The 144,179-nt window shown below is 38.0% G+C and overlaps 1 protein-coding gene across 7 annotated transcripts; it reads left to right on the forward strand.

Moving 5' to 3' along the window:
- The first annotated feature begins 21,752 nt into the window (after positions 1 to 21,752).
- Positions 21,753 to 88,788, forward strand: LOC114296480 (cytochrome P450 90D2). 7 transcript variants are annotated; one of them, XR_014337851.1, is made up of 8 exons: positions 21,754 to 21,891; positions 29,837 to 43,095; positions 45,140 to 45,316; positions 84,862 to 85,834; positions 85,940 to 86,178; positions 87,053 to 87,104; positions 87,311 to 87,449; positions 88,422 to 88,788. XR_014337851.1 is itself a non-coding variant. In XM_082882854.1 (6 exons), exons 3-5 carry the CDS (start codon positions 45,203 to 45,205, stop codon positions 86,174 to 86,176), a joined length of 501 nt encoding a protein of 166 aa, XP_082738980.1. In that variant the 5' UTR covers positions 21,754 to 21,891; positions 29,837 to 43,095; positions 45,140 to 45,202; the 3' UTR covers positions 86,177 to 86,178; positions 87,311 to 87,925. The 7 variants fall into 7 exon arrangements, 1 of the variants encoding a protein (XP_082738980.1); XR_014337852.1 differs by lacking the exon at positions 88,422 to 88,788 and having other exon boundaries at positions 84,862 to 85,098; positions 85,695 to 85,834; positions 87,311 to 87,925; XR_014337850.1 differs by lacking the exon at positions 88,422 to 88,788 and having other exon boundaries at positions 87,311 to 87,925.
- Positions 88,789 to 144,179: the final 55,391 nt, after the last annotated feature.

Consider the following 144,179-nt stretch of genomic DNA (forward strand, 5'->3'; position numbering starts at 1 on the left):
GCATTGTGTATGCCATGTTACCTCGTGTATCGTGTATGCCATTTCATAGCATTGTGCATGCTAGGTTGTATGTTAATTGCATTCATGCATGTCATGCATATTACATTGTGTTTGGGATAGAAGTTAGCCCGAGCACGGGAAACGAGGGACGTTTCGTACTTCGAGTGACGGAATGTGTCTCAATTTCCAGTCACCGACACTCCGGATTATCCATGATGGAGTTTAGGTCTTGTTGTGTTTATATGTGCATTCATTTCATATTGAGTCGTGCAATTCGACTCCTCGGCCATCATGCATCGATATGCGTGATTGGTGGCACGAGGATCGAGGACTACACTCCCCGAAGAGTACTCATGCATACATATGTGAAAATACTTTGCCATGCCCCTTTGTTGCTCTCTGTTACAGCAAATCAGAAATCGGCAGCCTTCCGGAGCTTGGTACGCATTCCAAGAACAATTGCACACAGAGGCAAACTGGGGCATCGCGAGAGATTCTCCGCACAAGGCAACCCGAGCATGCATCATTCATCATCCGGAGCAAATTTGAGGCAGTCCCTGGCTTGCATGCCAATTTATTGCTTTCCTAATTTAATTTGTTAATTAATTAGGGTTTTGTACATATTTGGACTGTAATTATTCATTTGAGACTGTATATTATTTATTCGGACCCTCTGCGCGAGGGCAATGTTGTAATAAGTGTGCGTGTGTGTGATGCATGTCTTCCAACCCCACGTCTTTCTCCCTTTTATTTACCCGCTTATGATGGTTAGATTAGGGCATGTTTCAATTAGCATATAGTATGATAGCATGTTTGCATTCATTCATCTGTTTTGCATGCACCGGGCTCGGCGCATCATACTAACTGCATTGTATTTCAATTCAAAGTTGAATACATGTTAGCTGTAGCATTTCATATGCCATGTCTAGAATAGCCGAGCCTGCTATAGTTACACTTTTGCATGTGTTGCATTAGGCATTTCTATATAATTAGGATCATGCATGGATTTCTAATTAGCTTCTGTTTTGGCTTGGAGTACTCTGTAAGTTTTATGCTTTAGCATCCTTGCATGCGTGTGAGTGACTGCCATGATAGTATGCTTACCATGAGGCTAATTGCTTATGTGATATAACTGCCTGAATGCCTGTGGGTGAAGGTTGGGTTATTTGGATTGGAACAATTCATTCATTATGAGTTTTAAGTCCACTAGATAGTGGCAAAATCATGTTTTTCTAAGCCCACCTGAGGGTGGCAAATCCACGTCTTAGCCTACTTGCGGGTAGCACCATCAAACCACTTTCAAAAATAAGCATGAAATGTTTTGATCCAATTCAGATGTTCCAGTCTATACTTGTATGCTGTGCGCATCACATAGTAAATCTAGGCTAATAACCGGAATAAGAACGCATAAAGTTTTCAAAACTAGATATCATGGTTAGTAGAGGCCGATCTTTGATCGGGCGAGCGGGGGTGCTCACGAAGTGACCTTCCCCGATCGTACCCAAGTTCCCGAGCCGAGACAACTTTGGTGATGACGGACACGTGGCCTTAGGCAAACGAGTCAGGGTTTCCTAAATTTTTCCAAAATAAAACATTTAGGTGGCTACTCTATATCTGGCGAAACAGTCCATGTTTGGCACTTCTTTCAAAATCTGTTTTCTCAAAATGATTTTCCGGATTTGGACTCTTTGGTTCAGATTTAGAACCGTGACAATTTTACAGTCCTGAACTGTAGTGACCCCAATGAACAAAACGGGATTTCCCTCCCGGGGCGTTCGGGGACGTCTACAGTTGGGATCTGACTTACCATCATAAATTTGGAACCTCGGCATACTGAATCTCTTTGGCGCTTCAAATTTGTCCAGTTCCACCGAGAATGGTGTTCTCGGCTTAACTGGGGAAGTCACCTCGGCTTCAACATTCTGCTGCCTCCTTTTGAGGTAATTCCTCAAGTCTTCTTTACTTCTACCTGGAGCTCGGCTATCTCAGGACTTCAATCTTTTTGGCACACTACTTTCGGCCTCGTGGTGGGCCCGTTTCGATCTTTCTCTATGAGTTGTGTCAAAGCAGAGTGCTTGCCCTTGAACATGCCGATGTTCTTTGGGCCCCGGATCCTTCATGTGATGTGTCCCTCGGGACTCTTCTTGCCTAGGCTCCTCTCGTCCGACTTCCCTGGAAGGTCGGTGAGAGTGCCTTCCGCTCCTGGTGTGCCGAGGGGCTTCAGGGATTGTTTTCCTTCCTCCCTTCTGGGTATTAATTGCCGGCATCGGCGTATCTTGCAGCGGGTATGGTGGCTGCATAACATTGTTCTGCATCATGAAGTTGACGACCGACTGAAGGTTTGCCAGCTTGTTTGCCAAGTCTTTTACTTCCTCGTCCCTTTGTAGGCACCTATCCCTCCATACCTGAAGGTTATCTTCGTTATAATACTTGCGTTGGTCTGTTCTCTTCGAATCGTCGTTCTCCTGGACGACGTCTTTCTCTCCGTGGTCCTGGCCATGAGTTTCGGTATTGTGGTTGTCTCCTTCAACGTCAAGGTCAATTGGTCTGCCACTCCCAGCAGGAGTGTCGCCCCCATTGTTTTTCCCTCTGTCCGTCACTGGCCATCTATTCTTCTAAGTTCCCACAGACGGCGCCAAATTGTGTGGGTGAAAATCTGACCATGGAGAGCACCGGCAGAATAGATGGCTTTAGCAAACCTGTAACATAAAGAAAAAGGGCTCCGGCGGTGGCTCTTCCACCTGGGGGCACTCCGACGATCAAGTCAGTATATCTCTCAAAGATAATCAAGTGCTAAACTTATTGCTCAAAACATAATTTGCGTACCTTAGACCCACGGGGGCGCCTCTCTTTTATAGTTTACTTAATCCAAGTCCCACTAGAAGCCTGACTTCTATGGACTCCAATTCAATACTGACTTTGGACTCTTCAAAAGATAAAGATAAACTCCCTAAGAGTTTTATCCTTATCTTGGCTAAGTCTTCTCTTTACTCTAGGACTCTTGTCCCTTATCCGCTTATCTCGGATTCCGATATCTTCGGAGATCACCTCAGCCTCGCCAAAGATAACCTCGGCATGACTACCACGACACGTGGCATCTCGGCTGACACGTCGGCGTCACCATGCCACGTGTTGGTACTCGGAAAATATATCCCCACAGGCATATATTTCGTGGTGAGCAAAATATTATATTTTGTGATGTGTACAAGCAAACAAGATATTTACTTTTGTCATTAAAGATGTTGAAGTGTATATATATAGATAGATGTTTGAAATAAAATAAAAATAAAATATATTTAATCAAGAGAGGCAGCACATGGGCCATCCCCCCTCCTTCTCTCTTTTTCCCTTTACTTTGATTTCCTTTCTCTTTGTTTTGGAGAAGCAGAGCTTCGTCATCTCTCTCTCTCTCTCTCTCTCTCTCTCTCTCTCTCTCTCTCTATTCCTTCATTTCTCTCATCTTTCTCTAAACACCACCACAAATTTTGCTTGTTTCCTCTTCTATCTTTGAGGTAAGGGTTTTTCATACACTTCTTTATAAACTTTTACTTGATTATAGGGAGCTTAGATTTGTATATAATTTAATTAGAATTTTTTTAAAAAATTATGATTTATTTGCTTAAAAGAGAAATTTTGAGAAAAATAAAAATTTGATGCCCAAATTGCGAAAGTGTAAACCTGGAATAAGTTTGTAAGGTTATGAAAGAGTTATATTTTAAATTTGAACAAAAACGGATTTCGATTCGATTGGTTTTGAAATTTTTATCGGTTTGTGACCAAAAGAGCATTTTTGAAGAAAACAAAGGAATTATGTTTAACTTTTGGGCCTTTCGATCAAAATAGGATGTCATAATTGAATAATGCTTGGAGAATGAGTGTGGAAAGAAAATGATATTTTCTTGGACATTAACGGTATTATTTTGTTTAATGTATCTATTGGAATAAAACTGACATGGTTAGAAATGGACCTTGAGAGGTTACCGAACGTGATTGTGATATGAAAACTCGTGTAGTTGTTCATATTTGATGAGATGTGGAATAGATTGTATTTATCAAAAAAAAAATTTAGAATTTAATTGTTTAAATATCTGTTTATAAATATCTGTTTTGGGCTATCGGTAGAGGATAGCCATGATTGTTGTAGAAATGCATGAAACTCAGGTAAATTGAACCACATTCCTCATTTATTGCATTGGACATTGCATTACATTCATTTCACTAGATATGTATCTATTTTTTAGAAATGTTTGGAAATGTATTTGTTTGTGAAAAGATGAATACTTGGTGAATCTGGAGAGGAGGTGTAGAACCGCGCGGTTAGGTGTCGAGCCTTCCAGTTTACTAGTAAAAATGATAGTGGTAGTGCATTAGGGCCTACTTGCAGACACTCATCTAGAGATTCACAGAGCATGCATTCATGTAACATATATGGTTTAAAATGGAAATGGTTTTACATTTGTTGTTGCATCTTAGCATTGCACGCTTTATAAAAAGAGAGATAAATTGTTTTATCATGAGCATGGCATGAGCATACTCCTCTTTAGTCTTGTCATGGTTCATATGTTGTGTAGTATATCTCTATTAGGTTGTGGCTCACCCTATAAGGGAAACCATTTCAGGAACAGGTGCTATGCCTCTGCCAAGGCATTGACTTGGGAGGACTCGAAGCTGAGGCTTCATTTTTGTTTTATTGTTATTTGTTGAATGTAAACCCAGGGCTGTATTTGCATTGAGTTGAAACTCCATTTTGTGTAACCAAGAATGTTCTTGGATAAATTTGTAAGCGTGTAGAGCACTTATTATCTGTTCGGCTTCCATTTCATACTTGTTGTAAAATGTATGCTTGCGATTGAAACTGGGGCGTTGAGATGTGAATAGCATGTATTTGGCATTTGGGATTTAATGGAAATGGATGCATGGAATCGTTAGCTATATATATGTGTTTGTCTATCAGGTGGGTTTTGTAGCGTAAATAGATACACCCTGCCCAATTTTCGAGGCGTTACAGAAGGTAATTCAAAATTCGAAAACACTTCAAAGTTCCATGTATTTAGTTCGAAGGTGCCTCGAAGCTTCCTTAAAATAATTTCCAAGGTCCGTATATTTGGTTAGAAGGTAATTCAAAAATCTGCAAAAACACTTTAAAGTAGTGTAATTTGAAGAGTGTGCATGTTGTTTGTCACTTCGAAGCAATTCGAAGTAGTGCAATCAGAAATGAAAATATATTGTTAAGGTCTGAAGAATCATGCTTCGAAGGTCTTGAAATTTCCATAGTCTTATGATGCATCGAAGGTCTCGAAGTAAAGCATAGAAGGACCAACTGTTACTAATGGCTCAAAGAAAATAACATTGGCATACATTGTGACTAAATCAAATTGGTGATATTTTGCTAAGAATTCACCATTTCAAACACATGCAAAGTAATCCAATTTCAAAACACACATTAAAATTCGAAGCATGTGAACTTATTTTAATTATGTTTTGAAGCTTCATAAACTCTCCAAGAAGGTAGCTATTATACATTCGAGGCTTTTAAAGCTTCTAAAATATTCTATGAGCACCTTTTGAGCAAGATTTTGGTTCTTTTTTAACAAAATTGAATCATGTTGTATGTAATAACCCAGTCCCGTGTTGTGTTAATTAATCTTAATTATGATTGTGATTATGTACTTGATATGATTTTGAGTGTCATTTATGTGATTATACGTGTTTTTGAATTTCAATCTGTTCATTGTAGGAAAATCTATTTGATTCTCTGCTATAAAATTTAATTAAAGACCGTAGAGGCGTCAAAAAGCGAAATTGAGTGTATTTTTGTGCTTAGCATGATTTTTAGAGCCTACGTTGAAATTTGATTTAAAATTGATTCGGATCAAAATAATTAGATTAAATTGGTTAATTTAAGCTAAATTAATTAGCCTTAATACAAGTTGATTAAGCAAAAATATATATATGGCCTATTTACACTTATACTCGCTTTTGGAGCTTATTTACCTCTATTTGGCTGAAATCACACTCTAGAGAGAGAGATGGTCAGTTCTAGAGAGAGAGGAAGAGGAAAAATTGTAGAATTGTCTCAAACCTTGAAGATTTGGAAAGCTAGGCTCTAAAATTAGCTAGAATTTGGGAGATTGGAGCTCCTAGGTGAGTAATTGAACTCAACTTTATGAGTTTAAGTCAATAACTAAGTGAATTCAAGCAAGATGTGCAATTAGGAACAAGAATTGAGTTGTTTATAATGAATTTGAAGTCAATATGGCCATGCATGTAGAGAGTTGCCATAGAATTGCATGATTTAGCATAAGGCATGTTAAATATGAAGAATTGAGCATCAAAGCTTACATGCATGCATAATTTTGTTGAAATTCATGATTTTGGGCATCATTTGTGCCATTTGAAGTAGAATTGGAGTCAATAATTAACATGCATGCATGATTCATGAAGATATGAATTTGTGAGAGAATTCGGAATGGATTTGGAAATGGACCATGATTTTGGACAATTGGTCTTAATTTATCCACGTTCTTATGATATACAATGTTTTTATATGATTTGGCATTGATTTACAAACTTTGGAACCTTTGAAATATGTTTTTGAGATTCAAACAGAATCCTGGAAAACCTAGAATTCGTCGAGTTCGCTTGAGCATGAAAAACGCCGCTCGAGCTTAAAATGTTAGCTCCCAGAAGTTTTGCAGACATTGATGTCCACTCGAGCGAGAGGAGTTACGCTCGAGCACCCAGTCACATATTTGACTCTCAATCAAGTGTCCAAAGTCACGCTTGAGCGCAAAAATGAGACAAATAGCACTTTTGCAGACCAAATGGGTTTGCTCGAGCAACTAAAGCTACGCTCGAGCTGAGAACCCTGTCTCAGAAATTTTGAAAAGTGATTTTGTGTTTTTTTTCCGTTCTCTTTCATTTCTGAGCACTCTTAGGCATATATTGAGCATTGTAAATGGACTAAGAAGATAAAAAAAGAGGCCTAAGAGGAATATATATTAAGAACGGATTGAATAATTTGTGACCCATTATGTTTATGATATATGTAGGGTCAAGTGCAAGGGCAAATCATCCAACAGATCACTGTGAGTAATATCTTAATAAAGATATGTTCAAGTACGTTATTTTTCACAACATTACTTTTATATGAGCCTTACGAATCTGTATTTTGAATTATGGATGAATGGTCTAAATGTCAATCTTTTGCATAAGACTAATTGAATACAAATGTGATTATGATCACGAGTATGACACACGCACATGAATGCGAATATGGAAATGAATGGCGGGCCAAAGGCCGTTTGACAAGAATGATAGGGCCAATGGCTGTTTGATATAAATGGTTGGGCCAAAAGCCGTTTGATATGAATGGTTGGGCCAAAGGTCGTTTGACATTAATGATTAGGCCGAAGGCCGTTTGACACGAACGAATTGGGCCCGAGGCCGTTTGATAAGAATGAATTGGACCTGAGGCCGTTTGATATATTTGGGCCTGAGGCCGTTTGATGTATTAGATGGAAACTTAAATGGGCCTATGGTCGTTTGATATGTTTGCTACAAATTTCATTCATGTAACTCCTTTATTTTGATATTATTCACTAGGCTATCGTTCACTCTCATTTATGTGTGTGTAGGTGAGCAAAGAGATTTCCAAACCCAGCCTCAATGAAAGTCATGAGAGAAGTCAAGTTTTTGTAAAGTCAACCCAAACGTCTCACGCATGAGACTTGTTTTGTTTCTTTTGTTTTCTCTTTGTTACCTTGGTGAATACGTTGGATCACTATATATATATATAAGCTTTTTGTTTGGCTGATTGCATGTTTGAAAGTTCCTGGACATATAAGATGTTAATTCTGACTACATGTGTGAGTTATTATGGAATGTTAATGGAATGTTTGTTTTACCATGTAAGCACAACTCATTGGACAGAGTTTTTAAATCTACTTCCGTTTTGGCCCCATTATTGTTATTAAATATGTCTGTATATGTTTGAGGCCATAGATAATCTCATGATTATTGGCCGATTATGACCTTAATCCTTAGGGGCGGGATCGGGTCATGTCATTGTATGATAAAAGAACCTTCGAATGCGTGTCTCCCTTCGAATACATTAATTAATTGTCAAATATGGTCCAAATTGATGTACAACTCTTCATAAATTCGAGGTTCCTCATTCTAAAAGAGTTGCGGGGGCTAATGTTGGCGCCATAAATAATTTTATTTATAGTTATTATTTATATAATTGTAGGACACGTGGCACTCTCCTACTCATTTGGAGGTTATGAGAACTTATAAAGTATTAAACACATGTACAAAGATGATGGAGGACAAAGTGGAGAACATGGAGCATGAATTGGAGGTTAAAGGAAGTTATAGAGACATAGAGATGAAGTGGAAGATCATGGAGTGTGAAGTGTGGGGAGATGGAAGAATATGGTAGTTATTAGGTAGTTTTTTCCTATAAGTTTTTTGCCTATAAATAGCAATTCATGGCTACATTGTAAGAGACCCAACTCAAATCAAAGACAATTGGTTTTTTTTTTTTGTCATTTATGTTTCCTGCACTTTATTTTATGCACTTCCTTTTTGAATCATAGGAGTAGAGGTAAATTAATGGTTATTTCGATTGTTCACTCAGTCACCCCGATTGTTCACTCAATTATCTTTCTCCATCTCCCTCTTTTTTTTTAATTTTTATTTTCTCTACACTTGTCAATTTTGAAGTTCTCTTCATCGAAGAAAAAGAACCGTCAACACAATCACTTAATAATTGGCTTGAATTTAATCTGTAAGGATTTTTCAATCCTTACTAGCACGTTCGCATTTATGATATTTTCATTTGTAGGAAAAATAAGCCAACATATGCTGAATTGGCTACAACTATAAATTAGCATCAATCAAAACGATTTAGGATCTCTCATGTAAAAAAACAACACCCAACTGGAAGCATTTCTTTCTCCTTTTGTTTTTCCTTTTGGTTATGAAGGAAAATAAGAAGTAATCAAGTTACTTGAAGTGGAAACGATTTTGGATTGAATGACTTGAATTATGAGTCTCGTCTGGAAAATCCTTCATCGATTAAGAAGTTGCCAAAGTTTCTCAATATATTATTCACACTCCAAATCCCTAAGTTCAACAATGGTAACCTAGGAGGGAAGAACATAGAGAGAAATATTTTTTTGCAGAGATTTTTCAGGTAAAACTCCCACACTCAATAATATGTATATTTTTTCTCTATATCAGATATATGATATATATATATATATATATATATTTCTACAAATGGAAGTGGAGTTGTAGATTTCCACAACAACTCAAACACTTCCTAAGATAATTTTTTTAATTATCTTCTCTTTATTTAATATGTGAATTATCTACAACCTATGTGAATGCTCCATAGGTAATGGATCGGGTCAAATCCAACCCAATTTCCAACAAGTTTATAATTGGAAACATTTTTAATAATCTCTACTTTTTTTCTTCATTTTTTTAGGTATAATTCGAAAACAGACCTATGAGCCCCAAATGTAATTCCAATATCTTGAACATGCCCAAGAGCCAAGAGCACCTTGTTGTTAAGGAGTGTTTGGGCTCCATTACAAAAAATATTGTGGTAAAAGAAAATCTTGACTACTAGTTTTGGCACTATTTTGTATAGGTTTTTCACAATCTAAATATAGAACTAAAAAGTAGAAATTATAAGACTGCGAGAAGTGGAGAAATTATCATCAAAAGGTGGGGATTCAACTTTTGATGTGGTTACTTTACATACAAAAAAAGTTACACTCTCATGTGTTTGTAATAATTTTTTATCTTCCACATTGATGTGTAATTTTCTCATTTTTTTTTATTTTTTTAAAATTTACTTAAGTTATTTTTATTTAGGACACTTCAAGATAGTAGGAAATAGGAAATAGATTACCTATCAGTGGAAAGGAATTGAAAATTACAACACTAGTAGAGTGTGAGAAAATAATTATCAATACATGATTTTATTAAACCAATGGACCATTTTGCCTTCATGTCCTTGTCTTCATTTTCATTCTTCATTCTCCCTATTGTAATCACTACCTTACTCTTCCTATCATCGATAACCACTACCCCACCCTTGTTAACCGCCCGCAACACCTTGCCCACGGTCACCAACCCCTCACCCATTTTCTCTCGCCCTTCTCCATTACTCAAAATCCCTCCCTTACTAATTTTTTACACTCCTCTGCTCCACCATTGTTCTTTTCCTCCACCCAAGCCCCTTTCTATTAGAGGTGTAACTTGGGTGGGCTCAACTCGAGCAACTAGAGCCCAACTTGAATTTTTTTTAGGGCTTGAGTGAGATATTTTTGAATTCGGTATAAATTTGGGCAAAAATTCATAAGTCTGAATTAAATTTGGGCGGGCTTGGGCAAATACGTCAAATAACCTGAAGCCTAAATTATACATATAAATTATTATCCATTACATGATATTAAAGTATTTTAAATTAAATCATATTGAATATATATTATATATACAAGTAACAAAAAATCTTACATTTTTTTTTTATTCTCGATCATAAATTGTAAAGACTACCATAATATCATCTCTCTTACATTATATAAATTATTTGTTTTGATGTTATTAGACCAGCGATATTGTATGAAACGGTATGTTGGACAACTAAGAAATAACATGCAGATAAGATGAGTATTGTTGATATGAGGATGTTAAAGTAGTGTGGCAAGACCAGAAAAGACAGAGTTAGGAATGAATATATTCATGAATGGATAAGAGTAGTACTGAAAGAAAATAAGTTGAGAGAGAATAGATTGAGATGGTTCGGTCATACATAACGGAGACCAACAGAGACAGTAGTGAAGAGATGTGATACAGTGACGGTAAATGAAAGTGTCAGAGGAATGAGCAAACCTGGATTGACATGGGCTAGTGTAATAAATAGAGATATGAATCTCCTCAATTTGACTAACCAAATGGTCGTTGATAGAGTCGAGTGGAGAAAAGTTATTCATGTAGCCGACCCCATTTGATGAGACTTAAGGATTGGTTTGGTTTGGTTTGGTTTGGATGTTATTAATGATTTTCTAAATAAATAAATGTAAATAGAGTCTAATTTTAATGATTTAATTGTCAAAAAAAATTTAAAATTCATGTATAATTCGGGCAATTTTGATAATTTGGGTTTAATTCGGGTTGGATTTGGGTAGAAAATCTCGAATTACAGTTCGGGCCTAGGTAGGTCTCAGCACAATTTGGGTTGGGCTTGGACAATCACCCAACTGAACCAAATTCGCCCAAGTTGCACCCCCTACCTTCTACCCTACCAAACACTCTAATCGATCCGAACACTAGCCACCAAAACCCCACAAACCCATCCAGTCCCTCCTCATCGCGGTCTCACACCCCCTCTATTCATTTCGGATAAACTAGTCTGGAACAAGTCTAATAGGTATAGGGTGCAAGTCTTATATGTGCAGGGTGTAAGTCCAAATTGTACATTTTGTAGAAGACCATTCCCGTTCACCCCACTTCCATCCTCCTCCACCACTTCCTTTGCCTTCTCTAACTATCCCCAACACCTCACTTACCACTACCAGTCCCTCACCCACCCACTTCCACTACTCTAAACTCCTCCGCTCTCCTTATTTGCCCAAGTCCCTTCCTACCTCCTAACACCCTATAGTCGACCCAAACCCTAGCCACTAGAACCATCCAAAATCCTCCACCACCTCCTCGTCGCCATCCTGCACTCCTTCTATTTGTTGTTAACAAAACCAGTCGAGTGTAAGTCCAATATATGTAGAGTGCAAGTCCAAACAGGCATCAATTATAGAAAACCATGTCTTGGTAAGAATTTTGCACACTCTACTGTTGCTTTAATTTTAAATTTCTTTTTACTGAACTATAATAATTTACTTTATTTCTTAGTTTGATAGTTTTCCCTTTATATCTCATAAGTTACAAGCAAAAACTACACTCAAAATTTAACCAAAAAAATTCATAAATACCCCTATAAGCTGCATCAAATAGAGGCTTATTGGTTATGCTCTTTCAACTAGGTGCGGGTCTAAACAGTTGGGGCGGCACTTTTGGTTCAGTGCTGGGGTGCTCCAGCGAATAATGTTTTCAAAGTCAATTTTGATGGGGCAATGTCTTGCAAACTCAATTCATCGTTATTGTTTGAGACAACTTGGGTCAAGTGATGGCTTCTCTATCTGAACAAATCGTCTTCACTTCGGATGTTGATTGCTTGGAAGCTATGGATGCTTTACGGGCAGTTTCTTTTGCTCAAAAACTTGGCTTTTTGGATATAAATCTGGAAGGCGATTCATTGAATATTATTAATGCTCTTTTGGGTCGTGCATTTGATTAGCAGATTTTGGTCACTAGGTTGCAGAAATTCGGGATGTACTGGATTCGTTTCGATCATTTCAGGTGAACATGGTTGCTCATTGCTTAGCGCAGATGTCTATCTCTGCTGCGAGATTGTGCATTTGGATGGAAAATGTTCCGACCTCCAGTGCTCACATTGTCTTTGTTAGATGTAGGGTCTATTTCAATGTAATCCTTTTGGCTTTGACTTATTCAATTTTAAAAAAGAAAAGAAAACACAGGCAACATGGAGAGTTGAGCATTACATCAAGGTCGAAAGAATAAGGGTGAATCACACTAACAGTCACTATAGTTTGAAATTTGTGTCATTTTGATTCTTGATTTTTAAATTATGATATATTTGATTCTGAATTTTGAATCTTGTTTCAAATAAAAATAATTGAAGATACCATTGTTCAATTTTAAGGGTAAAGCTGTGAATTTGATAAAATATAAACTAATTTGACAAAAATAAATGTCAAAAAAATAGCTTTGAATTTTTTTAAATTATTTTTATCCATCAAAGATAAATTATGTAAAATTGATAAATCTTATATGCATTTATTTATTTATTTATTTTTACCAAATTAATTTTTATTATGTTTTTGGATGATAATCATGTAATGAGTGGTTGTTAAGCTTTAATGTGTAATCAATGTATTTTATATATAAAATATTTTTAGTGAGTCAATGTCTCTCTATATATAGAGGGCCGTTATAGTCACTTCACCTTATATTTTAATGGAGAAAGGTGTTTCGCAGGATACAATTTGCTTGTGTCATTTTTACATAAAAATGTTGGGTCAACGAAGTTTTGGCCAAAACCCCCAAGAAAATAAGATGTGGTGGAGAAATTCGCACAACTAACCTCCTAGTAAAGTGCATGAGTTCTAGGATATGACAAAATAATAATAATAATAAAGTTTAATGAAACTTTTTAATTCCACCTCTATATAAGAAAGTACTATTCCCGTTAAGGTAGGATTTGGGTATATATTAGATACTTTTGAGATATGATAAAAATTAGAGTAACTTACACTAGCACCTCAATACCTTACATCCAATCTTGCTTTGCCCCTCAACTTTTAAAAGTGACAATTAATCCCTCATACTTCAAATCAGGTTCCAATCCACTCCATTTGTTTACCCGCATTAATGAACCAGATGGAAATGAGATTCACATGACCTTTAGTCAAGTAGAATCTAAAAAAAAAAAAAAAATCATTAAAGACCAAAAAAAAAGCAACTATTTTTGAATTTTCAATTTTTAAAAATTATTTTACTTTTTTTTTTATTTTGTCTGGTTGAGTAGAATTTAAAAGTCAAACTTTTTGAATTTTTAATTTTTTTTTTAACTAAGAATGAAAAAAAAAAATTCAACAAAAAAGTCACTAAAATAATCAACCCAAAACACCTAATAACATTCCACTCATTTTAGTCATTAGTTTTCTTCTTTCTTCTTTCTACAAACTCTACTTTTTTGGGGATAAGAAATGAAGATATATATATATATACACAAAGTGTAGGGGTAGAACATGGGTAGAAAACTAAGTGATTTACTATATTACCCTTGAAGGTGGTCATGTGAATATCATTTCCATCTAGTTTATTAGTAGAGGTTGAGATACAAACAAAAGAGTATTAAGGTTTATAAAATATTCCCCCATTTGCGCCCCTAATGCAAGCGGGTTGGTTAGAGTAAATATGTATGATCGGATGTTAGATGGTGATGACAATCTGTAGGCATATTTTATTTTCCCTGTAGATTGTCAGTGCGAATTAGTGCATTATGGGAATGACTATTGTTCCATTAATGAAAACAGGTGCCATGGATTGTGAAGTATCGACTCAAAGATTCGAATATTAAAAGGGGTGTAACATATTGTAAAATGAAAGGGTATTTGAAGTATTCTACAAGTGAAATGCCAGAAGATTTGCAATTAATGGCCCCATCTATTGTTGTATTATTTAAAAAATATACGAAAACAAATGTTGATGTTTGGCATTGTGCTCCAATCGAAGTTCTTTTGATTCTATCATGGACTAAGTTCGTTGGTTTACCAGAGAGGCGAAGAGATTTGTTGTTAGAAGGTTTTGGGGAAAGTGTTTAGTTATTAATGAACATTTTGTTGTTAGGAGATTTCGGGAAAAGTGGTTCAGTTATTGATGAACATAAAGGTCGTCTCAGCTTGTTCGAGATTTATGTACGCAGAGGTGGTGATGGTTCTAGTGATGTTGATCTTGATCCGTCGATTTCTAAGGTTGATGTTGCTAGAAAAGACGAAGTTGATAAGAGATGATCTGTTGTTATGGACGATCTAGAATTTTTTGATGCTTTACAAGATGTAATCATGAGTGTAAAAAAGAATGACGACGTTGTTGATGATGATAAGGGAAATGTAACAAGTAAATACAAGTTTGAATGGTTACATAAATAAAATTAATAAAAATTTTCATTAATCATTATAGTGGTTACATTTATATCGAACCGTTCTCTCATTTTTGGGGATATAGCATTTAACCAACTACTATCCCCATCAGTTAATATAATATAATGAATTCCTTCTCTAATGGTGAGATCTGGTTGAAATTTAACGAATACGTAAAAGTCTCTCTGGCATTCAACTAGCTTTTTCGTTAGTTCAGTTGAGACTGTCAAGTATTTGATGTCGTCTATGACGTTGTAAACGGCGTCTTCATCGTAGTCCTTGAAACTTATTCGGCTGGAGAAGTAGTTGTGTCGTCCGAGACTTCGAGGTAGAGAGAGATTGGGCGAATAAGCCGTTGTTTTGGTTCCTGTTATTAGAGAAGGAGTAGAGTTCTTTGTTAGTATGTAAATCGTGTACATTATTTTGTGTATCCCTAATTTAATCTACTCGTCCTGATTGTAAACAGAGAGACAACAATTTTGACGTAGCTTGTATTTTCCAAATTTTTGACTTACAAAAAAAATATTGTTTTCTACCCAATTTTTTTATTTCTTCACTAAGAAAAGGAATGAACTAAAGAGGCTTGTATATGGGGGCCTATCTCGTCTGTAATGATCCCTCGAAAATATTTTTAATTGGGAGTATTTTGTGACGTAATCGATGAGACATATTTCTTTGCAGAGTGCAAAGAATTGTTCCTCTATTTTTGCTTCTGCGAGAATTGCCCGCCGGAGTTCATCTCTGTTTTTCGAAGGACTTTTCCCTTGGATGAAAATTCTTTCAATTATATGAAATCGCCCCATTTTTGTATATATTGTCGACTTGCTATTGGAGAATGGAGTTTCTTTATATTTGGATGGTAGATCCTCATCAAAAAATCTTTAGTTGGAGGTTTGGATCTTTTTTGTGTATTGCACCATTGCATGTAGGTGCGGGTTTCCATTTTCATGGAACTCTCTTGCAACCAGTATGTAGTATGGTAGGCAGGCTAGTCGGAGAAGTGATTGCAAGAGATCTAGGAGTTGTTCTTTTGGGCAATGACATTGTGGCCATGTGAGGAAAATATTTTTTGCATAGAAACGAAAAGAGGCTTGGCGAGGCATTTTGCAATGGAGAAGAGTAAACTCACACCAGCCGTACACTCACACTAGCCGTACAAGGCCTCCCTATTATATAAAAAACTTGGTGTGAATAGTGTGAGTTGGTGTGACGTGGGGAGGGGCGCTGTATTAATATTACCAGTCCCCTCCATCCCTGGCTGAATCTGGGCCATCCATTCAAGGAGCTTGGACATGTATATGGTTGTAGTGTAAAGGAAGTCACACTCGAGTCCATGTGTGAGTGTTGTGAGTACTTTAGATTTCTTATGGGGTAGTGGTTTACACGTGTCACGTGTATAATGGTTTGTGTGGTTGTAAAGTAAGGATAAAAATAAACTGGCTAACAAAAAGCAAAGGGAGGAAAATGATTGTGTTTCTGAATTATTTTGAATGGAGAATTTTTGTACTTATTCACAGGGCAATTTTGCTATTTATTTGGTTCCAAAAAACATTTGATGGTGTAGAGGAATATGCTTTTGCAATGGGATAGCTATTGTGGTGACTTTGTTTTCTGGTATCTTGTTTTGTCCCTCATTTTTTGTCTTTCTTTGTTGTTGATTGTTTTGGTATGCAATGTTGTACTCTTTAGAAAAGTATCTCGAGAATTACGAGCAGTTTATTCAAATGTGTGTAGCTCGTTTTTTGACATGGCAAATAAGACTTGGGAAAAGAGGCGACTGTCAGCTCCGGCGAAGTTTGTTCATGGGTATGAAAAATAGAGGACAAAGTTTACTCTAACTAACCCACTTGCATTGGGGGCGCAAATGGAGGAATATTTTATTAATATTTTATCAACCTTAATAAAGGAGGTGAATTGCCTTGAAGGTACTGCTAATGTGTCTTTCAATTTGGCTAATTGGACTCCTCATTTGGGGAATTTTTTGAAGCTTAACTATAATGTGGTTGTTTAGAAAAACTCTTCTCAAGGTGCAATTGATGTTCTTTTAGGAAATGCTCATGAAAATCTCATTAATGGAATAGCCAAGTATGTGGCTATTTCATCTGTTCTACAAGGTGAAGCACTTACTATGCGGCTGGCTTGCCGTGTGGCATAAGTGCATAACCTTTTGAATATTGAGATTGAAGAACGAGAAGTCAGTCATACACCTCTATGTGTCTAAAATTGTTCCCTATTGTGAGTGCAGTGTTGTCCTTGATATCAAAAGCATGGCAAGGTAAGGAAATTTCTTATTCAAGTGAAGTCTTCAATTGACAAATTAGGCAGTTTATTGGATAACCCAATCGCTTTTGCAAGGTGATTTACTATTTTCATGGGTGTCTTCTCCCCTCTCGTGGTTTAGTGAGGGCTTTGTCTTTGTAATTGTTTGTTTGGCCTTATTAGTTTATTAGTTCAAAGAGAGAGAGAGAGAGAGAGAGAGAGACTTGATTGGAAGTATGAGGGTTTAAGTGTCACTTTTTAAAGGTTAAGGGCCAAAGTGGAATAGCGTGTAAAGTGCAAGGGTACCAAGTGTAATTTTTCCTAAAAATTAAAAAGGAAAATTTGAGTACATATGTCATATACCCAATACATATGTAGAACTACAAAGTATTAATACTTGATAAAGATAGATGTTTGTAGAAGTCGCTTGCTTCATAAAGTAGATAATAGTTAATGGTGATGTTATTCCTAGAGGGGGGCTGCTGAAGAGCCTCTCTCTCTTTAAGTGATTTCTGATGCCTCTCCAATGACTTTATGGCATGCCTCTGCCGAGCTCCCAAAATACTTTCAAAGTGTAGATCTAGATTTTATTTTATTTATTTATTATGTCTAGGAAGAAGGGTTCGAGAGTTTCTCTCCCGATTTTGAATTTTCTACACCCATAATGATTCCCTTTTCTCTCAATCTTCCTTCCATACTATTGTGAGTGTTCTTCCATTTCAATTCTGGCTTCTGGCGGTGACCGAAGTACGACTACAACAGTAGAGTTGGGTAACGATGATAAGGACAATGTTGACGACAACGGTAACAGCAACGACAGTGGCATGTTTGACGTAGATCTTGATTTTCCAAACCACATTTGTTAGAAGATTAGTTGTTTTGCTTGAATTGTAGTTATGTTTTTTGATGACTTTGTAATTTGTTATTTGTAAGGCTTGTTATGTTGTTTGTTTGGCTCTTTAAGGTCATGTTATTATTATTATTTTTTAAATATGATTGCTTTAGATTTTTTTTTTCAAAGAAAAAGATAGTTAATGGTTAAATGATAATCAAGGCTAATTAGCTATTCAATTTATAGTGAGTCTAGTAGTGATCATCATTAGCGTCTTCAATGAATATTGCACGAGATCATAAAATGAACAGTACATGCTAAAACTAGCCAACCAAGCACTGCGAATGATGTCATGGGAAGCCCAATATATGATAAATGGAGAAGCCCAATATATGATAAATGTGAATGATATCATGGGAAGCCCATCTTCTCAATCCGGAGCTTGGATTCTGAAACCTAGGCTGTGTTGGTCCATTAATTTGAATAACGGTTTGAAAAAGAAAAAAAAAAAAAAAAAAAAAAAAAGAAGAGAAAAAGATATAAAAAAAAAAGGTAATAATATAATTATATTTTAGGAGATTTTTTTTTAAAATCCTTGATATTAAGATTTTATAAGATAAAAGACATAATATTTTCATAGTAGTTAAGGTCTCTCAACATTTCTACACAGAAAATTCGATTAAGAGAAATTTTACTCGACTTGGAGAAATTTCACCCCGACTCATAGAAATCTCAATTTTCACAGAGAAATTTTGAAATCAAAGAAATTTCAAAATTTCTCTGTGATCATACTAGATAAATTTGAGTCGGAGTCGAAATTTTTCTGAATTTATTGAAATTTTTCTGATTTTTCACACAAAAATTTCTCTGTGATCATACCAGAGAAATTTTGAAATTTCTCGGAATCGGATGAAATTTCTTTAACTCGAATTTTCTTTGTGAAAATGTTGAGGGATCTTAGCTAATAAAAAAAAATATCTTAAGCCTCTCGTACTACGCAAAATGAATGTTTCATTAATTTTCTCTATATCTTATTTACATTTAATTAACTTTTTATTTTGATTTTTTTTTCAAATCTTTATTCAAATAGATCAACCACACACTGTGCCAATAAGATTGGTAATTTTCTTGAGCTCTGTTCCATTGTGGCTTCAACGGTTGTTGTTTGCACTTGCACATATGATGAGCTAAGATATTATTGTTTCGTTCATTCGAATAAAATGATTATTTTATTAAAATATTTATTATTATACTTGATTGATTTAAAAAAAGGAAAATGTTAGTAAGTTAATATTGAAAAGGTAAGGACAAATATAAAAAGATTATAAAGTGTTTTAAAATTTATAATATATATATATATATATATGTTAGATTTAATAATAAATGTCTCAAAATTTGTATATTTTTTTTGTCCTTTTCTTGTACCATAGGACACTTGTTAACAAGACCCTACTTGATTTAATTGAATAAAATGAAAAAGTTAGACCTTCCTATGTTTGGATCATATGTAGGAATTTTAAAATGAAAAAGAAAAAATATAAGTGATATGTGAATGAAATATAGTTGTATTTTAGTTACATTTCATCCACTTTTTTTTTCCTTTTTTTTTTTTTTAACCTTTTTAAATATCTACCTAAATTCATGATCCAAACGCAATCTAATAAAATGATATTATGCTATGTTCGGATTATGAATTTGTGTAGAAATTTTGAAAGGTAAAAAGAAAAGGTAGATGAAATGTAACTATTTCATTTATATTTTATTTACCTTTTTTGTTTTTCTTTTTTAAATTTCCACTAAAATTTATATCCAAACACATGAACCTAAGTTCTAATTATTTCATTTCATTCCACTCAACCAAATAAAATTAAGTGTTTTGATAACAAATCCAGTTTTTTTAATTCAATATTCCGCTTCCAAATGAACTTTTGTTAAGTGTTTTCATTACAAATCCAGTTTTTTTAAATTAAATATTGAGCTTCCAAAATGGATTTTTGGATTTGTCATATATGACTAGACTACTAATTAAAGGGTTTGGATCCGCATTGTTGTGTTGGCTTTTGGGCCTATTTTAGAGCCCAAATAAATAATTGGAACGATTTATTTCTAGATTTATTTCGGAGTTCATTTATATGATTTAAACTATTCATTTTTTAAAGCATGTAAGGAGAAGAACAAGTTCGTAAAAAAATCAAGTTGATTCTATCATAAAATCATATTGCATCTAAAAAATAAAAATAAAAACAAAAAACAAAAAGAGAATAGTAAATATAATTTAAAGTATAAAACAAAATATAAATGTGATTTGATGAAAGAGATATCAATATCCGATCAATTTAATTTTGTTTAGATATGTTTTAATCGATGTATAGCAAAATGTGAATGATTCAGATCATTTAAATGAGTCCCAAAATGAATCCCGTACAATAATTGTTGCTGTGCATTTCTAAATCCCTCATTAACCCTATTTCTGGTTCTATGAAAAATAACGAAGGCAGTAATATTATAAATTTAAGGTTAACTATTTAAAAATGGGGTATTTTTTTAAGATCCCTGATATTATGATTTTATAGTAGAAATGACAACAAATAGAAAATTCAAGTCAGAGAAAATTAGTCCCTAAACTTCCAACTGTAAATTTCTCTGCCCCTTTTTTTTTTTTGAACATGAGAATTCCTCTACCTCAACTCACTTCCTTACTTCTCAAAGGTGAGGAAGAAAGGCAACAGTACAATATTATATACATACTTTCCATTATCAAATCCCTGCTAAGGTTTCCTATGTCCTCAAACATTGATAGCCTGCTCTCAGCAACAAGTTACAAAATTCTCTGGTTTGGTTGGTCTGAATTTTCTCTAGGTTGTTGGACCGAATTTTCTCTCAGTTGAACCCGGAGAAATTTGAATTTTCTCTGGGTTGGATGTGTATATAAGAACCAGTTTGTGTGTATACTTTTAAAAAAATCAAAATAGAAAGCACACCGAGATTGAAAAACCTGAAAACACACTCAGATTTCTTCTTCCCACGGTAACGAGCAGCCATTGGATTAAACTGACCAAACTCTCTCTCTCTCTCTCTCTCTCTCTCTCTCTGAAACAGTGATAACAACTGATTCTTAGTTACTCCAATGGGTTGATGATTGAGTACTGAAACAGAAATTCAATGTAACAATAGACTATACATGGAAAATTGAATGAAATAGAGAAATGAGTATTGAATATTCACCTGATAGAGAGAGATTGATTTGGTTTTGGAGCTCAAATCAATGGTACGAATCAGAGGAAGCAGAGGATGGCTTGTTGGAAATGCCGTTGTGCTCCTCATCTTTACCCGGAATTCGTGCTGGAATGCGAAACCCGGAAAATCCACAGACCGAGGTGAATCCGATGCCCGGGAACGATGATGGGTGGATGGGCAGGCTTTGATAGTGGTGGTGGTGGTCGGCGACGGTGGCAGATCGGAGGGAGGAATCGGAGGAGAAGGTGTTGAGGAAGAGGTCATAAAGAAGGGTGAAGGAGCAGAGCTTTGTTGCCTTGGATCTGCAAGACAGTGGGTGAGAAGAGAAGAGAGAGAGAGAGAGAGAGTAGAGTAGAGACAGAGTGAAATTTCTCTTATATATGTTTAGGGACTTTAGACATTAAAAAATAATTTTGTGGATCTCTTCCATTATAAAAAGTGAGAGAGCTAGACCAATTTTCCCTTTACAAATTATCTAAAATTATTTTCTGATGATTCAAATTTATTTTATATTTCCGCGTTACATAAATTCAAGCCACACAATTTCCACTGGGGATAAATTTGAGAAACGGTCCAAGCCACACAATTTGGTCTTCTCTGGGTCGTCGTCTCCGCCAACTGAATGAGAGAAGAGAGAGAACCATGGAGGCTCTGCATAGGCTTCGAGTAGCCCTAGTGCTCTCAGTCGTGGCTCACTTCTCTCTCCTAGCCAAATCTTCTTCTTTCTCGTCGCAGGAGTTTCAGATCGTCAATGTCGAAAGCAGAGTAAGCTCTCTCAATTCATCAGATTTGTCTCTCATCTTTCTATCTATATATATATCGCATCAGAATGAGTTCCTGTAGCAAATTGAGCTACATTTCTTTCACCTTAGGCTTTGGTCTTTTAGATAGTATGATGGAATTTGGCTTTGTTTGTTTCTGAAATAAAACCTTCCCGGTTCGTTTGGCCGCTAAGAAAATGAAGGAAAAGAAAAGAAACTGAATTTGTTTATCTCATGTAGTCTAAATTTCTCATTTTTCCCAGTTTCTAGAAAATATACGATGAAATAAATCAAAGTGTAAAAAGTTGTTTCAATGGTTATAGAGCTTGAACTCAAGTTTAAATGGTTACAGAGCTCGAATTTTGAATATTTCGATTTTTCAGAAAGAAAGCTATGGAGTTTTTTTTTCAAAAGGTGTGCACATTTATAATGAAAAACAATGTGTTGTGACTTCTTGTTAACCAGATTGCCCCCAACTGTGAGTTCTCCCAAATTGCAACAAAAAAATGGAATTTTTTTTCTTGTAATCTATAGAAGAATGAGTCCTTTTTTTCTTTTCTTTTTTTGGGTATGATTTTCACAAATTTTGTTTACAAAAAATATGAAAATATATAAAATGTTCATCAATTTAAAAAAAAAAAATTTAGTTGAATAGTTCCATAAAATCAATAAATAAATAAATAAAAATAGAGAGGAAAAGAAAATACCTTCACTATTTATGATGGATGAAAAATGAGAGAAGATCAATAATGTTGAGTTTTAGGCCTCCAATTTCTCATTCTTTGAACTTTAATTAATGTTTGAGTGACTATCATGTGTGGCTAGCTTTTGTTTTGCTCTAAGGCTTATGTTTTGTTTTTTCCCCCAATTTTGATTGTCAGTCAAAGAGGCACGAGCAACTACGGATAAGAGATTGGTTGGACCTGAAATTTCTTTACACTTAGCTTCGTCGGAGAATATCACTTTTTAATTTAGAATTAAAAAGTTAGTAAAATAATCAAATATTCAACAAATTATATAAAAATGTCAAAGATTTTTTTTCCTTTTACTTTTTACATATTTTTTTCTTAAAAAACTAAAAGTTATCTTTTATCTCATATTTTAGTCAAAAAATTAAAAAATTACTAAAATAGTTTGTTCTCAAACGAGACCTAAATTTTAAAAGATTTTAGAATATAGGCCTCAAATTTTTGGACTTTTTAAATTTAATTTGGGCTATGTATTAAATAGAATTTTGTAGTGAGTTTTTTTATTTATTTTTATTTTTTTATGAATTTATATTTTAGATTGGGCCTTTTATTTGTTAAAAAGTTTAGAGGCTTTTTATTCATTTAGGCCTTTGAACTTGTACTAATATTAAATTGGGCCCCATTTTTTTTTTATACACTAGTATGAAGTTGGACATATTTTAGGTCCTATTTTCAGCCTTTTTTAAAGGCCCAAAGCGACTGCTTTGTCGTCCTCAAAACCGGGCCTGCAAATTCGTATCCATTTTTCTTAGTTTTTCCGCCCACAAGAATAGATGTAGGGAAATGGGTATGGATTGAATCTTATTAATAATATGGCTTCAGTTGCTTCAGAAGTTTGAAATCACAATCTTTTTTTTTTTTGAACGGCATTTGAAATCACAATCTTGATGTACAGAACACTCTAATACCATAAAAACATCAACAATTTGAAAGTTTCCCACCAAATTTCCAAGGGAATGATGGAATTCCATGTAATACTATTATATTGGGTAAATTATCAATAGATCCTAATAGTTGGAATTAATTCTCACCAAGTCCTATTGAGAATAAATTCAAATAAAATCGTCACTAAAAATAATTTATTGTGACGATTTTTTACATATGGCAATAAAAATTGACAATTAATAATTTTTTTATTACGATTTTTATAAATTGTTGCTAAAATTTATAATCAGCGACTTTTTTGTGACGAATTTTTCAAATTTTTTAAACTATCCCTGAAAATTAACAATTAGTGACTTTTTTTTTAGTGACTTTTTTTATAGTATTTTATGAAAAACGCCATTAATTCTCACAGGATCTATTGGACAATAAGTTCACTTAATAAGACCTACATGTAAGTCCTCTTACTATTTAACTACAAAAAATGCACTGCATTAAAAAAATTTTCTTTTTAATTTTTGGAAAATAGTTTCATATTTTGGATGTTGAAACCTTTCAGGCTAATAGATATATATTACATCTAACTGTTTATGTCGATGAAGGGGCTAAATATGAAATGGGTCGGATCCAAGCCTTGAGCTGGCCCAATCCACTAAAGCCCAAATCCAAGCGGGTTAGATGAATATATGGGCAAGCCAATCGAGCCCGACTCCATAATCAACAATCTACCCAAGTCCTCAAGCACTTGGGCTAGACTTGCAGTGGAAAGGCTAGCCCAGCTACGATACTGGGCTAAGGCCAAGCTGCAGGACACATTCTATGGGCCAAACTGATGTGTCGAGCCTGTCATCAGAACTAAAGTGGGGTACACAAAATATCTGAACGGGCCAAACCATTCCAACAGAAGCCTCGTCTAGGGCCGAGCTGGGGCACGAAGGTGCCGAGCTGAGGGAACCTCACAAAGAAACGTAGAAGCCATGAGGATATGCATGTGCAAGTTGCCGCCTCAGCTGGTCCCCTACACCTAGAATCACAGAAATAGTTAAAACCAGAGGAATGTGGTTTGTTATCAACATGACTACAATGAGTATAACCACCTATTGACAACTACCAAATGGTCCCCCACCGAGGGCAATGCTAAAAGGAAACTTGGCAGCACCAAAGTTTCATGAAACCATCTTGGGAGGCAAGCAAGGAGTTCTATATAAACTTCCCTAACTTCACATTGAAGGTGACTGAACTGTTCCAAGCCGAACCCCATTTACTACAAGCTAAACTCTCTACACTTTTTCTCCGATCACTGATTCCCACACCGGAGGGGTTATCCGGCCAACCCCGACTGGGCAACTCTTACGGTGCTTCTTGTGGCAGGAACCTCAATCCTTGGACAGTCCAACTGAGCGTGGAGCCCCGATCCACTTTCATCTAGTGCGGAATCTGGTACGCACAATTAGTGCGATGAGCGTGGAACACCTCATCTCTAAGCTCTGCACTCAGTTCCGGCGATGGGAATTGAGGACATCCCACCTTCGACACATACTCCACAGACGGAGAAGACAAGGGACAAAGGCTTGGCACTCCCAACAATCCTAGAAGAACAAACTAGAAACAATAACGGAACTCCCGAATCCGTTAAGCATCGATTGCCCTTTGCTGGAGATTCTTCTCATCACTTTCTTCTGGAAAAGGATTACCGAGATCGAATCATAGACTCCATGGAGATGGAAATGCAAGAGCTGAAAGCGCAACTCAAAAGGGTGCTTGGTGATTGTAGACACCCCATTTTGGACCGACCTTAAGACTGGGGCGCTACTGATGGCTTCCTTGGTGATGAAAGTTGTGCAGGCTGTACAGGACAAAGGTTCGATTTCTTCGGCAAGAGGAGAGTCAAATCCTAACCTCACACCTCATTTTGGACCAAAGCTATTTTGGATGGTTTTAGACCTTAAAACCCTCTCTTTCAAAATATTTTTGAAATAAAGGTTTCTGCGATGCTCCGAGGCTCACATTTTGTTAAATGTTACGCTTTTCGGTAAACCGAGCAAGGACAAAGTGGAAATGAAAGAAAGAGAGAAGAAATCTTCGAAAAATCTTTCAAAATACCTTGTTCAGGGGTTTGGAGTTGAAGAAAAGAGGAGAAGAGGGAAGAAACCTAGCTGAGGAAGAAGTTGGGTATGAATCGCTAGGAGAGAGTTGAGCGGCCCTCGCTAAATCAGGCCTATCCTTTTGAACACTTGGATTTCACCTATGAGGCCACCACCGTTGGAAAGAAGACTTTCAGGGCTTCATTTTTCATTCAAGAATCTCCTCAAGTTGAGTTTGGATGGGGGAGATATGATTGGTTGAAGTCAGGTATCATTCCGATTGGACCGAAACTGAGCAACCTTCACTAAAACGTGCATAACTTTTTTCACAGTTGGAATTTTTATAAAAGGAGTTCATATGAAAGAGTTATGCCCATTTGAAGTTGGGCTTGAAAAGTAGATTTTGTTAGCCGATTGACCAAAAAAGTAGCAGATAAGTAGCAGATCGGCACCAAAGATGGCCAGTTGGCCAAGAGTGACCCAAACTCAGATTTTTTGAAAATATTTCATCTCCATTTGTTCCACACAACCTCTAGTTGTTCCATGTTTAGATATTTCGACCAAACTCTTGCCTTTTGCTATATATGGAGCCAAATATCTCATTTCTAAAGAGTGAGAACTTCTTAAGAAAGTTTGAGAGCTTCTCTCACAAAACTCCCTCTTCCTCTACAATTTTCAAAGTTTTGATCTCTGCCTCTCTCTCTAAAGCCTCTCTTTCTTGCCCTTTAGTGCATAGAAGTGCATAGAAGTAGATAAATACAACTAGTTTGCCTATGCATCCTTGATCAAAGTTGCCTATCTTTGGGAGGAGGTTGCTTGAAGCTTACTTGGGGCTTTGTTTGAGCTCCAAAAGGTGTTTTGGCTCAGGTTTTGGGCTGGTTTTGAAGCTGTACATCAAGGGTAAGATCTACATCCCTTTAAGCTTATTTTACACACTTGTTTGGCCATAGTTTTCAACTACTTTGGGGCTGTTTTTTGGGGTGGTGTTGAACTAAAAAAACCTCTATTTTTCCTCTGTTTTTTAGTCCTAAAAGTCTTGGTTTGTGCCTTGGTTGGCTAGGGGGTTGTCCTCCATTTTGCTCCTTGGCTTGTAAGGCCTTTTGAGCTAACTTTCAAGCTTTTCAAACAATTTATTTTTGGCCTTAGAACCACTGAAATCCAGAGGATTTTCAATGGTAAAAACCCTATTTTGAGGGCCCAAATAGGAGAGGGTCCCCTCTCCTCTTGTCTTGCTTGCTAGTGGTGATGGCCAACCAAATGAGCATGTGTTTTTACTTCTTTATGGCTTTGTTTAGGCTCATTTTTGTGCCTTATCAGACCTTCCATAACTCTGTTTTTAGCTATCTTGGTCACCTCTTGCATGCTTATTGCACTTGTAGTGTAAATCCTCTTTGCTAGCCTTGTTAGCCTTACAAAGTAGCATGTTTTTGTGGTTTGAATTAGCTTAGTTCAAGCATGTTTTTGGTGTTATTTTGACATGTTATAACTCTAATTTTGATTGGTGGACTCACTCCTTGCATGGTTTATACACTTGTAGTGTATTTCTCACAAACTAGTCTTGTATGATTCATGAAGTAGCATGCCTTTTTAGCATAATTTGATTCTATTACAGCATGTTTTTGGTGATATTTTTCCATGTCATACCTTTGTTAAGGTTTGGTTTGGTTGGCCCTTACATGCTCCATGCACTTGTAGTGCAATTCCATGAATTAGCCTAATGTGTATCATGCTTTAACATGTCATTCTAGCACGATTTTGGCTTAACTCTAAGAAGATTTTGGTCATGTTTTATCATGCTTAAGCTCTGATTTTTGTTGTTTTCATCATGCATGCCATGATTTATATAGCTATGGTTCATTCTAGCTTGTTAGCTTTGTGCATTAAGTCCACTAGCATGCATTGCTTGACCTATTTGAATGATTTGGCATCATTTGTTATGTGATTTCAGATTATGTTTCATTGCCATTCACTCACATCTTTCACTCTTTCAATGCGTTGAAGGGTTGGTCCTTTATGCCTTGGGCATGAGCCTTTGCGTATGCCTTCATGCCTAAGCTTGCGAGCTATCAATTCTGTAATAACCCACATTTTATGTCGTAGTCATGTTCATGAACATTGGTACGATTATGACCCGTTAAGCTTGCATTTGCATAATTATGACTTGTTTTTCCTAAGTAAGATCCATGCCTTGTTTTGATGTCTATGTGATTTGTCTAAGTGTTGTGTGCTTGCTTTGTTCCTTCATTGGTACCCCGAGCCTAAGTTATGTTTAGCCGAAGTCGTGCCAAGCCTAGGTTATGTTAAGCCTAGATCATTCCAAGCCGAGGTCATCTTCAGTCTAGAAGTATCTTGGAACCCCTTTGTTTGACCTCCACCTTCGCCCTGGCATATTGGCCGAGATGTCATTATCTAGGCCGAGGTGTGAATCACCAAGGCTGAGATGTGTATCATCTAGGTCGAGATGTTACCTTTGCACCTGAGTGATCTTGTCCTGGAGTGGTATGACCTAGACCGAGGTGTGGCACATCTAGGCCAAGGTGTGGCACAGCTTAGTCAAGTGTCGTCCTTCCTAGCCGAGGTCATTGTCACCTTAGTTGCCGAAGCCTTGTCCTTAGCCGATGTCACCACTTGCCGGAGTGCCATACCGAGTAGCTTGTTAGATACACTTTGTCATAGTCTTGTCTTGTCAATCTATCACCTTTTTGAAGAGAACCAATCAGCCGCTGCCACGCGTCCGAGCTGAGAGTTAAGTCAGCCGATAGAGAGAGAAACCCATCATTTGTTCCTATACTTGTTTTGAAGAGTAGAGAGAGAAGCTCTAGGAGAGGAAGAAGAGTTCTTGAGAGAGAGTGGATTTCTAAGCTTGATTCCTAGAGATCGAACCATTAGATCCGTGTTCTAAGGTTAGATTCTTGATCCACTCTTGTTGTTCTTTATGTTCATGTTATTGCATTGCATGATTGAATATGATTTATAAGCCATGCATTGCTTTGAAGTTCGGTTTTAGAAAGAGAAAATGGCATTCATGTGTTCTTCAAGAAAAGTCATGTTTTGATCCGAAGGCTCATGCCTAGATCCATGTTTTTGTGTTTGTTTTCGCATGATTTTCAAGTATGGGTACCCAGGTCCATGTTTTCGAACTCATAGCATGAAATCCCAGATTTTTGTAGTAAAGAAGTTATGATTTTAGCATCCATGTTCTTCATGATCTTCATGTTCATGTTCTTCCTGTTCTTCACGGGTGGAAACCCAGATCTCCAGACTTCACTTCCCGAGGTGTAGTCGCCGAGATCACTCTCACCTAGACCTCACACTTAGGCCAAGCATCGTATCTCACCTTGGCCTACCTTGCATGATCACTTACACCTTTAGTTGTCTTGTGCGCACCTCGGCATGCAGCCGCATGCCGAAGCCTAGGTAGCCACACCTCGGCCAGGAGGTGTGGGACCTCGGCAAAGACCTGGTTGGTACCCAGCATGTCTTCCTGACATGTAAAACAGTGTTTTGACTTCGAGCATATTTTTTCGAGATTATTTGCATGCATGTGAGACTAGTTTGAGAAGTGCATTCAGTATGCTTTGCCACGTGTTTGTAGGACTTGGACCTTTGCCTTGATCCCGACGTCCCAAGAACTAATGTGAGTGGTATTTTTAATAAAGTTATGTTCTTAAGGTTTTGATAAAAGTATTTGTTAAGCATGAATGATATCCCTATTTTATGTATCAAGTATAAGCTTTGTTTTGGATGACATTCTTGAAACCGTCCTTTCGTGTTAGGGGACGTTAAGCCTATGTAACATAGTACTTTCGTGTTAGGGGACGTTAAGCCTAAGTAACACTGTCCTTTCGTGTTAGGGGACGTTAAGCCTATGTAACATAGTCCTTCCGTGCTAGGGGACTTTAAGCCTAGGTAGCACCGTCCTTTCGTGCTAGGGGACGTTAAGCCTAAGTAGCACCCTTGTTAAGATATCGGCCGCCAACGTACTATGAATGGGTGCGCTCAATGCCGAGGTTGTGTTATAAGATTTGACGTATGTTAAGTATGTAAGTTTTGCAAGATCAAGTTTGATGAACAAGATTTATTTCATGTTTTGAACAAGCTATGATATGTATGGTTTTGACAAAGATATATTATGTATTGTTCTGAAAGACCTCGGGAATCATTCATTTAACCCCTTTATTATTTATACCATTCACTGAGTATCCAAGCTCACCCTCCCTATGTATATATGTAGGTAACAAGCTAGAAGTCGGCTTCGCCGAGATGTGTATTTTGTATGCATGTTATGTCGGCTGTAAGGACGTTGGCAATCCCGAAGATTATGTTCCATGATTTGTAACTCAAGTGTTTTGTTTATGTCGGCAATTTTGATGCTTATGTATTTCGAACATGTCAGCTTGTAAAGCCTTTTGTTAAGACGTAATATGTATTTTTGTACTTTATTGTATTTGTATCCAAGTTGTAACATTATGTAAAGATGTATGCCATTTCATTTGACTTAAGCACTGCTCTTATGGACCACTTGTATTTTAGATTATTGCTTCCGCATTTGCGAGCCCCCTATATCTATACTCTGATTGCGTGTGAATTTTGAAAGTTGGCCTTCGGTAATCTCGAATTACTGGCCATCACGGCACCAAACTACTAGGGGCGGTTTGGGGTCGTGACAATTTCAATGTGTATTTGGGATTATTTTGCCATGATATAACTTTGATTTTTGTTGGCGAAGCCATCTCATGCTTGGTCTTGATAGGTGTAGTGTGTAATCCACCTTATTTGCCTTGCATCCATCATGCCTTATGCCCTTCATGCTTGCATATTTTGGCTTCCTTCAATACATGTTTTAGACTCATTTTAACATGTTTTAGGATTATTTTGGGTTGCCCTTGCCATATGCTTCATGTTTTGCATAGTTGTAGTTGTAGTGCAAGTGCCTTGCTAGCCTTAAGCTTTGGGCACCATAGCATGCTTCATTTGTATCATGTACATGATTTGGCATCATTCCACATGACATTTCAGAGCATGTAGCATTTCCATGTTCCCACCTTATTCACCCTTTGAGTGCCTCTAAGGGTTGTGCATTTGTTACTTTGTTTGTGGCTTAGTGCGTATGCATGCATGCCTAGGCATTTATGCCTCAATCTTACCATATTTTGGTCTTCGTTTAGACCTATTTGAACTCTGTCCATAATTGATTCATGCCTTTGTACCATGTATAGCATGCCGCCTTTATAGTCCTCTTTGGTAGCTTTATGCTTTAAGGACTCTAGCATGCCATGCTTGTATTGATTGAATGATTTGGCATCATTTCATACCTTATTTTAGTGCTTATAGTGTTGCTACACTCTTACATTTGTCACTCCATGAGTACTTTTGAGAGTTATGCTTTTATGCTTAGTTGGTGGGCTAGAGCATGTATATGCATTGTCTTGTATTTCATGTCATCATTTCAACATTTTGGCCACTGATTTGGGCATGTTTGAGGTATGTCCATTTTAGTTTAAGTCCATTTTGCATGTTGTTGCATGCTTGGTACATTGCATGTTGTTGCATGCTAGTTGCATTGCATGACATTATTGCATACTTGTTACATGCCATGTTGTTTGCATGCTCATTATTTGCATTGTGTTTGGCATACCTTGTATTGCATTGTGTTTGGTTTGGGTGTTAAGCCAAACACGAGGAACGAGGGACGTTTCATACTTGAAGTGATGAAACGTGCCTCAATTCTCGGTCGCCAACCCTCTTGATCATGCATGATAGAGATTAAGGCATTTATGTGTTTTTGTGCATTTCATCCATATTGATTTGTGCAACTCGGTCTTTTTGGCCATCATGCATTGAAATGCGTGATTGATGGCTCAAGAGTTGAGCACTACACTCCTTTGAGTTTCAAACATGATAAAGGGTGTGGTTGCACACACATTTTCTTGCAAATACATTGCCATGCCTCTGTTTGTGCTCTGTTGCAACAAAAAGGAGAGTTTGCAGGAAGAGATTGCCGATCGGCTATCTAGTGTGCCGATCGGCTTCAAATGTTTGGCCGATAGCATCAAAATTGGCCGATGGCCATTGTTCTCTGGCCGATGGCCATATCTCTTGGCCGATGACCTCTCAGCATGTACATGAGGTGGATTAGAAGTATTTTGGAGATTTGCACAATGTTTAGAAGAACAGAAGTGTGCAAACAAAGGCAACATGAGGCACGACATTGGATTTCCGAGCGAAGCTGACCGAGCATGCATATGCCCCTCTTCTTGAGACTGTTTTAACTGCTTTGTATAGTTAGTTAATTTGCTTGATTAGTTAATGTGTTAGCTAATTTAATTTATCGTTGTAAATTCTTAATTAGCTTAGCATAGCTAATTTTCAATTTGGTATTGTAATAATTAGTCTAATTAGATTATTAGATTAGTTAGAGTAGCTTAGCGTAGCTAACTTGTATTATTCATTCGGACCCTCCGTCGAGAGGGCTAATTTTGTAATAAGTGTGCGTGAGTGTATGAATGTCTTCCAATCCATGTCTTTCTCCCTTTTACTTAACCGCTTACGACGGTTAGTTCTAGGTCATGTTTCAATTAGCATACTTATACTTGCATGTTTGCATTCATTCATTTGTTTTGCATGCACCGGGCTCGGTGCATCATACAAACCGTATTGTATTTCAATACATTTACTTGAATACGTGTTCAACAGCATGTTATCAAGTTGCATCTCATATGCCATCTTAGAATACCTGAGCCTATTTCTAGTTGCATTTTGCATGTGTTGCATTAGCTATCTTAACATGAACTAGGATCATACATGATTTCTAACTAGTTCTTTGTTTTGGCTCGGAGTACACTGTAAGTGTTTTCGCTTTAGCATACTGCATGTGTGTAAGTGTTGTCATGTTTAGCATGCTTGCCATGAGGCTAACTGCTTAACTGATATAACTGCATGAATGCCTGTGGATGAAGGTTGGATTGCTTGAATTGGAACAATTCATCGAAATGCGAGTTTTAAGCCCACTTGAAGTGGCAAATCATGTTGTTTTCTAAGCCCATTTGAGGGTGACAAATCCACGTCTTAGCCTACTTGCGAGTAGCACCTTCAAACCATTTTCAAACAAACAAACATGAAATGTTTTGTTCCAACTTAGGCGATCTAGTCTATACTTGTGTGTTGTGCGCATCACATAGTAATTCTAGGCTAATAACCGGAATAAGAACACATGTGTTTTCAAAAAGAAAATATCATGTTAGTAAAGGCCAATCTTTGATCGGGCGAGCGGGGGTGCTCATTGCATGACCTTCCCTCTCGTACCCAAGTTCCCGAGCTGAGGCAACTTTGGTGATGACGGACACATGGCCTTAGGCACGAGTCAGGGTTTCCTAAATATCCCAAAACAAAAATATTTAGGTGGCGACTTTGTATCTGGCAAAGTAGTCCATGTTTGGCACTTTTTTATAAAAATCAGTTTTCCAAAACGATTTACAAGATTTAGACTCTTTGGTGATTTATCGATCTTGCATTGCACTTTGCGAGATTAGATTCAGAACCGTGACATTGAGTCTGAACAATAGTAGCTAATGAACAAAACGGATTTCGCGCCTTCACGTGTGGAGCCCGGGCATTCGAGCACGTCTACAGTGATCCAATGGAGAAGCAGACTGAAGTGGAGCCCTCTCGCTTACGACGGAGGAGCTTATCCAGAGAGCCACTAGTAAAGAAGTTCCCCAGAAATGAGTCTGGGCAGCAACGCCAGCCAATCCTAGTACAGAGTGAGGCGGCGAGCAGCCACACCCGTGGGTCACGCCGGAGAAGGACTAAAAGGCAGAAGACGGTTAGCCAACAGACTGAATGCCCTCCTCAAGACCTTTCGTACTTGGTTGATCGGCATCAAGCAGAACGAGCAACATCGAGATCATCTAGACCATACCATTCACAGAGAGAGCACCGAGCACTGGATAGGCTCGTCTCCTCGCCATTCTCCCCGGAAATTGAGGCCATGAGACCTCCAAAAAAATTCACCCCACCAAGGTTCACTTTCGTACGATGGGAAGTCGGACCCACTGACGCATATTAGCCATTACAGACAAATGATGTCTCTGTGGAGGCGAGATGAGGCACTGATGTGCAAAGTCTTCCCATCCAGCTTGGGAGAAACTAGACTTCGATGGTTCAATCGACTCCTCGCTGGATCAATTCATAGCTAGAAGTAGCTCTCCGAAGAGTTCCTAGCCAGGTTCGTCTCCAACACTAAGATCCTGAAAGAGCCAGATACCACTGTTCGGTCCGGATCAAGAGAAGACATCATTTATCACTCCAAGGGGAACTTATTGCTATAGAGTAATGCCGTTCGGCGTCAAGAATGCCAGAGCAACCTACCAGCGAATGATCACTCGAATGTTCAAGGACTAACTCGGAAAGACCATGGAAGCTTATATAGATGATATGGTAGTAAAGAGAAAGCTCACTACAAACCACCTTGCAGACTTAAGGGATGTTTTTAGTATCCTAAAGAACCATCAGCTTCGCCTTAATGCCTCGAAATGCGCTTTCGGGGTAGGAACATGGAAGTTTTTGGGGTATATGGTCACTCACAGAGGGATCGAGGCAAATCCGGATCAAATCAAAGAAATACAAGAGCTTGAAGTACCAATGAAGGCTAAAGAACTGCAGAAGCTGGCCGGAATGGCGGCCACCCTGAATCGGTTCATCATCAAGTCTTCAGTTCAAATGAAGCCTTTCTTCCAGCTATTGAGGAAAAATGCAGCATTTGATTGGAGTCCTGAATGTACTGAAGCATTGCAAAGTCTCAAAAGATACCTCAGTACACCACCTCTTCTGTCCACTCCAGAACCAGGAGAGGAGTTGTACCTATATCTAGCAGTTTCTGATCACGCCGTAAGCGCGGTATTGATTCGAGAAGTTAACAAGGAGCAAAATCCAGTGTACTATGTTAGCAAGACTTTACTAGATGCCGAGACACGGTACCTACCCTTAGAAAAGTTAGCTTACGCGTTGCTTATCGCCTCGAGAAAGCTATAACACTACTTCCAGGGGCATACCATCAATGTCCTCACTGAATTCTCCCTCAGATCTGTATTCAGCCGAGCATATTTCTCTGGCCGAACAGCAAAGTGGGCAGTAGAACTTGGTGAGTTTGACATACGGTATCAACCCAGGACAGCAATCAAGGCCCAGGTCTTGGTAGATTTCGTCGTAGAATTCTCCCCACCCAGAGTACCGATCCAGGGAATCCCAGTTCGGCACAGGTGCCACGCACCATTGAACAGGGAAAGCACTGTGCTTCGGAAGCATGGAAACTCTTTATTGGAAATATCTGGCAGCTTTATGTTGACGGGCCATCCAATAACTGAGACTCGGGAGCAGGAGTAGTACTTATCTCACCATAAGGATTTATTTGGGAACAGGCTCTCAGGCTCAGTTGGAAGGCTTCAAACAACGAGGCAGAGTACGAAGCGTTATTGGCTGGCTTACGTAGTGCCGAACACTTCAGTACAGAACAACTTCTTGTTTTCAGCGATTCACAATTGGTGGTAAACCAACTTTCTGGGGTCTATGAAACACAAGATGAAAGAATGGCTATGTACGCAGGTAAGGCCAAATATCTACTCAAAAAATTTCAATCCATATGAGTGGAACGAATCTGTCAGGACAAAAACAGCCATGCCGATGCTCTGTCTTGCCTCGGCTCGTCAATAGATACCAAGGATGCTAGAAAATCTTGGGTTGAGTTCGTGCCAGAACCAAGTATTGCATCTCCAGTCCTCTGCAGCAACTTAGTGCCAAGCTGGATGGATCCGATACTCGCTTTTCTAAAAACTAGCACCCTCCCTGAAGATAAAAAGGAAGCCAGCAAAATCAGACACAGGTCAGCTCGGTTTTGGATCTCACTATCTGGGAAGCTGTACAGACGCTACTATCTTGGCCCGTATCTTTTATGTGTGCATCCAAATCTAGTCGAAAATGTTCTCTACGAAATTCACGACGGGATTTGTGGATGCCACGTTGGTGGAAGGTCACTGGCACACCGAGCCCTCACTCATGGGTACTGGTGGCCACGGATGCAACAAGATGCATAACAGTACATTTAAAAATGCGATAAATGTCAGCAGTTTGCTCCGCTAATTCATCAGCCAGCCAAAAATCTCATTCCACTCACCAGCCCGTGGCCCTTTGCTCAATGGGTTCTGGATATTGTTGGATCGTTGGCGCGAGGCATTAGGAACAGACGATTTTTCATCGCTGCAACCGACTATTTTACTACGTGGGTTGAAGTCGAAGCACTAGCAAGTATCAAAGAAGCGGACACAAAACGGTTCGTTATGCGAAACGTAGTGCTGCGTTTCGGCATCCCGCGGGTACTGATTGCAGATAATGGAACACAGTTTGATGGAAAGATCTTCAAAAAGTTCTGCGCTGACCTCAAAATGGAATATCGAAACTCCTCTCTAGGGTACCCACAAAGTAATGGGCAGGCAGAAGCGTCAAACAAAACCATCATCAACGAAGTAAAGAAACGGCTTGAACATGCAAAAGGGAAATAGGTTGAAGAGTTACCCCACGTGCTATGGGCATACCGAACCACAGCACGACGCTCAACGGGGGAAACACCTTACTCCTTGACTTATGGAATGGAGGCCGTCATTACCCTCAAAGTAGGTCTCTCAACCCTCCGATCTGAAATGTTTGAGGAAGCTATCACACAAGCATTGGATATGGCAGAAGGCCGAAGGGAAGCCGCACTGATCAGACTTGTAGCATATCAGCAGTAACTCATCAAGAGTTTCAACCAAAAAGTCTTCCCAAGGCAATTCATACCTGGAGAACTGGTTTTGAGGAAAGTCATGGATCACAAAAGGGTGCATGGCGAAGGGAAACTTGGGCCTAACTGGGAGGGACCCTACAAAGTCACAGTTGTTACTGGAAATGGAGCTTACTACCTGGAGGATCGTAAAGGCTGAGCCATACCTCCGCCCTGGAATGTAGCAAATCTCAAAAAATACTATCGATAGAATTAAACCTCAACTTCTCTATCAGGATGTAAAGACTTTTACCTTTTGGCCAATACAAATGCTTCCCCACTTCTCTCAAGACTATCAAATTTTCTGTATTTAGCTTTGGCTCTAACCAAACGAAAATAGCTTTGATGTTTATCAAACGGAATTAGCTTTGGTTCTAACCAAACGGAAATAGCTTTGATATTTATCAAACGGAATTAGCTTTGCTTCTAGCCAAACGGAAATAGCTTTGATGTTTTTCAAAATGAATTAGCTTTGGTACTAACCAAACGAAAATAGCTTTGATGTTAATCAAACGGAATTAGCTTTGATGCGAATCAAACAAACTCAGCTTTGGTCTTAACCCAAACGGACTTAGTTTCAGAACGACTGAACGGAATTAAAATTTGGTTAGCACTCAAACATGCCAAGTGGAACTGCTTGGTGGAATTATGTTTGGCAACTAAATTGGACTTTAGCCAAGAGGAATTGCTTGGTGGAAACAACACTAACACATCTTAAGTAAGCATCTCTGAATCTACAAAATCTCTTAAGTATCGTCACTTTAACACTTCAGTACTGCTACATACAAACAGAGTTGGAATAGACTAAGCCAAACTATATCAGGAACAAGCTTCCAGCACAAGTCTTACACAACTCCAGCTGAGGGCAAACAATTGTTTTCTTTCAAACCAACCTGGACCAAAGTAAGACACCTCTTCATATCTTTGTCTCATTCAAGTGCATTTATGCTATCAAAGTTGCAACAGACTTAAGCAACTTTGCCCAGAGAGCACAGTTTTCAACATTGATCTTACTTAACTCCAGGTGAGGGCAAACAATTGTTTTTTAGAACCAACCTGGACCTAAGTAAGACCCACTTCCTTTTATTACAGAACCAAGCACAGCCATACAACAAATTCATTAACCAGACCGAGCATCTGTTCGGTCCTGAGGTCCCAATAGTGCTCGGCCGGGGGCAAATGGTACAAAACTAGACGGAGTATCTATTTGAAACAATACAGAACCAAATCGAGCACATGTTCAGACCTGAGGTCCCAACAGTGCTCGACCAGGGGCAAACAATACAAAAAACATTCAGACATAGAAGCCAAACAGCATCAGATTGCAAATTCAAAAGGAAAATCTCATCATCCAACAAAAGGCACAGATGGCCTCATAGCCAGCAACAAAGAAAAGAAAAGAAAAAAGAAAAATTGTCTTGGCAAATATAGAAAGAGAACTCGTCAAGGGGACCGAGCCACAGTACATCAAAGCAAAAACCAAAAAAAAAAAAAAACAAAAACTTCAAATCTTTCCAGAGAAAACTTCAGCTTTCATCAAGAGAGGAAACCTTAGGAGCTAGGCCGTCTTGGGGAGGAAAAGTAAAGGCAGTTTTAACTTTTTGAGAAGTGGAAGCTTCCTTAACCACGTCTCTCGCGACTTCAGTCTCCAAGGTTCCACCCTCTTCAACGTTCACTATTTCAATGTCAGCAGCACTGTCCTAAGTCTTGTTTGCAGAACTTATTTCTGGGGAAACTTCAGCCGGAAGAACCGCAGGGGTAGAGACAACCTTTGAGCCCAAGGATCTGAAGGGAACTGGGACATCCTGAAACATGGGAGAGCCTTCAGGAACCAGGGCAGCGGCTAGAGCGCTCGACCAACCCTTCAGAAAGAGCTTGTCTCGCAGCACCAGCACCTTCTCTTTATAGGCAGCCCCAGCCTCGTCCCAACCTTGTTGCCAGTACTTGGCCTCCAACGCAGAGCGCTCGGCATCCATCACCGCTATAACGGCCTCCAGCTCTGCCACTTTTCCTTTAAGCTGAGCCTGCGTCCCAATAGCGGCATCCTTTAACTTTTCAGCTGAAGCAACAATCTTGTTCAGACGGAACGCCTTCCTTTCGGCAGTTCTATGTCCTTCCTTCTCGGCCTCTAGGCTCACCGTCAGTCTCTCAGCGTTTATAGCGGCCTCCAGCACGGCCTTTTCCAGTTCTTCCGCACGGGTGATGGACAGATGCATCCTCTAAATACACTACAACGGATTACAAAGTATTAGAAGAATGAAAGCAGTAGCATAACACCAAAGACAAGCAAAGCAAGAATGCACTTACAGCAGTCATCATCTGCAGGGTCCCTTTCAAAATAGGGATATCGCAAGGCCCATTATGGTCAGCCATGTCGACTGGCATTAACAGAGTCTTAGTCAAATCAAAAGCAAAATCCTTGGAAGCAACAACTGAATCAGAGATAGAAATGGGCCTACCTTGATGCAGCATCGGCGGTTTTCATTTCTCAAGTGCTTTGTCCTCAATAGGATCTTCAGAAACTTCCCCTACCACTAGCTTGCCAGTTTCTCTCCTCCTCTTTTTTGCCCTCGTAACAATCGAAGCGGAGGGCTCGATAGTAGTAGTGTGGGTTCCAGAAGCTCCCACCTCCAATTTCACATCCATAAGGCTCTTCACCTCGGCCTTCAATAAAAGGGGTCTCCAAACCATCAGAGGCTCCAAAAGCCTCAGCCTCCAAATCCACCAGCACTCTCTTCTTCGACACGGACCCACCCCTTGCGAAACTGGGGGCAAGAGAAAACGTCCTTTTAAGCAATGCACCCTGGCTTCGACGGCAATTCGTAACCAGAGGAGTGAGGGATGTGTCAGTCTCAGTGTCAGAATCTAGAAGGGATGCAGCAAGCATCGCCTTCTTCAGAATGGTAGAGCGGTAAGTCACTTGGTAATCCAACAACTCTGGTGCGGACCTCTTATTGTACCTTATAGCAGCTTTGATGGCCTTAGCATTCTCCTGGTTCAGCCTCCGTTGAAAACGAGAAGCCTCTGCAAAGAAAAGTACCACATTAAAACAACATCCAAAACAAAGGCAAGAAATACAAAAGACACTAGAGGAAGGATCCGAACCTGGGTAGCCATCCTTCAGAGGCATCCGCTCGGATTGGAATTCGGTCCCAGCAGGGAACTCCCAGTTGCCACCAAATTGCAAAAAATCATCATTGTGCTTGTCTGAATCAGGCAAACCAGTCACCAGATGATAGTCGATTGAACGGACACGCAGGTAGTACGTGCTGTGATCCTTGTTATGCGAGAGAGTGTAGCAGCCCAAAATGTCCCAAACATCGAGATTCAAGCCCAACCGTTTGTTGAGAGCGGACACACCACAGACGACACGAAACAGGTTAACAGACACTTGCATTGGGGTGAGTTGAACCTGGTGTAGAAATTGGCGCACCAAAGGGTCGAGAGAAAAACGAACCCCTCCCTCGACGATGGATGCAACCAGAAAGGCGACAGTATTTCTAGTGCCCATACCCTTGGCATCAACCCTTGCCAGCGAAAGGGTCAAGTCATCGGGGATATTGTAGTCACGATGAAACATGGCCATGGCCTCAGGAGTATCAACTAAGGAACGAAACTTTCCCATTAAACCAAACCTAGCGGTATAGGGATAGAACTCAGATACCAAGAAGGGGAACACAACGGCGCAAGGGCCAGACAAGATGATTGAAACAGAAAAAGACAAGAGAAGAAGGATTACAAGAGGACTTATAGAGATCAGAACAGCGGTAGTGAACGGGCGGCGCTGAAGCAAGACCGGGAATGAAAAGTCTGAGCAGAGCACAAACGAGACTGGTTCAGAGGAACGGGAAGGGTTCTTTTTCTTTGAAACTCTCTAGAAGAACGAAAAAGCAGATAAAGGGATTTGGATTGATAGCTAGAGCATTTATTGCACTAGCCGGCGTGAAGGTACACGAAGCACGACTTGCGGTATGGAATCAACGCACTATCTCTGCACACCTATCCTAGTCGCCACGTGTCACCGCGAAAAGACGCATGTAGGGGTTATGTATCAGGATTGAACCATCACCAAGGCCGAACTGAAGCAGAAGCGATACGACGATTGAAGAGCAGAACAATAACTCCCCCCAAAGGGAACCTTAGCGCGAGCTATGGGGCAAATGAAAGGGCTGAATATGAAATAGGTCGGATCCAAGCCTTGGTCTGGCCCAATCCACTAAAGCCCAAATCCAAGCAGGTTAGATGAATATATAGGCAAGCCAATCGAGCCCGACTCCATGTTCAACAGCTTACCCAAGTCCTCAAGCACTTGGGCCTGACTCGCAGTGGAAAGGCTAGTCCAGCTGCGATACTGGGCTAGGGCCAAGCTGCAGGACACATTCTATGGGCCGAACTGATGTGTTGAGCCTGTCATCAGAACTAAAGTGGGCTTAGCCCGTACACAAAATATCTAAACGAGCTAACCTATCCCAACAGAAGCCTCGTCTAGGGCCGAGCTGGGTTACAAAGGGGCCGAGCTGGGGCACGAAGGTGCCGAGCTGAGGGACCTCACAGAGAAACGTGGAAGCTATGAGGATATGCATATGCAAGTTGCCACCTCAGCTGGTCCCCTACACTTAGAATCACGGAAACAGTTAAAACCAGAGGAATGTGGTTTGTTATTAGCATGACTACAATGAGTATAACCACCTATTGACAACTACCAAATGGTCCCCCACCGAAGGCAATGCTAAAAGGAAACTTGGCAACACCAGAGCTCCATGAAACCATCTTGGGAGGCAAGCAAAGAGTTCTATATAAACTTCCCTAACTTCACATTGAAGGTAACTGAACTGTTCCAAACTGCCCATTTACTACAAGCTAAACTCTCAACACTTTTTCTCTGATCTCTGATTCCGACACCGGAGGGGTTATCCGGCCAACCCCGGCCGGGCAGCTCTTACGATGCTTCTTGTGGCAGGAACCTCAATCCTTAGATAGTCCAACTGAGCATGGAGCCCCGATCCGCTTTCATCTAGTGCGGAATCCGGTATGCACAGTCGATTATTTATGTCAACCACTACAAGCTAATGAAATAGGGAGTATATCATCATTACATTTACTTATAGATTCTAGGAATATATCTATTGTTTCTTATTTTCTGTTATCAACTGTAAAGGAACTAGATTTCAATGTAATTCTTGAAATTTCAATTGCTACATTGTCCAGGATCCATATGCTTTTCAGACATGCCTCTGGTTTTTTTTTTTTTTTTTTTTTTTTTGTGGAAGATTGGCTTCAACATTAGTCCAATTTATTACATTAAGCACAATCAACTCCGTTTGTTTTTTCAAAAAATATTTTCTACATTTTCTAATATTTGATACGACGGAAATAAAAGTCATCATAATATGTTTTTCATGATCAATAGAAAACAAGTATATTTGGATGGAAATTTTTTTTCACTTTTAAAGTCGGAAAACATTTTCCGAACTAAAATTTTATTAATGCTACCACTATCATCACCTCCACTACCACACTACCACCACTGCCACCACCCATCACTATGTTGCCGTCACCACCTCCATTGCCACCAAACCATGACAACAACTACCACCTCCACCCTATCACTACCATCACTATCACTATTGCCGCCACTACCACCATCCATCACTGTGTTGCCGTCACCACCTCCATTGCCACCAAACCACCACAAAAACTACCACCTCCACCCTATCACTACCATCACTATCACTGTTGCCGCCACCACCCCAACACCTCCAACCTCCACCTCCTCCTCTTCCTCTTCCTCTTCCTCTTCCTCCACCCTTTTGCTACCAGTACTATCACTACTAATGCAACTATTAATACATTAGTTTAAAAAAATAACCAAATATAGGAAAACATTTTCTATGGAAAAAAAAATTGAAAATTTTTTGGTATAAAAAATATTTTGCACTAAAACAAACAAAAGAGTAAATCTCAATTGCTAAATTTCCTACTTTGATGCTCGTGGGAGTGATATATTTTTCAAGTAGCAAAATCATTGGTCCTTAACGTACATATACATACATATATATAGACATACAATCCTTCGTTTCGGCAACATTTGTTTTGACATAAAATATTTTTATCAAAAATATTTTACTCATTTTTCGTTGTTTGGTTAAACAAAAAGTAAATGAAACACTTTTTAAGGAAAACGTTTTTGCATCTTGTTTTAAAAATAACTTACCTTTAAAAATTCTCCGAGTCAATTTTTACGAAGTTAACTCTTACTTATTACTTTTTTAACACATTTAATATTTTTAAATAAATATCTTAACTCATTAAAAAATCATAAATAACACTTGCGGAATCAAAATTTTACTTTTAGGTAATAATTTTTTTTTTCAATAAAAATAAAAATATACAAAAAATAAAAAATAAAATTAAAAAATAAAACCAAGCAAAGTGAATAACTTTATAACATTTTTGTAAAAAAATTCTCTATGCTGACGACTTTTTCTTTGCAATCATAATTCGAAATAGAGCCGCAGTCTGCATTTATTTGAGGGTTTAAAAGCCACTTTTGCCACTGGATATGGAATGCCACCATATTGTTTGCAAGACTTCCTTTTTGAGTCATCTGATGGTGGCCCCTCACTTCAGCTTTTGGATGCCCTCTTGTTGGGACAGTGGCAGACGAGTTGACCATAAAAGTGAGTACATATATTTTTTCTACTTCCTATTTATTCCACTTATGTTTCTCTATGTTGGACATTTCCCTGGAATGAAACATCGTATAAATACTAAAACAGGAACTGTTGCTTTTAGGTGGTGTTGCGAGAGGGATTAAAAAAGGGGAATTAACACTTCACTCTATATTTGTATAAAATAAATAAATTAAATTAGTGTCAAATTTTAATAATTAAAAGAAAAAATTGTTAAAAAGTTCAAGGCAAGAAGAGTATAAGACATTAACGTCTCATTTGGCATACAAGTATTTTAACCAAAAAGTTGAATAAAAGTATTCAAAAATATCAAGGATATAAATTGAATTTAAAAAATTTTTTGGGCCAGACTAGAATTTCAAAAATTACCGGGTAGAACCGGACACAGCCGGGTGGTTCAAGTATTGTGCTTTGGAAATGGTACTAGGTGGAAGCGATGGTTGTTGAATGCTTGCCATTTTCTCCTCTTTTGTGCTTGGAGTGATTGTTGTATTTGGCTGTATTGTTTGCAAAAATCATGACGATTTGAGCAGGGTCGGTTTTGGGTTAAAGCTAGTAACACAAGTGTTCAGGGTCTCAAAAATTAGGTTTAAGAAAAAATTCCTAAATTCATTAGTCCTATACTATATTAAAAATTTAAAATGACCCAATTTTATTTTATTAACTTAGGCCAGTTTAAGGGCCCCAAAAAATCTATTAGGCCCAATTAAAAAATATTTATAAGTGTTAGATGTTAGCCCGATTGAAAAAATAAAATATAAAATAATTGTATATGTATTAATCGTTAGCCCGATTCTATTTAGCCTTTTTTTTAATTAATTTTTTTTTAACTCTCTCTTTATGGCTCAATTATGTGTTTTTTCAGTGATTTTTTTAATATTTTACGTAATTTATTTATTTATTTTGTAAATATACTTAATTTAGATACACTTAAAAATTATATTCTTTGTGAATATTTTTTTAATTTTTTTTACCAAATATAAAATAATATAAAAAATATGAATTACAAATTCAAAAAATTATTTTTGAGAATTCTAAACCAAATAGAATAATTTTTTTATTTTATGAATATTTAAAAAGCTCCCGAAAAATTATTTCAACTTAGACTCTCGAAACTCAGGGTTGGCCCTAGATTTGAGGGTGATCACATGGTGGAGATATTGGTATGGAGTGATAAGATTGGGTAGTTGAAGTTGGTTGAGTTTTTCCATTGGTGGTGGGGAATGGCTTGACAGAGTTTTGTCTACTGTTTTTCTTTCTGGTTGGGTTGAAAATTATCAAATCAGATAAAGGCATTATAGTACTTTTACCATTTCATCAATGATGTTAGCTAATCGGGGTGCAAGTACGGGTGGACATACAAACGGCCGGTCAAGTTGGGTTTGGAGTGGGTTAATACTACATAATAATAGATTTTGTGTCTACTCAATTCTAGTTCGGCCCTATGGTCTCTATATCTGTCCAAGCCCAGTCCAAAAAATATTTCTAAATCTCAAACTCACCTATTGGGCTATATGTTAAAAAAAAATTAAAGCATTTCATAATTAAATTTAATCACACATTATATTTTTTTAACTAAATATTTTGGCATCATTATAAATATAAAGATTGGTTTCAACATAGTCCAAACTTATGAGGTTTTGAAAACTAAATCAGTTAAATGCCCATATAAGTTATATTTCGTACTTTGAATCTTGTGAGAGTGATATACTTTCCAGGTAGCAAATCATCTGGTCCTTACATACATATATTATATATGATCCTTCATTTCATTGCCATATTTCTAATCTTGCTAGGTTTCTGCCAATCCTGTTGTGTTTTCTTGGCTTCTTTGGAGAGTGTTGTTCTGCTGTTAGTCTGTTTGAGTTTCTGATTTATCTATTTCCCTCTATGGAATTTTGTTCCTTTTCATTTGGATGAATGATCGCAATTTCACACGCTGCTCAATTAAAAAATATGAGAAAATAGAAAATTTTCATAATGCTATTGTTAAAAACATTCTCTATGCCAATGACTTTTTCTTTGCAATCAGAATTGGAAATAGAGCCACAGTATCCTTTATTTGAAGGCTGGAAGGCCACTTTTGTCATTGGATATGGACTACCATTGCAAGATTTCCTTTTTGAGTGATCTGATGGTAGGCATTACCTCAACTTCAGCTTTTGGATGTCCTCTTGTTGAGACAGCAGTAGACGAGTTGACCATCAAAGTGAGTATAGTTCCTTAAATTTATATATTTTTACAATCTTTTATTCCACTTATGTCTGTCTATGCTGGAATGGAAAATACAAATACTAAATTTTATGTGGGTCTGCTAAAGGAATCAAAACACCCTTCTGATGTGGTTCCTTTTCCACTGCAACAACATCTGGAGGTAATTGTTATGGTATACCATTTTTGTCATCTTTAGAGACGTTTGAAATTAATTTTATCATGTGTGGATGTGTACTGTGTTCCTTCCCTTGGTGTTGTTTTACTCACACTGCAAGAAATGTGTGATTTAACGGCGTTTTTTTAACGGCGTTTTGTTAAACGTCACGTTTTTTAATATTTAACGACGTTTTATAAACATCGCATTTTGGTTTAAATAAAACGGTACCGTTTAACTGATAGAAACGTTTAAAAGGGCCTTCAAATGTTATCCCCCTCTCAGGCGCTCTCTCCCTCTTCAAACCCTCATTCTAAATCTAAGAAGCCCTTCTTCTCACTCTCACTCTTTCAAATCTGAGAAACACAAATGTATGAATCTCGCTCGCTTACTCTCTCTAAACCCGTAAAGTGATTTCGATTTCGAAGTTCGGTGATTCAATCTCAAACTGATTTCGATTTCGTAGAGCAAAATCAATTTCGTAGAGCAGAATCAATTTCAATTTCGATTTGGAAGATACAATTCAACCTTCTTCAGCTAGGTGATTTCGATTTCGAAGCTCTCTCTCTCTCTGTCTCTTGATTTCGAAGCTCCACCACCACCACCACCACCACCATCTGCATCGTCTACTAAGGTGAGCACTACTGTCTACAATCTCGATTTCGATGTGGAAGTTCTCTCTCTTTCTCTCAAGATCTTCATTACGTTGTGTAGACGTCCCCGAACGTCCCGGGAGGATGAGTCCCGTTCTGTTCATTTGGGCTCACTACATGTTCGGACTCTCAAATTGTCACGGTTCTAAATCTGAACCAAAGAGTCCAAATCCGGCAAATCGTTTTGAGAAAACAGATTTTGAAAGAAATGTCAAACATGGACTACTTTGCCAGATACAGAGTCGCCACCTAAATGTTTTATTTTGGGGAAATTTAGGAAACCCTGACTCGTTTGTCTAAGGCCACGTGTCCGTCATCACCAAAGTTGCCTCGGCTCGGGAACTTGGGTACGATTGGCGAAGGTCACTTTGTGAGCACCCCCGCTCGCCCGATCAAAGATCGGCCTCTACTAACCATGATACCTATTTTTGAAAACATTATGCGTTCTTATTCTGGTTATTAGCCTAGATTTACTATGTGATGCGCACAGCATACAAGTATAGACTGGGTCACCTGAAGTGGAACAAAACATTTCATGTTTGTTTATTTGAAAATGGTTTGATGGTGCTACCCGCAAGTAGGCTAAGATGTGGATTTGCCACCCACGGATGGGCTTAGAAAACATGATTTTGCCACTATCTAGTGGGCTTAAAACTCACAATTAATGAATTGTTCCAATTCAAATAACCCAACCTTCACCCACAGGCATTCAGGCAGTTATATCATACAAGTACATAGCCTCATGGTAAGCATGCTATCATGGCAGTCACTCACACGCATGCAAGGATGCTAAAGCATAAGTACTTACTGAGTACTCCAAGCCAAAACAGAAGCTCTGTTAGAAATCCACGCATGATCCTAACTATACAGAAATGCCTAATGCAACACATGCAAAATGCAATTAAGATAGGCTCGGCTATTCTAAACATGGCATATGATGATGCTACAGCTAACACGTATTCAATTTGGAATTGAAATACAAATGCAGTTAGTATGGTGCGCCGAGCCCAGTGCATGCAATACAGATGAATGAATGCAAACATGCTATCATACTGTATAATAATTGAAACATGCCCTAATCTAACCATCATAAGCAGGTAAATAAAAGGGAGAAGGACGTGGGGTTGGAAGACATAGATCACACGCACGCACACTTATTACAATTGTGTCCTCGCTCGGAGGGTCCGAAAGAATAATACAGTCCGAATAAATAATTACAGTCCGTAATGAATAATTAAATATTACAAAACCCTAATTAATTAACAAATTAACTAGGAAAGCGATAAACTAGCATGTAAGCCTATGGACTGCCTCAGCTCTGTTCCGAATAGTGGAATGATGCATGCTTGAATTGCCTGACGCGGAAATCCATTGCGATGCCCCGATTCGCCTCTGTTTGTAGTTTTTCTCGGAATATTGTGCAAAGCTCCAGGAGGCCGCTGATTTATGATTTACTGCAACAGAGAGAAATAAAGGGGCATGGCAAAGTATTTTCACATATGTATGCATGACTACTCTTCGGGGAGTGTAATCCTCGATCCTCGTGCCACCAATCACGCATATCGATGCATGATGGCCGAGGAGTCGAATTGCACGACTCGATGTGAAATGAATGCACATGAAAACACAACAAGACCTAAACTCCATCATGGATAATCCGGAGTGTCGGCGATCAGGGAATTGAGACACGTTCCGTCACTCGGAGTACGAAACGTCCCTCGTTTCCCGCGCTTGGGCTAACTCCTATCCCGAACACAGTGCAAATGAAATGGCATACACAATGCAACTAGCATATAACCTAGCATACGCAATGCTATGAAATGGCATACACAATGCACGACACAACATGACATACACAATGTTCTAAAATACAACCTAGCATACGCAATGCTATGAAATGGCATACACAATGCATAATGGACTTACACCAACATGAGTGGACCTCAGCCACACTCACATCAGTGGCCATTAGATGAAAATGAGACTATCGAAATGCGTGCACACATGCACGCAAATCGAGGACCGAACCTAAGGCATAGTATGCAACTCTAACAAGGCATGGCAAGGCATGAAATATGGCATACAAACATGTAATTTCCAGAACTAAAATGTGATGCAAAATGGTCCCGAAACATGGAAAAAAAGGCACCCGGTGCATGAGATGAACCCCGAAACTCGAAACTGGGCACATGGAATGACTTATAGCTATACAAAGCATGCATTATTTGATCATGAAGTCTAAAGATAGAGCCAAGGCAGTCCCAAAACATGAACATTTCCAGTTCAAAGCTTGGCCAAAAGATGTTAGCATGGTGGACTAAAATAGCATGCAAGATTGGCTGGCAAACATGAGTTATATGGCAGGTATAGGATGCACATGGAATCTTACCAAACCAGAAAAAATCAGTGAATAAAACATGTGAAAATATACCCAAATAACCATGGAGATGCAACCAATACATGCAAAAATGATGAGCTCCTTTAGAGGGCCGTGCAATGGATTATTAAGCACATACAAGGTGGACACTTAGCATGGCATAAGCAATTATGAAAATCAAATATGGTAGTCTTAGAACTCACCAAATTGACCCTGGAAAGTGACTTCAAAGCATGCAAGATAGGGTCTCTTTGGAAGGCCAAAAATGACCACCAAACAAGTCAAGGTGAGAGGGGGTCACCCCCCTTGATTTGGAGGCTCAAAACAGTGTGCTAGCCACTAAAAATCCACTGGATTTCAGTAGCTAGAAGGCCAAACCAAGCATGCAACAAAAGCTTGGATGTAAGGCTCAAAATAAGGGACAATCAAGCATACAGGGAAGCATATAACCTCAAACAAGAAAATGCCCTTAATAAAACGTAAAGATAATGTCAAAAGGAGACTCTTTTCAGTTTATAACAAATTTCAAAAGTGAACACAAATAGGGCTAATCTATTATGCAAAAATGGCCCTAAAAGAGATATTAGAGACAAGGGACAGAAGCTGGCCCCAAACAGAGGAGAGCCCTTTAACAAAGTTGAATAGCGGCTCAAAAAAAGGCACTTTACAGTTTATATCAAGTCTTGAAAATAAACACAAGTGAGGCTAAAACAACATGCAAGAAAAAGGCCTAAGAGAGGGATAAAGAGACAAGTGGTAGCAGATGGCCCCAAACAGAGGAGAGCCCTTCAAAAAAGTTAAAGAGGGGCTCAAAAAAAGACATTTTACAGTTTATGACCAAATCCAAAACAGCTCACAAATAAGACTAAAATACCATGCAAAAATAGGCCTAAAAGAGAGATTAAACACAAAGGGTAAGGAGAAGACCTCAAACAGCAAAAAGTTCTTGATCAAACATGAAGAGGAGCTCAAAATCTGACTATTTACAGTTCAGGTCGGAGCCCAAAAATGTAAGTAATAAAAGCTAAGATAGCATGCAAAATATGGCAAGAAAAGAGAAAATAGGGACTCACCCTTGTAGCACTGGTTTCCAGCAGCTTTTGGTCCAAGAAAGTGAGCTCCTAACCTCTGAAAATGGCCTCCAAGTTGCTGGAATGGAGTGTGGAGGTAGTAGGCTTGGAGGTGTAGTGTAAAGGTCAAGAACAAGGGTGTTTGGAGGCTTGAATGAGAGAGATATATAGAAGGGTGTATATATGAATCCCAGCTGGTTTTTCTAACCCCTCAAAATGGAGCTGGGGTGCTGGCTTTATAGAGGAGAGGCCAAGGGAAAAGGGGGGGGGAAACAAATTCAAATTTCCCCCCCAAAAGGCAGCCCATCGAATACAGAATCTGGGGGAAAACAGCTGGCACAACTGGAATACACTTGGAGAGAGGATCATGGCCGGCCAGGTTCAAAAGGTTCAAGTGGCTGGCCGGTCACCCCCTCAAGCCGGTCGGCCAGGGGTCAAAAGGGTCAATCAAAATTGCTAGCCGGTCACCCCAAAAGGGTGGCCTCTCATGTGTGCACAACACAAATATGTGGTCAAAACTCAGAAAATGTGAACCAGGAGAGAGAAAAGCCAACTTTTTAGAGGGGTTCAAAAGGGTCAGAGACAATTACTGGCCGGCCTATTCATATTGGTGGCCTCCCAGGTGTGTACAACACAAATATGGGGTTTAGGGCTAAAGAAAGTGGCCCGGGAGTGGTCAACATTAGCTTTCTAGTGAAGAAAACGGGCAGCAGAGAGCGATGAAGAAATAAAACTGGCTTTTCAGAAAAATTGCTGGCCTCCCACCCTCCTACAAGCTTTCTAACAATGAAAATAAGGTCTCCACCAAAAATGTACCAAAACGGATGCAAAACGGAGGTTCGGCGGTCGAAACACGCAGTTCGGGGCCCCGAAAACAGGCTGTTAGGCACCGGAAGTGGCGTTCGACCACGAAGTTGGTCTTTCAGACCACAGTGTCCCTCAAAAGGGAGGAAATAAGGTGTATACCAAAAATCAGAGCAAACGGAGGTGGTTAGGCGGTCCCGAACTGAGGCACACGGCCGTCGGCTCCGAAAAACCGAAAACCAGGCTCCAATCGGAAAAAATGGCCTACAACCACGAAACATAGCCTATAGCCACTAAGAGATGATCTACGAGACCTCTCCCTCCCTTCGGGAAGAGAAAAATAGAGAAAACAGAGCCTGGTTCGCAAACCGAGGCAAGGCACAAAAGAGTCCGGAAGTCCGGAGGCAAGGCTTGCAGCCGGGACTCTGAAACTTCAGAACGAGCACAATATGCGACATCACCAAGCGCTCAATCGGTGACGTCTAAGTCTTAAGGTCGGTCAAAAATGGGGTGTCTACAGTTGCCCCTCTTTGACAAAACTCGAAAGTCAAGAAGTGACGGGAGTGAATGTCAAAGCCCAGAGATGACCCATTTTTGACAAGGCCGAAGACTTAGACAAACATACAAAGTACAGACAAATAAATGGTTGCGCCCGCAGGCTGCCTACGTACCCCTTTGCAAGGAATCAAACCAACGTAGTTCAGGGGCAGGATAAAATGATATGCAGGAAGATTTTGATGATTGGACTTATACGCTATGCGAAGCCGGTTTAAAAATTGAGGATTTATGCGATGCACTATAATATAGTGGCTAAAATGCAATGTAATAGCTAAGAGGTGAAGGTACCTTACAGGGGCAATTGGCAATGACTTACCTCATGCCACTGGGGATCTTTCGCTTCTTCTTGGTTGAACTGCAGGTACTACTTTCTCCCTAACTATGGTCGCAGCTTTCCCTATTCTCCAACAGGGTGACAGACTAGGTTGATTCGGTATCCAGAATTGAGACGCATACATATGCTATCTCAATCTATGGGGCTGCCATACAGATTTCAAGCCGAGGATATACCCCTAGGTATTTAAACCAGACTTTAGTCTCGGAAATCCCGAACCTTTGTGTTCTAGGCAAGAGCCATTTGAACTCTAATTTCCACCGTCTCAGTTGATCTCCAAGGAACTCACTGCTAACAAAGGCAGGTGGCTATACCAGACCACTGGAAGTCGTTCGAGCATGACAAACACCAAAGGAATTGCACCTTTAGAGGATTTAAGGTCTCCTAGACCCGGGAGTGCACAAGACAGTGCGAATAAAGATGCAGGATTTAAGGTCTCCTTAGACCGGAGGATTTAAGGTCTCCTAGACCAGACAGTAAAATAGATACGATGTAATAGATGTGATGCAATAGATGCAAAGGGTGAACACACGCCAACCACGCTGGACTCGTGAGTGGAGGAAGAACAAAGAAAATCAATCAGAAGCGCGTTCCATGCAACCTAAGATAAATTCCAAACACGCTGAAATCGTGTGAGGAAGGGAAGGCTCCAAAAACAACCCACCCAGTACATCTACAACGCAACCTGGGATAAATTCCAAACACGCTGAAATCGTGTAAGGAAAAGAACACTCTAACCACGTTGAAATCATGAGAAGGGTCCGAAAACAGTCGCTCAAGTGCACGCACAACGCAACCTGAGATAAAATCCAAACACGCTGAAATCGTGTGAGGAACGGGACACTCAAACCATGCTGAAATCGTGAGAGGAGGTCCAAAAATAACCGCCCAAGTGCGCGCACAACGCAACCTGAGATAAAATCCAAATACGCTGAAATCGTGTGAGGGAAGGGACACTCAAACCACGCTGAAAGCGTGAGAGGAGGTCCAAAAACAACCGCCCAGGTGCGCGCATAATGCAACCTGAGAAAGTCCTGGAGGACAACGATTCTAAATGCAGCACGACACAAAAGGATATAAGATAACACAAGATGCAAATAAACGCAACAAGTGCGATGACAAAGTACATGTTACAAGCAATGTAGAGCATGATGTTTAGGGAATGTAGTAAACAGACAAAGTGGCACTCTAGAAAGCACCTCATGGAGTGAGTGGCGGTAAACCGCTTTACTTTGACGGGGAATGGTACTCAGAGAGAGCACTTCTGATCACCATTCTGGCTTGAAACAGTGAAACAGTCAACACAATATTCTGTTCACTTTGAACACACAGCTCGTAACACAACACTCTGTTTAATCTGGGCATGCCGCTCATTTGGGCACACAGCACATTTTGAGCACGCAGCTCATATTGGGCACACAGTGCATTCTTCGGGCACACAGCTGCTTTGCGGGCACGTAGCTCGTTTCGGGCACATAGCTCCTTTTTCGGGCACATAGCTCATTTTCGGGCACACAGCTCGTTTGCAGGCACACAGCTCGTTCTTCAGGCTCACAGCTTATTTTTCGGGCACACAGCTCATTTTTCGGGCACACAGCTCATTTTCGAGCACACAGCTCGTTTGCGGGCACACGGCTCATTCTTCAGGCTCACAGCTCATTTTTCGAGCACGCAGCTCATTTTCGGGCACACAGCTCCTTCTTCGGGCACACAGCTCGCTTTTTGGGCACACAGCTCGTAACACTGCTCAATCTGAACACTCAGTCCATAACGCAGCATTTGGTTTGCATTTTGAACACACAGCTCAAGCACTTGAATTTCTGAACACGCAGCTCATACTTTTTGTCATGAACACACAGCCCACCTTTTCTGAAATCTGAACACGCAGCTCAAATTTTTTGTCGTGAACACGCAGCCCACCTTTTCTAAAATCTAAACACGCAGTTCAAACTTTTGAATTTCTGAACACGCAGCCCATTTTGATTGTGAACACGCAGCACACACTTGTTGAAAGAAGTTGAACACGCAGCCCGAACTTTTGAATCTCTGAACACGCAGCTCATATTTTGAATGTGAACACACAGCACACACTTGTTGAGAGTTGGACACGCAGCCCAAACTTTGAATTTCTGAACACGCAGCCCATATCTTGATTGTGAACACACAGCACACATTTGTTGAAAGTTAAACACGCAGCCCAAACTTTTGAACTTCTGAACACGCAGCCCAGTTTCGAATGTGAACACACGGCACACACTTGTTGAAAGAAGTTGAACACGCAGCCCAGTTTCGAATGTGAACACACAGCACAAACTTGTTGAAAGTCGAACACGCAGCCCGAACTTTTGAATTTCTGAACACGCAGCCCATACATTTTCATTTGCACGCAGCTCATTCTTAATTCTGAACACGCAGCTCACACATTTTAATTCCGAACCCACGCTCATATGTTGAACACGCAGCTCACACTTTTCAATTCTGAACACACAGCTCAATACTTCATGTTGAACATGCAGCTCACTCTTAATATTGAACACGCAGCTCATATTTTGAATGTGAACACATAGCACACACTTGTTGAGAGTTGAACACGCGGCCCAAACTGTTGAATTTCTTAACACGCAGCCCATATCGAATGTGAACACACGGCACACACTTGTTGAAAGTCGAACACGCAGCCCGAACTTTTGAATTTCTGAACACGCAGCCCATACATTTTCATTTGCACGCAGCTCAGATTTTAATTCTGAACACGCAGCTCACACATTTTAATTCCGAACCGACGCTCATATGTTGAACACGCAGCTCACACTTTTCAATTCTGAACACACAGCTCAATACTTCATGTTGAACACGCAGCTCACTCTTAATATTGAATACGCAGCTCATATTTTGAATGTGAACACACAACACACACTTGTTGAGAGTTGAGCACGCAGCCCAAACTGTTGAATTTCTGAACACGCAGCCCATATCTTGATTGTGAACACACAGCACACACTTCATTTTGAACACGTAGCTCATAACACATCACTGCTTCATTTGAACACAAGGCTCATAACACAGCATTCTTTTAATTTTTGAACACACAGCTCATTCTGAACATATAGGATGCGATGACAGAACTTGCAGAAGTTGAAACAGACTTAGATGCCCGACATTTTCCCTTTTTTTTTTGCTTCGAAGTCTAGAACCTATATAGCTTCAGATAGGTCCTGGTTTTACTGTTCCCACATGACCTAGGTTGAACCCTGTGGTTTTTGAAAGAACAAAATCTTGTTTTGCACAAATGTGGAGAATGGCATGGCACTCTGAGCACAAAACGATTTTTTGAAATTGAGAAACAAATTCTTAACCGGGTATTGAGCCTACGACTGAACGCAGCGAAAAAGACTGAACAACGGAAAAGGAAAGGTAAACAACCTAAACGCATCGAGACACACTCGGAACGACTCATAGCAAGAATCGAGACAAACAAAATGAAAGACACGACACACAGACGTGTTACAAAGACGAGAGACCTCTCAATTCGCGAGGAGCCAGTTTCTCCGGGCATTGTTTCCCACCCTTTCTCATTTGTGATTTTCACATCACTCGGCCCTCAGGCTCTGTTTTTCTGAAAAAGCCTTTTTCCTCACTTTTTCTCTCAGCGCACACCTCTCTATTCTTCAATCTCTCATTTTAAATCCCTCCCCTGGGTGGTTGATGGGTAAGCAGGAAGTTGTGGGCTCTTGCCCCTGGCATTCTACCAGATTCTTATTCTTGTTCACAACAGTGAGTTTCTCCCACAGAGGGGTTGCGCTACAACTGGGTGTGTAGCAAATCTGTAGCTGACATCGGTTGATGATGCTTTGCTGGGGAGTTTGGACGTGATCAGATCTATCCAGATGAGGAAGTGGAATATCTTGATCCATTCCAATTCGTGCTTCGCACTTAGCTTGACACCTCGCTGCTTGGAGGGTGATAGAGCTTTCAGCCCTTTTGCGGTTAGCTTCAGTGGTGCCCTTTTCCGACAGGTATGATGCCCTTCTTGGCAAGTATGGTGCCCTTTCTGGCAAATGCATTGACAACAGGCAAAAGACAGGGAGCTTGACTCAACTGTGCCCCTATTTTGACCATTTTTTTATTTTTTGCTTCTGCTAAAACAATTTTAACCAAAATGAGAGTTAGATTAACACGCTTGTTCGATTTTTTGATTTGAAATCATGCAAGTCAGGTTATGAGCACTGAAAATTTTCCTTTTTCGGGTCTAAGAAATGGTCCAGTTTTAGAAAAGATGGAATGCTTTTTGAGAGAAAATTAGTCAACCTCAGTAAAAATTCTCAAAAACTGTTTTTACAAATGGCGATTGCTCAATGAGCACAGAACCTACTCTTGAAATGCACAACTTCAGATCCGAAGGAAAATTGCCCCTTACACGAAGAGAAATGCATGGCAACAGAGAGTTGCCCTTGTTTGAATGGCACCGCAGCGCATTGAATAGCAACGGAAAGTTGCCCCTTGTTTGCATGGCACCGCAGCGCATTGTAGTCAATCCTCAGAGTGACGAACACAACCAAATTCTCAGATTCAGAGAAAGCGAAGATGATCAAAACCATTACATGGACACAATCGATTTGGAAGTGTTTGTGGCTAGACTTCAGAATGAAGTTGCCTACGTATCCCAAACATGGGAATCAAGCCTTATGTAGTTTGGGGTTAAGGTACACTCGGGTATTAACCTCTTTTTTTGCGCTCTAACTTTTGCCAAGGCCGCCCTTCCGGGTTTTCAACCTTGCGAGCTTTGTTTCTCTTTTCATTTTTATTTCTTTTGTATTTTCTTTTTTCTTTTTCATCTTTTCTTTTTATTTTCTTCATTTTTTTGTCTTCTTTTTTTGCATTCTCTTTTTTTGTATTTTTCTCTTGCTCTAACTTTTGCTTGGGTCGCCCTTCCGGGTTTTCGGCCCAGCGAGCCTCTCAAAGGGTAAAAGTGTAAAAAGTCTATATCAAATGGTTTTGAGATCCTGAAGTCATCTGAGTCCAAGCAAATGGCTGTTGTTTGCTGACGATGCTGGAGTCCATCCAATAGGGGGTTGAATTTGCCCTTAGTGTTGTGGATAGGAACTCAGTTGTTCTTCAGCAGAAACTGTCTTCTTTGCTCCCTTCTGGGATTTGGCATTCTTGCCGACCTTCTTTGATTTGTGGAATGATCCATCTTCGGCTCCTCGAGCATATTTAAAATCCTTTGCCCCTAGTTCGAAGGGTGCTTCTGATCTAGCTTTGCAAGCTTCTTTTGATGACATCTGACCTTCTTGATCTGACTTTCTTGCCTCTTGTTCGAGGGCTGCTTTGAATCTGGCCACACAGGCCTCACGTTGTAGTTGACCATTGAAAATTTCTGAACTTAAGCCCAAGGTTTGACAATGAGGGGTCGAGTCTTGAGGCTGAGAGCGATCTTAGGCTACACAATCTCAAGAGCGATTCCCCACAGGTCTTCGAAAGATCGCACAAAACATTTTTTCAAAATCTTTTAAGAAAACGATTAGTCGCTCACGCTGAAGACAGTGTGGGACCAATCTGGATCAAGCTAGGATCCTTCTCAGTACTTACATTAACAAGCATGATCTCGATTATTAAAGGCTTAGCATGCCTCTCTTTCTCTCAAATGATCAAATTTTTGCAAAACCCGAAGAATTCCTTCCTCTTCGTTTTCACCGCAGTGTTCAAAAAGTTTTGAAAAACTTAGGTCAATGTAATGATTTTGGGGTGCAGAAGAGTAGGCGAAAAGCACTGCCATTTCATTCAGAACTTCTGGCATAACTGGCACAAGGCAGAAGCGAACACAAGAATGTGAAAATCACCGCTGTTCATTCAAATCTGTTGGCATTACTGGCTCCAAGGCAAAAACAGACTCAAAAGAAAACGAAAGACAAACACCAAACTAGCAAGTGATGTCCGAGGTAACACCCCCGAAATCACCCGACTCCAACAAAATAGGACTGACTCGGTACAACAAGACAGACCCAACTGACTCAATAAGAAAAGACTGACTCTATATAAAACAACAAGACTGACTCAATGCCCAAGTTAGAAAGCACAAAAACTGGTGTTTGCGTATTGCTCAGAACAGTGCTTGCCATTCCCACGTCTGGAGTTTAATCGAGTGCCACCCGCAGCTGGTTCATCCCCCGATCACATCACATTATCCCCCTAAGTTCACTGATCCAGTGCTGGTAGACTTTGCTAAGCTCGGCGGGAGGATGACCCTGTTGTCAAATAGATCTTGTACTTCATGGCGAAGACGGAAGCAGTTGACCGTGGTATGGCCAGTTTGCTGATGGTACGCGCAGTACTGGGTAGCATCATGCGTAGTCGGAAGAGGATTCGGGAGAGCCCGAGGCTCGAGGGGTTTGAGATGGCCTTGTCCAACAAGGATTTGGAGAGCTTTGGACAAAGGCATATAGAGGGCATGGAAGACCCTCCGACCTCGGGGTTGGTACTTTAGGGTCTGTGGATTTTTGCTCGACGCACCAGCAAAGGGCATGGCAGGTGCTGGGCTGGTTTGTTGATCTCTTCTGAGTGCAGGATTATAGCTGAAAGGAACGTTTCTGATACAACAACCCTTCTCCCGGCTTGCCCTTGATTCAAACTGCCCCCAACTTGAGTGGCGAAAATGTCGTCCACAGTTTTTGCAACAACTGCAAGCACTTGCTCTTTATTCAGTCCCTCGGCTTTCAAAGCCTCAACAGCCAATAGAAGATGTTCATGGGGATCCATGTCTGCCCATATCTTGTTCTTTCCACTCGCCTCCACTTTGCCAAGGGATTGGCATTCCTCAAATACAACCCGTTCCAAGACTAGGGAGCCTTTTGACATGAACTCCCTGGTATGCGATGTGGTTGATGACGGAGCCGATGTCTCGGAGGCCAAATCTGTCACTGTTCTCTGAAGATCTTCGATCATTCTCTTCAGCTCAGAAGTAGTGGGCTCACGGGTTTGAGATGATTGGGGTCCAGGTGCATCCATCATGCATAAGTCCATGCTTTCTGGAATGAACACCTCAGGCTTGGGTAGATGGGCTGGGGTAATGTATATGCTGGGGTCGAAGGTGGATGGTAGTGTATGAATGAGGTTGAGATGGGGAGGTGACGAATCAGTACTAACCTGAGGTCCTTTTGGTGGAGCTAGGGTCTCTTCGTCAATAAGATCCTGAATCTTATGACGGAGGCGGATGCAACGGTTCGTATCATGACCGTGTTGTTGATGATAGGCACAATATTTAGCTGGGTCATATCTTGGTGGAAAAGGATTTGGAAGGGGTTGGGGTTCTAGGAGTTCTAGGTGCCCTTCTTCTTGCAGCTTTTTCAAAGCTTGGGAGAGACTCATGTAAAGAGGATGAAATTTTCGGGCTTGGGGCCGAGTTGAAGTGGTTGGTTTTTGGTCATTGAGGGAAGTGGTGATAGTGTCTACTTCTGAGCATTTCGCAGCTGTGCTACCTTCAGTAGTAGCATTGGAACTGCGAGCAACATTCCTCTTCGAAGGCTCATTATCTTCTGCAAAGATCCCTTGTCAGATGGCATCCTCGATTTGAACCTCCATTTCATGAAGGGCTGGAAAGGTAAACAGAGGTAGAACGACCATCTTTTGCAGCAACTTGCCATGCAGATTCCGAACAATCATCCTGATCTGATCTTTATCGGAAGGCCTTATAGTCATCATTGAGGCCTTTGCTCTCCATCTTGTCACGAACTCTGAGAAACCATCCTTTAGCTCTTGGCGGGTGACTTCGAGATCACGAGTTGTGGCCTCGATCTGTGTGTTGTAGGAGTATTGAGCAATAAAGGCCTCAGCCAGCCCTTCCCAGTTCAGTTTCACAGAGTTCTCCAATTTTGCATACCAGATTGCGGCTATCCCAGACAGGGTTCGGCCGAATGGTGACAATTTCTAGACTGTGGTCAAACCCATTGGCCTCAAGATATCAGAAAACAGTTAGAGGTGTACCATTGGGTCTTCAGAGCCATCAAATCGATCGATATGCGGCATTTTAAACCGCTCTGGCAAGGTCACCACTGAGTCGGCATAACCATCCTCTATATCAGAAATAGAGCGGGCCCCCTGAGACTTTTTGAACAATTTCTCAAGCTTGCTCACTTTCAATGCTGTGGGGTCCGTCTCGAACTCAAAGGGGGAGTCTGGCAGGTTGGTGGGTGTTTTAGACAACTGGGGCAACACCGGGGGCGGAGCTGGCCCGCCTGGAATGTCCGTATCATCCTGGACGTGGGTTGCCTCCCCGAGTATGGGAACTCTTGGTGGGAAAGGAGCCTGGTGTGAAGTAGATACTCCAATTTGCTGCTCTAACCTGGCAATTGTCTCTGCCTGTTGGGCTATGACCACGGCCTGTTGCTTGGTGAATTCCGCTTGACGGACAGCATCTTGCTGCATGGCTTTCATACTATCCTGGAGTTGGCGCACCATCTCTTCCAGACCCGACATATTGTCCTGATCTAACTGAGCAACTGGTATACCTGTGTCTGCAATAGGCTCAGAAATCTCAACCTGGCTGTTCAAAGACCACTGAGCTGGTAGCTGGTGTACTGGTGGTCTGTGCCTGACCGACCTTTTCACCCTGCCTCTGGTAAAGGAACACTGATTGCCTTTGAACTGAATCTCTGACCCGACAAAGTCTATCAACACAAGTTCGGTGTACCCAGGGGATATTGGAGCCCTCTGAAGCTATGGTTCCTAGACTACCTAGTAAAAGAGAAAACATGCAGCATCTCAGCCCGATTTCACGATAACCCATATGAGCAGAGCTGAATGACTGTGCCTCCTACAGAATTCTGCCCAAAATTCTGCCCATAAACTGATACCCTCAAGTGAACTGAATCCCAAAGTACTGAACTGGTGCCCACAGGCCTGATGTCCAAACTTGTAGACTGATACATGCATTCCTATAGAGACGCACTCTAAAAGCTCATAGCAGACAAGTGAGAGCCAAAATACCCCTATGTTGGGGTAGGGTTTCCCTGTCCTATTTTGTCAGAAGCTAGGGTTTCACTACGCACGCAACGGTTTCAAATAACCTAAATCGGGTAAGCAACCTGTCCTAGCTTGGAATGGTCACTATGGATTTCGAATATGCACTAGGTCGAATGGTCAAAAGGGTGCCCCGGTAAAATCGGGGTTTGTGTTCCCATACTTGCAGAGCCCGTAACCGGTCAGCCTTATGGCACGTAGCCTCTGGCAAACCGCTCAGGAATAGCAGATGGCAAACACGGTGTCCTAGGCGCACCAATGCACATGCAATGCAAAGAAACACATAAGTGTAGTCAAAACCAGATATCATGAGTTCGAGTCAAGTTCTCTAACTCCCCAGCGGAGTCGCCAGAAACTGTAGACGTCCCCGAACGTCCTTGGAGGATGAGTCCCGTTCTGTTCATTTGGGCTCACTACATGTTCGGACTCTCAAATTGTCACGGTTCTAAATCTGAACCAAAGAGTCCAAATCCGGCAAATCGTTTTGAGAAAACAGATTTTGAAAGAAGTACCAAACATGGACTGCTTTGCCAGATACAGAGTCGCCACCTAAATGTTTTATTTTGGGGAAATTTAGGAAACCCTGACTCGTTTGCCTAAGGCCACATGTCCGTCATCACCAAAGTTGCCTCGACTCGGGAACTTGGGTACGATTGGGGAAGGTCACTTTGAGAGCACCCCTGCTCGCCCGATCAAAGATCGGCCTCTACTAACCATGATACCTATTTTTGAAAACATTATGTGTTCTTATTCCAGTTATTAGCCTAGATTTACTATGTGATGCACACAGCATACAAGCATAGACTGGGTCGCCTGAATTGGAACAAAACATTTCATGTTTGTTTATTTGAAAATGGTTTGATGGTGCTACCCGCAAGTAGGCTAAGACGTGGATTTGCCACCCTCGGATGGGCTTAGAAAACATGATTTTGCCACTATCTAGTGGGCTTAAAACTCACAATTAATGAATTGTTCCAATTCAAATAACCCAACCTTCACCCACAGGCATTCAAGCAGTTATATCATATAAGTACATAGCCTCACGGTAAGCATGCTATCATGGCAGTCACTCACACGCATGCAAGGATGCTAAAGCATAAGTACTTACCGAGTACTCCAAGCCAAAGCAGAAGCTCTGTTAGAAATCCATACATGATCCTAACTATACAGAAATGCCTAATGCAACACATGCAAAATGCAACTAAGATAGGCTCGGCTATTCTAAACATGGCATATGATGATGCTACAGCTAACACGTATTCAATTTGGAATTGAAATACAAATGCAGTTAGTATGGTGCGCCGAGCCCGGGGCATGCAATACAGATGAATGAATGCAAACATGCTATCATACTGTATGCTAATTGAAACATGCCCTAATCTAACCATCATAAGCAGGTAAATAAAAGGAAGAAAGACGTGGGGTTGGAAGACATACATCACACGCACGCACACTTATTACAGTTGTGTCCTCGCTCGGAGGGTCCGAAAGAATAATACAGTCCGAATAAATAATTACAGTCCAGAATGAATAATTAAATATTACAAAACCCTAATTAATTAACAAATTAACTAGGAAAGCGATAAACTAGCATGAAAGCCTATGGACTGCCTCAGCTTTGTTCTGAAAGGTGGAATGATGCATGCTTGAATTGCCTAACGCGGAAATCCATTGCGATGCCCCGATTCGCCTCTGTTTGTAATTTTTCTCGGAATATTGTGCAAAGCTCCAAGAGGCCGCTGATTTATGATTTACTGCAACAGAGAGCAACAAAGGGGCATGGCAAAGTATTTTCACATATGTATGCATGACTACTCTTCAGGGAGTGTAGTCCTCGATCCTCGTGCCACCAATCACGCATATCGATGCATGATGGCTGAGGAGTCGAATTGCACGACTCGATGTGAAATGAATACACATGAAAACATAACAAGACCTAAACTCCATCATGGGTAATCCGGAGTATCGGCGACCGGGGAATTGAGACACGTTCTGTCACTTGGAGTACGAAACGTCCCTCGTTTCCCGCGCTTGGGCTAACTCCTATCCCGAACACAATGAAAATGAAATGGTATACACAATGCAACTAGCATATAACCTAGCATACGCAATGCTATGAAATGGCATACACAATGCACGACGCAACATGACATACACAATGTTCTAAAATACAACCTAGCATACGCAATGCTATGAAATGGCATACACAATACATAATGGACTTACACCAACATGAGTGGACCTTAGCCACACTCACATCAGTGGCCATTAGATGAAAATGAGACTATCGAAATGCGTGCACACATGCATGAAAACCGACGACCGAACCTAAGGCATAGTATGCAACTCTAACAAGGCATGGCAAGGCATGAAATATGGTATACAAGCATGTAATTTCCAGCACTAAAATGTGATGCAAAATGGTCCCGAACATGGAAAAAAAGGCACCCGGTGCATGAGATGAACCCCGAAACTCGAAACTAGGCGCATGGAATGACTTATAGCTATACAAAGCATGCATTATTTGATCATGAAGTCTAAAGACAGGGCCAAGACAGTCCCAAAATATGAACATTTCCAGTTCAAAGCATGGCCAAAAGATGCTAGCATGGTGGACTAAAATAGCATGCAAGATTGGCTGTCAAACATGAGTTATATGGCAGGTATAGGATGCACATGGAATCTTACCAAACCAGCAAAAATCAGTTAAAACATGTGAAAATATGCCCAAATAACCATGGAGATGCAACCAATACATGCAAAAATGATGAGCTCCTTTAGAGGGCCGTGCAATGGATTATTAAGCACATACAAAGTGGACACTTAGCATGGCATAAGAAATTATGAAAATCAAATATGGTAGTCTTAGAACTCACCAAATTGACCCTGGAAAGTGACTTCAAAGCATGCAAGATAGGGTCTCTTTGGAAGGCCAAAAATGACCACCAAACAAGTCAAGGTGAGAGGGGGTCACCCCCCTTGATTTGGAGGCTCAAAATAGTGTGCTAGCCACTGAAAATCCACTGGATTTCAGTGGCTAGAAGGCCAAACCAAGCATGCAACAAGAGCTTAGGTGTAAGGCTCAAAATAAGGGACAATCAAGCATACAAGGAAACATATGACCTCAAACAAGAAAATTCCCTTAATAAAACATGAAGATGATTCCAAAAAGAGACTCTTTTCAGTTTATAACAAATCTCAAAAGTGAACACAAATAGGGCTAATCTATTATGCAAAAATGGCCCTAAAAGAGAGATTAGAGACAAGGGACAGAAGATGGCCCCAAACAGAGGAGATCCCTTCAACAAATTTGAAGAAGGGCTCAAAACAAGGCACTTTATAGTTTATATCAAGTCTCAAAAATAAACACAAGTGAGGCTAAAACAACATGCAAGAAAAAGGCCTAAGAGAGGGATAAAGAGACAAGTGGTAGCAGATGGCCTCAAACAGAGGAGAGCCCTTCAACAAAGTTGAAGAGGGGCTCAAAAAAAGACATTTTACAGTTTATGACCAAATCTAAAACAGCTCACAAATAAGACTAAAATACCATGCAAAAATAGGCCTAAAAGAGAGATTAAACAAAAAGGGTAAGGAGAAGACCTCAAACAGCAAAAAGTCCTTGATAAAACATGAAGAAGAGCTCAAAATATGACTATTTACAGTTCAGGTCGGAGCCCAAAAATGTAAGAAATAGAAGCTAAGATAGCATGCAAAATAGGGCAAGAAAAGAGGAAATAGGGACTCACCCTTGTAGCACAGGTTTCCAGCAGCTTTTGGTCCAAGAAAGTGAGCTCCTAACCTCTGAAAATGGCCTCCAAGTTGCTGGAATGGAGTGTGAAGGTAGTAGGCTTGGAGGTGTAGTGTAAAGGTCAAGAACAAGGGTGTTTGGAGGCTTGAATGAGAGAGATATATGGAAGGGTATATATATGAATCCCAGCTGGTTTTTCTAACCCCTCAAAATGGAGTTGGGGTGCTGGCTTTATAGAGGAGAGGCCAAGGGAAAGGGGGGGGGAAACAAATTCAAGCCGGCCATGATCCTCTCTCCAAGTGTATTCCAGCTGTGCCAGCTGTTTTTCCCCAGATTCTGTATTCGAGGGGCTGCCTTTTGGGGGGGGGGGAATTTTGAATTTTTTTCCCCCCCCTTTTTCCTTAACCTCTCTCCCTCTATATAACCAGCACCCTACCTCATTTCTAAGGGTTACAAAAACCAGCTGAGGCATTGATACATACACCTTCTATATCTCTCATTCAACCCTCCAAACCTTAAGGTTCATGCACCCTCTACACACCGCCTCCAAGCCTACAGCCTCCACACTCCATTCCAGCAACTTGAGGTGGTTTTTCAGAGGTTAGGTGCACCTTTCCTTGGTCCAAAAGCTGCTGAAGACTTGTGCTACAAGGGTGAGTCCTCTTCTCCCTCTTTCTTGCCTTATTTTGTTCTATATCTTAGCCCCTTTTGCTTACATTTTTGAGCTCTGACCTGAACTGTAAATAGTCATATTTTGAGCTCCTCTTCATGTTTTATCAAGGACTTTTTGTTGTTTAAGGTCTTCTTCTTACCCTTTGTGTTTAATCTCTCTTTTAGGCCTATTTTTGCATGGTATTTTAGTCTTATTTGTGAGCTGTTTTGGATTTGGTCATAAATTGTAAAATGTCTTTTTTTGAGCCTCTCTTCAACTTTGTTGAAGGGCTCTCCTCTGTTTGAGGCCAGCTGCTACCACTTGTCTCTTTATCCCTCTCTTAGGCCTTTTTCTTGCATGTTGTTTTAGCCTCACTTGTGTTTATTTAGAGACTTGATATAAACTGTAAAGTGCCTTGTTTTGAGCCCCTCTTCAACTTTGTTGAAGGGCTTTCCTCTGTTTGGGGCCAGATGCTGTCCCTTGTCTCTAATCTCTCTTTTAGGGCCATTTTTGCATAATAGATTAGCCCTATTTGTGTTCACTTTTGAAATTTGTTATAAACTGAAAAGAGTCTCCTTTTGACATTATCTTTATGTTTTATTAAGGGCATTTTTTTGTTTGAGGTTATATGCTTCCTTGTATGCTTGATTGTCCCTTATTTTGAGCCTTACACCCAAGCTTTTGTTGCATGCTTGGTTTGGCCTTCTAGCTACTGAAATCCAGTGGATTTTCAGTGGCTAGCACACTGTTTTGAGCCTCCAAATCAAGGGGGGTGACCCCCTCTCACCTTGACTTGTTTGGTGGTCATTTTTGGCCTTCCAAAGAGACCCTATCTTGCATGCTTTGAAGTCACTTTCCAGGGTCAATTTGGTGAGTTCTAAGACTACCATATTTGATTTTCATAGTTTCTTATGCCATGCTAAGTGTCCACCTTGTATGTGCTTAATAATCCATTGCACAGCCCTCTAAAGGAGCTCATCATTTTTGCATGTATTGGTTGCATCTCCATGGTTATTTGGGCATATTTTCACATGTTTTATTCACTGATTTTTGCTGGTTTGGTAAGATTCCATGTGCATCCTATACCTACCATATAACTCATGTTTGCTAGCCAATCTTGCATGCTATTTTAGTCCACCATGCTAGCATCTTTTGGCCATGCTTTGAACTGGAAATCTTCATGTTTTGGGACTGCCTTGGCTCTGTCTTTAGACTTCATGATCAAATAATGCATGCTTTGTATAGCTATAAGTCATTCCATGTGCCCAATTTCGAGGTTCATCTCATGCACCGGGTGCCTTTTTTCCATGTTTCGGGGCTGTTTAGCATCATATTTTAGTGCTGGAAATTACATGCTTGTATGCCATATTTCATGCCTTGCCATGCCTTGTTAGAGTTTCATACTATGCCTTAGGTTTAGTCCTCAGTTTGCGTGCATGTGTGCACGCATTTCGATAGTCTCATTTTCATCTAATGTCCACTGATGTGAGTGTGGCTGAGGTCCACTCATGTTGGTGTAAGTCTATTATGCATTGTGTATGCCATTTCATAGCATTGCGTATGCTAGGTTGTATTTTAGAACATTGTGTATGCCATGTTGCGTCGTGCATTGTGTATGCCATTTCATAGCGTTGCGTATGCTAGGTTATATGCTAGTTGCATTGTGTATGCCATTTCATTTGCATTGTGTTCGGGATAGGAGTTAGCCCAAGCACGGGAAATGAGCGACGTTTCGTACTCCGAGTGACGGAACGTGTCTCAATTCCCCGGTCGCCGACACTCTGGATTACCCATGATAGAGTTTAGGTCTTGTTGTGTTTTCATGTACATTCATTTCACATCGAGTCGTGCAATTCGACTCCTCGGCCATCATGCATCGATATGCGTGATTGGTGGCACGAGGATCGAGGACTACACTCCCCGAAGAGTATTCATGCATACATATGTGAAAATACTTTGCCATGCCCCTTTGTTGCTCTCTGTTGCAGTAAATCATAAATTAGCGGCCTCCTGGAGCTTTGCACAATATTCCGAGAAAAACTGCAAACAGAGACGAATCGGGGCATCGCAATAGATTTCCGCGCCAGGCAATTCAAGCATGCATCATTCCATCATTCGGAACAGAGCTGAGGCAGTCCATAGGCTTACATGCTAGTTTATCGCTTTCCTAGTTAATTTGTTAATTAATTAGGGTTTTGTAATATTTAATTATTTATTTCGGACTGTAATTATTTATTCGGACTGTATTATTCTTTTGGACCCTCCGAGCGAGGACACAACTGTAATAAGTGTGCGTGCGTGTGATGTATGTCTTCCAACCCCACGTCTTTCTCCCTTTTATTTACCTGCTTATGATGGTTAGATTATGGCATGTTTCAATTAGCATACGGTATGATAGCATGTTTGCATTCATTCATCTGTATTGCATGCACCGGGCTCGGCGCACCATACTAACTGCATTTGTATTTCAATTCCAAATTGAATACGTATTAGCGGTAGCATCATCATATGCCATGTTTAGAATAGCCGAGCCTATCTTAGTTGCATTTTGCATGTGTTGCATTAGGCATTTCTGTATAGTTAGGATCATGCATGGATTTCTAACAGAGCTTTTGTTTTGGCTTGGAGTACTTGGTAAGTACTTATGCTTTAGCATCCTTGCATGCATGTGAGTGACTGCCATGATAGCATGCTTACCATGAGGCTATGTGCTTATATGATATAACTGCCTGAATTCCTGTAGGTGAAAGTTGGGTTATTTGAATTGGAACAATTCATTGACTGTGAGTTTTAAGCCCACTAGATAGTGGCAAAATCATGTTTTCTAAGCCCATTCGAGGGTGGCAAATCCACGTCTTAGCCTACTTGTGGGTAGCACCATCAAACCATTTTCAAATAAACAAACATGAAATGTTTTGTTCCAATTCAGGTGACCCAGTCTATACTTGTATGTTGTGCGCATCACATAGTAAATCTAGGCTAATAACCGGAATAAGAACGCCTAATGTTTTCAAAAATAGATATCATGGTTAGTAGAGGCCGATCTTTGATCGGGCGAGCGGGGGTGCTCACGAAGTGACCTTCCCCAATCGTGCCCAAGTTCCCGAGCCGAGACAACTTTGGTGATGACGGACACGTGGCCTTAGGCAAACGAGTCAGGGTTTCCTAAATTTCTCCAAAATAAAATATTTAGGTGGCGACTCTGTATCTGGCAAAGCAGTCCATGTTTGGCACTTCTTTCAAAATCTGTTTTCTCAAAACGATTTGCCGGATTTGGACTCTTTGGTTCAGATTTAGAACCGCGACAATTTGAGAGTCCGAACATGTAGCGAGCCCAAATGAACAGAACGGGGACTCATCCTCCCGGGACGTTCAGGGACGTCTACATGTTGATTCTTCTCCTAGGGTTTACAATCTTGAACCTCCTCTTAGGGTTTGGATCAACTCTCCTCTTGCCTGACTTGCCCCGTGCTATTTCAAGCGGTAAATTCGCTCTCTGATCTTGAAGTTCATATTTAATTATAAATTTGTTGTGGGAGATTTCAATTTGAATCCATGTGTTCATTTGATTTGAATTTGAATATGAATTTATAATTGTCAAATCTTGAAATTCAATCTGTGATGCTATGATGTTGAACTTGAGTGATTTCTTCCTCATGAATTTACTTGAGTTATTGTGTACTTACCATCCCTAAGTTTATATTGCAAGGCTTCTCTGTTTCAGTATTCTGTTCCCTGTTGCTATCCTTCTTTGATATTGAAAAACTTGAGTGAGTCCAACCATGCTTAGTGGTTGTGCTAAGACTGATTTGAGGGTTCTATTACTTATTCATTTGAAAAAATTCTGATGTGATTTTTCACAACACTGCCATGTATCATGCATGTGATTCATGTAGATATTGTATTTGGGTAAGAAAATTAAATTAATAGATAGATAAAACACAAGTTTGATATATACTCTAGTTCTTGTAATTTGGTTGCGTTTGGTAGAGTTTTGTAAATATGATTTGAGAGTATGAGTTGTATTTTGAGTTTATGAGTTGTGGAATTATGATTTGAGTGTGGAAAATTTGTTTGGTTATGATTTTTTAATAGAGTGTTGAATTGAGTGTGAAATTGAGTTTTGAAAGTTTGATTTGACATGTGAAGTAAGAAAATTTGTTTGGTTATGAGTTTTGTAAAGAATTTTCAAAACTTAATTCAAATTGTTATAACTCATAACAAAACATACTACTTTCACACTATTGAAAATTTTGATCAACACTCATAACCAAACTATTTTTAAAATTCAATTAAAAAATTTATTATTAACAGAAAATAACATTAATCAATTTTTTAATTGAAAATACTACAAAGGAAATAATTTTTTTTCACAATAAATATTCAAAAAATTTAAATCATAAATATTTAAATAATTTAAATAATCTAAAAAATTTAATAAGTAAAAAATTTAAATAAATATTCAAAAAATTTAAATAATTTAAAATGTTAATATTTTAAATTTAAAAACAACTCTACACTCAAATCGTAACCAAACATATAAAACAAAACTCAATTAAGAAATTATTTTTAAAACTCATAACCAAACACATAACTCAAAACTCCATACTACTTTCACAATTTTACACTCAAATCGTAACCAAATACATAACAAAAAAATTAAAATATTTAAAAATATTTTTGTAAAATAGAGTTTGAATTTATTTTTATAAAATATTTTAAAATTTAAAAAATTAAAATCGTAATATTTTGAAATTAAAATATTTAAAAATATTCAAACAATTAAAAAAATCGTAACATATTTAAATATTACAATATTTAAAATCTTAACAAAATTAAAATATTGATTTGAATTGAGTTTTGAAAAGAGTTTTGAATTATGTGTTTGGTTTTGAGTTTTGAAAAGTAATGATTATGTTTTGAATTGAGTTTTGAGAAATGGATGTAGAATTATGATTCGAAAGCTCAAAACAAACAACACACTCAAATCAATGGGTAAAACTATAATTTGAATTGCTTACCAAACAGATCTGTGGCAATTTAATCTCCTATGTTCTAATACATCAATTTTCCCTTTGATTTTTCTTAAAATTGTATCAATTTTTAGTTTAATTGATAAGTCTTATTTAGAAACAAGACTCATACTGCAATTAAGGGGTAAACTCTCTCTAAGTTTGGTGTTCGAGGTTACATGTTATCTCATTTTTTTCCCTTCATTTTTGCTTCTTGAGTTTGTTAAATATGAGATGTTGTAGATAATCTTATTGTTATGATTGATAAATAAACTATATGTAAGTGGGTATAATCAAACTTTGATTTCATGTCTAACTCCACTGTCACTACAAGAAAACTTTGATAAATAATTTCAAGTATTTTATGCATTAATCTCTTACACTTGATTTTAGAAAAAATGGGACAGTGGTAGTATATATTTGTCAATCTATTGAGTGATCAGTAGTTATTTATTTTGTTTAGGCATTTAATTTTGCATAATTTCAGCTTTGATCTTGGTGTTTGGGTCCAGCTCCTATTGTATTTGTTTGAACCATCATTCAACTCCATCAAACTCTTTGGTATACAAAACAGTGTTATGCCTTTGGTATATAAAATTAAAGAAGAAATGAATTTTATATTGAATTTGTTGAATTGAGTTGAGATGAAAAATTATTGGTAAATTGCCACACGATCTAGTCTCTTTCACAAGAATTGTCTATTATCTTGGAAGATTAGTTTATTTCTTGTTAATTGTGGTGACTCAGTACACCATTTGTTCTTACTTATTCATACAATCCCAAGAGAATGTGGTTTTGGTTTTGAAGTTTAGCCTCCTCTTAGCTATATGTAATATAGCAAATTTATGTTGGACTTTTCTTTTAGTCCTATATTATAACTCATTTTATGGCTTAAAAAGAGATAGAAAAGGAGGGAGTATAAGAAGTTTCAATGGGGTGTATTTTAACCAAATGCATTTCAGAGAATAAGTGCGGTACAGGATACTTGACAACCGTTAAGTTGGTTCAGAGAGCATTCATTTCACATCATGTTTTTTAGGTCCTAGCTCAAGTCAAGCCACACAAAAGCAAACAAGGGCTCCCACATATGTGATGGTCAATGGGGTACTAGTAAAGATGGCGTTTTAAAAGTTGTTTCAAATGAGTTGAATCAAGTAGTTGAAGGATACACATCTCTTGCTTCACATTTGGGAAATTAACAAAAAATTAATCAAAACTATTCCATTCCAATGCCATGATTTAAAAGCTCTGTTAACTTCTTTCACAACTTGTGTTTTTATTACTATATATGCATCTATGCTATTTTCAAATAAATTGCAACTTGTTTAGCAACTTGTTTTTTCAAATAAATTTGTGTTATATTGAGACAAAAGATTTCATCTCATTGTTCATTTAAGGCATGCACTTGCTATCAATGAATTGTTGGAAAATGGTTTTATATAGGCATAATTTTGAGCCCATTTTTGGTGGGCCCCAAACGTCTTTTGGGGTGGGTCCGAAGAGGTGACGTGTTCCTTGCCGCGTGGCAAGTCACACGGTGAAGACGGAACGTCAAAACCATTTATGAGTGAATGGGAAGTTGACGTCGTTTTTAGGTTTAACATTAATTTTTTAGATAAAATTCATTTAAATTTTTTAATAAAAAATTATTGTGGGAATTTAATTTAAATTCTAAATTTAATTTTTGGGTTCTTAAAGTGGTTTCCTAAAAATGATTAAACTATTCAAATAGTTTATATAAATATTCCAATTGGTTGAAATATATTGTTCCTCTAAATGGTTTGTTTTTATTTAAACTATTAAACTATGTAAATAGTTGAAAAAGTGTATACCAACAGTTTTTATAACTGTTGCACCTCGGAACCTTTTCAAATTGTTTGAATATAAGCAACGATCAGGTTTTCATTCAAATCTGTTCATGTGAATAAAGGCACCTGTTGACTATTACAAACGGTGACTTTGTTGCCTATAAATAGAAATTATATTCCAGCAATCTTTAAATATATTTTTTAGAGACATCGAGATATCAGTCTAAGAAAATTTCTTTTGCTGTCCAGATTTTTTTTAGTGCATTATTCTTCATTTATATTTTTAGGAATAAATAAAAGAGAGTTTAGAACACAGGTTTGGTTCGCCGAACAAATTTATTTGAAGTGCTTCTATAAATTTGTAAAGATCATTGTATCTTGGGAGATAGACGCCATTCAACCGTAAGCACCATAGCGGGGCGAATCTGTCTTAAGGACAGAGTGTCACACACTCGACTTGGTCTTGTAATTTTTATTTGGTTCGACAAAATAAATTCGGTATGTTATTTATTTATTTTGTTTGATTTTATTTCTAGTTATTTTATTTACACAGAAGATTGTTCCAACAATCTTAAGACAGATTCGAATTATTCTGTTTACAGAATTTTTCGTTTGTTTTCCTTTTTCATTCTTCGTAAATAATTTTGGAAGAAAATTATTTTCTGTGGATTTACAAAATAATATTCTGGTTGGAAAAACAAATAGTGATTATATGCTATTTGACAGATAGTAGTAATATACTGCCTCTTTTCTTTGACAACAACTAGTAGTACGATACTGGTGTCATTAACAATTCAGAATATATTTTTGTGGAATTTTTTCAGAAATTAATTTTGGGTTTTAGAAATTATTTTGTGAGTTTTCATTAATTAAAATTCTGTTTCAGTATTTTAATTATTGAAGTGTTACTGAAATTAATTTTCTTGTGTGGAATTAATTTGGTTAAATAAAATTTTATTTTATTTCCAAATTAATTGAAAAATAAAAGTTATAGTTTTTATTTTTTTTATTTTTACAGAATTTAATTTTCTGTGTGGAATTAATTTGTTTAAATAAAATTTTATTTTATTTTCAAATTAATTGGAAAGTAAAAGTTACATTCTTGTTTCTTTTATTTTTACGGAATTTAATTCTGTGAATTTGGTTTAATTTTCTGTGTAGTGTAAATTCTAATTATAATTTTGTTTTATATATTAGAATTGATAGCTACTGAAACAAATGCCCAAAAAAGTACTACTGTGGTGGCTGCAATGACGCCAACCCCCTCTCCTGTTGTAACAGTACCAGTAAATCACGGCGAAAAGCCAGAGAAGTTCTTAGGAACTGACTTTAAAAGATGGCAACAGAAAATGTTGTTCTATCTTACAACTCTGAACCTGGCTCGTTTTCTCCATGAAGAAGCTCCTATCCTTAAAGAGGATGAAACTGACCGTCAAGTGGTTGCTGCGGTTGATGCCTGGAAACATGCCGATTTCCTTTGCCGGAATTACGTCTTGAACGGGCTTGACAACACATTATACAACGTCTACAGTCCAATCAAGACAGCAAAGGAACTTTGGGAATCGTTGGAGAAAAAGAACAAAACGGAAGATGCCAGCTCAAAGAAATTTGTGGTTGGCAGATTCTTGGATTTTGTAATGGTTGATTCAAAAACTGTGATCAGCCAAGCTCAAGATTTCCAACTCATTCTGCACGACATTCACGCAGAAGGTATGTCTCTCAGTGAATCCTCTCAAGTTGCAGCCTTAATTGAAAAATTACCAAAAGGCTGGAAGGAATTCAAGAACTACCTCAAACACAAGCGCAAAGAAGTTTCTATGGATGAGTTAATTGTGCGTTTGAGGATTGAGGAGGACAACCGCAATTCTGAAAAACAAGCTGGTAAGCTTCCTATGGAGTCTAAGGCAAATGTGGTGGAACATGCTTCAAAAACCAAGAAACGAAAGTCTTCTGGAGAAAGTTCATCACAAGGCTCTAAAGGGGGTGAAAATAAAAAGTACAAGTTTAATGGCAAATGTTATATCTGTGACAAAGAGGGACATCGGGCCAAAGATTGCCGTAGCAAAGGCAAAAGCAAAAGAAGAACAAGCAAGAAGCCTGCTCAAGCCCACATGACTGAAGTGGACAATATTTGCAATGGTATAGATGATATCAATCTTTCTGCAGTTGTTTCCGAGGCAAATCTTGTCGGAAATCCTAAAGAATGGTAGGTGGACACTGGTGCTACTCGCCATATTTGTGCCGACAAAAAGATGTTCGCATCTTATTCTTCAGTGGACAATGGTGAACAACTTTTTATGGGCAACTCCTCAACTTCCAAAGTTGAAGGACAAGGAAAGATTATACTCAAGATGACATCTGGAAAGGAACTCACTCTCAACAATGTGTTGCATGTACCGGACATTCGCAAGAATTTAGTTTCCGGATCTTTGTTGAGTAAGAATGGGTTTAGGCTAGTTTTTGAAAGTAACAAGTTTGTATTTACCAAAAACGGAATGTATGTAAGAAAAGATTACATGTCTGATGGCCTTTTCAAGTTAAATGTAATGTGTAACAAGCCCGCGGGGGGCCTCGCTACAGCTCGGACTCGACTTGTAGTCACGGTTCTAAATCTGAACCAAAGAGTCCAAATCCGGCAAATCGTTTTGAGAAAACAGATTTTTGAAAGAAGTGCCAAACATGGACTGCTTTGCCAGATACAGAGTCGCCACCTAAATATTTTATTTTTTGGGAAATTTAGGAAACCCTGACTCGTTGCCTAAGGCCACGTGTCCGTCATCACCAAAGTTGCCTCGGCTCGGGAACTTGGGTACGATTGGGGAAGGTCACCTCGTGAGCACCCCCGCTCGCCCGATCAATGATCGGCCTCTACTAACCATGATATCAAATTTTGAAAACATTGTGTGTTTTTAATCCGGTTATTAGCCTAGGTTACTATGTGATGTGCACAGCATACAAGTATAGACTGGATCGCCTGAATTGGAACAAAAACATTTCATGCTTGTTTATTTGAAAAATGGTTTGCTACTCGCAAGTAGGCTTAGAATGCAGATTTTGCCACCCGCAGGTGGGCTTAGAAAAGATGGTTTTGCCACTGTCTAGTGGGCTTAAAGCAAACAGTTGATGATTTATTCCAATCCAAATAACCCAACCTTCACCCACAGGCATTCAGACAGATATATCACATAAGCACATAGCCTCATGGTAAGCATGCTGTTCATGGCAGTCACTCATACGCATGCAAGGATGCTAAAGCATAAAACTTACCGAGTACTCCAAGCCAAAAACAGAAACTACATTAGAAATCATGCATGATCCTAAGTATACCGAAATGCCCAATGCAGCGCATGCAAAATGCAACTATAGCAGGCTCAGCTATTCTAAACATGGCATATGGAATGCTACAACTAACATGTATTCAATTTGGAATTGAAATACAAATGCAGTTAGTATGATGCGCCGAGCCCGGTGCATGCAATACAGATGAATGATGCAAACATGCTGTCATACTGTATGCTAATTTAAACATGCCCTAATCTAACCATCATAAGCGGATAAATAAAAGGGAGAAAGACGTGGGGTTGGAAGACATACATCACACTCACGCACACTTATTACAGTTTTGCCCTCGCGCAGAGGGTCCGAATAAATAATACAGTCCCAAATAAAAGAATATTACAGTCCAAATGTTATAGTCCAAATAATGTACAAATTCCTAATTAATTAACAAATTAACTAAGAAAGCTGTAAAACTGGCGTGCAAGTCAGGGACTGCCTCGCTTCTGATGAATGATGTATGTTAGGCTGCTTTGCGTGGAAATCCACCGGGATGCCCCAATCAGCCTCTGTTTACACCTTTCCTTGAAATGCGCGCCAAACTCCAAAAAGTTGCTGATTCTTTATTTTGCTGCAACAGAGAGCAAGAAAGGGGCATAGCAATGTATTTTCACAGATATATGCATGCCTCGATCCTCGTGCCACCAATCACACATACCGAGACATGATGGCCGAGGAGTCGAATTGCACAATTTAATATAGAATGAATGCACATGTAAACACAACAAGAACCTAACTCCATCATGGGTAATCCGGAGTGTCGGTGACTGGGAATTGAGATGCGTTCCGTCACTCGGAGTACGAAACGCACCTCGTTTCCCATGCCCGGGTTAACTCCTATCCCGAACACGATGCAATATGCATGATATGCATGAATGCAACTAAGATACAGCCTAGTATGCACAATGCTATGAAAATGAGATGTTTCGAAATGCGTGCACACGGGCACGCAAACCGAGGAAATGCATAAATGCGATCTAAGATACAACCTAATATGCACTATGCTGTGAAAATGAGATATCTCGAAATGCGTGCACACGGGCACGCAAACCGAGAAAATGACATACGCAATGCAAATGACATGAAACTACGATATGGGCTTATACCAACATGAGAGAGCCTCAGCCACACTCATATAGGATACCGGTCGATGAAAATGAAGTGTCTCGAAATGCGTGCACACGGGCACGCAAACCGAGGCAATGACATGCGCAATGCAAATGACATGAAAATATGATATGGGCTTATACCAACATGAGAGAGCCTCAGCCACACTCACATAGGATGCCGGTGGATGAAAATGAAGTGCCTCGAAATGCGTGCACACGGGCACGCAAACCGAGGCAATGACGTACGCAATGCAATATGGCTAAAATGGCATATAGAATGCAACATGGACTTATACTAACATGAGAGAGCCTCAGCCGCACTCACATAAGAGGCCGATGGATGAAAATGAAGTGCCTCGAAATGCGTGCACACGGGCACGCAAACCGAGGCAATGGCATACGCAATGCAAATGACATGGAACTATGATATGGGCTTATACCAACATGAGAGAGCCTCAGCCACACTCATATAGGATGCCGGTGGATGAAAATGAAGTGCCTCGAAATGCGTGCACACGGGCACGCAAACCGAGGCAATGACATGCGCAATGCAAAAGACATGAAAATATGATATGAGCATGCTAATGGATTTTCAGCAACGAAATGTGGAGGAAAACAGTCCCGAAATGAGGCGAAAACACACCCGATGCACAGAATAGTCCCGAAACACGAATTTTGGCACCCGAAATGGCCTATAGCTATACCAAACATGCAAAATTGGTACATGGAATGTAAAGACAGAAGAAAGGCAGCCCCAAAATTAGCATTTTACTAGTACAAATCATGGCCAAACAGCAAACCAAGATAGGGCAAAACTAGCATGCAAGAAATGGCCCTAACATGAGATTATGAAGCAACTCACAACTGCTAACTCCAAAAGAGTTAGGACCCTTCAACAACATTGAAGAGGGGCCCAAAATATGATGTTTTCCAGAACTGTAAAACCCCAAAAATAAACACAGGTATGGCTGCACTCCTATGCAAGAAAAAGGGCCAAAAGGTGGCCAAAGAGGCAAGTGGTATATGCAAAGCCCAAAATGAAAAATTTCCTTCTACAACATTGAAGAGGGACCAAAAATAAGCATATTTACAGAACTGTAAAAACTCCAAAACAGTATAAAAATATGCTAGAAATGCAATGCAAAATGAGGCTCAAAAGAGGCTATAACACAAAGTATACCAAATATTCCACAAACGGCCAAAGACCCTTAATGAAACATGAAGAATGGGCCAAAATAAGACTATTTTCAGAACTGTAAAATGGCCAAAAACAAAAGCATGATAGGCTAACAAAACATGCAAGAATGGGGACCAAAAGAGAGATATAACATGAAGTGGCATATGGAGGTCCCAAACCATGAAAGGCCCTAAATTAAACATGAATAATGGGCCAAAATAAGACTATTTTCAGTGCTGTAAAATGGCCAAAAACCAAAGCACAATAGGCTGCCAAAGCGTGCAAAAATGGGACCAAAAAGGGAGTATAAAGGTAAGTACAACATGGAAGTCCCAAATAGTGTTGAGCCCTTCTTCAATGTTGAAGAGGGGCTCAAAATAAGCCTATTATCAGTTTACAACATGCTCCAAAACAAATCACACACAAGCTAAACATATCATGCAAGAAAATGACATTTTAGAGGGATAATGAAGCAAGTGCAAGATGGAGGGATCAAACAGGGTTGAGCCCTTAATGAGACATGAAAATGAGCTCAAAATAAGGCCACTTTCATTTATGGCCGGAGCTCAAAGAAAAAAGCATAGATGGCTAAGAAATATTGCAAAGAAAAGCTCAAAAAAGGGGAAATGGCAACTCACCCTTGGAGACAAGTCTTTTGTTGCTTCTTGGACCAATTTTGATGACTCTAAGCTGCTGGAATTCTTTCCTTTGCTGCTGAAATGGAGTGGTGGTGGTAGAGCTTGGTGGTGATGAAGAAAACAAGGTGTAGGACTTAAGGATTTTTAGGAAAATGAGGAAGATGGAGGGAGATATGTGTATTGAGGCTTGAAGACAATTTTTTCTAACCCCTAAATGTAATATTGCCTGCTGGTTATAAGGGCCAAAAAGGGGGTGTAAAGGTGGGGGAAAAGGAGGCCAACTTTCCCCCACAAAATATCCCCCGGATATAGATATTTTCTGGGGGATAAAGCTATACAGCTGTAAAGTGAACAGTGTGAGGATCATGGCCGGCCAAGTATTTTTGCTGCAGGTGGCCGGCCGGCCACATCCCCTAGCTGGCCGGCTAGGGGTCAAAAGGGTCAAGCTGGTTTAGTGGCCGGCCACCACATGATGGTGTCCTCCCATGTGTGTACAACACAACCCTGTGGTTAAAAGTCCAAGAAAGTGGGCCCAAGGTGTTCAACATTAGCTCGGAAGGAGGGGTTCAAAAGGGTCAGGTGGAATTACTGGCCGGCCACCAACTTTTAGGATCCTCCCAAGTGTGTACATCACAAATATGTGGTTGAAAGTTCAAGAATGTGGCCCCAAGGTGTTCAACATTAGCCCGGAAAGAGGGGTTCAAAAGGGTCAAGTGGAATTACTGGCCGGCCACCAACTTTTAGGATCCTCCCAAGTGTGTACATCACAAATATGTGGTTGAAAGTTCAAGAATGTGGCCCCAAGGTGTTCAACATTAGCCCGGAAGTGTGAAAAACGGGCGTCGGAGGGCGTCGGAGGATGTATAACTGGTTGCTGCAACAATTACTGGCCTCCCACCCTTCAGTGACCTCCTCGGTGATAAAACAGAGGTACCTGCCAAAAATGAACGAAAACCGTTGCAAAACGAATGTTCGGGGGCCAAAACGCGTAGTTCGAGGTCCCGAAAATGGGCTGTTAAGCACCGAAAGTGGCATTCGGCCACGAAGTGGCTTTCTCAGACCCCAGTGTCCCTCAAAAGGGAGAAAATAGGAAGTATACCAAAAATCAGAGCAAACGGAGATGGTTAGGCGGTCCCGAACCGAGGCACACGGCCAACGATTCCGAAAAACCGGAAACTGGACTCCGAAATGGGCAAAATGGCCTACGACCACGAAATGTAGCCTACGGACATTGAGAGATGGTCTACGGGACCTCTCCCTTCCCTCAGGAAAAGAAACTGAGAAAAACAAGCCTGGTTCGCAAACCGAGGCAAGGTACAAAAGAGGGTTCGGAAGTCCGGAGGCAGGGCTCACGGCCGCAACTCTGAAACTTCTGAACGAGCACATTATGCAACATCACCAAGCGCTCAATCAGTGACGTCTGAGTCTTAAGGTCGGTCAAAAATGGGGTGTCTACATAATGACCATTGTACCCTCAGTTATTAATAATACTATATCTTCTTCTTACTTGCTTGAGTCTTCAAATTTATGGCATGGTAGACTAGGACATGTTAATTATGGATCTTTGTGTAGATTAATTAATATGGAATGTTTACCTAAATTTAACATTGATTCAAATCATAAATGTGAAATTTACATTGAGGCAAAATTATCTAAAACTCATTTTCATTCAATTGAAAGAAGTACGACACCACTTGAATTAATTCATAGTGACATTTGTGATTTTAAACCAATTCAAACTAGAGGTGGGAAAAAATATTTTATCACTTTTATAGATGACTATACTACATATAGCTATGTTTATTTAATTCGAACCAAGGATGAAGCTTTGGAAACTTTTATTCAATATAAGAATGAAGTTGAAAATCAACTTGGTAAGAAAATCAAGAAACTTAGAAGTGATAGAGGTGGTGAATATGAATCACCTTTTGGTGAATTTTGTAAAGAACATGGAATAATTCACAAACCACCGCTCCTTACTCACCTTAACAAAATGGAATTGCTGAAAGGAAAAATAGGACTTTAAAAGAAATGATGAATGCCATGTTAATAAGTTCTGGATTACCTCAGAACTTGTGGGGGGAAGCAATACTTTCTGCTAATTATATTTTAAATAAAGTACCCCGAAAGAAAGTAAATCAAACACCTTATGAATTGTGGCATGGAAGAGTACCATCCTACAAATACTTAAAAGTGTGGGGGTGTATGGCTAAAGTGGCTATTCCTAGTCCTAAAAAGACTAAGATAGGTCCTAAGACCATTGATTGCATTTTCATTGGTTATGCCAAGAATAGTAGTGCATATCGGTTTTTGATTCATAAATCAGAACATTCCGAAATGCATGTAAATACTATTATTGAATCTCGGAATGCATCTTTCTTTGAATATGTATTTTCGAATAAGATTGGACAAGAGACTAGTAATAAGAAAAGATCTTTTGATTCTATTACTAGTCAGGATCAAGAACATGATCAAGAACAAGAGTTAGATCAAAATGAGGAAGAGGAATCTAGGCGTAGTAAACGTGCTAGAACCTCAAAATCTTTTGGTCCAGATTTTCTAACATATGTGGTAGAAAATGAGCCTTTAACTTTTAAAGAGGCTATGTCCAGTCCTGAAACTCCTTTATAGAAAGAAGCTATCAACAGTGAAGTTGAATTCATCTTACAAAATCACACTTGGGAATTAGTGAACTTGCCACCAGGTTGTAAACCTCTTGGGTACAAGTGGATTTTCAAAAGAAAATTAAAAGCGGATGGATCAATTGACAAATACAAGGCAAGACTTGTAGTCAAAGGTTTTAGACAGAAAGAAGGTCTAGATTACTTTGACACATACTCACCGGTTACTAGAATAACATCTATTAGAATGCTAATTGCCATTGCATCTCTATACAATCTAGAAATTCATTAAATGGATGTTAAAACCGCTTTCTTAAATGGTGAGTTAAATGAAGAAATTTACATGGAACAACTAGAAGGGTTTTCTATTCCAGGAAAAGAAAAGAAAGTGTGTAAATTGGTTAAATCATTATATGGTTTAAAACAAGCACCAAAGCAATGGCATGAGAAATTTGACAAGGCAATGATGTCAAATGGATTTAAAATTAATGAGTGTGACAAATGTGTTTATATTAAAAACACAGATAAAGGTTATGTCATTGTATGTCTTTATGTAGATGATATGCTCATCATAGGTAGTAATAATGATATGATTGAAACTACAAAGAAAATGTTGAATAAACATTTTGACATGAAGGACATGGGCATTGCTGATGTAATTCTTGGTATGAAAATTACCAAAACATCAGAAGGATATACTTTGTCACAATCTCATTACATTGAGAAAATACTTGACAAATTCAGCAAAGATGATGATCATCTAGCTAGAACACCTGTAGATGTTAATTTGTATCTTTCTAAACATGTACAGTAAAGTACTTCTCAATTAGAGTATGCCCAAATTATCGGAAGCTTAATGTACTTGATGAACTGCACTCGCCCAGATATAGCTTATGCAGTAAGTAAATTAAGTAAATATACAAGTAATCCGGGAGTAGAACACTGGAAAGCAATTATAAGGGTTCTAAGATATCTCTGATTTACTCGTAACATTAGGTTGCATTATACTAGATATCCAGCAGTACTTAAAGGATATTGTGATGCAAATTGGATATCGGATACAACAGACTTGAAGTCCACCAGTGGGTATGTCTTTACTCTTGGTGGGGCGGCTGTATCTTGGAAATCTTCCAAACAGACTTGTATTGCTAGGTCTACTATGGAATCTGAATTCATAGCTTTAGACAAAGCTGGGGAAGAGACAGAATGGCTTCGCCACTTCCTTGAAGATATTCCAATTTGGCTAAAATCGGTGCCTGTTATATGCATACATTACGATAGTCAATCAGCAATAAGTAGAGCACAGAGTCATATGTATAACGGTAAGTCTTGACACATTCGTCGTTGACATAATACCGTAAGACAACTACTCTCTAATGGAATTATTTCCATAGAATATGTTAAGTCTAAAGACAACATAGCGGATCCACTAACCAAAGGGTTAGCAAGAGAATTAGTTGAGAATTCATCGAGGGGAATGGGACTAAAGCCTATTAAATAAGAGTTACCACAACGGCAACCCAACCTAGTTGACTGGAGATCCCAAGATCTAGGTTCAAAGGGACAACCGAGTTGTGATTGACATAGAAGGATCACTGTGGAGTCCAACTCCTACCCATTTCTATGATGAAATAAGTGATGTCTGCAGCGATTTAGGTTAAGTAATACTTTTAATGATTCTTATATCTAGGTAAACCTAGTGGAGTATGGCAGAATACTTTTCATAAGAATCACCTATGTGAGTGTGAACTGGGCCGGTTCTATAAGATTTGTGAAAGGCTACGAGTCTTTAGAGCACTCATGAAAGACCAGGTTGTTCAGGGCCAAAATGAACACAATAGTGAGAACTAAACTGTGTCTGGAAATATACTGTGTGAGTTCTATTGTCTTGGTTTACACAAACGGCTGAACAGTTCAAGACATCATGTTCACTGTTTAGCTCGTAAATCCGATAGTGTCTCACAAGGGAAGGTTCAAAGCCAAAAGCTACCTATCCTTTGCAGAATATTACCAATTTCTGTACTCTCTGTAATTAGATCATGTTGTTGCATTTTTTCTCCGTCAAATTCCATTCATGTGGGGGATTGTTGGAAAATGGTTTTATATAGGCATAATTTTGAGCCCATTTTGGGTGGGCCCCAAACGTCTTTTGGGGTGGGTCCGAAGAGGTGACGTGTTCCTTGCCGCGTGGCAAGTCACACGGTGAAGACGGAACGTCAAAACCATTTATGAGTGAATGGGAAGTTGACGTCGTTTTCGGGTTTAACATTAATTTTTTAGATAAAATTCATTTGAATTTTTTAATAAAAAATTATTGTGGGAATTTAATTTAAATTCTAAATTTAGTTTTTGGGTTCTTAAAGTGGTTTCCTAAAAATGATTAAACTATTCAAATAGTTTAATATAAATATTCCAATTGGTTGAAATATATTGTTCCTCTAAATGGTTTGTTTTTATTTAAACTATTAAACTATGTAAATAGTTGAAAAAGTGTATACCAACAGTTTTTATAACTGTTGCACCTCGGAACCTTTTAAAATTGTTTGAATATAAGCAACGGTCAGGTTTTCATTCAAATCTGTTCATGTGAATAAAGGCACCTGTTGACTATTACAAACGGTGACTTTGTCGCCTATAAATAGAAATTATATTCCAGCAATCTTTAAATATATTTTTTAGAGACATCGAGATATCAGTCTAAGAAAATTTCTTTTGCTATCTAGATTTCTTTTAGTGCATTATTCTTCATTTATATTTTTAGGAATAAATAAAAGAGAGTTTAGAACACAGGTTTGGTTCGCCGAACAAATTTATTTGAAGTGCTTCTATAAATTTGTGAAGATCATTGTATCCTGGGAGATAGATGCCATTCAATCGTAAGCACCGTAGCGGGGCGAATCTGTCTTAAGGACAGAGTGTCACACACTCGACTTGGTCTTGTAATTTTTATTTGGTTCGACAAAATAAATTTGGTATGTTATTTATTTATTTTGTTTGATTTTATTTCTAGTTATTTTATTTACACAGAAGATTGTTCCAACATGACAGTGGCAGTGTAATGCCATGTACTTACTATTTGTCTTTTGGTTGGATGATCGATGTAAGAATTTCATAATTGTTTTCACAATCAGTGACAGTGTATTTGTGATTGCTCCTCTCTATGTTGGCAATGCATGAGATTATGTATAATGCTCAATAATAATGCCCATTATAATTATTTGTTTTGGCACATTCTATCAAAGCCCCTGCAGATAGATTGTCTCAATCCTAGTAAAAATTATAGATACATACTGAAGTTTTTATATTTTGGCTTTATATTATTTTTTGTCTTACTTTTTTTCTCCCTCCACTATTTTCTGTACAGGTTCTCATCTTTTATATTTTTCTAATTGTCTTTTTTGACTTTTAGAAAATTTATATATAAGAAGATATGAAAATTGTGCAGCAAGTTAAATTCACCATAATTCACAAAGTCAAATGACAAATGCAAGAGTGGGCTAAAAATTAAGGCTCTCATCATATGCTTGATTAGTTTAATGACTCATGGTTTTGTAGTGCAAAGTACAATCTTGAATTGATTGAGTGTGTCAATTAAGTTGGCCTCTTGAAGATGTCAGCAGGTGAATTAGTGACCAGGAAAGCAGTTTGAGAAATTAGTAGTAGTTTTAGATTTATGCAAACTATAGGGCAGTACCATAGTATCTGAATGGCTGCTTTAAGATGGCAACTTCTTTGAAAAACTTGTGTGTAAGAAGAGTGCTCATATATGAAGGTTATAGGACCTTGACTTTTTGTTCTTGTTCTTGAACTAGGACAGCCTATGTTCATAGAAAATGAGTGTTTGCTGTTAATCTACTTTTGTGGTGGTTTCATGCCAATTCCATATACAATTTATACAAGAAATCATTTGATTTGCTTTTTTTTTTTTTTCAATTTCAAGGAAGTTGTGAGCTGTCAGTATTGCAAAGGTAAATTCTTTTTTGGTTTATGCTCTCAGGGATATTTTTTTTTCCTTTGGTTTATGCTCTCAGATTTGGATTACCCTTATGATTCTCATGACTTTGCTTGTTCATTTATCTTCTGATTGAAAGATCTTGCCATCCTCATGGGTGCTTCAGTTATAGTGGGCAGTCCCTCTTCTTGATTATTTATGAGCAAATGAAGATATGCTGACTATATTTACAATTGCGAACTTATAGGGGGCAGTCCCTCTTCACCAGCCCCTTTATATTTCACTAGCCAAACCTGAAATCCAAAGCTTTAGCAGTAATGAGCTAATGATTTCTTTTGGCAACAATGGCATGGGAATAGTTGCTGATGTTATGAATAATGTCCCTATGGAGCAAACATTTAGTTTCGAAACTAATCTGAGTAGGGAAAACAGTAGAATAGGGAAAGATGCGAAAGAGGAAAGCTGGTTACTTGGTCCATCTTGTTTTCCCAAAACATGCGCTGATGATAATCATTTGAGCAGGGTTCACACTGGTGGAATTTGGGATGGGCCCATGATGAATGAGGTTGTAAATTCTGAGCATGACAAGTCAACTATTGGTTTTGGCAGCATTAATACCCAATCAGGTGGGAATGTCATGCCTGGCAATATGTGGAGCTTGATGAAGAAATTGTCTTGCAGAGTACTTCAGCTGATACTTCAACCCGGCAGCAGCAATCTGCAGGTTGTTTTCCCACCTTTGGTATGCTCTGAGATAAGGTACAAGTATCAATATTGTGAAAAGCATTAAGTGTTCCTTCATTGCTTGGTTTGCTATATACGTGTAATTTTAATCTGGATTTTTAAGATCCCTTAACATTGCTTTTTTTAATTTGAAGTTATAGTGCATAATGTGATGAATTGATAGCAATCTTTTGTATTTTTTTTTCTTTTTCTTTTTGAGATTAACTTTTTTTCCTTATAATTTGGTCCCTCAACAGTTGACAAAAATTGGGTTATTCAAGTTATCTTTAGCAGGGAGAAAATGAACTCCTTGGAGTTGATGGCAAGTATGACAGTATGTCAAGTTTCCAGAAAAAACCAAAGGAAGTGAATGTCAAGTTGATTAATTTTTTCTAATTAATGGCAAGTATGCAGTGTTTTTTATTAATTTTCCTTGGAGTTGATGGCAAGTATGCAGTGCTTTTTATTAATTTTTTCTATCCTTAATAGTCCAAAGTAATGATGAACCATATTACATACAAAGTAATTATGTTCCCTAATCCTCATTAATATATTAGTAAGAGTAAAAATTATGTTTCTAAACTCTTTAAAGATGTTACTTATACTAAAGAAGGTCCATATGTTCTGTTCAGATTGCTTTTCAAGTGCTAGTGAAGGCATTGGTTAGCATGGATCCAAGTGATGACATGGAGTTTCTAAAGAAACAATTTCAAGAATTCATGGCTGGTCTCATGTCTTTACCAATTAACATACCTGGAAGTAGACTCCACAGGTCATTACAGGCAAGTTAATTATATAGTCACATTAATTTCTTTATTTTTCTTATTTTACACTATTATGAGAAATTAATAATAAATTTGAAGATGGGTTGTTTCAGGCAAAGAAGAAAATGGTTGAATTACTACATAAAATCATCGAAGCGAAAAGGAAGAACAGAGGCAGATCAGAAGTTGCAAAAGATATAGCTGATGTTTTGCTGAATGATGCAAGTGAAGAGCCAAATGACGATCTAATTTCAGATAATATGATAGATTTGATGATACCGGGCGAGGATTCATCATCACTCTTCCTGTTAAATACCTTTCAGATTACCTGGTCGCTCTCCAACAATTAACAGTATGCCATTTCTTTTCTTTTTTCTAACCATTTTTCATTAATGTGAATATACCCCGCTCTCTCTCTCTCTCTCTCATGAATCTAACTGTTTGCTAATGTTTCTTCAACATTGTCTTCTGGTTAGATTTCACCATCAGGATCAGTTACAGATTAAAATACTATTTTTCGGTAAAATTATTTTTACAGAAATCAACCAAAATGACATGACAATGACATTTTTATAAGTAAAAGTCACCTTGACGGATTTTTTATTTTAAAGTGATAGGCTCACAACTCAACACGTTATTCTATATAATTTTTCGTATGTATTTTTTTATTCACTACCCATTAGATCTTATGACCACTGAATTTAGAAATAGGAAATTCAATTATGCTGTATGGTTTGTGAAATACTTCTCTATGCAAAAGTTTGATTGTGGCTACTTTAGGTTAGGGTTTTAGCCTCATTATCAGCCCTAAAATTTGGGCAACGATAATGAATCAACTGTTTTATAGTGCCAATGTCAATGTAATGGCCATTAGCTCTTGAAAATTGAAAATAGTGAGGAATCTTAATAAATTTTACTTGCAGGTCAAGGTGTGATGTGTGTTCTTTGTATTTTGTGCTTTGTATCCCATTCAACACTGCTAGGGCCCAATGACTAAATTTTGTGCATATTTTTCTGCTTGTGCCTTGGAATTTATATAAGTAAGCTTGGGCTTCATTTGGCCTCACTGTCTGCAAAGAGAGGGGAAAGTACTTTCCTTTTATGTTATGCTGCATTCTGAAATGACACCTACGTTACTATTTTTATTGATATGTGATATAAGTATTGCTGCCTGAATTCTGAAAAATCCACTGAAGTAACATCTGTTTATCGATTTGATGTTGCAGGCTCGACGCATGATATTGTTATTCTAATCACTAATTCTTGAGGTCGTAATTTGTGAGTATTATGATTGTTGTCACATTAGGTCATAATAACTCGTAGAGACTTGAGTGTCCAGGAAAAATCTCCCCAACTTTTGATCAATTTTATGGTGGAACATAGAAATTAGCCGCAAACTCCTCACAGAGGGCTTCTTCTATGTCATAAAAATTAATTGTCAATTATATTCTTGTCTCTACATTGAATATTTTCACATGTGGCAGCTATACTTACTCGGGAGAAGCAAGTGAAGAGTTTCACAGGGATGATAATACTTTGACACTCATAAAACCATCTCCTACGCCTTCAAAGGATATTCGAAGTCCACTTGAAGTCGGATCAGTACACGGTGGAAACAACGAGGTATCGAACGGTGATTTGGAAGAAGACAAGATAGAATAATTTGAAACCCAACTCTGTTTGATTGTAAGAAGCTATTTAACTCTGAATGATCATCATGATGGATATGAAGTTGCTACATGTAGAATTTATGTGAGAGGAGAGGGAAAAAGCCATTGGAGGGAATATGATGAAATTTTTTTTATTTGTTCTTGTTCTTTTACTTTTTTCCCTCTCTCTAATTCTTTTTATCTTGTTTAATTGGATTATAGCGTATTGTATGGTTCCAAATGTATCATCTGTTGCATATAGTTTAGGCTCATCTTTGGATATAGTTGGAAGACAAGTGGTATTTTTAATATTATAAGCCATATTAGTGTGCTTTCTATTCCTTTTTAATTTTTTGGGGGAAATTACACTTCTTGACCATTTTGATTTTAATTGATGTATTTAAAATCTGAATTGTTTCTATTCTTAGGTATGCAATGCATTGTTTTTTATTTTTTATTTTGTTTTCAAGCTTAGTTTATTTATTATTTAAATAAACATCAATTATTAGTTCTTGATAATTGTTTGACAGGTATTGTTTTTGTTCAACCATATTAAATTAGCACAATTTAAAAATTAAAAAAAAGGCTTTGGCGGCGTTTAAAAAACGTCATTATATCCCGCTCCAATGGTTAGATTTTAAAATGTATAAATGTCTATGACGGCGTTTTCAAAAACGTCGCTAAATGTCCATAGTGACGTCATAATACAGCTAGGTAGGACATTTGGTGGCGTTTTTTTTAAAACGCCGCCTATACTAATATAACAATGTTTTTCAAAGGCCATAAAGTTATAGCGACAGTCACGTCGTCGGCGTTTAATACAAAACGTCACAAAAAGAATTAGTGACGTTTTTAGTGCTTTTAGCGGCATTTTTTAAACGTCGCTAAAAGTGGATTTTTCAGTAGTGTCATATCCCAAAACACCTGATTCATCTGATTGTGGCAGGGAAATTTCGTGGGTACAGACCAGTTGTTCATATCTTGACGTCATTGGAAACATTGTAGCAGTGTTGGTTCCTGGACACAAAGTCTCATTTCCAGGTGATTTACTAACTTATTGTGCTAATTTTCAGATTTGCATTAGCATTTGTTCTTTTCAGCCTTGAGTTATAACAAGATTAAGGATAATTTTGGATGATTTTGAGGTTTGATGCATGTATGTTGAGAATTAGTTCAGTAATTTCTTAAGACAAATGAATCATACACACGAGACACAACAAGGACAGACATTGTTATTTGTACAACATTTGGGTAACTTGAATATTTAACAAATGTTCATAGCGACATTAGTGAACAAACAAGACATCCAATATAGCATGCTTATACGGAGCCAGGATTCCTCCGGTGGGGGGCCATTTCACCAAAGAGAAGGCATAGGATAAATCTATCAAGTTGTTAATGGATCCGTTGGAATTTTATTTGATTAAAGCATTATTAAATATTATTCAATAGAAGCCAATTGGACCAATAAAATTATAAGAGATTAGTCTTAATTAAATATTATTTGTATGAATTTTATGGTTAAGGAGGTCAAAATGTAAGAATTTATAGATAAACAGTAAGGTGATATTTGGTAATAGTAAAAAAAATCTTAATATAATTAATCTATTATACAATATCCTTAGGTATATAAAATTTTACGAGTGATTCCATTAAATAAATTTATAGAAACTCACAAGTAAACTATATTGTTTTTAATATGGACCGGATTAAATTTTTTCAATAATGTTAGAATTTTTTTTTTCATTTTTTTTTTTAAACCTTGATCTAATAACCTTGAGGTTATGGGTTCAAATCTCGGAAAAACCACTTTATGCACTATGTCAAAGGTTAGGTGTGTACCTAATATTTCCCTTCTCAATCACACATTAATGTGTATTAATTGGGTGTTGTTTCAATAATGTTAGAATGATCATTTTTTTTTTAAACAAAATTTGTTTATTACCTCAACCACTCATATTTGATACTACTGTAGCATTGACATATGAGAGCATAAACAATATAATAAGAAAATATGATCATCATAATATTATTGTAAATGTTTCTTTGAAAGGTAATTCTACTATATTAAGGCCTCGTTTGGCATGTGCTTGTTTTAGCCTAAAAGTAAAAAAATTACTAAAAAAACCAAAAAGCCTGAAATTTATACTAAAAAGTTAAAATTTCTATTTTCTATCTACTTTTTGCATATCTTTTCGTAAAAAATCAAAAAGTCATTCTAAGTATACTAATTTTTTTTTTAGTTCATATTTTAGCCAAAAAATCAAAAAATTACTAAAATAACCTGTTCCTAAATAAGGCCTAAGGTCTATAATTTTTTTTAAGTGTTAGATTGAAATTGAGGGGCCATTATATAATATATAAAAAAAATTTAACAAAAGCATACATATAAAATAATTTTTTTTAAAAAAAAGTTGGAGGGGTCAAGATCCCTAATCCCCCTGCCTCCTGCCACCAAGCAAAGCATTTGATAAAAGGACTCAATTTTCAAATTTTCTTGATCTAGACCTATTCCACCTTATGTCATCCCCCCTTTCGAGTCCTGATAGATTATATAACAAAATAAAGCTTTAAATAATAATAATAATAAATAAATAAATAAATAAAAGACAACCTATACGATAAAGTGAAAAGAACCTCCAACCCCTCACACTTCCAATAATGCCTGTAGTGCCTACCTAAAAGGACACATCCCAAAATACCCTATTCCCACTCTAACCACAAATAGTGTGCCACTGCTGCATTTCTATTCTTGGCAATCCCAAAAAGAGACCAAAATCTCCCCTCCTTCTACAACCAAGATATCACACTTGAGATTTTGGCCTTAATTCAAGTGTTTTTTGGGTCCACTAACCTCCTATTCAACCAAGCTAGCCTCAGTCCCTGCTAGCTTATAATAAAGTAATCCTACTGTGTGGGTGATTTTCCGACCACACTGCCCGTTTAGTAACCAGCTGGAGAGCACTGGCAGAATAGATGGCACCTGACTGACCTGCAACAGAAATATAAGAATCCCGCGGTGGTTTCGACCAGCCGGGGACACTCCGACGATCAAGTCAGTATATCTCTTAAGGATAAATCAAATACTAAACTCACAAGCTTGAGTATCAAAAGCATACCTTAGACCCATGGGGGTGCCTCTCTTTTATAGCCAATACAATCCTAGTCCCAAAAGGAGCCTGCCCCTAATGGACTTAGGATTACTGCTAATCTGGGACTCCCAGTGGGATTAGGATAAACTCTCTAAGAGTCTTATCTTTACCCAAACTGAAGTCTTCTTCCAATCTAGGACTCTTGTCCATATCCAAGTTAAGTTCCCTCTTTATTTTAGGACTCTTGTCCCTTATCCACTTATCTCGGTTTCCGATATGTTCGGAGATAACCTCGGCCTTGCCGAGATCACCTCGGCATCACGACCAGGACACGTGGCACCTCGGCTGACACGTCGGCGTCACCTTGCCACGTGTTGGTACTCAGAAAATATATCCTCACAACTGCCCCCTAGGTTCTATTACCTCGGTATTTTGAGGTGATGGAACCTACACTGTTCGTTCACCTGTGCCCCTCTGTCCGAGATCAAACTCGCCGACCTCAAAGTTCCCTGGACTTTACAGTCCACTGGTGTCAAGAGTCAAGTTTCATGCTTTCCAAGCTGCTTGAAATCGTACCTCCTAGCCGAGATTCTGGTTCCATTAATTCGTAAACTCCAAGAGTTTTGCAACTGCTCCACTCACACTCTCTGGTGAGTTCCCGATTTCCAGTCACCTATTTGACTCCGGCGATTTTCATATCAGCGTTCATTTGGTAGGTTCATAAACTCCCACTTTTTTAAGCTTAATCTTTCATAACTCTTCTGATTTACTTTGAATCTGTTTATTTTCCATCTGTGGCCTTCTGTTCTCGTCTGTCTTCAAGTTTTTGATTTCTTATTTGCTAAAATGCCTGGAATTGTTCTTTGTCATATCCGCTTTCTGTTGCGAGCATCATGTCTGGTTCATTACTTTCTTGTTCTTCACATACTTACTTAGTGCCTGTGCACTTGGCTTTATTCTTTGAACTTTGTCATCTTCTTGACTCTGAATTTTCTCTTCTTGTTTTTCTTGTTGTATTTCCAGATTCTTGTCTTCGTTTTTGTTTTCTGCATAGTCTTAGAACCATGTCCCTTCTTAAAATTGTTGCCGAGATAATGGTAGAGAAGCTCTCCCAGCTGACTGTCAATGTTGAACCATCGTCAACCGTTGAAGTAGATTAGTCCGACGTTCTTGCCTTAGTCCCTAGTTCTTAGGGTTTTCATCTTTGTACTTTTGTTTTCTTTGCATATGTAACCTTTTTTGCTTCTGAAAAATGTCTGTTGTTGGCCGATGTTAACATTCTTTGCTCATTGATTATCATTCCTTCTTCTATTGTATTTGATAGCCATGTCGGGTAATTGACTTCTCGGATGGCCCTGAGCTCCAAAAGTCTGTCTACTTCTTCCTCTACTGCTTCGACGTGCATCAACGTTGGCCCTCTTGCTCATTGGATTACAGGTTTGGCCGACCTGTTGACGTTCAATTTGTGGCATGCGACCTCGGGGTCAATGCCAGACATTTCATAAGGTGTCTAAGCGAATACCCCAATGTTTGATCTCAAAAAAGCTTCCAATTTCCTTTCTTTTTCTTCGGCTAAGCCTAAGCCGAGAAGAAAGAAGCGTTCTTCATCCCCCTCCTGGACGAGGATTTTCCTCAATGCCTTTTCACTCTTCTCGGCTGGCTCCTTGCCGACATCATCTAGGACCTCTATGTCCTCGTTTTCAATCTCCATGAATTCTGTTTTGATCTTCTTCTATCTGCTCTTGCATGATTCTATACTTAGAATATTTTGCATGTCTTTCATACTTTGCCTCCTTTGTGCAATCTTCTCGGGGTTACATACCTCGGGTATAATAGCTACAAAAACTTTTACTTCAGCAAGATACTGACCTGTAAACTTTTCATAAATTCTAACAAGTGTGAAACATATACTACTCAATGTTAACTTTGCAAACTTTTTCTCAAGTTTCAACAAGTGTTTTAACAAGAATTAACATATATTGTAACAGGAATCAACAAGGATTAACGTAACAAGTGTTAAACAATAATCTATTTGTAAATTGCTACGAATTTCAACAAGTATTTAAACAACATACTTAGCTTTTTCCTCAACCTGTAAATTGCTGCAAATTTCAACAGATGATCATATGTCGGCTTAACGTTATCTTGTAAATTGCTACAAATTTCAACAAGTGTTAAGCATCTTCTTTGGTTAGACCAACCTGTAGATTGCTATAAGTGTGCAAATTATAACCTCGGCTTCACTTCGACTTGTAAATTGCTACAAATTTCAACAAGTGAAGAGAAACAGTCATCTCGGCTTAACTTTGGTTAAGCCTCATCTTGGTTTAACTTCGGTTAAACATCATCTTCGGCTTAACTTCGGTTAAGCATTATCTCGGCTTAACTTCGGTTAAACATCATCTTCGGCTTAACTTTGGTTAAGCCTCATCTTGGTTTAACTTCGGTTAAACATCATCTTCGGCTTAACTTCGGTTAAGCATTATCTCAGCTTAACTTCGGTTAAACATCATCTTCGGCTTAACTTCGGTTAAGCATCATCTTGGTTTAACTTCGGTTAAACATTATCTTCGGCTTAACTTCGGTTAAGCATTATCTCCGTTTAACCAACTTGTAAATTGTCCACAAATTTCAATAAGCGGTAAACGCATTCTTCTTCTCTGCGCCCCCAGTGTGAACTTAAAATCTACTTGGGTTCTCATTATACATGTAGCTTCGACCTTGTCACCGAGGTCGAATTCAAGCCGAGGTTGTCGGCCTTGATTTCTCTATTGATCTTACTTGGCTCCAACCTGAGTTTGATTTTCGGCCTTGCATCGGCGAGCCGTTTCTCTTTTCTTGTTCCGATGCCTTTGTTCCCGGCATATCCTCCTTGGCCCTAGCATACTTCTCAATTCTGGCCAACTTTAGTCTGATCTTGTGTGTTTTTCTTTTTATCTTCTGGGATTTGAGATCTGCTCATTGTGCTCTTCTCTTCTCGGATTCAGGTGCCGAGATCTTATCTTGCTCACTTAGGTTGAGCTCTCGTCTTCTCGGGCCTACTTGTCTAGGCTGAGATCATGTCTTCTCGGATCCGGGATCCAGGATCTGGAATCCGAGATCTGCTCACTCAGGATGAGTTCTTCTATATTTGAATGTTGTTTCCTTGGGAGCGCTCATGCCCCCTGTCTTTGCAGCCCTTCTGGAAGGGTTTTCGTTCCTCCGCAGGTATCTATCCTTCCATACCTGGAGGTCATCTCCGTTGCTTCGATCTGTCGTCTTTGGTGCGTCACCTTCCTGACCGGCTTCTTTCACTTTGTGACTCTGGTCACGAGTTTTTGTGTTGCTATTGTTCCCTTCAACGTCAAGGTTGATAGATCTCCTATTCCCAGCAAGAGCGTTGTCTCCAGTCTGATCCTTCTGTCCGTCATTGGCCATCTATTCTTCTTTCTTTCCCACAGACGGCGCCAAATTGTGTGGGTGATTTTCCGACCACACTGCCCGTTTAGTAACCAGCTGGAGAGCACTGGCAGAATAGATGGCACCTGACTGACCTGCAACAGAAATATAAGAATCCCGCGGTGGTTTCGACCAGCTGGGGACACTCCGACGATCAAGTCAGTATATCTCTTAAGGATAAATCAAATACTAAACTCACAAGCTTGAGTATCAAAAGCATACCTTAGACCCATGGGGGTGCCTCTCTTTTATAGCCAATACAATCCTAGTCCCAAAAGGAGCCTGGCCTCTATGGACTTAGGATTACTGCTAATCTGGGACTCCCAGTGGGATTAGGATAAACTCTCTAAGAGTCTTATCTTTACCCAAACTGAAGTCTTCTTCCAATCTAGGACTCTTGTCCATATCCAAGTTGAGTTCTCTCTTTATTTTAGGACTCTTGTCCCTTATCCACTTATCTCGGTTTCTGATATGTTCGGAGATAACCTCGGCCTTGCCGAGATCACCTCGGCATCATGACCAGGACACGTGGCACCTCGGCTGACACGTCGGCGTCACCTTGCCACGTGTTGGTACTCAGAAAATATATCCTCACACCTACCACTCTAAAACAAGTATTCTAAAAAATACGAAATTTAAAACTGACTCAGAATAAAGAAACTAAAATGATTAGAAAATTATAAATTCTATACTATTTTAGATTAGATAACAATAATCCTAATCAAAATCTAAATTTAAAATAACAAAAAATAAAATAAATTATAAAATGTTCCAAAATGGTGTCGTACATCAGATGGTGAGCTTTTTGGGTTCATCTATTTTGACTTCTGTGGTTGAATGGTAAACAGAGTAGTTCCAAGCTCAATGGCTCAATTGGTGTGATTGCACAATCAGTTGGCAAACCTGCACTGTTCGCATAGAATTGGAAAGGGAATGATCCTTGCACCCCATGGTTGTGGCTCACTTGTGCTGTTGGAGACATTACTATTGTCAATTTTTTTTTTTCTCTTCAAAGTCTTACATTACTTGGTTGCTGAGACTTTTCTTCCATGTATATATACTAACGGTTGGTACACATTATCGAGGCTGGCCCTGAGATTTATGGGACCTTAGGTGGATTTTGAAAGTGGGACCCTCCTACATATATTTATTTATAAAAAATTACGGATAAAATATTAAGTTACTAATAATTTTTTATCATTAAAATTTATTTTCATATATTAAAGATACGAAAAAATTATTACAAAGACTCAAAAAAGATAAAATAATCTTACTGTTTTATAGTTTAGTAATAATCAATACAAACAACATAATTCACTATTATTTGATAATATGATATCACAATACAATCAAAATCTCCACAAATCACAATCCACTAATTATTTGATAACAAAACACAAATTATTGGCCAAAAAAAAAAAATTGGGAGAAAAAACTAAGGCAAAATTATTCAATTAAATTATGACAAAAAAAAAAAAAGAGGGCAAAAATATTAGAGCAAACAAAATTAAGGAAAAGAAATTAGGTAAAATTATTCAATTAAAATATGATAAAGAGAGAGGGCAAAAAAATTAAGATAAAGTTATTTATTTTATTAAAGTCTTGACATTAGACTCTATTTGGACTCATTATATATATATATATATATATATGTATAAAAAAAGATTTGATTCTACATATTTTTTTTGACTAATTGTATATATTTTTAATTTGACTCAACATATTGTTTTGAGAGACCATTTAGACTGACAATAAAAAAAGATTAGATTTTGAACTTTTAATATAATATAAAATTACAAATTTTGGGTCTTATTTTGTGCCAAAATTTGGAGACCCTAGGCACCGGTCTTAGTGGCTTCAGCTCAGGCCAACCTTGCACGCTATACATGTGCAATTCAAATAATAAAATAAAATATTTATTATATTGTGTGTTATTCAAGTGATAAAGTCTTCTTTCTTAGACTTAAGGTCTAAGGATCGATATGTATTTATTTTTATTTTTTTTCAATAAAAAAATAAAGGACACATGGCATAAGGAGAAGCAAGTAAAGGCTTGGACATCAAGTCCAGCCTTCACTTAATATAATAATATAGATAGATAGCATAGATGTATTAGTGTGTGCCTCATTCGATGGGTGACCAAAGGTCTTAGGTTCAAGCCTATTTGCCTTACTATATAATTTTGTGGTATTTGAAAAATCCCAAATTATAAGACGTAGGCAAAATCGAATGCCTTCACTTTATAATAATACTAGCGGTTGACACACGAGATAAATATATAATTTAAGTAAATAAAAATAAAATAAATAACAAAGAAATTAATACTATAAGATGTGCGTTTCTTTGGTAAAAACCTTCTCCTCAAGGGTCAAGTGGTAGAGGTATAAAAATGATCCGACCTACCTGGGCTCGGGCTTGGACTGGCCCACCGTCGAGCCTAGTGAGCTCCCCTAAAAAATCAAGTTGACCCACTCTTGCAAAATCGCAGCCCAGGCCCAAGCCCAGGCCTAGGGTTACTCGGGCCTTGGGTTGAGCCATTGAGTCTGGGCTTAGGCTCAAGCTTGGGTCAGGTTTGACCAATTTTTAAATTTTTAAATTTTTTCCCACCAAATTTTTTTTTCCCCCCACAAAAAGAGCTTGGAAATGAGAGTGAGCCTCGGAATGGGCCAGGCCTTGAGCAGGTTGGACCTCAAAATAGACAGCCCAAGGCCAAGGTCTCGGGCTTGGGACTTGCCAAGTAACGAGTGAGCTTCGGGTGGATTGCGGGCCAGTGGACCTGTTTTACACAACTATCAAGTGGCAAGAATTCTTTCCCAGACCAAAGTCTTGATTTTGAATATTGTGCACTTCCTTATATAACTTTTTTTGTAAGATAGAAAAATTCACATACCACAAGGCACGAAGACTTAGGTCTCGTTTGGGAATAAGCTTTTTTAGTAACTTTTTGATTTTTTAGCTAAAATATGATGTAAAAAAAACTAGTATGTTTGGGATGACTTTTTGATTTTTTACGAAAAGATGTGCAAAAAGTAGAGAGAAAAACGAATCTTTGACTTTTTTGTATTAGTTGTTGGCTTTTTTGCCTTTTTAATAACTTTTTGACTAAAAAAGATAGTTGCCAAACGAGACCTTAGTGTCATTTGGGAACAAACTTAGGGGTTGTTTGGAGTGTCCTAAATAAGTGAACTTTTTTTCTTTTTGGACTAAAAAATTGAGGAAGAAAATATGAATGTTTGGGTTAACTTTTTGACTTTTTATGGAAAAATGTGTAATAAAAAATTGAAAAAATTGATTTGTAGTGAAAAATTAGGATTGGGAGTTGTGCAGCCGTAATTGTTAACTTTTGGTGAATAGTGTTAACTTTTTAACTTTTGAAGTAACTTTTTAACTTTTTGACTTTTTTGCAATATGCCAAACTTGGCCTTAGTGTCATTCTCTTCATATCACGTGGCATGTGAGGTTTTTTATTTTTTAAAAAAAAAGAAGCCATTCAATGTGTTTGGTTTGAATTTTTTAGATTAAGTTTTTTGAAAATTGATTTTTTTTGAAAACTTAGTGCCACAAGGCACGAAGACTTAGAAAAATCCACATGCCTCATTAGGGAATAGACTTAGTGTCATTCTCTTCATGTCATGTGGCACGTGAAGTTTTTTATTTAAAAAAAACCAAAAAAAAAAAATTAATGTGTTTGGTTTGAGTTTTTTAGATTAAGTTTTTTGAAAATTGAATTTTTTAATTTTTGTGTTTTTTTGTTTTTAGTGAATATTTTTAACATTTTAAACATTTTTTTTTTACTTTTTTAGATGCACCTTACTTAGATGTATTTAAAATGTAAAAACATTGTGAAAAAATATTTTAAAAAATTAATAAATACATAAAAATACAAAAGTTGTATTGAATTATCATATATTTTTTTTTATATTTTTGGTATTTAGTGAATTTTTAAAAGGTTTTTTCACAATTTTTTTTACTTTTTAGGTATATTTATGTTAGGTATGTCTAAAAAGTTAAAAAAAAAAATACTTAAAATATTAAAAAAATTCAGTAAAAACAAAAAAAAAACACAAAAAACAAGATAGTAGAATTTTCTGAAAAGTGTGGTTACACTTTTTCAAAAACACTTTTCAGAAAATTCTACTCTATTGTTTTTCATGTTTTTTTGTTTTTATTGAATTTTTTTAATATTTTAAGCAATTTTTTTTTTTTACTTTTTAGACATACCTAACATAAATATACCTAAAAAGTAAAAAATTTGTGAAAAAAAACCTTTTAAAAATTCACTAAATACCAAAAATACAAAAAAATATAAAAAACAAGAATTCAGTACATCTTATGTATTTTTATGTATTTATTAATTTTTTAAAATATTTTTTCACAAATTTTTTACTTTTTAGATACATGTAAGAAAGGTGCATCTAAAAAAGTAAAAAAAAATGTTTAAAATGTTAAAAATATTCACTAAAAAACAAAAAAACACAAACTAAAAAACTTAATTTTTTTAAAAACTTAATCTAAAAAACTCAAATCAAACATATTGAATGATTTTTTTTTTTAAATAAAAAACTTCACGTGCCGTGTGACATGAAGAGAATGACACTAGTCTGTTCCCAAATGAGACGCAAGTCCAACCTTTACTTTATATAATAGTATTATATATATAATTGGTGTGTTTGGTCTTTGGTCTAGATTATTCAAATGTGGAATATACTGTTTGGATGTAGGTGATGGTTGGTAACAACCATAACAAAGGTAAAATTAACATTTTAATATTAAAATATTAACAACATCGTTAATCATCATTTTTAATGATATTGAAATTAAAAGATAAATTATAATTTCGTCATTACTCAACAAAGGTCTGTATAATTATTATTTGTCCTATTGAAAATTATGATTTGATCTCTAAAGTTATGACATGAGTATTTCATCATCTTTTTTTCTTCTTTATCTTTGTTTGAAATTGCTATGGATCCTTGTCATGACAAGAAAATATTTATGTATATAATTGATGTAATTGAAGCACAATATTTTATTTTTAGATAAATTACACCTATTTCCTTTAAAACTTAGGAAAAATATATCGAGTCTCACAAGTTTTACAAAATTATACCACTCTTTCAAAATTTTCACATAATACATAGCTTTCCTCTTCCATAGTTGATTAATAATATAGATAAAATAAAATTATTATCATTTCTTTACGTGAAAATTTATATATTATTTTGTTTATCATTGCGTTTATATACCATTTTTATTAAGAAAAATTTGCCTATAAATCTCATTTTGAGGAATGGTGATCCGTTTAGTTCTAAGAATTTTTTTATAGACCAATTACTCCCATTAATTTTGGAAATATAGATTTAATATATTATTTGAAAATTAGATTTACGGTTATACCCTTATTTCTATTATGTTTTTTCTTTTTCTTTTTTGCTAGAAAGGTAAGATACACAATCTATGAGAGTCAAATTTGGGATGAATTTTTATATGAAAACTTTTTTATTTGGAAAACATTTCAAAAGGAGTACAAAAATGCCTTGAAATATGAGATCTTTAAACATTCCAAAAGGATTTAGGATTTTTTAAACATTTCAAAAGGCATACAAAACTCCTTAGTAAGTTTTGGATAAATATATAATTTCAAACTGTAATACTCCAACATAACACTCAAACATAGCACTTTAATATAACACTCTAAAAAAACTCCTTACGGTAACACTTTAATGTAATACACAAAAAAAAAAAAATTTAGTGTATTTTTTCTAAATGTAATACTCCAATATAACACTCTGAAAAATGTTGTGGGATTCTTTAAACCATTCCAAATGAATATCGAATTCTTCAAATCATTTCAAAAAGAGTACAAAAATAACTTAGTAAACTTTGGACAAATATATAATTTCAAACTGTAAGTGTTACGTTTAGGAAAAGTATAATAATGAGTTTTTTTTAAAATATTTTTGTGTGATACATGAGAGTGTTATGTTTGAGATTATATTGATTGGAGTGTTACGTTTGGAAAAAGTACATTAATAAGTTTTTGTGTATTATATTAGAGTGTTACGTTTGGAAAAAGTACATTAAGCATTTTTTATTTTTTTTTACATAGAGTATTACGTTGTTGCATTTTGAAAAAACACAGTAAAAAGTTTTTTAGTATGCTATATTAGAGTGTTACGTTATTGGAGTGTTATATTTTTAATTGTAATGTGAGATTTGTTCTAGAAGAAGGGAAAATTCAAAACCTCTATAGTGCGGATTGCCAAATGTGTAATTTTACATTTGGAAAAACTCCTTTTTGTCCCTCAAAAATTAAACATAAACATGTAAGTGACTATTCTTTTGCGCAATTTTCACTTTAATGGCATCTTTGGGTTCATAAGAAAAAGGAAGGACTAAACAGTTCATAAGATTACATTTTGAAATTTATTAGTGTTTACCCTTTTATTAATTTTAATCGTAATATTATTAAAAGAGAAATTAATAAAATTATGTCAAATAAAAAAAATTAAAAATCATGTGATGAATTTAGGATTTGTTCGGGAAGTGATTTTTGTAGTGACTTTTGGGGGGGGGGGGGGGGGGAAATACGACGTGATAAAAGGCCTTGTTTGGTTTGATTTTCATAAACTTATTTTAGATTTTTTTTTAAAACAAAAAACTAAAAATTAATATAGTGAAAGAAATAAAAAAATACTTATCATCGTTATATAGTTTTATCTTATGGGAGGCTGAAAATAATTTTTAAAAATTTTAAATTATATTTTTTATATTTATTTTTATCAAATTAGTTTTTATTTTTTCAAAAAAAATTAAATTTTTTCTAAAACATAAACCAAACATGGCCCAAGTATTTTAGAATGACTTTTTAAAACGTGCAAAAATAAAAAGAATGTGAAAGAATCTGTGAGTATTTTGTACGGTAAATTATACTCTGACCCACATATGTTAGGTTTTTCATTTTTTTTTTTATTTTTATTTTTTTGCTTCAGCCCTTAAATTGTTTTTTTTTTTCTACTTTAACTATTCATATTTCAATTTTTTTCTAATTTAATTGTAAAGCTATTATGTCCCAAATTAGATAGAAAATGACACATTTATAATCACGTGGCATAAAAATATTCTATTATATATAACTCACATCTCTAACACAAACTTAAATTCTAATATAATAATATTTTTTATATGTTATATGGCAATTAATGTGGTATTTTATTTTTTTATTTTTGGTCTAATTTTGAATAAAATTTAACTTTAAGAGTAAACTGAGAAAAACTTAAAGGGGTCAAATGGAGAAAAAAAAATTCAAAGGTCACAGTGAGAAAATAGTCAAATATAAAGGGATAATATAATTTACTCCTATTTTGTGTGAATTTTTAATTTTTTTAGTAATTTTTTTAACTTTCTAACTATACCCACCTATTGTAGAACGGAATATTAATTTATGCTATGGGTAAATTACATTTTCTTCCTTTATATTTTGTCATTTTTTTCACTTTGACCCTTAAAATTTTTTTTTTTGACCTTTTATATTTTAAGTTTTTCTTAGTTTAATCCTAAAGTTAACTTATGTTTAAAATTAGAAAAAAAAAAAAATATATATATATATATATATTACGTTAACTATCACATAACATAAATGCATACTATTATATCAGAGTTTGAGCTTATATTAAAGGTATGTATATGCAATAAAATATTTTTATATAACATAATTGTTAATATGCCATTTTTATCTAATTTTAAATATAAGCTAATTTTTGAAATAATTTTTTTTTTAAAAACACTTGAATTATAAAATATTAAAATAAAGAATTAAAGATCAAAGTAAAAAATTAATCAAACATAAAAGGGAGGGTGCAAAATATTACTTACCTACCTAAGTAGTAACTGCTATGAAAAAAAAAGAAGAAAAAGAAAGGATCTTCACCGATTTGGGCATCTCGCACGTGCAACAAATACTAGACGTATAATAATAATAATAATAACAATTATGCACCGCACTTTTGGTAGTAGTTTTGTTTTGTTTTTTTTTTTTTTTATTTTGTTTTTTTGGGGGGGGGGGAGAATTACGAGTTTGAGTTTTTTAACAAAATAAATTTTTAATTTTTAATTTTATCAATTTAAATTTTATCTTTTGATTTGAATTCAATCTAAAACATTCATCTATTTTTATTAAGTAAAATCAATAAAAAAAAATTTTAGTCATTACATGTAAGTATACATAAAATGTTTAAAATATTATTTTTGTTGAGTTTAATGTTGAAATAATTATTTTTGTAGTTGATTTTACTTAACAAAATAGATAAATAGATTATATTGAAAAAAAAAATTAAATTGACAAAATTAAAAATTTATTTCAATATAAGAATCAGACTTTAAAGATTTTTTTTTTGGTGGTAATTTTTCTCTTTTTATTTCGTTAGGGTGGTTGTTAGTGAGTGATTGGCAGTTGTGCACCACACACATGCGGACATTCTTGCTTTTAACTAGATCTCCTCAAAAAAATATTACGGCCTTGTTTGAAAAGTTAACTATTTTAATAAGTTATTTTAGTTTGTTTTTATTATTTTAATAGGTTAAAATTCTTGTATTTGAAAAGATTGTTAAATTTTTTTATAGTTAAATGTTATATTTGTAAGAGAAAAATTAAAATGATTATGGCTCTGTTTGGGAAGAGCTATTTGGTGCTTTTTTGGTTATTTTAGCCACAAAAGACAAAATAGACTATTTTAATCACAAAAAATAAAACATCACATCCAACCCATAATCATTACACTATTCTCTTACAAAAAAAGCTAAAAAATCCAAAAAACTCTTCTCAAACCAAACTTTTTAGCCCAGGCTAAAAAAGTCAAAAAGTCAACCCACTAAAAAAGTCAAAAAGTCAACCCACTTCGCAAACGACACCTATATATTTGATGTGATATTTTATCTTATTGACTATTATAGTCTATTTATCTTTTTGTGAATTTTAACTAAAAAAAAAAACTAAAAATCTATTTGCCAAACAAAGCCTATAAATTTAGAATTATCTATCTAAAATTTAATTGAAAACAATTATCAATATTCAAAACTATTTTATTCGTGAATTCATATTTTATCATTTTAATCGTTATTATGTGGATGTTTGAGAAGTTGTTATTTTAGTAGACTGTTTTAATTTTTAGTTATTTTAGGAGGTTAAAATTTTTTATGTTTGGAAAGATAGTTAAATTTTTTATAATTGAATGTGATATTTGTAAGAGAAAAAATAAAATGATTATGAATTTAATGTGATATTTTATTTTATTAATTAGTTTAATTTATTTTGTCTTTTAATATTATTTTAATATTAAAAAAACAAAAAAAAAACTTGTTGCCAAACATTCCGATAAAATCTAAAGGAAAATGAGTGAGAGCACTAATTAGTGCTATCATTAATGATGTGGCAGTGGGTCCCACCAGGAATGATTTGATGTTTTAGCCTTGATGTTGTATTTTTTTTCTATTTTTATTGAGTGCCATGTCATTAGTAGTCTTTTCAGAGCTCCAAAATTAGTGGTCTCTATCATTGTTGAAATCTAAATTCTGAAATGTCAAACGTTTCCCAAAAAATATAGGACAATTACAAGACGTATACAATAATAATTGCGTACGGCATGGTTCGTAGTTGTTGACTGGCAGTTGTGTACCAAATATGCGGACAATCTCGCTTTTACCTCGATCTCCTCAAAGATATTCATTCTAAGATGAGACAAAGAATGTTTAACCATTATCTGATGATTCTTCTGTCAGGATTTATTTGTCGGTTAGTGGAACAAAAATCTAGAATTTCAAAGTAGTAGGAAAATCAAAATTAATTGTCAACTCATGAGAAATTTATCCCCACTCTCATGCGCTTCGGAATTGGGTTTCTACAGCGAGTTTCTGTGAGGTTTATTAAAACAACGTGCTTTTAAGTTTTTTTTTTGATAATTTAAATTATTCATATTGTAAGATTTATCGAATAAATTATTCATATAAAAATTAAATAATTTAGATATTTATAACCTTATAATAATAGTATATTTTTTTTAAAAAAATAAATGATTATCATGATTTTAATATTTTTTAAAAAATTATGACTTAATCATAGGATTACAGATGTTTGATTAATTTAATTTTTTACTTGAATGATATACTCGACAAATCTTACAATATGAAAAATACACTCATAAATACCTTTACAGGCTCTCACAACTGGGCTTCTGTGTCAAAAGACCAGGGCCGACCCTGAGTTATGAGGCCCAACGTGAACTTCGGAAATAGACCCCTCTTACATTGAAAAAAAAAATTTACAGATAAAACGATAAATTACAACAAATTTTACAGGCCCTCTCTCATTCATGTCTTCTTTCTTTTTTTTTTCATTTCTTTTAGATTATTATTTATATTAACAAACTATATATAACTTTTAATATAGAAATTTAATTTTTCTAAATATAATATCATTGAAAAAATATGAACAATATCTTTAAAATAAGACTAATATTAAATATATACATTTTAAATTTTAAAAATAATAACTCAAAATAGATATAAAAAAATTACACAATTAAAATAAAATGTATGGCTGAAATTAATATGAACAAAAAAACTTATTTAAAATTACTTAACTAAAAGGAAAAACTAACAATCAGTGGTAATAAAAATCAAAGAAAATAATATTTATATCATACAAATTTTAATTGAAACTATAAAAATTAAAAATAATAATATTCAAAGCGTACAATATTAACTCAAACCATACAAATAAAAATAATAATATTCAACCATACAAATAGTAAGTCAAACCAAACAACAAAAATAATAATTAAACCATTCAAATATTATATTTTATTTTTATTAACTAAAATCAGACAATTCACTCAAACCATATGAATAAAAAAAATAATATTCAACCATACAAATAGTAAGTCAAACCAAATAATAAAAATAACAATTAAACCATATAAATATTATTCTTTTATTTTTATTAACTCAAATCAGACAATAAAATTTAATATAAATATTAACACAAACCATACAAATAAAAAAGGTTACTAAAAAAATAGTCATATATATTTTAGCATTAAAAATAGTTTCAAAAAAGTAGGATATGATTAATTCATATTTGGTTGAATTTTGTCTTCTATTTTTCTAAAAAAAAGAAAAAAAAAATTAGTTTGGTAAAACAAAATCAATTTGCTAACAAGCGTCCTTAAGGTACAAGTAAAAGATAAAAAAAATTGAAGAATACAAGACACATTTTACTAACTTTATTGAGATCAATAAACTTTTTAACATTTTTACATATTTCCAATACACTTTTTTTCAATATCAATTTCATATGGTTCTAAATGTTTTGGGGTGCAAGTTTGTAAGAGGAGCTAATTTGACCCCACTAAATTAATTAGGCCCAATAGTCCAAGGTTGGTAGGCCCGAATTTATCGCAAGTCCAAGATTCGTGGGCCCAGATTTATTGCTATCAAACGGGCCAAATCGCTCTAAGCCTCGAAAGGGTTCGGATTCACGAACTTAGAGACTTACTTGGGCCCGGACTCGAAAGGGTATTGAACAAGCCTAGAGATCCGAGGCACTCGGACTCGGACTCGAAAGGATTCGAATCTACGAATCTAGAGATCCGAAGCACTTGGCTTCGAATGGATTCAAACGCAATCTTGAAGCCGCTCCATTAATGAGTTCCAGAACACTTGCCGACTCGGAGCTTTCCGGGATCTACGTACCAGAACCATGGACATAATGGAGTTCGAACAAAGGACCCGATCCCGAGGACGGTGAGTAGAGATAACTTCACTCTTCGGTTAAACTAGCCTATACCCGGGTCGAGGTGGTATGATCTAGGGGATCCCTAAGACTCGGCAATATTTGCGGTAGGACGTTCTCTTGAACTACCCCTGACCCTTATGTGGCAGGACGTCCTCTGGGACTACCCCTGACCCTTGGGATGATTGGGGATCATTGGTTAGGTGTGGCTAAGAAGAAGGGTTCGTCGAGAGGTTGATCTCCTCTTCGAGGTTTTCCTCATCCTCGGAGAGGTCACTTCCTCGAACAAGGTGGTTAGAGAGAATATTTCATTGCGCCTTGCACTTGGGCTCCATCCTACATCATGAGGTGCCTATAAATAGCACCCACCCATAGCTTTACAGGGGATGGATTTTGGGAGAGGTAACTCTTGGGAAAGAACTAATTTCTCTTCTCCATTATCAACTTTGAGAGTGAATGTGGGGGATCCATGGGAAAGCCTTGCCATTATTCTCTCTCTAGCTACTTTGCCTTCTTCTTCACCCAATCACTTATCTCCATCATCTCTTTGCTCTTATGTTCTTAGTTGAGACTATTGAAGAATCAAAGCCTCTCATCATCTTCCAGAGAATTCGAATTTTTCTTCAAGGATCTTTGAAGATCTTCGAATTTTCCAACAACTTTTCTGAACCCTCTTATAGATTTGGCAACTTCACTGGGGAGGCAGATTGGTTAATGGTCTCAACGGGATCTGGAGCCTACACAACTCTAGAAAAAATGGCAGATAATGAGACTTATCAACAAGGCTCTTCCAATGGTAGTGATGAGAGGACTCAAGTTCAAGACTCATCTCTCATCCTTGAAGCTATTCAAGGACTCCAACACGCTCAACAAGAGATTCTCGCGACCCTTCAAAATCTCACCCACACCATGTTGGTGATGGGTTCGCATTTCGCACCATCGACAACAAATTGAGGTTAAATCGGCACCGACAAGCATCAACAACTTCATGGTAATGTTGGGAATGGTCAAAACCATCAAGATCCACTCCAAATTCTCCCTGAAAATGTACAAAATGGTGTGCAAAATCAAGTGCTAGGAGGAACAAGTCATGGCCAACTTGCGGCCCATGGAGCGCAAAATCACGCACCTGGAGGATTGAGCCATGGTCCAGCAGTGGTGTAGACACCCCATTTTTGACCGCCTTTAAGACTTGGACGCGACTGATGGTTTTGAAAGATGTGCAGGGCAAAGGTTCAATTTCTTCGGCAAGGAGAGAGAGTCAAATCTCAACTTCATACCCCTTTTTTGGACCAAAACAATCTTGATCAAAATATTTTAGATCTTGAAACCCTCTCTTTCAAAAACATTTTTAAAATAAAGTTTCTACGATGTCCCGACGCTCGCATTTTGTTAAATGTCGCACTTTTCGATAAACCGAGCGAGAACAAAGTGGAAATGAATGAAGGAGAGATGAACTCTTTTGAAAAATCTTTCAAAACACCTTTTTTAGGGGTTTGGAGTTGAATAAAAGAGGAGAGGAGAGAAGAAGACAAGGTTGGGAGAAGTTCGGCATGGATCCGGGTAGGACCGAATCTGCGCGGCTTTACGGAAACTAGCATAACTTTTTGCACAGGAGGAATTTTAATGCAAGGTTTGCGCCATTGGAAAGATAACTTCCGGGGCTTCAATTTGGACACTTGAATGGCCACCATTGGACTTCCCAATCACCGGCCGGCCACCTTTCTTTCTGGTAGAACCATTTTTTGTTCTGAAAAGTAGCAGGCCGGCCAGAAAATGTAGCAGGCCGGCCACCTATTTGGTGAATGGCCTTTTTTTCCCTTTTGAGCTGGCCGGCCATGATCCTTGTCCCAAGTGCATTCCAGCCATGTATTTTGTTTTGCACTTCACCCATGTCCGAGGGTTTGGCCTTTTGGGGGGGGAAACTTGAATTTGAAATTTCCCCCCTTTTTCTCCACTCCTTTGCCTATAAAACCAGCCCTTCCCCTCTAGTTTTAAGGGTTACAAAAATTGATTCTAAGCCTCTTGCATTCAATCCCTCTTCCCTTTTATTCCAAGCATCAAAACCCTTTTGTTTTTTTTTTTTTGGCCCCTTTCTACACCACCACATAGCACCACCTCCCCACCATCCTTTCCAACACTTGGAGCTGGTTTTCCAGAGGCAAGGAGCACCTTTTCTCAAGCCAAGAGTTGTTGAAGCATTGGTCTTCAAGGGTAAGTCTTCTATCCCTCTCTTTGGCCCTATTTTTGCTCAATATATTAGCTCCTCTTGCTTGCATATTTGGGCTCCGACCCTAACTGAAAATAACATTATTTTGAGCTCCTTTTCATATTTGTTTAGGGGTCTCTCCCTGTTTGAGACTTCCTTTTTACACTTGCTTCTTTACCTCTCTTGTATGCCTCTTTCTTGCATAGTATTTTAGGCTCATTTGTAAATTATTTCGAGCTTGGTTATAAACTGAAAAGTGGCTTATTTTGAGCCATTATTCAACATTGTTGAAGGGCTCTTCACAGTTTGAGGCTTTCTTTTGTCACTTGCCTCTTTATCCCTCTTTTGACCTTATTTTTGCATGTTTTGTTAGTCCCTTGTGCTTGTATTTTTGAGCTCCGACCCAAACTGAAAATAGTCATATTTTGACCCCCTCTTCATGTTTGATCAAGGGTATTTTGCTGTTTGAGGCTCCCTTTTTATACTTTGTGTTTAAACCTTCTTTTAGGCCTATTTCTTGCATAGTATTTTAAGCTTACTTGTGCACTGTTTTGGGCTCGGCCATAAACTGTAAAATACCTTATTTTGAGCCCATCTTCAAATTTTTTGAAGGGCTCTTCATTGTTTGGGGCCATCAGCTGCTACTTGCTTCTTTATTTCTCTTTTGGGGCCATTTTTGCATGTTAACTTAGCCCTATTTGTGTTCACTTTTTGGCCTTGCTTAAAACTAGAAATATTCATGTTTTGGGACTGCCTTGATTATGTCTTTATTCTTCATATTCAAATAATGCATGCTTTGTATAGCTATAAGTCATTTCATGCGCCTAGTTTCGAGTTTCGGGTCTCATTTCATGCATTGGGTGCCATGTTTCCATGTTTCGGGGCTGTTTTGCATCATATTTTGGTACTAAAATTTGCATGTTTGCATATCATGTTTCATACCTTGCCACGCTTTGTTAGAGTGGCATTTGTGCCTTAGGATCGGTTCTCGATTTGCGTGCATGCGTGCACGCATCTCGAGTGTCTCATTTTCATCTAATGGCCTCCTATGTGAGTGCGGCTGAGGTCCACTCACGTTGGTGTAAGCCCATATTGCATTGTGTATGCCATTTCATTTTATAGCATTGCGTATGCTAGGTTGTAGTTAGAGCATTGCGTATGCCTTGTTACATCGTGCATTGTGTATGCCATCTCATAGCATTGTGCATGCTAGGTTGTATATTAGTTGCATTCATGCATGTCATGCATATTGCATTGTTCTTCGGATAGGAGTTAGCCCGAGCACGGGAAACGAGGGACGTTTCGTACTTCGAGTGACGGAACGTGTCTCAATTCCCAGTCACCGACACTCCGGATTATCCATGATGGAGTTTAGGTTTTGTTGTGTTTATATGTACATTCATTTCATATTGAGTCGTGCAATTCGACTCCTCGGCCATTCTACATCGATATGCGTGATTGGTGGCACGAGGATCGAGGACTACACTCCCCAAAGAGTAGTCATGCATACATATGTGAAAATACTTTGCCATGCCCCTTTGTTGCTCTCTGTTGCAGCAAATCAAGAATTAGCAGCCTTCCGGAGCTTGGCACGCATTCCAAGAACAATTGCAAACAGAGGCAAACCGGGGTATCGCAAGGGATTCTCCGCACAAGGTAACCCGAGCATGCATCATTCATCATCCGGAGCAGATTTGAGGCAGTCCCTGGCTTGCATGCCAATTTGTTGCTTTTCTAATTTAATTTGTTAATTAATTAGGGTTTTGTACATATTTGAACTGTAATTATTTGGGACTGTATATTATTTATTCGGACCCTCTGAGCGAGGGCAATGTTGTAATAAGTGTGCGTGTATGTGATGTATGTCTTCCAACCCCACGTCTTTCTCCCTTTTATTTACCCGCTTATGATGGTTAGATTAGGGCATGTTTCAAATAGCATACAGTATGATAGCATGTTTGCATTTATTCATCTGTTTTGCATGCACCGGGCTCGGCGCATCATACTAACTGCATTGTATTTTCAATTTCAAGTTGAATGCATGTTAGCTGTAGCATTTCATATGCCATGTTTAGAATAGCCGAGCCTATCTTAGTTGCATTTTGCATGTGTTGCATTAGGCATTTCTGTATGGTTAGGATCATGCATGGATTTCTAACATAACTTTTGTTTTGGTTTGGAGTACTCGGTAAGTGTTTATGCTTTAGTATCCTTGCATGCGTGTGAGTGAATGCCATGATAGCATGCTTACCATGAGGCTATATGCTTATGTGATATATCTGCCTGAATGCCTGTGGGTGAAGGTTGGGTTACTTGAATTGGAACAATACATCAATTGTGAGTTTTGAGCCCACTAGATAGTGGCAAAATTATGTTTTCTAAGCCCACTCAAGGGTGGAAAATCCACGTCTTAGCCTACTTGCGGATAGCACCATCAAACCATTTTTAAAATAAACAAACATGAAATGTTTTGTTCCAATTCAGGCGACCTAGTCTATACTTATATGCTGTGCGCATCACATAGTAAATCTAGGCTAATAACCGGAATAAGGACACGTAATGTTTTCAAAACTAGATATCATGGTTAGTAGAGGCCGATCTTTGATCGGGCGAGCGGGGGTGCTCACGAAGTGACCTTCCCCAATCGTACCCAAGTTCTCGAGCCGAGGCAACTTTAGTGATGACGGACACGTGGCCTTAGGGAAACGAGTCAGGGTTTCCTAAATTTCTCCGAAATAAAATATTTAGGTGGCGACTCTGTATCTGGCAAAGCAGTCCATGTTTGGCACTTCTTTCAAAAATCTGTTTTCTCAAAACGATTTGCCGGATTTGGACTCTTTGGTTCAGACTTAGAACCGTGACAATTTGAGAGTCCGAATTGTAGTGAGCCCAATATCGAACGGAACGGGGGACTCGTTCCTCCCGGGGGCGTTCGGGGACGTCTACAGTTTCTGGCGACTCCGCTGGAGACTTAGAGAACTTGACTCGAACTCATGATATCTGGTTTTGACTACACTTATGTGTTTCTTTGCATTGCATTTGCATTGGTGCGCCTAGGACACCGTGTTTGCCATCTGCTATTCCTGAACGGTTTGCCGGAGGCTTGTCTTGTCAAGGCATGACCATAAGGCTGACCGGTTGTAGGCTCTGCCAGTATGGGAACACAAACCCCGGTTTTACCGGGGCACCCTTTTTGACCATTCGACCTAGTGCATATTCGGAATCCATAGTGACCATTCCAAACTAGGACAGGTTGCTTACCCGATTGTAGGTTGTTTGAAACCGCTGCGTGCGTAGTGAAACCCTAGCTCCTGACAAAATAGGACAGGGAAACCCTACCCCAACATAGGGGTGCTTTGGCTCTCACTTGTCTGCTATGTGCTTTTAGAGTGCGTCTCTATAGGAATGCATGTATCAGTCTACAAGTTTGGGCATCAGGCCTGCGGGCACCAGTTTAGTAGTTTGGGCATCAGGCCTGCGGGCATCAGTATCTGGGAATCAGTTTTACCTGAGGGTATCAGTTTACGGGCAGAATTTTGGGCAGAATTCTGTAGGCGGCACATTCATTCAACTATGCTCATATCTATTCAGGTGAAATCAGGCTAAGATGCTGCATGTTTTCTCTTTTGCTAGAGGGTAGTCTGGGAACCATAGCTTCAGAAAGCTCCGATATCCCTCGAGGTTCATCGAACTTGTGCTGATAGACTTTGTCAGGTCAGAGATTCAGTTCAAGGGCAATCAGTGTTCCTTTGCCAGAGGCAGGGTAAAAGGGCCAGTCAAGCACAAATCACTAGTTCAGCAGTTACCAGATCAGTGGCCCTTATCCACTCCACCAGTGAACAGTCAGGTTGAGGTCTCAGTTTCTACTGCAGGGATAGATACCAGTCAGTTAGATGGATCAGCAGAACACATTAGGGATGGAGGCAATGATATGCCAGATGCAAGAAAGTATGAAACTCATGCAGCAAGATGCTGTCCGCCAAGCTAAATTCGCCAAACAGTAGGCTGCGGTCATGGCCCAACAGGCAGAGCTAATCACCAGATTGCAACGGCAAAACGGAGCATCTACTTCGCATCAAGCTCCCCCCCACCAGTAGATCCAATATCCGGGGAGACGCCAAATGTCCAGGAAGGTACGGACATTCTGACAGGACCGGCTCTGCCCCCAATCTTACCCCAGCTGTCTAAAGCACCAATCAACCCACCGGACTCTCCCTTTGAGTTCGAGGTAGGCCATACAGCGTTGAAGTTGAGCAAGCTTGAAAAGTTGTTCAAAAAATCCCAGGGGGTAAAGTCCATCCCAGACATTGAGGACGGGTACACCGACGCAGCCGTGACACTGCCGGACAGGTTCAAGATGCCTCACATCGACCGTTTTGACGGGTCAAGAGATCCCATGGTCCACCTGAGTTTGTTTTCAGATGTTCTGCGCCCGATGGGCTTGACAAGATTACAGAAGCTTTCCCTTTTTGGCAGGACCCTGTCGGGTATTGCGACCATCTGGTACGCCAAATTGGAGGATTCAGTGAAACGAAGCTGGGAGGAGATGGCCGAGGCCTTCGTCGCACAATATTCATACAATACCCAAATCGAGATTACGACCCGTGATCTTGAGACGACGAGGCAGGAGCCTAAGGAGAGCTTCTCAGAATTCGTGGCCCGCTGGAGGGCCAAGGCCTCAATGATGACCATTAGGCCAACGGATAAGGATCAAATACGGATGGTTGTGCGCAACCTCCAGCCCAAACTAATGCAGAAAATGATCGTGCTCCCCTTCCCTACCTTTTCAGATTTGCATGAGATGGGAGTACAGATCGAGGATGCTATGAAGCAGGGCCTCATTGACCAGGAGAAGGAGCAGCCCAGGAGGGCGTTTACCCGCAGTTCGAATGCGACCACCAGCGGTGACGCAGCTGCAAGATCTTCCGAAGTGGGCATGGTCGCCACCACCACACCAAGAGCAGCCACCCCCTTTGTTAGTGCATCCACTTCAAACCCCGAACTTCAGACTATCTACCCCGAGGCAAGAGGGTTTTCACCCCACTCTATATGTCTTTGTCTAAAGCCCTGGGGGTCCTATTTAGGAAAGGACATCTGAAACCGTTAGAGCAACGGCCTCTACCCGATCTTCACCCTCCAAAACATGACCCGACTAAGTACTGTGCTTTCCATCAACAAACCAGTCATGACACCAACAGTTGCGTCCGTCTCCGCCACGAGATACAAAATTTGATTGACAACGGGGTCATCCCCGCACCAGGTCCTGCAAAGTCTATCGGCACTTGATCAGTGAACTTGTAGGGGATAATGTGATGTGATCGAGGGATGAACCACCTCCGGGCGGCGTTCAGTTTATTTCAGATATGGTGTATGGCACGCACTGTTTTGAGCATTTGTGAATGCTAGTTTTTGTACATTCTGACTTAGGTATTGGGTCAGTCTTGTTGTTTTGTTTTTGAGTCTGTCTTTTTGTTTTGAGTCAGTCTCTTTTGTTTTGGGTTTGTCTTGTTGTATCGAGTCAGTCCTGTTGTATAGGAGTCGGGTGATTCCGGGGGCTGTTACCTCGGGCGTCACCATTTTGTTTTGTGTTTGTCTTTTCGTTTTGTTTTGAGTCTATTTCTGCCTTGGAGCCAGTAACGCTAGCAGATTCGAATGAACAGCAGTGGTTTTCCATGCTTTTATGTTTGCTTCTGCCGTGTGCCAGTTGTACCAGAAATTTCAAATGAGATGGCAGTATCTGACTAGAAGCTGTGTCTTTTCTGTGCCTTGAATTCATTGCATCGACCTAAGTTTTCCAAAACTTTTTGAACACTGCGGTGAAAACAAAGAGGAAGGAATTCCTCGGGTTTTGTAAAATTTTGATCAATTGAGAGAAAGAGAGGCGTGCTAAGCCCCTTAATGAATGAAATCATGCTTGTTAGCGTGAGTACTGAGAAGGACCCTAGCTTGATCCAGACTGGTTTCACACTATCTTCAGCGCGAGCGATTTGTCGCTTTCTTAAAAATTTTCAAAAACAAAATATTTTGCGCGGTCCTACGAAGACTTGTGTGGAATCGCTCTTGAGATTGTGCAGCTTAGGATCGCTCTCAGCCTCGAGACTTGAGCCCTTGCTTTCAAACCTTGACCTTGGATTCAGAGTGTTCAACGGTCAACCGCGATATGAGGCCTGTGTGGCCAGATTTGAAACAGCCCTCGAACAAGAGGCACCAAGGTCAGATCAAGAAGATCAGACATCATCAGAAGAAGCTTGCGAAGCTAGAACAGAAGCACCCCTCGAACTAGGGGCAAAAATGTCCGATATGCTCGAAGAGCCGAAGATGGATCCTTCAATAAATCAATGCAACGGCCACTCTCCTGGATACGGATGGCTGCAAAACCCTAAAACCATTTGGCATGGACTTGTTACACTTTTACCCTTTGAGAGGCTCGCTGGGCCGAAAATCCGGAAGGGCAACCCAGGCAAAAGTTAGAGCAAGAGAAAAGAACAAAAAAAAAAAAGGGAAAAGAAAATAACAAAAGAAAAAAAGAGAAAAGAAAAAAAATGAAAAAAAAAAGAAAAAAAGAAAAAAGAATGAAAAAGAATGAAAAGATACAAAAATTGAAAAAAAAAAAAAAAAAAGAAGAACAAAGCTCGCAAGGTCGAAAACCCGCAACGGGCGCCTTGGCAAAAGTTAGAGCCTGAAAAGGAGAGGTTAATACCTGAGTGTACCTTAACCCCGAACTACGTAAGGCTTGATTCCCATATTTGGGATACGTAGGCAACTTCATTCTGATGTCCAGCCACAAACACTTCCAAATCAAGTGTGTCCATGTATTGGTTTTGGTGGTCCTTGCCTTCTCTGTATCCGAGAGTTCGGTTGTGATCGTCACTCTGAGGACTGATTGCAGTGTGTTATGGCGTTATCCAAACAAGGGGCAACTTCCCGTTGCCATTCAATGCGCTGCGGTGCCATTCAAACAAGGGACAACTTTCTGTTGCCATGCAGCTTCCCTCAAGCAAGGAGCAATTTTCCTTCGAATCTGAGGTTGTGCATCTCGAGAGTAGGTTCTATGCTTGTTGAGCAGTGGTCGTTTGAAAAAACAGTTTTTGAGAATTTTTACTAAGGTTGACTGATCTTCTCTCGAAAACTATTTCATTTTTCCAAAACTGGACCTTTTTCTTGGACCCAAAAAAAGAAAATTTTCAGTGCTCATAACCTAACTTGCATGATTTTGAATCAGAAAATCGAACAAGCGTGTTAATCTAACTCTCATTTTGGTTAAAATTGTTTTAGTAGAAAGCCAAAAACAAAAAATGGTCAAAATGATGAACTAGGGGCACAGTTAAGTCAGGTGTTCTGTCTTTTCCCCATTGTGAACATACATGCTAGAAAAGGCGCCATACTTGTCAAGAAGGGCACTCTACCTGCCAGAAAAGGCACAACTAAAGGCGACAGCGAAAGGGCTGAAAGCTCTCTCATCCTCCAAGCAGTGAGATATCAAGCCAAGTGCGAAGCACAAGATTGGAACGGATCAAGATACTCTATTCCCTCATCCGGCGCATCGACAGATGTCACCGAAGGAAATAGTCGCGAACTGATTATGTTGGGCAAGAACCCGCAACTTTCTGTTTATCCATCAACCACCCAGGGGAGGGATAAAAATGAGAGATTGAAGAATAGAGAGATGTGCGCTGAGAGAAAAAGTGAGGAAAGGTCTTTTTCAGAAAAACAGAGCCTGAGGGCCGAGTGATGTGAGAATCACAAATAAGAAAAGAGTGGGAAATAATACCTGGAGAAACTGGCTCCTCGCGTACGGAGAGGTCTCTCGTCTTTGTAACATGTCTGTGAGTTATGTCTCTTGTTTTGTTTGTCTCGATTCTTGCTTTGAGTCGTTCCGAGCGTGTCTCGATGTGTTTAGGTTGTTTTACCTTGTTTTTCCTTTGTTGAGTGGTGTTTAGGTTGTGTGCCTTTTATTTCCGTGTTGAGTTGTCTTGCTGTGTTCAGTCGTAGGCTCAATACCTGGTCGAAAACTCATCTCTCAATTTCAAAAATAAAATAGTTTTGTGCTCAAAGTGCTGTGCCATTCTTCACGTTTGTGCAAAACAAGATTCGTTCTTTCATAAAACCGCACGGTTCAAGCCAGGTCATGTGAGAACAGTAAAACCAGGACCTATCTGAAGCTATATGGGTTCCAGACTGCAAAGCAAAAGAAAAGAGGAAAAATTGAAGCATCTGAGTGTGTTTCACCTTCAGCAAATTCCGTGATTGTACTCCGGATGTACCTCCTCAGGCCTTGTCACTACTCTGAAGCATGAGTGTATCTCGGCCCCAAGCTTAAGCCTATTCCAAGTCAGAATGGCAATTAAAGCAGTAGCAGATGTTATCTCTCTCTGGTATGAACAGGGTGTGCCCGTTTTCTTTTTTTGAGCTGAGTGTGTTATAAACCCCTCCGAAAGGTAAATCAGAGGTCGCGTTTGAATTTGGTCTCGTTAAGGCTTGTATTCCCTTATTCGGCATTTTGTTTTAAATATGCGTTGTCACGCACGTTCCATTTGCATCGTGATGCATGTTCCAATTGCATTGTTATGCACCCACTTCACTTGCATCGTGATGCACATTCCAATTGCATTGTTATGCACCCACTTCACTAGCATTGTTATACCTATTCATTGCATTGATTATGCACATCTATCTCGCATTGTTATGCTCATTCATTGCATTGTTATGCACCAATTCACTTGCAATTATCATTCTTTCTCCTCGCGCGTGCGACGGTTTAGACCTCCTTTGGTTTAGAGCATTTGGAACACGTTCCAATGCCCGCATCTTTTATTCTGAAACACCAGGATACGACCCTACATTTCTCCTTCCTTCCGAAACAATGGGATACGTCCCTATGTTTCTCCCTTTATTCTGAAACAATGAGATACGTCCCTATGTTTCTCCCTTTTTTCTGAAACAACGAGATATGTCCCTATGTTTCTCTCCCTTTCCGAAACACCGGGATACGTCCCTACGTTTCTCTCCCTTTCCGAAACACCGGGATACGTCTCTACGTTTCTCTCTCTTTCCGAAACACCGGGATACGTCCCTATGTTTCTCATTCCTTGCAGAACACTAAGATACGTCCCTATGTTTCTCCCTCTTCGGTTAAAAGTGTTCGGAATACATTCCAATACTCACACCATTCTGAAACACCGGGATACGTCCCTATGTTTCTCCCTCTTCGGTTAAAGGTGTTCGGAATACGTTCCAATACTCAGGCCATTCTGAAACACCAAGATACGTCCTTAGGTTTCTCCCTCTTCGGTTAAAAGTGTTCGGAATACGTTCCAATACTCACGCCATTCTGAAACACCAGGATACGTCCCTATGTTTCTCCCTCTTCGGTTAAAAGTGTTCGGAATACGTTCCAATACTCACACCATTCTGAAACACCGGGATACGTCCCTATGTTTCTCCCTCTTAAGTTAAAAGTGTTCGGAATACGTTCCAATACTCACGCCATTCTGAAACACCGGGATACGTCCCTATGTTTCTCCCTCTTCGGTTAAAGGCATTCGGAATACGTTCCAATGCTCACCCCATTCCGAAACACCGGGATACGTCCCTAGGTTTCTCCCTCTTCGGTTAAAAGTGTTCGAAATACGTTCCAATGCTCACACCATTCTGAAACACCGGGATACGTCCCTATGTTTCTCCCCATTCGGTTAAAAGCGTTCGGAATACGTTCCGATGCTTATACCATTCCGAAACACTGGGATAAGTCCCTATGTTTCTCTCATTGTCCCCTTCCTCACACGATTTCAGCGTGTCTGGAATTTATCTTAGGATGCATGGAGCGCGCTCCTGATTAATTTTCTTTATTCTTCCTCCACTCACGAGTCGAACGTGGTTGGAGTATGTCACCATTTTGCATCTATTGTACTCTCTGTTGCATCGTATCTATTATCTATTGCATCACATCTATTACATCCATTGCACCATATCTGTTTTATCGTCTGGTCTAAGGAGACCTTAAATCCTGCATCATCATTCACGCTATTTTGCGCATCGTACTTGCATTTTACTTGCATTTTACTTGCATTTCTTCGCACTATCTTGTGCACTCTCGGTCTAGGAGACCTTAAATCCTTTAAAGGTGTAATTCCTTTGGTGTTTGTCATGCCCGAACGACTTCCCGTGGTCTGGTATAGCCACTTGCCTGTGTTAGTAGTGAGTTCCTAGGAGATCAACTGAGACGGTGGAAACTAGAGTTTGAATGGCCCATGCCTAGAACACAAAGGTTCGGGATTTCCGAGACTAAAGTCTGGTTTAAATACCCAGGGGTATATCCTCGGCTTGAATTCTGTATGGCAGCCCCATAGATTGAGATAGCATGTGTATGCGCCTCAATTCTGGATACTGAACCAACCTAGTCTGTCACCCTGTTGGAGAATAGGGAAAGCTGTGACCATAGTCAGGGAGAAAAGTAGTACATGCAGTTCAACCAAGAAGAAGCGAAAGATCCCCAGCAGCATGAGGTAAGTCATTGCCAAATTGCCCCTGTAAGGTACCTTTACTTCTTAGCTATTACATTGCATTTTAGCCACTACATTATAGTGCATTGCATGAATCCTCAATTATCAAACCAGGCTTCGCGTAGCGTATAAGTCCAACTTTCAAAACCGGCTTCGCGTAGCGTATAAGTCCAACTTTCAAAACCGGCTTCGCGTAGCGTATAAGTGCAATTATCAAAACGGCTTCGCGTAGCGTATAAGTCCAACTTTCAAAACCGGCTTCGCGTAGCGTATAAGTGTAATTATCAAATCGGCTTCGCGTAGCGTATAAGTCCAACTTTCAAAACTGGCTTCGCGTAGCGTATAAGTCCAACTTTCAAAATCGGCTTCGCGTAGCGTATAAGTCCAATTATCAAACCGGCTTCGCATAGCGTATAAGTCCAACTTTCAAAAATGGCTTCGCGTAGCGTATAAGTCTAACTTTCAAAATCGGCTTCGCGTAGCGTATAAGTCCAATTATCAAACCGACTTCGCGTAGCGTATAAGTCCAATTATCAAACCGGCTTCGCGTAGCGTATAAGTCCAACTTTCAAAACCGGCTTCGCGTAGCGTATAAGTCCAACTTTCAAACCGGCTTTGCGTAGCATATAAGTCCAATTTTCAAACCGGCTTCGCGTAGCGTATAAGTCCAATTTTCAAAACCGGCTTCGCGTAGCGTATAAGTCCAATTTTCAAACCGGCTTCGCATAGCGTATAAGTCTATTCTTCAAAATATTTCTACATATCATTTTGCATCCTGCCCCTGAACTACGCCGGTTTGATTCCTTGCAAAGGGGTACGTAGGCAGCCTGCGGGCGCAACCATTTATTTGTCTGTACTTTGTTTGTTTGTCCAAAGTCTTCGACCTTGTTAAAAATGGGTCGTCTCTAGGCTTTGACATTCACTCCCGTCACTTCTTGACTTCCAAGTTCTATCAAAGAGGGGCAACTGTAGACACCCCATTTTTGACCGCCTTTAAGACTTGGACGCGACTGATGGTTTTGAAAGATGTGCAGGGCAAATGTTCAATTTCTTCGGCAAGGAGAGAGAGTCAAATCTCAACTTTATACCCCTTTTTTGGACCAAAACAATCTTGATCAAAAGATTTTAGACCTTGAAACCCTCTCTTTCAAAAACGTTTTTAAAATAAAGTTTCTACGATGTCCCGACGCTCGCATTTTGTTAAATGTCGCGCTTTTCGGTAAACCGAGCGAGGACAAAGTGGAAATGAATGAAGGAGAGATGAACTCTTTTGAAAAATCTTTCAAAACACCTTGTTTAGGGGTTTGGAGTTGAAGAAAAGAGGAGAGGAGAGAAGAAAACAAGGTTGGGAGAAGTTCGGCATGGATCCGGGTAGGACCGAATCTGCGCGGCTTCACGGAAACTAACATAACTTTTTCCACAGGAGGAATTTTAATGCAAGGTTTGTGTCATTGGAAAGATAACTTCCGGAGCTTCAATTTGGACACTTGAATGGCCACCATTGGACTTCCCAATCACCGGTCGGCCACCTTTCTTTCCGGTAGAACCATTTTTTGTTCCGAAAAGTAGCAGACCAGCCAAAAAATGTAGCAGGCTGGCCACCTATTTGGTGAATGGCCTTTTTTGCCCTTTTGAGCTGGCCGGCCATGATCCTTGTCCCAAGTGCATTCCAGCCATGTATTTTGTTTTGCACTTCACCCATGTTCGAGGGTTTGGCCTTTTGGGGGGGGGGGGGAAACTTGAATTTGAAATTTCCCCCCTTTTTCTCCACTCCTTTGCCTATAAAACCAGCACCTCCCCTTTAGTTTTAAGGGTTACAAAAATTGATTCTAAGCCTCTTGCATTCAATCCCTCTTTCCTTCTATTCCAAGCATCAAAACCCTCTTGTTTTTTTTTTTTTTGGCCCCTTTCTACACCACCACATAGCACCACCTTCCCACCATCCTTTCCAACACTTGGAGCTGGTTTTCCAGAGGCAAGGAGTAACTTTTCTCAAGCCAAGAGTTGTTGAAGCATTGGTCTTCAAGGGTAAGTCTTCTATCCCTCTCTTTGGCCCTATTTTTGCTCAATATATTAGCTCCTCTTGCTTGCATATTTGGGCTCCCAACTTAACTGAAAATAGCATTATTTTGAGCTTCTTTTCATGTTTATTTAAGGGCCTCTCCCTGTTTGAGGCTTCCTTTTTACACTTGCTTCTTTACCTCTCTTGTATGCCTCTTTCTTGCATAGTATTTTAGGCTCATTTGTAAATTGTTTCGAGCTTGGTTATAAACTGAAAAGTAGCTTATTTTGAGCCCTTCTTCAACATTGTTGAAGGGCTCTTCACTGTTTGAGGCTTCATTTTGTCACTTGCCTCTTTATCCCTCTTTTGGCCTTATTTTTCCATGTTTTGTTATCCCCTTGTGCTTGTATTTTTGGGCTCCGACCCGAACTGAAAATAGTCATATTTTGACCCCCTTTTCATGTTTGATCAAGGGTCTTTTGCTGTTTGAGGCTCTATTTTTATACTTTGTGTTTAAACCTTCTTTTAGGCCTATTTCTTGCATAGTATTTTAAGCTTACTTGTGCACTGTTTTGGGCTCGGACATAAACTGTAAAATATCTTGTTTTGAGCCCCTCTTAAACTTTATTGAAGGGCTCTTCATTGTTTGGGGCCATCAGCTGCTACTTGCTTCTTTATCTCTCTTTTGGGGCCATTTTTGCATGTTAACTTAGCCCTATTTGTGTTCACTTTTTTGCCTTTCTTAAAACTGAAAATATGCATGTTTTGGGACTGCCTTGATTATGTCTTTATGCTTCATATTCAAATAATGCATGCTTTGTATAGCTATAAGTCATTCCATGCGCCTAGTTTCGAGTTTCGGGTCTCATTTCATGCATCGGGTGCATGTTTCCATGTTTCGAGACTGTTTTGCATCATATTTTGGTACTAAAATTTGCATGTTTGCATATCATGTTTCATACCTTGCCATGCTTTGTTAGAGTGGCATTTGTGCCTTAGGATCGGTCCTCGGTTTGCGTGCATGCGTGCACGCATCTCGAGTGTCTCATTTTCATCTAATGGCCTCCTATGTGAGTGCGGCTGAGGTCCACTCACATTGGTGTAAGCCCATATTGCATTGTGTATGTCATTTCATTTTATAGCATTGCGTATGCTAGGTTGTATGTTAGAGCATTGCGTATGCCTTGTTACATCGTGCATTGTGTATGCCATCTCATAGCATTGTGCATGCTAGGTTGTATATTAGTTGCATTCATGCATGTCATGCATATTGCATTGTGCTTGGGATAGGAGTTAGCCCGAGCACGGGAAACGATGGACGTTTCGTACTTCGAGTGACGGAACGTGTCTCAATTCCCAGTCACCGACACTCCGGATTATCCATGATGGAGTTTAGGTTTTGTTGTGTTTATATGTGCATTCATTTCATATTGAGTTATGCAATTCGACTCCTCGGTCATTATGCATCGATATGCGTGATTGGTGGCACGATGATCGAGGACTACACTCCCCGAAGAGTAGTCATGCATACATATGTGAAAATACTTTGCCATGCCCCTTTGTTGCTCTCTGGCGCAGCAAATCAAGAATCAGCAGCCTTCCGGAGCTTGGCACGCATTCCAAGAACAATTACAAACAGAGGCAAACTGGGGCATCGCAAGGGATTCTCCGCACAAGGCAACCCGAGCATGCATCATTCATCATCCGGAGCAGATTTGAGGCAGTCCCTGGCTTGCATGCCAATTTATTGCTTTTCTAATTTAATTTGTTAATTAATTAGGGTTTTGTACATATTTGAACTGTAATTATTTGGGACTGTATATTATTTATTCGGACCCTCTACGCGAGGGCAATGTTGTAATAAGTGTGCGTGTGTGTGATGTATGTCTTCCAACCCCACGTCTTTCTCCCTTTTATTTACCCGCTTATGATGGTTAGATTAGGGCATGTTTCAATTAGCATATAGTATGATAGCATGTTTGCATTCATTCATCTGTTTTGCATACACCGGGCTCGGCGCATCATACTAACTGCATTGTATTTTCAATTCCAAGTTGAATACATGTTAGCTGTAGCATTTCATATGCCATGTTTAGAATAGCCGAGCCTATCTTAGTTGCATTTTGCATGTGTTGCATTAGGCATCTCTGTATATTTAGGATCATGCATGGATTTCTAACATAACTTTTGTTTTGGCTTGGAGTACTCGGTAAGTGTTTATGTTTTAGCATCCTTGCATGCGTGTGAGTGAATGCCATGATAGCATGCTTACCATGAGGCTATATGCTTATGTGATATATCTGCCTGAATGCCTGTGGGTGAAGGTTGTGTTACTTGAATTGGAACAATTCATCAATTGTGAGTTTTAAGCCCACTAGATAGTGGCAAAATCATGTTTTCTAAGCCCACCTGAGGGTGGCAAATCCACGTCTTAGCCTACTTGCGGGTAGCACCATCAAACCATTTTCAAAATAAACAAACATGAAATGTTTTGTTCCAATTCAGGCGACCCAGTCTATACTTATATGTTGTGCGCATCACATAGTAAATCTAGGCTAATAACCGGAATAAGGACACGTAATGTTTTCAAAACTAGATATCATGGTTAGTAGAGGCCGATCTTTGATCGGGCGAGCGGGGGTGCTCACGAAGTGACCTTCCCCAATCGTATCCAAGTTCCCGAGCCGAGGCAACTTTGGTGATGACGGACACGTGGCCTTAGGCAAACGAGTCTGGGTTTCCTAAATTTCCTCGAAATAAAATATTTAGGTGGCGACTCTGTATCTGGCAAAGCAGTCCATGTTTGGCACTTCTTTCAAAAATCTATTTTCTCAAAATGATTTGCCGAATTTGGACTCTTTGATTCAGATTTAGAACCGTGACAATTTGAGAGTCCGAACTGTAGTGAGCCCAATATCGAACGGAACGGGGGACTCGTTCCTCCCGGGGGCGTTCGGGGACGTCTACAAGTGGTTGGAGGAGTGGGTCTACTCATGCACCAAGTGGGTCTCCTTTGGCTCCGACGCCAAGTTTGCAAGTCCAACCCGGTATAGCCGTGGCGTGCAATGAACTTTATAGGACTCAATGCACCGTCCCATCACCAAATGGCATGTCCATAGGTGGCGATGGCCAATATTGTCATGTGTCTTCACTGATGATAAATTCTCAACACCCAAATGGCTAAGTCGCTCCAAGTTCGGTTTTCGGGTCTACAAGCCAAGTGCTGGGAATACCACCATCAAGTTCTCTCCCTCAACAATTTCTCACTCTCGCCGATGTGTAAGCCATGTTCGATCTCGAACGAGGCAAAAGGACTTTACCCTCTTTACCTGATCCGGATGCAAGACACCTTACTCTATCGAGATGTTGAGTTATCCATACCTGGAGGGGTACACGGTGCCAAAGTTCATCAAATTCGATGGCAAAGAAGGAAATGCTAGAGAACATGTTGTGCGGTTCATCGAGACTCTGGGTATTCATGGTTCAAACCACGTCATCTGGCTGAGAGAATTCTCCAAGTCCCTCACTGACCGAGCATATAGTTGGTACGTTAACTTGACCTCAAACTCTGTTCGGAGTTGGGAGGAGATGGTTAACAAATTCTACACCAAATTCTTTCAAGCGGCTGAGAAGATAACCACACTTACCCTATGTAAGGAAAAGCAGCGGGAAGGCGAAGACATTCTTGAATATGTGAAGAGGTTTCAAGACAAAGCCGTAGACTATCATGAGGCTATGGAGGAAAGCTACTTGGTCCAAATCTGTGTTGAAGGGGCATTAAATGGATACAAGATGCTTCTTGTTAATCACAAGCTACCCACATTCTCGACACTAATTGAAGCATCTCGGAACATCAACATACCTCAATCTTAGGAGATCGGGTTCGAGACTAGTTATAAAACCAGCTTCAAGTCATCCCGAGGACCTTCTGTCACTGCGACTTCCGCGTCTTCTACCCGAAAGTCACAGAGGGAGGAATTCAGAGGTCAGAAGAGGAAATACTGCGAAGATGATACTCCTTTTCCGTGTAGTGTTGAGGAGGTGAAGGTCTTAGTTAAAGAATGGGTGGCAGACGGGGAATTGAAGTTGCCTCATGTCGAAGAGTTTTTTTTCCAAAGAGAGACCGCGAGGGTCCTAATTGTTGTGTTTTCCACCGATCACTAGAACATCCTACAGAAAAGTGTCGGATGCTTAAGAAGATTTTTAGAAAGAAAGTCGAAGCAGATGAGCTAGAGTTCGAAGAAGAAGAGGCCCAAGATATCGTAGAAGACGTGGCTATGATGGCGTATGACGGCCACAACCCGAGCAGCTGGTGAAAGTTTTCCGAAAGACCTTATGACTCTAGGGACAAATGTCAACATTCCGTAGAAGAAGTCTATCCATGACATTTACAATTTGTATTTACGGCATTGTTTAAGAATTTTCTATCTTTCTTTCTTATGTTATGAAGAAAGTTATTTCCTCCATATTATGTATCTCTATTAGAAGTTATTTTCTCTACATTGTATATCTTCATTGTGTTATGTTGCTTGAAACAGTTTTCAATTTTTTGTTGCCCCTCGAAGAAGAAAGAGGAATGGTAGACTCGGTTACCAACCTGAAGGAACTTTTCTTGACACAGTAGAAGTGTACTCCCACTCAGAGAGGAACAACCTTTGCTTTCATTAGTAGCCAAAATAGTGTGTGCTCCTACTCGGACCTCCAAAGAGTAGCCATTGCTTCCTTCAATGCAAGTTTCGAGGGTCTTTTTTGCTAAAGTAGAGTGTTGCACCCACTCGGACCTACGAAGAACAGCCATTGCTTCCATCAATGCAAGCTTTGAGGGTCTTTCTTGCTGAAATAGCGTGTGTGCTCCCACTCAGACTTCCGAAGATTAGCCTTTACTTCCATCAGTGCGAGCTTCGAGGTTCACTCTCGTTGAAGTAGAGTGTGTGCTCCCACCCAGACTTTCGAAGAGCAAATCTCGTTTCCATCAGTGCAAGCTTCGAGGATCTTTCTTATTGAAGTAGAGTGTGTGCTCCCACTCAGACTTTCGAAGAACAGACCTCGCTTCCATCAGTGCGAGCCTCAAAATCTTTCTTGCTGAAGTAGAGTGTGTTCTCCCACTCAAACTTTCGAAGAACAGCCCTCGAGACTCGGTGGCCTATCAGAAGGGATCTTCTTGCCAAATTAGGGTGTGTGCTACTATTCAAACTCCCGAGGGACAGCCTTGCTTCCGTTCGGACTTCCGAGGGACAACTCTTGCTCTCATTAGTGCGGGTCCGAAGAACAACCCTTGTTTTCATCAATACGAGCTCCGAGGATCTTTCTTTTCAAAGTAAAGTGGACTCTTACTCGAACTCCCGAGGGATAGCCTTTGCTTCCATTAGCTGCCGAAGTAGAAGTGTGCATCCACTTGGACTTCAGAGGAAGAGCCTTGTTTCCGCTCAAACTTCTGAGGGACAGCCTTGCTTCTGCTTGGACTTTCGAGAGACAATCTTCACTTTTATTGGTGCAAGCTTGGTAGACTCGGTTGCCTTCCAGAGGGATCTTTCTTGCCGAAGTAGGGTGTGTGCTATTTTCGGACTCCCGAGAGACAGTCTTGCTTCCGGTCAGACTTCCAAGGAACAACCCTTGCTCTCATTAGTGCGGGTTCTGAAGGCACCGAGGTCGTGGAGTTTTTTACAAAAATTTATATGCCTGAAATAGTAAAACTGACAAATGAGATGAGCAATATCAATTTCATATCTTGATTCAGGCATTATCGGAATAGGGCAACATCAACAATAGTAATGATCTACTTAAGCTTCAACAATTTTATTCCTCTGAGCGAGTTCATGAAAATGCAACAATAAAGGTTTTGTCTCTCCAGGCCGGTTCCTCTCAAGTCGATGTAAAGCTTCAACGGTCACACAAAATTTTGGCATCAGCTATGTATTTCCCAAGCATCCGCAAGATCAACAAAGCGATAATCAATCATTCGGCAACAAGATTCATATACAATATGAGGGCCTCATTTCCTCGGGTTTCATCGACAACAACAACATTTATTTTATTCGTCCCATTCAAGCAAAGTTAGCAACAACACCAACAAGACTTAAAGGATTCAACTTATCTCTCTCTACACTAATCTACTTAAGCTTCAACAATTTTATTCCTCTGAGCGAGTTCATGAAAATGCAACAATCGAGGTTTTGTCTCTCCAGGCCGGTTCCTCTCAAGTTGATGTAAAGCTTCAATGGTCACACAAAATTTTGGCATCAGCTATGTATTTCCTAAGCATCCACAAGATCAACAAAACGATAATCAATCATTCGGCAACAAGATTTATATACAATATGAGGGCCTCATTTCCTCGGGTTTCATCGACAACAACAACATTTATTTTATTCGCCCCATTCAAGCAAAGTTAGCAACAATACCAACAAGACTCAAAGGATTCAACTTATCTCTCTCTACACTAATGAATCTTTGCAACATTAATACTCAATTTATGGCAGATTTATCAACACAGGGCCAAATTCCAAAAAATGAATTTCAATACTACATTTCCTTCACAGGTTCAAGATTCAATTGCATGGATTTCAAGACAACAAAACCCAAATTTCTTCGATGGAATTAGCAAGGATTCAACATTGATTGTTCCAATATTCATAAAGAAAAAATCAAGTTCTCTTTATCAAGATGTGCAACACCAGAAATTTATGGGTTACTTGTCCAGAAATTTATAAATCAGAGTTCATACAAATAAGGAATTCAAGAATGAGTTTCAACATATAGTTATTCACAGATTTGGAGAAGCAAAAATATATGAAGCTAGCTTGAGAGGGATTGAACCAGCACAAACTGAAATCGGCAAGCCAAGGTCGATGTCGACCAAGAAGGACAACAGGGGGCAGCATCGGAGAACACTAAGGCCGGTAGAGCCAACGCCAAGGACAGCCAAGACAGGTCGGCAGCAGTGAGTATAGCTTGGACAAACAGTAAGTGAGAAGGGTGCTAGACGGACCAACGACGCGTTGAAAGGGCGACGTGGTCCGCGTTGATTAATCACGGCCAAAACCAGTGAGTATGCAAAAGACCGAGATCTATATGATTCGAACTGTGAAAAATAGCGCTGGGTTGTGAGAATAATGCGCTGGATGGTGTTAAGCAAAACCACACATGTCGCGTTGAGTGGGCGACGTATGGTTCGCGCTGAACAGCCGAAGACGAAGGTAAAGCGCTGGACAACCGAAGACGAAAGCAAAGTTGCAGCAGAGGGGATGGTTTCTGGTTGGTCACCGTTGGCTCACGGCGTGACAGTATTTGTAGCAGCATCATCCGCCATAGCGTCGTCTGTAGTAGTGTCTGCAGCCTGGGTCACAACGTCTGTAGCAAGCAGCAATCGTGGCTCATCTTCGGCGACGATGGCGGCACCTGGAGTGGCGGCAGGACGGGTTGGCCTTGTGAGGAACTGGCGTTAGCTTTTGGTCTAGCGGCTGCGGAGCTTCATTAAAGAAGAAAAGCAACCTGGGTTGGTCTCTTAGTTTAGAGAGGGAGAGCGCCGCAATAGCTGCGCAACAAAAAATAAAATAATAAGGAGCTACGCATTAGGGCTCTTGTCCTCTTTCTTAAATAGAAAAATAGAGGGTATAATTTCTTGAATATTCCCTCACAAAAAAAAAAAAAATTCTAAGTATACATAATGTAAAGGAGGGCCCAAGCAGTTTAGGGGTTTTTAATTTCAAGAAGAACAGTGGGTTTCCACTTTTTAAAATGAGAAGAGGTGGGTTTCATGGTTTGTATATATATATAAAAGCAACAGAGCCGTGGTGGTACAGTGTTTTTATAAAGAAATGTTTGTTTTGGAGCAAAAAGTTTGGTTATGGTAGTCCGTCACATATTCCACAAATATATATATATATATATATATATTTATTTATATATATAGAGAGGGCCATGCATTTTATGGGTTTCCAATTTCAAAAAAAGAGAAACGGTGGTTTTCACTTTTCTAGAGAGAGAAATCGAGAATGGGTATGCTGTAAGATCTGGTTGTTTTCAATGGAAAGGTTGTTTTTGGGTTTTGAAATTTCTGGAAAAAAATTGCCCAAAAAGCAATATGTTTGTATATTTTAAAAAAAAATATTCAAGTTTCCATTTTCTTTGGAAAAAAAAAATTCTTATCTTTATTAGTTGTAAATTTTATCCCTAATTTATGGTGAGTCCTTAGCTTTATCCATAAACTCTGCCACGACTAAATATTCCCAAAGAAGTAATACGAACCATGGCTGACAAGGTGAAACTATGCATGTCCGAGAAAATTAAGATTTCTCATACATGCAAGGGGAAAATGTAAGAGGAGCTAATTTGATCCTACTAAATTACTTAGGCTCAATAGTCCAAGGTTGGTGGGCCCGAATTTATTGCAAGTCCAAGATTGGTGGGCCCGGATTTATCGTCATCAAACGGGCCAAATCGCTCTAAGCCTCGAAAGGGTTCGGATCCACGAACTTAGAGACTTACTCGGGCCCAGACTCGAAAGCGTATTGAACAAGCCTAGAGATCCGAGGCATTCGGACTCGAAAGGATTCGGATCTATGAATCTAGAGATCCGAACCACATGGCTTCGAATGGATTCAAACGCAATCTAGAAGCTGCTCCATTAATGAGTTGCAGAACACTTGTGGACTCGGAGCTTTCCGGGATCTACGTACCAGAACTATGGGCGTAATGGAGTCCGAACAAAAGACACGATCCTGAGGACGGTGAGTAGAGATAAATTCACTCTTCGATTAAACTAGCCTATACCCGAGTCGAGGTGGCACGATCTAGGGGGTCCCTAAGACTCGGCAATATTTGCGGCAGGACGTTCTCTTGAACTACCCCTGACCCTTATGCGGCAGGATGTGCTCTGGGACTACTCTTGACCTTTGGGATGATTGGAGATCATTGGTTAAGTGTGGCTAAGAAGAAGGGTTCGCCGAGAGGTTGATCTCATTTTCGGGGTTTTTCTCATCCTCGGAAAGGTCACCTCCTCGGACAAGGTGCTTAGAGAGAATATTCCCCATGTGCTTTGCACATGGGCTCCATCCTACATCATGAGGTGCCTATAAATAGCACCCACCCATAGCTTTACAAGGGATGGATTTTGAGAGAGATAACTTTTAGGAAAGAACTAATTTCCCTTTTCTATTATCAATCTTGAGAGTAAAAGTGGGGGATCCATGGGAGAGCCTTACCATTATTCTCTCTCTAGCTACTTTGCCTTCTTCTTCACCCAATCATTTATCTCCATCATCTCTTTGCTCTTGTGTTCTTAGTTGAGATTATTGAAGATTCTAAGCATCTCATCATCTTCTAGAGAATTCAAATTTTTTTTTAAGGATTTTCGAAGATCTTCGAATTTTTCAACAACTTTTCTGAACCCTCTTATACAAAGTTCAAGCGATGTCGGATGCAAGTCCAAGGTGCAAATCAAATCTGTGAGGGGTGCAAGTCCAACATATATAGAGTCCAAGTCCGATCTGCACTACGTGCAAGTTAATTTATGTGGAGTGCAAGTCCAATATATGCAAGGTGCAAATCCAACTTGTGCATGGGTGCAAGTTTATTATTAAAATGATGAGTTTTTTTTTTTTTTCACCAAACTAGTTTTTAATTTTTGTGAAAAAAAAAGAAATTGAAAACTAATCCAAATTGTGCCTAAGAAAATAAAATATTTTATATAAATATAAAATATAAATAATTATGTGAGATACTAGAAATTCTAAAAAAGAAAAAAAAATCACTCAATTTAAAAAAACAAAAAACTACAAATTAGACTTGCACTGCGCTCTACATAGAATTCAACCAAATAAAAAAAATAATCACTACAAATTAAACTTACATTCTGTACAAATCGAACTTGCACCCCGCATAGAATTCAACCAAATATATAGGGTGCAAGTTCGACGTGCGCGGGGTGCAAGTCTAATTTCTAGTTTGTTTGTTTGTTTGTTTTTGTTTTTGTTTGTTTGTTTGTTTGTTTGTTTGTTTGTTTGTTTTTTTGTTTAATTTAGCATTTTTTCTGTTTTATATTTCTAGTATCTTACTTAATTATTTTTATTTTATATTGGAATAATGCTACGCATCATGAAAAATTTCATGAAACTAATCTAAGGTGATTGCATAACATACAATAAAACACCACATACTAATCCAAGAGTGGAGAATCTTTATAATATTTCTTTCATGATACCTAGCATTATTGTTTATATTTATTATAAATTTTTAAAATTTTTTAAGCACAATTTTGATTAGTTTTCATTTTTTTTTTCTAGAAAAATTAGAAACTAGTTTGGTGAATAAACCGAAAAAAGTTATCATTTTAATAATAAGCTTGCACTCATGCACACGTTGGATTTGCACCACACACAAATTGAAATTGCACCTACTACAGATCGAACTTATACCGCAAACAGATCGAACATGCACTCGGCACATGTTGGACTTGCAACTATACACAGGTTGGATCCTCATAGTTTGAACTTGCACCCTACATGGCTTGAATTTGCACCCGAAAAAAATTGGATCCATTTAAAATTGATATTTTGTTTTACCAAACTAGATTCTTATTTTTTCAGAAAAATAGAAGACAAAATTCAACGAAATATGTGAAATGATTTTCTAGTATTCTACTTTTTGAAACTATTTTGATGCTAAAATTTATATGATTATTTTTTTAGTGACCTTTTTTATTTGTATGGTTTGAGTTAATATTTGTATTAAATTTTATTGTCTAATTTGAGTTTAAAAAAAAATAATATTTGTATGGTTTAATTATTATTTTTGTTGTTTGGTTTGACTTCTTATTTGTATGCTTAAATATTATTGTTTTTATTCGTATGGTTTCAATTAATATTGTACAGTTTGAACTATTATTTTTTATTTTTATAGTTTCAATTAATATTTGTATGATTTAAATATTATTATATTTTTACACAAATTAAATTTGTACATTAAAGTAATATATTATTTATTAAAATAAATAATAGTTTAAAAGAAATGAAAAATGAACTAGGACAAAAAAAGAGAGAGGACAAGAGAAATGTGAGAAGGAAACAGGAGAGAGGGCATAGAAGAGAGAGAAAGAGAGACTAAGAGATGTGACCGAAAATGGCAGGATAGGCACGTGTGAGTGGGGATAAATTTCAAATGAGGTGATAATTAATTTTGAGTTTCTAAGCACTTTAAAATTCTAGATTTTTGTCCCATTGACCAACAAATATATATTGCTTAAATAATATATATTTATATTATATATATTTATATATAATATAAATATATACTAATTTACTTAGTTTTATTTTCTTTCAAATAAAGAAATACAATGAAGAGAAAAAATACACTTACTAAATTTTAAATTTAAGAATATAATGAAAATTAATTAAATTTTGTTGACTAAACTAAAAAATATACCCATCTAAAAATAAAAACTACAAAAATATTTTATTTTTATCTAATATATGGATTTATTGAGTGGGCTAGAGAATGTAATGTGATTTGAGGGCCAAACTTAGGATTGTAATTTTATGCACAATGTTAGGTCACGTCGAGTTGAGCTAGGGGTGATCGCAGATTAGGTTAGGTCAGGTGATATCCTATCTGCCATCTATCTATCAATTTGGTGGATGCGAATTGAGTGAGCCATACTGGTTGGCGGATGGATGCGATCGGTTTGACGGTTTGGACTTTACAAATTTTGGATATTTTTTGAATTATAATTCATAACTTTTACAATCTCGAATAACTAGTAATCTGAAAAAATATATATTATTTGTCTACAATAGGCCATGACACCACGCATGTATATGTAGCACCCCGACAACATAACCTCAAATTACAATGTTATTTTCAACAATAATCTAATTTATTGAAAATAAGACAACCAAAAATATAATATATTTATACTTCTAATGGAATCTCTTTTCCATTGAACTATTTAAAAGATTACATCCGTTGTTCAGTTACATTCACCAAATGGTAATAACAGTTCAAAGAGTAAGAGATAATACAAAATATAAATGACCTAAGGCAAACATCTTTTCATGAAATGCCCTCAATACACAAAAAGTGAAATTTGTCTCCAACACAAAACTAGCGCGGGGCTTTAACATGTAGCATATAAATAAAGCCTCCATACTCCCATCCAAAAATACATCTCATGCCAATCACTTTGGCGGCATCACAACTTTATTCTTTGAAAGATTGTTAGTTTTGGGGAGAGCAATTATCTAGGAGGAAATACCATTAACAAATTATATCGTTAATCGAAATACATATGATCATGCCAAGCAAGAAATGAGAAAAATCTAAGTCTTTTCTTTCCTTTTAAAACCAAAATGCCAGAATATGAGATGCTAATAACAAAGCTCAACCAAATCATGGGGTGTAAATGAGTTATGACGTCACAAGCTAGAGCCTCAACACCATACATACATATATATACTAATATATAGAAAGTAGTCCTATATTTGCTGACTCTCAAACAGCGGGATAATGGGCACCCAAGACCTTTTCCTTCCACTTTTGTTGACTCCAGAAACGGTAGTCTCATGGGCACCCAAAGTCATATTTTTCACATTCGCCGACTCTAAAAATGATAGGCTCGTGGACACCCTAAAAACATTTTCCACATTCATTTGGAAATATACTCAAAACAGGGCAATTGGACACCTTAACTCCCCATACGGGTACCAATATACAATACACAACTCAAACCAAAACCCAACTCACTACCCAGACTCATATGCCATTTACTCCTTTCCATCACTTTCCAAACATTAACAATCAAGAGTCACAAGGTATCATCATAATGCATATGATGCATGAATTTCCAAATCTTAATTTCCCTAAGGTAGTTTCAATTTACAAGAACCCATAAATAAAGCATCAACAATTAAAGAAATTCTCCAACTCACTATCTTCATCATTTTAAAGATTTGTTTCAAGAAGTTCCCAAAATTTCATATCTCAACACCAAAGTTAAGTTAATACATCCAATTACAAGATTAGGAGGTCAATTGAACCAAATCTCCTTCATTGATCAAATTTAAAAACTAGGGTTTTAAGAAAATTGAGACATTTCTCTCTTATATGATTTAAAGGCCAATTTGTATCATCAACAACAATAATCATAAAAATATACATAAACTCTTTAAAAAATATGAGGTATAGCCCCTTTTTGCATGAAACCCATTTTATAACACAAGTACATCTTATATATCTTGATAACTAATGAAAATACCACATATGTGTCTCAAATCAATGACATAACAATTTAAAAGTACCCCTACCTCAAGAATGAAGACAAAAGTTGAAAGCCTAACTCCAAACTTTGATGGAATCGCAAAACAATTGGTAGAACTCTTGATATAAACTTTCCTTTCAACTTCCTTGAAGGATCTAGGGTGGATTTAAGGTAAAAACTAGAGTAATCAAGTGTTTTAGGGTTAGGGTTTCGAAAATGGTTGTTAGAGAGAAAGGGTGTAAAAAAGTGAGATAAAAATGTGTTTGAACCAACTTTTAAAACTACTATCCTGAACAGACCACTTGAGCGAACTTTCTACCGCTCGAGTGATAAATTCAAGGTCTCAGAAGTTTTGCAGAGTTACAGTGAAAATACTGGAAGCCTTATTTCTATGCTTGAGAGACCACTTTGCTGCTCGAGTGGTTTCGCTTGCAAATAAGCAAGGTACTGGGAGCTTTGCATCATCACTCGAGTGACCGATTTACTGCTCGAGCGGTCACTTAGAACAAATTGTTTCATATATTTTTAAAGTATTGTTTTCTATTTTCACAAAATTATATATTTTATTATTCTATTGTATGTTGTTACTTGTTAACATTTTTTTTTTTTGGAACTTTATCCACAGGCGGATCAGGGTCATGCAGGTATTAGTATTATTTTTAATAGAATCTGAGTTGATGAATTCTTCAAAAGTGTTAGCATTATTTTTAATAAAAATGTGAATTGGGAGTCAATTGGCCTTTTTTAGGCAATAAGTTAGCCCAGTAGTCAGTGACGGAGCTATGAAGGGACCAGGGGGGCACGTGCCCCCCTTATTTTTTGCATATAAGGAGAATAATTAACAAATAAAAAATTTATATAGAAATAATATTTAGAATGATTTCTTAATAAAAATTTTCAAATTACGGAAATAATGATAATTGTTTTGATTGAAAATAAAGAAACTATAACAAGCCACATTATTATATATGAAAATTTTATAAAAAAAATTCCAGTGCAGTAGTGATATCAAATCATTACTTACATGTAAACATAGTTAACCCACTATGAAATTGAGAAATTATTGAATTGTTAATTATATTTGGTAAGTGGGATTGACTTTTCATGCGTTATTTTATTATTGGTTAGTGATACTGTGTATCGATCATGATGTGGTATCACTATTGTTTATATATTATTATATAATCTATGATAAGACATACAAGACTTTTTGTATTGGCTATAATATGCTAGTTACAAGTAACACCATATATTTCCAATTCTGATTTTTCACAAGGTCAATTGTAAAAACAAAAATTTAAAAACTTTTGTAGTAAATATTTAAGATTTTATGCTTAATATTAATTTAAAAATTATTATCTATTGTTATTGATTATGAAAAAAAAAATTCAAAATTTTAATTAACAAGTATCCCTTTTGAACTATTTTTTTGGCTTCTCCACTGATAGGAGCAGAATGGTAGCCTTAGGACTTTGGAGGCCAGGAAGTTGACTAATATATGGCTGGCATTGGCTGGGGTAGTTTCCTAGTTTGGTTGTGTAATAATCCCGATCCATAATTAACTACTAATCCATAATTAAGGATGTTAATTAAGTGATTAAAGTAAATTATGTGTTTATTGCGCATTTGGTGTTCTATTTAGCTTTCTATCTGTTACTCATAGAACTATCTGTTTGGGATTCTGCTTTGATCAGCATCTGAAATTGAAACTGGCTACATCAATATATTATTTGGAATTGTTAGAATCATATGGAAAATTTTATTAAAAACTGATTCAATTTAATTAATTAAGTTGTGTTTGGTTGGCCAAATGTTCTAATTATTGTATAATAGCATCATGACTATATATATGAGCCCTTAAGCTCATTCTTGAGCTCAATTTGCTTCATTTAAGTGCAAAAATCTGAGATTTGCATTTTAGAGAGAGAGAGAGAACTCTCATTTTAGAGAGAGATAGGAAGAGATTGAAGAGGAATTGAAGGTTTTGTGTTGAGTTTATCAAGATTGTGTAAGAACAAGTGTGTTTGAAGACTTTAGGTAAGAATTCAACCACCAATTTATGAATCTAAGTTATCAACATGAAGATTATGTGTTTCGATGTGTAAATTGAGCTTAGAATGAAGAATTGGGTTGTAATTCATACATGTAAGCATACATAAGTATTAAGTCAACATTTTGATCATGAGCTTCATCATTTGTGTAGAGTTTTGAGCATGAGATGTACATGCATGTATATTTTACCAAGTTTTGAGAGTGAATTCCATGTTCATATAGACTTAGAAGAAAATTGAGAGAAGGATTTTACATACATGCATAAACATGAAGAGTTTTTCCCTGTTAAGTTAATTTTGAGCATCTAAGTTGTTATCGTAAGTTATTTGGTACATGCATGTGTAATTCATCATGTTTTAAAGTTTAAATTCATGTTTTGAAAGGGATTTCTCTCATGTATGGAGCTTTTGAGCTCAATTTTGTTTAAAACTATGGTGTTGGAGAAAAAGAGTTTATAAAACTTATATACATGGAAGTTTGAACTCAATTTTGATAAATTCATGAGTTTTAAGCAAGACGAGTTAGTGAAAATCATATGTTTATGCTTTGGAAAAGTTTTCAAGCTTTAAAGACAAGCCATGCATGAGTTTTGCCTTTGAATTTACATTTTGAAAGCTCAAAATCCTATTTTGAAAACTCAAAATTTTTGCAGGTCGCTCGAGCGAAGGATTTGCCATTCGAGCGAACATTTCGAGCATCCAGCAGTTTTATAGTTTATTACAGACCGCTTAACTAACCACTTGGTGGCTCGAGTGAACCCTTTGTATTTTTTCTAATCGCTTGGGCAAAAGAGTTGTGGCTCGGGCGCATTTTTCACCCATCTAGTACTTTTGCAGGTAGAGCAGCCCGCTCGAGCGACCAAAGGTGTGCTCGAGCGACCAGGCCAAATTCAACATATTTTTGGAAGACATTCAATATTCATATTTTTGTTCCCATCCTTTTCTGAGCATATTTAGGCATGAATTAAGAGTCATTAAAGAGTAATAAGCTAAGGAATGTCATTAATAATTGAAATAGAAAATATGAGACAAATCCGAGATCCGAAAATGTGATTCACATGCATAAGTTATGAGAATGGACTGAATAAGAAATCCATGTAATGAAAGCTAAGTTGTGATGGCCATATATATGTGCAATGATAAGATATGTTTGTGTTATGTACTTTTGTGTTTGTAGGTTAACGTTTGAAGACTGACCAACTGTTTCTGGAAGCCCACTGTGAGTAACGTTATTATAAAGATATGTTCAAATGAATTATACTCCAAATGTGATTTGATAAGTTATGATTTCTGAAATGATATTTGTTTACATGAACGAATGTCCTATGTTTGAAATCTATCATGACATCCATAGATAGTCCCAACTCATAGGGGATGGCATGTTAATGTGGGTCCATGACATATATGTGATTACGAGATCTCGTTAGCCACTTCAATGTGGTGATATGTGTTTAATCTGTATTCAGAACCGATTACTCTAATCGGATGACGATGTGATGTGTTCTGTGGGATGTACTATTATTATCTTCGGATATAAGAATTGATTATGTTATGATATGTTTTATGGATATGATATGTTCATAATTCGTTCACTAACCTCTTTACGTTAATGTTATTCACTGGGTTTTAGCTCACTGTTTGTATATATGTATATGTAGGTGAGCGTGTGTAGAACCAGGCCTAAGGGCTTCTGTCCGACTTCCATTTTGTCAAGCCAACCACTGTGCCTCACGTGAAGGTTCCTTAAGTGTCGCATGTTATAAGCTCTAGTTGTTTTTGTATATAAGACTTCATTTGTTTTTGTTGGCTGTACTTATGATGCTATAGTTAAGTGTGTGGGTATAACGTGAGAATGATTTTTGGTTATGTATATATAAAGTTTTAAATATTCTGTTTCATATAAGTCAGCACAGCTCATTGGACAATTACATTTATGTATTTGCTTCCGTTAGTTCCTTGATTTTATGATAATCAGTTCAGAGGCATTTGGTAATCGAAGAATTATTGGCCAGTTACGACGCTAAACCTATAACGGCGGGTTTGGGTCGTGACAAGTTGGGTTTTGTTGGCCGATTGTAGAGGGAGGCGCCGTGGGAGAAAGCGTGGGAGCATTAGGATTGACCCTAATTTACCTTAACTTTGTACCCAAGTCACCCTATGTCTATATACACTGTCACGACCTAAACCCACTCCTATATGTCGTAACTAGCCAGTAATCCTTAGATAACCAAAGGCCTCTTAACAGAATTACATACAATTAGGGGTTGCGAAGTAAATATACAAAATAACATAGTCTATAGAGTTGTGCAGACATACATGGGACAAAATTTTTGAACTTATATCATAGGCGTAACGCCATAATTACAGTAGTTCATGCTATCTATATATATCTATGTGTATATATTACATATAGAACAAAAAGGGACTTAGCCCACCATACAGGTAGACAAAATAATAATAATAATAAAAAATAATAATAATAATAAAATCTTTAGCAAAGATCACAAAACATGACATCTCAGAAGGGAACCTCTGTGGAAGACACGGTGGGTGGCTTGACAAAATAGAACTTAGGCCTTCAATTCTGAGCCTAATCGCATGCCTGGTCACCTACATACATAAATAATTACATTGAGCTGGAGCTTAGTGAATAATAACAGAGTAAAGATTTTTAATGAATGATATCCATAACATATTCAAAAATCAGAGTTCATATCAGAAATAGATTCATATTCATATTATTGTACAAAAATCAGTATTCATAATAGAAATGGAATCAGAATTAGATTCATAATCAGAATTTACAGTTAATCGTACGTGGTATATCCATTAGCACTAATAGAAACAGTTGACCCAAAAAGGGATGGCTATGAAGGCATACAGTTGACTCACGTGCACGGAGACGGTACAGTTGGCTTACGAGACGTACAGTTGACCCATAAATGGGACATATACAAAATGATCCATAACAGTTGACTCATCAGACGTACAATTGGCCCATAATTGGGACATAACAGAACAGATAACAGATGTCATCTGAAACTAATGATGCCACGAGTACATTTCTGAAACATTAGACAACCATTCATTCATATAGAAAATAATATTTCAGAAAACAGATCATCTTATATCATTCAGAAAATACTTATAAATTGAATATAGTTTTACAAAGTTATTACTCACAGATGACTCCAATTGTAGAATAGATGAAGCAGACAGATCAGATAGCTTACGACGCGTGACCTACAAACAGCACATAACATGTACACATTGAATCACGCACCCAGGATTCATTATAATCATTGTGTTTCGTTCTTAGTCTTTTTCTAAGGTTTGTCTGCATTACCGTGTCTTATTCTTGGTCTAGGAATGCCTAGGATGCTTTGAGGGTGCTAAAATGCACTTGAACATATTTAACAAAGCTTGCTGAAAACAGGGTTCCCGTTTAAGCGCAACTTCCTTCGCTCAAGCGGACATGAAAAATATGAGTGGTCGCTCGAGCGCAACTTTCTTCACTCGAGCGATTTGTAAACTTTGCAAAAGTACTAGTTGCTCGATTTTTTCGCTCGATGCTCGTTCGACACTTGCTCAAGTGTACGACTCAAAACCTCGCTCAAGTGCAACTCTTGTCGCTTGAGCGATCTGCAAAAACATGAAACTTTTGGGAGCGTGCATTTCATCCTAGAGCGAACTTTTGGTCGCTCGAGCGGAAGTGCAAGATCACAGAATGGTCGTTCGAGCGGAGAATCCATCACTTGAGCGGAGAAGCAGAATGTGGAATTTCTAGATTGCACTCTCTAGCTCAAAACTTGAATTCAACCCTTCAAAACACAACTGTTGGGCCCCAAAACTTGAGAAAACAAATCTAAACTTAGAAAACATAAAGAATTAAAGATCATTTCATAAAATCAAGGCCCACATATATCTCAATTATACAAACTCAAGCTTGAATTGTGAAAATATAACATGAATATGACATGCATTGAGTGATTTAAGCTTCAAGTTTCCAAATCATGAGCAAATGAGATGTTTAGGTCAAATACTTGTTGAATTCCTTAAACAAAACCAAGATATGGACATACACGTGAAAATTCTTTAGAATCAAACTCAAAATGCTATGATATATGCATGTATGTATGGAATGATCCTCTTTTCAAAATCATTAGCTCATTTCTTGCATAACTTAGCTTAATTCTCAAGAATTCTTGTATTAAAGTCTTGATTACAAAGTTTAAGGACAAAATTCTTACCTAGAGTCTTAATTGCACAAGTGTAGAAACTTCAATTCCCAAATTCTTTACAAGTCTCTAACAATTCCTAGCAGTTCTCCTTTTTTCCTAGTTTTTGATCTCAATTTCCTTTTATCTCTCTCTCTCTCTCACACGTTTTCTCTTCAAGGTATGGTGATAAAAGAGTGTAAAGTGAACTAATGAGTTCACATGGGCCTTATATAGGCTTAATTAGTGGCTTTATTAAATTATTGCGTAAACTATTCAATTGGACATTAATTAATCTAATTTAATCGCTCTGAATCGCGAATTTCAATTGAACCTACCATAATGTTCTAAAAATTCCGAATAACACATATAAGTCAATTTCGTGATCGGATACTGACAAGGCCTCCAATTCACAAAACAAATCAGAAGCAGAAACAGATATTCTTACCACAGACAGATATAAACTCAAATAATGCAATGCACAGGCAGTTAACTCAGGTTTTCATCTTAATTTCTTATTGGGCATAATTAAACATGGATTAACGTTAATCATGGGTCGGGACTGTTATATATACCTATCCCCTCCTTGTTTTTGGGAGAGAGAAATCTGAATACCCAAGTTTTGCCTCTTTTAAACCTTAGCCACTTTCAAATTCGAAAATACACATATAAAACAAACATACAGTATTCAAAACACATTTAAAGTGGAAGTAAGTTGACAATACAAAGTTTGAGGAAAGCATTATGTGTGTGTTGCTTTTTGATCTCACAGCCAAACAGATCTCCCTACCGAGATCTAAGGAACTTAGCTGGAGAGCACACGAAAGAATAGATTAAACCAAGCACCTGTGCACAAGAAGACAAGAAATACCACGGTGGCTCGTCTATCCGAGGGCACTCCGGCGATCAAGTTAGTAACTTGTGTCACAAAATATTAACTCAAATCAAGAGCTCACGAAATAAATCACATATCTTAGACCCACAAGAGTGCCTTACTTATATACTGACCAGTGTCTATCTTCCTCTAGAAGTTTTACTTCATAGAACTCTATCCTTTACAATGATATCAATTATCCAAGAGTCATCCTATTTGGATTAAGATCAACCCTCTCAAGAGTCCAATCTTATCCAAATAGAGAGTATGTCATCATCTAGGACTCTAGTCCCTCATTTGAACATCTTGGATTCAAACGTGGTTTGACCACATCTCAACCAATTAGAATCACCTACGTGGCACCTTGGCTAACCACCTAGGCCACGTGGACAACTCAAAATTATGTACCCACAATTGCCTTCTAGGTTTTATTACCTCGGCAAGGTGAGGTAATGAAATCTATATCATCTGATCTTCCAACATGTTGACTAAAGAACATGCTAGAGATACTCCTCCGATTGAGATCACGACTCGTTGACTTCATGAAAGAAAGACTCAAATGTCCACTCGTCAAGAACTAAGAATCAAGAATCAAGATGATCCTTCTCGTCCTTCTCACTGGATGTTGGCCATCTATTCTTACTAAGTTCCCGCAGATGGTGCCAAATTGTGGGTGTTGATTTTTGACCTCATAGCCAAACAGATCTCCCTGCCGAGATCTAGGGAACTCAACTAGAGAGTATACGGAAGAATAGATTAAACCAAGCACCTACGTACAAGAAGGCAAGAAATATGGGGGTGACTCGTCCACTTGGAGACACTCCGACGATCAAGTCAGTAACTTATTTCACAAAATATCAACTCAAATCAAGAGCTCGTGAAATAAATCACATATCTTAGATCTACGGGGTGCCTTACTTTTATAATGATCAAATCTATCTTTCTCTAGAAGTCTTACTTCATGGGACTTAATTCTTTATAAAGATATCAACTATCCATGACTTTTCCTATTTGGATTAAGATCAACCTTCTAAAGAGTACAACCTTGCACAAATAAAGAGTCTGTCATCATCTAAGATTCTATTCCCTCATTTGAACATCTCGAATTCAGATGTGGTTTGACCACATCTCGGCCAATCAGAATTACTCACGAGGCACCTTGGCAAACCACCTAGGCTACGTGGACAGCTCAAAATTATGTCCCCACACATTCCAATAACTCTTCTTTGCATTTTCACTTGTCTTCGGTTTAATTGTCAAACCAAAGGTATTGTTCTTATTCTTTTTACTTTTAGACTGTTTAATCATGTTTTACTTGTTTGATAATTCTTAGTTTAGTTTCATGCATGTTTCATCATATTAGTTGGATTATTTTATTTATCTTGATTAAGTTTAATCCATGATTGCATTCTATAATAGTTTTAGATTTTTTAAATTATGTATTCATGCATATAGGCCCAGATTAGTGCATCATCCATATGAATTGTTCGATGCGTTTTATTTTTTTTTATTTATTTTAGTTGATTAAATCTATGTTATGATATCTATAATTCATGTTTAGTGTTTTTTGGGCTTTTAGGGTTTCATATTGCATTAGTTTTTATAACCTCTAGGATCATGCATTTAGCTTAGTGTTCAGTTTTTTTTCTTCCATGTTCTTGAGTGTTCATGCACAGTCTTCATCATTTGAATATTATCGTGATTTATTTTCTATATTTTGGTATATTCAATACGGTTACATGTTTGGAAGATTAACTTGCTATATGTGATTATTTGATATGAATTGCATGTTTAGAGGTTATATTTCTTTAATTAGAATTTATGTCATATTTGTTTTTAGAATCTTTTGTCTTGAAAAATCATAATATTTTTATGAAAATATTATTTTAAAAATCAAATCTTTATATATATGCGAATATTCAAGTTAAAGTGATATGATCTATATTGTATGCATCACCTAGATGGTAGGTTTAGTTTAAAGGAGTATGTTAATAATTGAGTTCATGAAATAAATAAGGAAATAAATCTAACAAAAAAAATTAGTAGAGGCCAATTAATTGATTGGGCGAAAGGGGTTTTCACATTAATAATCTTTCCCTTTTGTTCCTAAACTCCCCAATCAAGATTTTGCTATGATGGTTAGTGGCCTAAATTATCATGGAGTTAGGTTTCCTAATTTTCCTTAAGAATCAGGTGGCGGCGCCAATCTTTTGTGAATGAGACTTTATTTGGTAATTTGTGGGCTAAATCGATTTGGGGGAATATTAGGATGTATTGTTAATTTATACCTCGATAATTCACGTACTTTTAAAAGGTCAAAACCCACTGTGTGGGTGCTTCGAAAGGCATGATATTCACACGGAGGAACTGCACTGCTCAGTTTGTTTGCGAACAGTTAAAATACCCTTGATTCTGCTTTGTTTGGCCATTTATTTTTCTTCGATTGTTCGCACAAGCTTGATCTCAGGCAAGTTGGGATCTCTCAGTGGTGACTGAAGAAGAAAATTTGCAACTCGGCTTTTTTGTAGGTTGGTTTAGCGATAGTTCGGCTTATAATCCAAGAGAATATGCCAAGTACTTGGCTGGTATCGCAGGGGAATAACTTATCACTTTTTTATAATTTTTTTTACCACCACTGATAAGTTATTTTTCCTTAAATTTAAAGAGGGAATTATAATTCAATGGTGTTTTAAAAAAATATTTACAGAAACATAAGAAGATTTAAAATTTTAATTATTAATGTTCGTAAAATTTATCATTGATATGTATTTTTTTTTTCTATATTTACACTGAATAATAATTTTTCCAAATTTAAAACACATGAAGTGCTTGAAGTGATTAAAGTTCACAAACATGGGCTTTTTTTTTTCTCTTTTTTTTTTTTGGGAGGGGGGGGGGGGGGATTATAGCAGAGAATGATTACTTTATGAGCTTATCATTAATGACTTTTTATTCAAGTTGAGTTAACCCACTTTGAGTCAAATTCATATGAGAAATGTTAGGGATCATAAAATTTTTTTTATGAAAATGATTATAAAAATTTTGTAACCCTTAGATTATCTTGATTAATGTGTGGATTTTATTTTAAGTGTAATCCAAAAGTCACAAATCTTTTATGATTATTTTCATAAAAGACTTTTCATGATACCTAACATTGTTGAATTCATATACCAAGTTTAGCCCATTGAGTGCTATGCCATTGGGTGTGCTGTGGTCAGTGTGGAAACACATAAATGAGTGTGTGTTCAAAGCATCCAATCCAAATTTGAATGAGCTGTG

Source organism: Camellia sinensis, chromosome 8 (genome assembly GCF_055761805.1).
Source record: "Camellia sinensis isolate YWXY chromosome 8, ASM5576180v1, whole genome shotgun sequence".
Classification (NCBI taxonomy): Eukaryota; Viridiplantae; Streptophyta; class Magnoliopsida; order Ericales; family Theaceae; genus Camellia; species Camellia sinensis.

Bases quoted from the DNA above. Each gene is read 5' to 3' on its own strand.
- LOC114296480 (XM_082882854.1), top strand. From the start codon at position 45,203: ATGGACTACCATTGCAAGATTTCCTTTTTGAGTGATCTGATGGTAGGC. The intron at 45,317-85,694 runs GTGAGTATAGTT...TGTTCTGTTCAG, and splicing joins TAGACGAGTTGACCATCAAA to ATTGCTTTTCAAGTGCTAGT. The intron at 85,845-85,939 runs GCAAGTTAATTA...GGGTTGTTTCAG, and splicing joins GACTCCACAGGTCATTACAG to GCAAAGAAGAAAATGGTTGA.